Below are 107,447 nucleotides of genomic sequence, written 5' to 3' on the forward strand. Positions count from 1 at the left end.
TTGAGAAGTGGGGTGCTATAAGGCTATAACAAACCTAACAATATGGTTTTGGAATTAGTAAGAGGTAGGGGATGGAAGAATTTTAAGGTTCATGATAGAAGAAACCTAGATTGCCTTGAAGAGAATATTGCTTGAAATATGAACATTAAAGGTGTTTTTGGTGAGGTCCCAGACAGAAATAGCAAGCAAGTTGTTGGACACTGGAAAATAGCTAATCCTCATTATAAAGTGGCAGAAAACTTGGCCAAATTATTTTCTACTATTGGGAGGAAAGTGAAACTTGTAAGTGATGAACTTACGTAGTGGGCTAAGGAAATTTCCAAGCAAAGTATGGAAAGCATGGTCTGGTTCCTCCTTACTGCTTATAGTAAGGTGATAGAGAAAAGAGATAGAGAACAAATTGTTAAGCAAAAAGGAACCAGAATTTAAAGATTTGGAATATTCTTGGTCTAACCACATTACGAAAAAATGGGAAAGCATACTCTGGAGAGAACAAAAAGGTGTGGCTGAACAATCTTTGATAAAGAGATTATGAGGGTGACTCAAGGATCCAATCAACCATCTCAGCAGAAGCTAGGAATAGAAATGCAGTTATCCAGTAAAGATCTGTGGACAACTCTCTTTTCTGATGGCTTGTCTTGGATTCCTGTGAATTGTTTGGGAGGCTGGCAAAGTTTTTGAGAGTTTTATTCCTCAGAAACACTACCAGTATGGACTAGAAGGAACAGAGAGGAACAAAATGAAGAACGAATGACTGGAAGAGTCATCGTTGCAGGCACCTGGGTAAACTAGGATTCCTGGGTTCCAGAGGGCAGAGCCACCACTTCCTTCTAGAGGACAGAGCCATGCCTAGGAATGAGATGGTGGGGCCACCATCTAGGATGAATGGGTGGAACTACTACTTAGGACAAGGGTGAGGAGGTGGGTTCAGCAGGGGGAAGGGTGCAATAATGGGACTGGTCATGTCCTGGATTCCAGAGATCTGGACTCCTTTCTGGGTTCAGGGACTGGGGCCTCTGCCCAGGGCGAAGAAGGTCAGGTAACCTCCTTGTTTCCACAGGGAGGAGCCACCTCCTCAGCTATAGAGGGCAGGGTAGCTGCCCAGGACTAAGGGGGTGGGACCTCCACCCAGGGCCCAGGGGCAGTGCTATTGTCCAGGGGTGAGGGTCAGGGAGGCCACCTAGAGACAGCATCCAAGTAATCTCTTCTTTCCAGATGGTGGGTTACCACCCAGAGCTGAGGAGGTAGACTCAGTGAACAGAGCCACAGAGAATTATTTTAAAGCTATAAATCCTAATGGAAATGCCCTGTTGTGTTGCAAACTGCTTTAAACCAGTGATACCTTTTTTTCTTCCAATTTCTCCCTTTTGGATGGAAATGTTTGTCCTATGCCTGTCCTACCACTGTATCTTGGAAGCAGATAACTTGTTTCTACAGTTCACAGATCCACAGCTAGAGAGGAATTTTGCCCCAGGATGAACCATACCCTGAGTCTTACCTACTTTAAATGATATTTAGATAAGATTTTGCACTTAGACTTGATGCTGAAATAGGTGAAGTCTTTTGAGGCTGGAGGAATGGGGAAAATTATATGTGGGAAGGCCATGAATTTGGGGAGAGGGGGCAAAGGGCAGACTATTATTGGTTGAATGGTGTCTCCAGAAAAGGACACATTGAAGTACTCACCCCAGTGTCTCAGAATGTGACGTTATTTGGTAATAGGGTCATTGTAGATACAATTAGCTAAGTTAAAATGAGATCACACTGGATATTTAGGGAAGATGGAGGCGTAGGAGGACAATGGGCTCACCGCGTCCTGCTGATCACTTAGATTCCACTCATATTGGCCTAAATAACCCAGAAAAATGCCAGAAGCCTAGCAAAATGGACTCTCCAGAGCCAAGCGTAGACGAAAGGCCCACAGAAGAGGGTAGGAAGGGCGGAGAGGTGATGCGTGCTAAACGGACTGGCGGCAGGGAGCCGGGGTGGTGTAGGGGCAGCCCACCCGGCAAGGTGGAATCACCGAGTCTGGCTTGCAAAAGCAGAGGAGCCAGATGGAGTGTGTTCTGACAGCCAGCGGGCCTTAACATCTGGAATGTTAAAAGTCAACAGCTCTGCTCGGAGAGCAGAAGGGCACGAGGACACCGGGAGGGAGAGATGTTGAGCCCCAGAAGACAGAGCTCAGCTTGGTGGGGAACAAAGGCGCTGGGAAGCGCCATTTCCCTCGCCCATCCCCCAGCCAAAATCCCAAAGGGAACCAGTTCCCGTCAGGGAACTTGCTTGCACCCCGCAAATACCCAATGCCGTGCTTCTGTGGATCCATCCTTCTGACGGGTCTGCCTCCCTCCTGGTGCGGCAGGGCCCCTCCGGAAGTGGACCACCAAAGGCAAAGCGAGCTGAGCCTACCCCTCCTGCCCCTGCGCACCTTGCAGATCCACCCCGGCTAATATGCCAGATCCCATCCAAGCAGCACGACAAGCCTGGCAGTGTGCAAGTAACCCAGACAGAGGGCACACCACTCCACAGTGAGTCCTGCCTCTGGGAGAGGGGAAGATAAGGTACACACCAGTCTGACTGTGGCCCCAGCGGTGGGCTGGGGGCAGACATCAGGTGTGACTGCGGCCCCGCCCACCAACGCAAGTTACTGCAGACAGCACAGGGGAAGAGCCCTGCAATTCCGCACCACTCCAGGGACTATCCAAAAGGACGAACGGAAGAATTCTCCTCAAAAGAAACTCCAGGAAGTAGCGACAGCTAACAAACTGATCAAAAACGATTTAAGCAATGTAACAGAAAATGAATTTAAAATAATGGTCATAAAATTAATCGCTGGGCTTGAAAAAAGTATACAGGACAGCAGAGAATCTATTACTACAGAGAACAAGGGACTAAGAAACAGTCAGGAGGAGCTAAAAAATGCTATAAATGAGCTACAAAATAAAATGGAGGCAACCATAGCTTGGATTGAAGAGGCAGAGGAGAGAATAGGTGAATTAGAAGATAAAATTATGGAAAAAGAGGAAGCTGAGAAAAAAGAGAGATAAAAAAAATCCAGGAGTATGAGGGGAGAATTAGAGAACTAAGTGACACAATTAAATGTAATAACATACGCATAATTGGGATTCCAGAGGAGGAAGAGAGAGGGAAAGGTGCTGAAGGTGTACTTGAAGAAATCATAGCTGAGAACTTCCCTGATATGGGGAAGGAAAAGTCATTGAAATCCAAGAGACACAGAGAACTCCCTTCAGACGTAACCTGAATCGATCTTCTGCACGACATAGCATAGTCAAACTGGCAAAATACAAGGATAAAGAGAAAATTCTGAAAGCAGCTAGGGATAAACATGCTCTAACATATAAAGGGAGACCGATAAGACTAGTGACAGATCTCTCTACTGAAACTTGGCAGGCCAGAAAGGAATAGCAGGAAATCTTCAATGTGATGAACAGAAAAAAATATGCAGCCCAGAATCCTTTATCCAGCAAATCTATCATTTAGAATAGAAGGAGAGATAAAGGTCTTCCCAAACAAAAACTGAAGGAATTCATCACCACTAAAGCAGCCCTACAAGAGATCCTAAGGGGGATCCTGTGAGACAAAGTACCAGAGACATCATTACAAGCATGAAGCCTACAGACATCACAATGACTCTAAACCCATATCTTTCTATAATAACAATGAATTTAAATGGCTAAATGCTCCAACCAAAAGACATAGGGTATCATAATGAATAAAAAAAAAAAGACCCGTCTATTTTCTGTCTATAAGAGACTCATTGTAGACCTGAGGACACCTTCAGATTGAAAGTGAGGGGATGGAGAACTATCTATCATGCTACTGGAAGTCAAAAGAAAGCTGGAGTAGCCATACTTATATCAGACAAACTAGACTTTAAATTAAAGGCTGTAACAAGAGATGAAGAAGGGCATATATAATAATTACAGGGTCTATCCATCAGGAAGAGCTAACAATTATAAATGTCTATGCGCCGAATACGGGAGCCCCCAAATATATAAAACAATTACTCACAAACATAAGCAACCTTATTGATAAGAATGTGGTAATTGCAGGGGACTTTAATACTCCACTTACAACAATGGATAGATCATCTAGACACAGGATCAATAAAGAAACAGGGGCCCTGGATGATACATTGGATCAGATGGACTTGACAGATACATTTAGAACTCTGCATCTCAAAGCAACAGAATATACTTTCTTTTCGAGTGCACATGGAACATTCTCCAAGATAGATCACATACTGGGTCACAAAACAGCCTTTCATAAGTATATAAGAATTGAGATCATACCATGCACACTTTCAGACCACAATGCTATGAAGCTTGAAATCAACCACAGGAAAAAGTCTGGAACACATCCAAAAGCATGGAGGTTAAAGAACACCCTACTAAAGAATGAAAGGGTCAACCAGGCAATTAGAGAAGAAATTTAAAAATATATGCAAACAAATGAAAATGAAAAGACAACAATCCAAATGCTTTGGGATGCAGCGAAGGCAGTCCTGAGAGGAAAATACATTGCAATCCAGGCCTATCTCAAGAAACAAGAAAAATCCCAAATACAAAATCTAACAGCACACCTAAAGGAAAGAGAAGCAGAACAGCAAAGACACCCCAAACCCAGCAGAAGAAGAGAAAGAATAAAGATCAGAGCAGAAATAAACAATATAGAATCTACAAAAACTGTAGAGCAGATCAACAAAACCAAGAGTTGGTTTTTTGAAAAAATAAACAAAACTTATAAACCTCTAGCCAGGCTTCTCAAAAAGAAAAGAGAGGGGACCCAAATAGATAAAATCATGAATGAAAATGGAATTATTACAACCAATCCCTCAGAGATACAAGCAATTATCAGGGAATACTATGAAAAATTATATGCCAACAAACTGGACAACCTGGAAGAAATGGACAAATTCCTAAGCACCCACACACTTCCAAAACTCAAACAGGAAGAAATAGAAAGCTTGAACAGACTCATAACCAGTGAAGAAATTGAATCAATTATCAAAAATCTCCCAACAAATAAGAGTCCAGGACCAGATGGCTGCCCAGGGGAATTCTACCAGACATTTAAAGCAGAGATAATACCTATCCTTTCAAGCTATTCCAAAAAGTACAAAGGGAAGGAAAACTTCCAGATTCATTCTATGAGGCCAGCATTACTTTGATTCCTAAACCAGAGACCCAGTAAAAAAAGAGAACTACAGGCCAATATCCCTGATGAATATGGATGCAAAAATTCTCAATAAGATACTAGCAAATCGAATTCAACAGCACATAAAAAGAATTATTCACCATGACCAAGTGGGATTCATTCCTGGGATGCAGGGCTGGTTCAACATTCACAAATCAATCAATGTGATACATCACATTAATAAAAGAAAAGATAAGAACCATATGATCCTGTCAATCGATGCAGAAAAAGCATTTGACAAAATTCGGCATCGTTTCTTAATAAAAACCCTCGAGAAAGTCAGGATAGAAGGAACATACTTAAACATCATAAAAGCCATTTATGAAAAGCCCACAGCTAATATCATCCTCAACTGGGAAAAACTGAGAGCTTTCTCCCTGAGATCAGGAACACGACAGGGATGTCCACTCTCACCGCTGTTGTTTAACATAGTGTTGGAAGTTCTAGCATCAGCAATAAGACAACAAAAGGAAATCAAAGGCATCAAAATTGGCAAAGATGAAGTTAAGCTTTCACTTTTTGCAGATGACATGATATTATACATGGAAAATCCGATAGACTCCACCAAAAGTCTGCTAGAACTGATACATGAATTCAGCAAAGTCGCAGGATACAAAAATCAATGTACAGAAATCAGTTGCATTCTTATACACTAATAATGAAGCAACAGAAAGACAAATAAAGAAACTGATCCCATTCATGAGTGCACCAAGAAGCATAAAATACCTAGGAATAAACCTAACCAAAGATGTAAAAGATATGTATGCTGAAAACTATAGAAAGCTTATGAAGGAAATTGAAGAAGATATAAAGAAATGGAAAAACATTCCGTGCTCATGGATTGGAAGAATAAATATCGTTAAAATGTCAATACGACGCAAAGCTATCTACACATTCAATGCAATCCCAATCAAGATTGCACCAGCATTCTTCTCGAAGCTAGAACAAGCAATCCTAAAATTCATATGGAACCACAAAAGGCCCCGAATAGCCAAAGTAATTTTGAAGAAGAAGACCAAAGTAGGAGGCATCACAATCCCAGACTTTAGCCTCTACTACAAAGCTGTAATCATCAAGACAGCATGGTATTGGCACAAAAACAGACACATAGACCAATGGAATAGAATAGAAACCCCAGAACTAGACCTACAAAAGTATGGCCAACTAATCATTGACAAAGCAGGAAAGAATATCCAACGGAAAAAAGACAGTCTCTTTAACAAATGGTGTTGGGAGAACTGGACAGCAACATGCAGAAGGGTGAAACTAGACCACTTTCTGACACCATTCACAAAAACAAACTCAAAATGGATAAAGGACCTGAATGTGAGACAGGAAACCATCAAAACACTAGAGGAGAAAGCAGGGAAAAAACCTCTCTGACCTCAGCCGCAGCAATTTCTTACTTGACACATCCCCAAAGGCAAGGGAATTAAAAGCAAAAATGAACTACTGGGACCTCATGAAGATAAAAAGCTTCTGCACAGCAAAGGAAACAATCAACAAAACTAAAAGGCAACCAATGGAATGGGAAAAGATATTTGCAAATGACATATAGGACAAAGGGCTAGTATCCAAAATCTATAAAGAGCTCACCAAACTTCACACCTGAAAAACAAATAATCCAGTGAAGAAATGGGCAGAAAGCATGAATAGACACTTCTCCAAAGAAGACATCCAGATGGCCAACAGGCCCATGAAAAGATGCTCAACGTCGCTCTTCATCAGGGAAGTACAAATCAAAACCACACTGAGATATCACCTCATGCCAGTCAGAGTGGCTAAAATGAACAAATCAGGAGACTATAGATGCTGGCGAGGATGTGGAGAAACGGGAAACCTCTTGCACTGTTGGTGGGAATGCAAACTGGTGCAGCCGCTCTGGAAAACAGTGTGGAGGTTCCTCAAAAAATTAAAAATAGAATTATCATACAACCCAGTAATTCCACTTCTGGGTAGATAGCCAAATAATTTTGAAGTAGGGTTTCAAAGACACATTTTCACACCCATGTTCATAGTAGCACTATTCACAATAACCAACAGGTGGAAGCAACCTAAATGTTCATTGATGGTTGCACAGATAGAGAAAACGTGGTGTATACATACAATGTGATATTATTCAGCCTTAAAAAGAAAAAAAAATCCTACTACATGCTAGTAGCATGAAAAAACCTTGAGGACATTATGCTAGGTGAAATAAGCCAATCACAAAAAGACATGTGATTCCACTTATACCACTTATATAAAGTATCTAAAGTAGTTAAATTTATAGAAACAGAAAGTAAAATGGTGGTTACCAGCGGCTGAGGTGAAGGGAAGAAAGGGGACTTGTTTAATGGGTATAGAGTTTCAATTTTGGAAAATGAAAAACTTCTGGAGATCTGTCGTACAACAACGTGAATGTACTTAGCAGTACTGAACTGTACATTTCAAAATGATTAAGATCGTAAATGTTATGTTATGCCAGTTTTTTTATCACAGTAAAAAGATGCATAAAAACCATGGACACAAAGTACAAACTCCTGACACATCAAGAGCAGTCTCAGCCCTTAATGTATTTGCCGTCTAGTGAGCTCCTAGGCAGCATGGACTATGTTTTACTTACTGGTGTGTCCTCAGCACCCTGTAGTGTCTGGCATAGAGCAGGCACTCAAGAATTGTTGGCTAGGATGGGGCGCCTGTGTGATTCAGTCGGTTAAACAACTAACTTAGGCTCAGGTCATGATCTCACAGTTGGTGAGTCAAGCCCTGCTTTGGGTGAGGTCGAGCCCCACTTCGGGCTCCACGCTGACAGTTGGGACCCTGCGTGGGATTCTCTCTCTCCCTGACTCTCTGCCCTTTGCTCATTCATGCCCTCTCTCTCAAAAATAAGTAAATAAAACAACTATATATAAAGAAATGTTGGCTAAACGAATGAGAAGGTAGATAGAAAGAAATAGGAAAAAGGGAGAGAAAGAGAGAGAGGAGGCCAGAGAAATGAAGAGCCCTAAGGCAAAAAAAAAAAAATTATTGTGCTCTATGTGGGACCTGGAGAGGTGGTATGCCTAGGGCAAGGGGGGTGGCATGGTCATGGTGTCATATAAAGGTGGCAAATGTGGAAAGCCAAACCTCTGGCCCTAGTGTCTACTACCCAATTACTTGTGGCATGTGTTGAACAGAATCATAGCTTGTTGGAGGGCCAGGAAGAATTGTAAAAATTACAGCCAGCTACCCACTGACAAAGCTTGATACATTCTGATTTAGTTTAAATGAGGGGTGTTGCTTTCAGAGAGAAACGTAATCTCCACCCCGCCCTGTTACACCAGACTTCCGAACCACTCCCAAACGCTGAGGCTCTTAAACCTGCGCATGCGCCAAAAGTTGGGGCAGCAGAGCGAGTGGTGAGTGGTCCCGCTCCTCTCCCCCCCCCCCCACCACCCGCCGAGAGCTATGCCAGTTGGGGAGGACAATGCTGCAGCGTGGGACGCAACACAGTGAGGGGCGTGGCCTGGACGACGCATTACCCTAGCGACCACCACCGTGGCGGCGCAGACTTGATCTAATCGTAGAGCGGGAAAGGTGTGAGTGAAGAGGTGAAACGAAGAGGGCTTGCTGCCCCAGCCCCCCGGCATTCTGGGGGCTGACGGGCGGCCATGGATCTGTATAAGGCTGCCGAAGCCTCCACCACTAAGGCGGCCGCCAGCAGCCTAGCTGCCGCCAGAGAGCAGTGCGGCACCGTGAGTGGTGGCTAGTGCGGTGTAGTCGTCGTCCTCCTAGCTCCTGGGCAGAGTCTTGGGTCGGCGGGCGGACGGAAGGGGCGGAGACCTCAGCGGAGCGAGCGGGGGAAAGGGGCGGGTGCCTGAAGACTCAGCTTCAGGCTCCCAGGCGGGGCAGCCGGTAGTGGGGAGTGCTGCCTGTGGCCGCGACCAGCGTTGGGTGGGGTCCAGAGAGATGGCTGGCAACTCGTGGAAGCTGGGAGGTTTTCCCGGGCGTCAGCAGAGCGGGCTCTTTCAACCCTGAGTGGATGGTTCTTTGGTTTATGTGGAAGTATTAGCCCATTGAAATGTGTGTGAGTAGATTGATCTAAACTAAAAGAATAGGTCTTAAAAAAAAAAAAAAAAGACTTTCTCATTGTATCTGACAGGGCTCACAAAAAGAACCCATTCCAGAGGTCGGAGCAGCTAATCTATTGGATCTTCCTCTTGGGGTCAAGCTGCCTGTTATCCCAGGAAGCAACAATGTATTCTACACTACAAATATAAGTGAAAAGGTAAACTGAGTTTTAATAGTGCTTAAGTGATTTTCTTTACTCTTTTTAACTTGCTATTAAACTTGAAATACTTGCTATGATTTTGCTTTGAGTCAACTTCAATTTCACACACAAAGTGAAGGTAAAAGAGTTCAAATGTGTAGTGTCTGAACTTCACTTTAATGATGGAATGACCCATGATATACCTCAGCCACCAGTTCATCCTTAGTTCCAAACCAAAGCCTGCGCTCCCAAAGGTCGGGGTCTTTTCTGCCTACCTAAACATATCATGCTAATTCTTACTTCCGTGCCTTTGTCCATCTGGCTCCTGCAACCTGGCATGCACTTTTCTCCCCTCCTTCTTGACCTTCAATTTGAGCCGTCTTTTAAGAGCTACCGTAAGAAGCCTTTTCACAAGTGTCACAACACAGAGCTAAGCTTTCCTTAGAATTTACATACCATTGGTCTGCACTATCTTAGTTATCACTGAATCAGCACTTTTAGTGATTCAGTGTGCTGCACTTACATTGTTACACATTTTAAGTCCTCTGCCTCTGTCCTTAATTTAGGCCAAGCCTGAAGGAGGTTCAGAACTTTCTAGCTGAGGGTGTGCTTTCATCACAATAGCAAAAGGTTTTACAGGAATAATCCTGACATCCTTATTCTTGCACGGTCTAGTATGTCATCAAGGATGAGTAGGGGCTTCTTGGTATTTCGGATACTTTTCTAATATATAGGATTTTTTTAGGTTTTACTGGTAGAAAACAACAGAGTTTCTCTTTTGAAAACGCATAATGTTCTACTAAATATATGTCAATCTCACAGAAATTGACTGAGTCACACTCCCACAAATTAGCTTTCCTAAAACATATTCAAACCCTATTTCAATACTAGTAGTAACATTCCATTTTAGTTTATAACTGTAGCCCTATCTGTTGGTTTTTTTCCTCAGTTATCTTCTATTTGTTATATTTCTATACTGTTCCTGCTGTTCACTTGTTAGCTACTTCTTATTTCCAGGGTTTTTTCCTATACTCAATTACACTGATTATCTCTGTATTATATTGATTACCCCCAAAATATATGCATTTAATCATGATCAAGCACTGCATTCAACTCCCCCGAAGACTAACTTTGTGGGATCTTTGTCTTTTAACAGGATCTCCTCAAGAAAGTAAGACTTTATATTTACACCATTAGGTGTTTTTTTTTAACTCATTTTACCCTCATCACCACCTTATAAGGTGAAGCTATGATTTATCTAAGGTCCCAGGTAGATAGTAGCAGAGTTCAGACCAGAACCACCATCTCCTGACTCAGGGCACAGTTCTTCACCTGACCTTTCAGCTTCCTCAACTGCAGACCACTTAAGCACATCACTACAGAAACAGGGAATTTAAAGGTCTTTCATGTTTTTTTGAAAGCAAATGGAAGGCAAAATTATAGTATCCAACTGTCTTGTTTTCAATCAGATTAAAATGTAACAATGTAACCTACATATCTTTAGCTATGCACTAATCCAAACCTGACAAGTGATCCTATACTTCCAACATTTTGATACCAAACTTATTCTCAAGTAATTTGTTTATAAATTAATTTGCTTATTAGTATACTAAGATAGCAACTGTTCACAAACTCCTTAAGTTGCCTTTGTTGTAAAGTTAATAGTAAAAACTTTGCCAATTAACTTAGACATTCTGCTTTCAAGAAAAGATAACCTGTTAAAAGAACAATTTCCATACTTTTAAAATTTTTCCCTGTGACCTCCCACTGGCAGGTAGTGATGTTATAATAGATTCTTCAGTTCAGGGAAACCAATCATTTTAATTGACAATAGAAAACTTAACCCTGGCTTCAACAAATGGATTTGATTCTTTCTTGATAGGTCAGTAGCCCAGGGTTGGTCAACATATGTCTGTTACCAACAAAAGTCAACATCTAAAAGAAGAAGCTATAACCAATCTGCTAATTGCAGCATTGTTTCAACTGCCATCAACTGCTGATCATTTCTTTTCTAGGAAAGATGTGGGCTTCTTATCTAGTCCCACTGTAAATTAAATCATTGCCCAGAAGGATGTCTTTCTTTGCCTTTGTAAAGAAACATTGGTAGTCAGTGAATCCAGTTTCCTGATATAGGTCCCTTAAGAAAGACAAGAGGCTAGCACAATCAAGCAGTCAGAAACTTACAAAGGAAGCTTTTAAATCTAAAAAGAAAGCTAGAACTCTATCATTCCCCTCTTGTCTTACCCCCTGCCCACATATGAAGCATCCTACCTGCCTTGCAGGAACTCTTAGGGCGACACATCACTGTTCATTAATTGGACAGAGGTTGAGGCTATCACCTACCTCCAGCCTAAAGACAGCTTTGGTAGAGAAGAGAGAAAGAGAAAGGCAGTGAGATTAACCTAAATCAACCCCCTGTCCACATTCCCTCACTTCAGGTTCTGCTTGCATGCTTTATTTTCACTGAACAACCTAGTCAGTTCAACAAATTGAGGTTTAAAAGTGCAATTTCATCCATTTTACATATGTAATACTTTTGAATCTGTGTGTTTGCAGCTTTACCAGCCTTCTTACGACTTTAACCTGACTGATCCTTATTGCCGACTTTTGGAAACCAGCTATAAAAGTCTGCATGATCCACATTTAAAAGCATACTATAAGCGAAAAGATATCCTAAAGAGATTAAAGAAGGGCGGCTACATCACCAACAATAATAAAGTAGGTTGAAGCCTACTTCCTTTTAACTAGCAGAAGTCTAGGGACTTGATAGACACTTGGTTCTGTTCTTCACTAGGAGCTTGTATCAACTTTGGATAGACAGTAAAGAATATTTATTAGAGAATTCAATTACTCAGTATTTGGATTTCCAAATAAGACTACTTGTTCCTACTTGACCTTTTTTCTTTGATAACAGCAAAAGACAAGCACCAAATGATTCAAATATGTAAAGACATCCATACACACATATTTATTTGTGTATTTTCTCCCAGCTGTATTGTAGTGCCTTTCCTCTTGTTCTAAAAGTAATAATGGCACAGTATACCTATCAAGGAATATTTCATATACCTTTTGAGAAGACTAGAGACAAAAACCTAGCAGAAAACAGCATAATGAAATAAATTGGGGGGAGGATATTAAATGTCATTATTATACTGGTGTTTTAATAACAAATTCATTGGGAATAATAAATTTCTGATTATGATGTGAACCATATTATTGAAATAATATTATTTAGATAGATATTTCCTGGTGATACAGCAGTTTTATTTATTTTTTTTTTTTTAATTTTTTTTTTCAACGTTTTTTTATTTATTTGTGGGACAGAGAGAGACAGAGCATGAACGGGGGAGGGACAGAGAGAGAGGGAGACACAGAATCGGAAACAGGCTCCAGGCTCTGAGCCATCAGCCCAGAGCCTGACGCGGGGCTCGAACTCACGGACCGTGAGATCGTGACCTGGCTGAAGTCGGACGCTTAACCGACTGCGCCACCCAGGCGCCCCGGTGATACAGCAGTTTTAGATACCACTTTCCAAATTACTACCAAAATGTGCTGTTATTACCCTTGATCCCAAAATTGTTACTAAAATGAATGTTCTTATGACACTTTTCTCTGTAAAGCTTTATGACTGTCACAATTTTCTGTTTATACATTTGGTTTTCGGTTTTGTTTTTATAGGTCATATGTACTTTGAAAGAATTGAATAAGTACAGGCAGTATCTTACTACTTTAAAATTAGACTTTGAAAGAAACTATATAAAAGAACAAGTAAGTTAATACTTAAATTTGTTTTATTTGGGGCCTGTAAAGATAGTTTTTATGTAGGATTTAGGAGAAAGGTTTGGTCCTCTGCAGAATATCTACTTACAATAGCCTGACCTAAAATTATTAAGGTAACAAATCAAATAAGATCTCTAGAGATCTATAAGAAATAAAGATGAGACTTTTGCCTTTAATTTACAGAGAGAAATTTTCACTTATCTTGAATGGAGCCACATTAGACTGAAATGCAGGTTAACAGAATTAACCATTTGTAAAGTACAGGAGGTTTACTAAGCCCTAAACTCAAGAAGGCATACCAAAGGACAGGTTTATTTCCAGCCAGTATAAAGACCTTAATTTTTTTTCTCTCTCAGAAAATCATTGAAAAACAAGTAAATAAATTGAATGAAACCAAGAAAGCCTATGACAGTTATGGAAACGCACAATTCCAAGAATGGCTGTTACAGGAAGGTACACACACAACTCCAGACCAAGAGCTGGTAATAAAACACAGGTACGACTGAAGTTAATGCATATTTCATGGACATACTATAGACCCCAGGAAGTTGTAAAACTACCAGAAATCATTGAAAGCAGGATAAAAAAAAAAAGTATTAGACACTATTTAACCCCCTATAGTTTTCAACATGGAGAAAAAGGAAAAGGAGATTAAGAGGTAACAGGTTTTGGGAACCCTGGTGCCAAGGCTTGGGAGGAGAGTTTCTTCCTGAGAAACTGGAGCCACCAGAAACCCAAGAGGTGGGCAAAACTGATATTTGAAGAAATCTAAAGTACAAATCCCTAAGCCTGGGAAACCCACGTCCATAGTAGCAGAGAGAGAGATGTGTTCAGCATGTTTCTAAATTACATTTAAGGAAAGTACTTCAGGGTCAAAAAGGGAAAGTTCCTATAACTTCAGCTGATGCTAATACAAACAGGTGTTGTTCCCCCACCAACTGTGTGTGTTCATTCAGCTATTACCCACACATGTGCACTATTACCATTCAGCGGCCAAACCCATGCCCTAGGAGGCAGAGATGAGTTCTAGTTCTTTCTCTTTGTCCTTTGCCAGGGGTGAGGGCCAGTCACCCTTCCCTTGCCTCTTAAATTCCATGGATTCGTGTCATGATATGCTAGAATACATGCTGATCTACCAAAGTCCCAGACTGGTAATCTGCAGATCTCTCTATACATGGAAGGTCATTCAAGGACTTGGAAATTACAGAGAGACCAGTAACCACTTATTTTTTTTGTAATTTTTTAAAGTTTGTTTGTTTGTTTGTTTATTTACTTAGAGCATACAAGTGGAGGGGCAGAGAGAGAGAGGGAGAGAGAATCCCAAGCAGGCTCCATGCTCAGCATGGAGCCCAACACAGGGCTCGATCTCACAACCTCGAGATCATGACCTGAGCCGAAATCAAGATTTGGACACTTAACCAACTGAGCCACCCAGGCACCCTTTACCCACTTATTTTTAAAGGAAATTCAAATTGACTTATGTTTTGAAGTTAGTCTTTAAGCTGATTTCAGCTGCCTTTGGAAATTCATGTTCCTCAAACTGCTGAGCTATAAATAATCTCTGTGTAAAATGTTTTTAATCACTCTGTTCCATATTTTGCCATTGTCCCAGCCACAATAAGAGACTTGTATAACAGAGTCTGGTAAAATTAGTATAGCATGGTGAGTTAGTGGCTCAGGTGAGCTTAAAGGTCCCTGAAAAACTCTACATTTCCTGTATTTAAGAAACAAAAACAACCCAGAAGGTGGTTTGGGAATATCAAAATAGATAATATCATCATAAGGAAAACACCCAATTTACTTTAACTTATATTTGCACTTTTACTTAGATATTTAGATATGATTAGTAAGGAATTAGACAAGGTTGAGCACACGGCAGAAAAGCAGAGCACATTCCGGATGAAGGAAGAAGAACTACAACATCAGGACCACATTAGAAGAAAACTTAGTCTCCGTAGACAAATTGAAGAGGTGAGGAAAACCAAATTTTAAACATTGAAGGGGAAATTTCATATGTTTGTTTCATTGGTAAACATTTTTTAGCAATCCCACCATATTACCTGAAGCTATTTCAGGTCTAAAAAATAAACCACTATTAAAAATAACAATAATTTAAGGAATAAACCACTGTTTTTTATCAGTTATAATGGACAAGATTTCACTTAACATAGTGAGATTGACACCACAAATTATATATCCATTGCATTTCTAGTCACTTTCTGCTCTGAAAGTTTTAGATATTAACTCTAGTGAAAAATTATCATGCCTGTATTCTCTCGAAGTTCAGACAAGCCTATTTATTTCTCTGTCAAAATATATTTAAGAGCAACCGATTACATATGATATACCCCTTAGTCAATAAGAGAAAACCCTCTTGTCAACATCTTTTTAGACCCATCTTTGGAGCCAGGCTTATACTTGAATTAAGTTTCCAATAGCAAAATAATTATCTTCCTTTTGCCATTCAATTGCATTCGCCAACATATTCCCAATGAAAAGTGGTAAAAGAAGCCCATTCTAAAGCCAATGTAAGATTTTTATTATGGTTGACTCGATTTCTGTAAGGCCCTTGACTTGATCTAATTTGCTTATTGACAAAATACAAAAAAAGAAAAAGATAATGAAAGAAAACCCTCTGCTAACTACCATAATATTGTGTTCCTTAGGGATGGAAGACAAAAGAAATGCTTCTTCTAAACAAGATTGGAGAAGAAGTAAAAAGAGAAGCCCGAATTGAGGAACAACGTCATAAACTCTGGGAGGAAGCCCACCGGAAGGTAGAGTGAGCTTTTACCAGTAACTTGGGCTATTTGAGAAAAAGCTTTTGCCAATTTTGATAATTAAAGTGTGAATTATCAAAAGTGGCCTAAACTCATGAGGATAGCTATTGATGGAGAGACCCAGTCTGGTCTGAACCTGGACTTCAAGGGTTGGTCTGAAATGGGACCAGTGTCCAGAAAGTGGGCAATGAGTTAAATTGGATCTAGTTGTTACAATATATTCTTCATGTTGGACAACAAAAGGAAACTCACCCTTACTGCCTTCCTAGCTTTGTACTCATTGTGACTTCAGAAATCTCAAAATAGGAATGAGGGCACCCTTCAAGTAGACCATCATATTTGAAATATCTGTTTTGCATTTCCAGTGGCAAGTTGCTGTTCAATTTTTAAATGTTAAATGTATTTTTTAATATTTAGAAACAAGCACTTCTAGAGAAAAAAATCGCTTATCATTTACAAAAAATGCAAAAGGATGACCTTAAGAGAGAAGAACCAGGGGGAAGTATAAATGAAAACAAAGGACAAGACAAAAGAGAAGGTGAGAGAGAAACAATAAATGATAAAGTTGCTAAGTGGAAGATGAATATCTATATATTAAATATGGTGGCTTTATAAAAAAAAATCTCTATGTGCTTATACAGAGAGGTCACAGGCCCCTTGCAAAGGGAAATCCTAGAAGCCCACACTACCTGTGCCAAGCACTATGCAAGGCACCTCCTAGTTACAGCTCAAGTTGTAAAGAATCTACATACACGCACAATATTATTATATATATATAAAAAAATTCAACGCTTCTATAAAGTGATTCAGTAGACAACACCGCCTGCACTACAGGTTTAAAAAGGAGCCAGTAAAAGGAGACAGTATAAAAAAATACAACACAGAAGGAGAAAGATACATATATATATAGACAGAGAGAGAGAGACAGAGAAAAGGAGCAGTAAACGAAAACATTACCAAAAAAGAGAGAGAAACAGAGAGAGAGACAAAAATATTTTTATTTATTTTTTAAATGTTTATTATTTTTTAGAGAGAGATGCAGAGCATGAGCAGGGGGAGGGGCAGAGAGAGGGGGAGACCCAGAATCTCAAGCAGGCTCCAGACTCTGAGCCGTCAGCACAGAGCCTGACGTGGGGCTCAAACCTGCAAATTGCGAGATCATGACCTGAGCCAAAGTCAAGCATTTAACCGACTGAGCCATCCAGGCGCCCCAAGAAAAATATTTATAAAAATGGAAGAAAACATTTCAACTCAGGACCAGTAAGATTATACAAAACAGTAAGAGAGCAAACTAGTAAGAGAAAGAGAGGGGGAAAAAGGATTTTTCATTTCCAATTTTTATTTTTTTAGGTTTTTTTAAAGGAGACAAAAGAAGAGACATTTAAAATATACCAAGCACAAAACAGAAATAGATAAAAAGTAAGAACCAAAGGTTAAAAAGGAAGAGGCAGTAAGAAAAAAATGGTACAAAAAGAAAAAAATGAAATGAAGAAGAGAAGGAAAGAATGAATAGGAGAGAAAAAGAAAGAAAACTGAACAAAATAAACCAGTAAGAAAACACACACACACACACACACACACACACACACACACACACACACACTAGATGAGGTGGGTGGGAGGAAAACAAAAGCAAAGAAACAAAACAAAAAGACTAGAAGGAGAAAGACAAACAGGCAAAGAAAAAAGAGTGAAAGAAAGAAGAAACAGATATACAGGGGGAAAATACAGGAACAAAGAGGGAGAAAGAAAGGAAGATGGAGAGGAAAGAAGTTTAAAAAGGATAATTCAGTGGGACAAAGCAGAATAAAAATAGAGTGAGAGACACAGAGTCTCTCACAGAGACAAAGGAGTTTGACACAGAGAGTCTAGTGAGAGACAAAGGAGTTTGAGTCATCTAAAAAAGTCAGTTCAGAGGCGCCTGCCTGGCTCAGTCGGTAGAGCACATGATTTGATCTTGGGGTCATAAGTTCAAGCCCCACGTTGGGCATAGAGCTTACTTAAAAAAATTTTTTTAAAGAAGTTGGGGTGCCTGATTGGCTCAATTGGTTAAGCCTCCAACTCTTGATTTCAGGTCAGGTCATGATCTCATGGTTTCATGAGTTCGAGCCCCACGTCAGGCTTTGTGCTGGTGGTGTGGAACCACCATTTAAATATTTTAAAATAAATAATAAGTCAATTTAAAAATACATTAAAATTAGGGGCACCTGGGTGGCTCAGTCGGTTTAGTGTCTGACTCTTGATCACAGCTCAGGTGATGATCTCACGGTTCGTGAGATAAAATAAACTTTAAAAAAATTTTTTTAAATACTTTAAAATTAGATGGATGGATCAATCAATTCATATATACTTAAATACATACATTCATATACAATTAATTCATATATCCTTACATAAATTCATATACAGATACATAGAACTGATTTTTTAAAATATTTTTAATGCTTATTTTTGAGAGAGAAAGAACAAATGGGGAAGGGGCAAGAGAGAGAAGGAGACACAGAATATGAAGCAGGCTCCAGGCTCTGAGCTGTCAGCACAGGGCCTGATGTGGGGCTCAAACTCACAAACCTTGAGATCATGACCTGAGCCGAAGTCAGACACTTAACTGACTGAGCCACCCAGGTTTCCCAATAGAACTGATTTTTTAAAAAGAGAGGCCAGTAATAAAGACAGGACACAAAATAGAGGGAAAAGGGAAGAATAATTTACAGTAGTGAATATAATGAGAGTAAAACAAATAGGGGACTGAAGCGGGGTGGGATTAAGAGAAGGAAGGGACAGGAAGTAAATATATCTATTAAAAGGGAAGAGTCTGGGAAAAGGAGTAACAAAGAGTGTGAACATGAAAGACAGCATGAGGATGCTGAAAAGGAGAAGCTAGTGAGAAAATTAAGTACAATCATGGACAGGAGGAGGAAATCAAGGTCTAAAAAGAAGAAATTAGTTAACAAATACAGTCAAATAAAATAGATACAGAGATACATAGATATAGAAAAGACTGGACTTTAAAAGTACAGTCCACTAAAAAAAGGAGTGTAAGAAAAGATAAATAGGAAGACATTATAGGAAGCAGTTATGACAGCTTAAGATGGGAAGAAAAGATGGAAGGGAGGGAAGGAAAAGGAAAGCAAAGAATTTTGAAAGGGATGAGGCTAGGAAACTTGGTAAAAAAAATAACAAGATATAAGAGTAAGAGACACAGGAGTTTAAAAGCAGAAGCTACAGTGAAAATAAGTACAATTGAGGAAGGCAGGGAGAGGGAAAAATGTAAAAAGACGTCACTTAGAGTAAAATAAAGATAGGTAAACTGATGAGACAGTTCAGCAGTAGTGGGGGGGGGGATGGATGGATGGACAGACAGACAGGATTTCAAATAGAAAAAACCAGTAGTAAGACTGGACAAAAAGAAAACAAAAGGAGAGAGAAGGAAAGAAATTGTTATAAGGAGCCACTAAAAAGAGAAAGGAAGGGAGGGAGCAAGAAAAAGGAAAGAAGGAAGTAAAGTTTGTATAGGATGAGTCAGTAGGGAAAAGTTATTTGCAAGAGACAGATGTGAGAGTATCAAGGAAGACCAGTAAAATAATCAAGTACAGAGGTGCCTGGGTGGCTCAGTGGGTTAAGCATCTGACTCTTGATTTCGGCTAAGGTCATTATCTCAAGGTTTGTGAGTTCGAGCCCTGCATTGGGCTCTGCACTGACAGTGTAGAGCCTGCTTGGGATTCTCTCTCTCTCTCTCTCTCTCTCTCTCTCTCTCTCTCTGTCTCTCTCTGCCCTTCCCCCACTTGCACTGTCTCTGTCTCTCAGAGATTAATTAATTAATTATTAAATTAATAAATTAATTTAAAAAAATTAAGTACAATTGTGTAGTGTGCAAGAGATTTAAAAAGTAGAAGACAGTAAAAGAAAGAATGTAAAATAAAGATACAGGGAATTGATAGCCAGATCGATGGCCAGCCAGCTAGGCAGGTGTATAGGTAGAAAGATCTGATTTTAAATAGGAGGAAGCAGCAGTGAAGACAGGACAAAGATGTATAAAGAAAGAGGGGAAAGGGGAAAAAAGTTTAAAAAGAGGAGTAGTAAAAAGAGAGTAGAAGAATGGCAGGAAGAAAAGAAAAAGAGGAAAGAGGGGGAAGGAGAAAGAAAAGAGGAATGAACACAGGAAGGTGGGAAAACCAAATGAAGGAACACAGACGGGAAATAGAGAGTGAGTGCGTGAGTGGTTGGGTGGAGATAACAAAGGAAATAGGAGGAAGGAAGAAAGAAATGAGGGAAGGAAGGATGAAAAGGCAGGAGGGGAAAGGAAGGAAAGAAAAGAAAGAAAAAGGCAGTGAAAGAAATGGAGTGAGTAAAGATCTGAAGAAAGGAGGGAAGGCGGAGGAAGTGAAGAATGGAGGGTAGAGAGATCTAAAGAGAAGTCAGGTAAAAATAAATGTGGTTAGATAGATGGAAACCAGGTATATAGGCAGACAGGATTTTATGAGGAGGACCTCATACAAAAGACAATATTAAAAGATAACAGGAGAACGGGCACCTGGGTGGCTCAGTCGGTTAAGCGTCCGACTTCAACTCAGGTCATGATCTCCTAGTTCTTGAGTTCAAGCCCCATGCCAGGCCCTGTGCTGACAGCTCAGAGCCTGGAGCCTGCTTTGGATTTTGTCTCTCCCTCTCTCTCTGCCCCTCCCCCACTTGTGCTCTGTCTCTCTGTATTTAAAAAATAAATAAATATTTAAAAAATTTTTTAAGATAACAGGAGAGAGTATGAAGGGAAACAAAGTTTATTCATTTTTTAATGTTTTTATTTATTTTTGAAGGAGAGAGACACAGAGCATGAGTGGGGGAGGGGCAGATAGAGAGAGAGACACACAGAATCTGAAGCAGGCTCCAGGCTCTGAGCTGTCAGCACAAAGCCCGGAACCCATAAACCATGAGATCATGACCTGAGCCAAAGTCAGACGCTCAACCAACTGAGCTACCTAGGCTCCCTGAAGAGGAAAAAAAAAAAAAAAAAAGTTTACAAGGAGAACCAGTAAAAAAGGAGTATATGAAGAATGGAGGGAAGGAGGGAGTAAAGCAGCAGGAAAAAAGAGAAGAAAGGAAGTGAGGTGGGGATATGAGGAGAGAGGGAAGGCAGGGAAGTAGGGGTGGGGACGGAGGGAGGGAAGGAGGAGAGAAGGCAGGGGTGCAGGTTCACCAAAAGAAGGCAAAGCAATCCAGAGGAGGACAGCAAAAGGAGTAAGAAAGAGACCTAGAGACAGTTGATGAAGATCTAAAGGTAGAAGGGAGGGAGGGGGTGTGGAGAGGGAGAGAAGGAAGGCAAGAAAGAGAGGAATATTCTAAAATGGGGTGAGACTAGGAAAATAGTAAAACAAAAAGAAGAAAGAATATTAGAGAGACAGAGAAGTTGAAAAGGAGGAGCTAGTAAAACATGATGTACAGAGTAGAGGACAGAGAGAAAGAGATCTAACAAAAGTCAGATAAAAATAAAAATAAAGATGGAAGGAAGACAGCTAGATGATAGGTAGGTAAATGGTAGATAGATAATAAAAGGTAGAAGACACCAGAGGAGAATATGTGAAAAAGGTAGGATGAGAGAGAAAGAGAGGAGAGAAGAAAAGGAAAAAGGTCTGGAAGTGGAACCAGTGCAAAGTGAATAAAGGAAGAATGGGAAGAAGGAAGGAATGAAGGAAGGGGTAAAAAGGTAAGAGGGAGGTAGTGCAGGGAAAATGGGGGCAGTGGGAAGGAGGGAGGGAGAAATGAAGACAGGAAGGACAGGGTGGGGATGAGGATAGAGATACAAAAGGAATGTAGCGAAGAGAAGGGAGGGAGGGTGAAAGGAAGGAAGACAGAGCAGAAGTAGGAAATAAGGGAAAAAAGACAAGTTTATGAGCAATGAGTCAGTAGGGGAAAGTGTTAAAGGAGAGAGGGAGACAATGGGAGGGGGAGGAGCCAATAAGTAAAGCAAGTGCATTGTGAATGATGGGGGATTTACAAAGTAGTAGTCAAGTGTATGTCAACTATACTTCAATAAAACACATAAAAGTCAATAAAATACAATGTAATAAATATGGATAGATATCTAGGTAGGTAAAGGGATGGGTGGGTAGGTGGGTGGATGGATAGATGGGATATACATTGATAGAAAGATAGATACCTAGATAGATAAAACTGATTAGAAAAAGGAGAAACCAATAAAAAGAGTACATAAAAGAGTTAGAAAGGGAAAGAAAAGAAATGGAAAACTTTTTGGACATGGGCCAGTAAATAGAGAGTAAAAGAAAGAAGATGGATGGACAGGATAAGATAGAATAGGGCAGGGGAAGATAGGATAGAGCAGGATAGAATAGGATGAGGCAAAATAGGATATAGGATAAGTTAGGGCAGGATAGGATAGGATGGGATGGGATGGGATGGGATGGGATGGGATAGGATAGGATGGGACAGGATAGGATGGGATAGGGCAGGATGGGATAGGGCAGGATAGGATAGGGCAGGATAGGATAGGGCAGGATAGGATAGGATAGGATAGGATAGGATAGGATAGGATAGGGCAGGGCAGGATAAGATAGGGCAAGAGAGGATAGATAGAGCAGGATAGGAGGATGGGCAGGATAGGATAGGGCAGGGAAGAGGAGGGAAAGGAAGCAGAAGGGAGAAGGAAAAGGAATAGAGAGAAAAGAAGTTTTAAAAGGAGAACAAAATAAAGGGATTTTTTTTAAAAAATGATAGAGGAAATATGTGCAAGAGGAAGTTTTTAAAGGATGAGCCAGTAAGAATAGACAATGTGAGAGGAAAGAAAGAATGAAAGTTTATGAAAGGAGAGTCAGTAAGAAAAGCTCATAATTTAGCCCAGTGAAGCAATGAGGTGGTAACACCTGCCTCTGGGATAAAAAAAAAAAAAATCACTTCAGCAGCTATATTGCTTCCTCCATCTTTAACGGTTAGCTTCTAATTACAGTAGGAAGTTTCAGGTAGGCATCTTTTTTAAATGTTTATTTATTTTTGAGAGAAAGACCAAGCAGGGGAGGGTCTAAGAGAGAGAGGGAGTGAGAGAATCCCGAATAGGTGGTGCACTCTCAGCATGGAGCCTGACGTAGGGCTCGAACTCATGAACCTTATGATCATGACTTGAGGCGGAATCAAGAGTCGAATGCTAGGGATGCTTGGGTGGCTCAGTCAGTTGGGCGTCCAACTCTTAATTTCAGCTCAGGTCATGATCTTACAGTTCCGTGAATTCGAGCCCCACATGAGGCTCTGTGCTGACAGGGCAGAGCCTGCTTGGGATTCTGTCTCCCTCTCTGTTCCTCCCCTGCTTGCTCACTCTCTCAAAAATAAACTTTAAAAAAATCTCATAAAGAACGAGTCTAATGCTTAACCAACTGAGCCACTGAGGCACCCCTAAGGTAGGCATCTTAAACAGTGGCCACCTCAAATGGTTTTTAAAAAGGAAAATATTTTTAAAAATATGCTCACAATATCACATAGGTGACAGAAGAATGAAGAGATCTATTTCACATATGAAATAGACTTATACCACTATAATAAGGCCATCATCTTCTATCACATAGACACAAAGGGATGCATATCTTAAAGCTCTAGTGAAAATGCAATCAGCACACATAGTTTGGAATCCTTTTGTCTATCTGAATGATTAGAAACAGTAACTGTAGTCATCTCTTTCACAGCTGAGGTATATGTATACTGTCACTTGCCCCTGCCAAGCTCTGAGGCACAGCCAAGGAAGATCATGAGCATTCTCACAGCATCTCCAGCATAGTTGTTTGTGCTGTCGTGCATCCCCACACAGAGAAAAGGCCATGTTCTCACTGGGCAGGATGGAGGGATGGAGTTTTTTCCCTTCTCCCAGAAGACAACTCTGCCCAAGTATAGCTTTAACTACACAAGATAATACTGTAAAAGGGATTGCCTTGCCTCCGCATCACATCTGTCTTCTGGTTTCTCAACCTTGCCACTATTGACATTTTGGGCTGGATAATTCTTTGTTGTGGGGGCTGTCCTTTGCATTGTAGAATGTTTAGCAGCATCCCAGGCCTCCACCCCCTAGATGCCAGGAGTGACCCTCCTCTGCCACATTTGTAACAATCACAATGTCTCCAGACATTTCCAAATGTCCACTAAGGGAAAAAATTGCCTCCCACTGAGAACCACTACTTATCCTCTGCAGTTCCTCCTTACAGCCCCATATGTATATTAGCATATAGCTCTCCTTTTATTGGGCATGAAAGAATAAATAGAATCTATCTTGGATAACTGTCATGTGCACTATTAAAAACAAATATTTTCTTGTGTTTCTTTAAGCTCCTTCCCCAGAGATAAAGAAAACAAGTGATAGTACCAGTGGCCAGAAATTACACCAAGGACAAAAACGTAATTGAAATTATTTGATTAGAAGTACTAAACTAGTAATTTGTAGAAAGACGGGATTTGGTACTGACCGCATCTGCTTACAATGCAGATAAATCCTCTATCCTATGTTATAAATGATGGATTTTGAGTAATATTTGCCAACAGTGCTACAGCCTCTCTTGCTTTCTGGATTAGACTCCCTAATTACTCACTCAGTTCATGTCACTGCCACCACATGCCCGTGAGCAGGACCGCGCATATTTTGCAGCTGACAAGTCTGCAAGCCCAGTTGAGAGCCCTGCTTCTCCATGGACCCTGCTTCTGATCTCATTTCTGTATTTTTCCATTACCAACAAGATCCCAAGGCATTGTTTTTTAACCTGTTCCCCACTGGCTCCTACCGCTACTACTGCCAGTCTTCACTCAGCAAGCAGTTCTGCCTCCTAGGGAAGCTTTTCCCTGCATCTCATTTGTTTCATTCACCTGGAGAGTCATCCTTGCAGATTGCTGACTGGAGGTGCTACTGATGTTTCTGAAGCCAGCAGCCCTAGGGACCTAGTGAGGACCGAGACTCCAACCAACACTCTTTCTCAAAACCCTGCCCTTCCTTAGACTTTGGAATTTTCAGGCCTGAAGTAACTTCTGTCACTTCACTGGCAGTAGAAATATTTTATTCTGCCACTTATTTTTCCTCAGCAGTGGAGCATGCCCTCAGTGTTGCCCACTCTTATTCCCCTGTTCCTTTTAGAACAGCCTGACGGAGTAGCAGTTGTTGTCATTCTCAAATTTCAACCTATTTCTTGAATAGGCTTCTCTAATACATATATGGCTAGCACATTTTGCCAGTGCCTTCCTTCCTTTTGCTTTTGGGCTCAGTCATTGATTTTTCTAACATATTGCCTTTGTGGGGCCCCCATAATGGCCCTGAATTTCATGTAGCCTCCCCCATCTTTCTGCTTCTTTGCAAAAGATGATGTCCAAATGTCTGGGGTAAGAGGTGTGGCTAATGTTCTTATTTCTCTGTGTGGCAGCAATATGGGCATCACCTAAACAACTTATTAGAAATGCAGATTCTCAGGCTTTACCCTGGACCTACCGAATTGGAATCTACATTTTCACAAGATCCCCGTGCTTTATGTGCACATTGAAGCCTGGGGAACAGTGGCATCTGTGACTTCATGGAGGTGAAATAAAGCCATGGTGCTTAGATGAAATGTCTTCTGCCTCTGGTCTCCAGAGAGAGAGATGTTCTTATCTCTTCTGACATAGTGCTTGACCTGTTGACATTCACAGTGGAAGTCAGCCACCAGGGCAGTGACTCATGGTTCAGTCTCACTGAACGTAGAGCCCTCTGGCTTTCCCATTCCACCTCAATTCTGGCTGGCTGATCCATAACACTCAGGGTGGGGCCCTCTCACCTCCACCACAGTGACTGCCCTTGGAAAGCTTCCCAGCCAAGAGTGGCTTAAGAAAGCAAAATCTCAAGGGGAAATAGGAAGAGATTGGTAAACAGATACAAACTTTTAGCTATAAGATGAATAAAGTCTACAGGTCTAATGGAAAACATGATGACTATAGTTGATTGCACTGTATATAATTGAAATTTGCTAAGAGAGCAGAACTTAAGATGTTTTCAACAACAACAAAATATAAATATGTGAGGTGATGGATGTGTTAATTAAATGGGGGGATCCTTTCACAATATATACATATATCACATCACCATGATGTGTACTTTAGCTATCTTACAATTTTGTATGCCAATTATATATGTCACCAAAGCTGAAGTTAAAAACAAAGAAAGAGAGGGAAAGAAGGAAGGGAAGGGAAAGGATACCAACGTCAGAGAAAGGCTTGCTCTGCTTGACCACACTATATTATAGTTTGTGGCCCATGTCCCAGGTGAGGAGAAGGTGGCAGCAGTGGGGGATAGTCTAAGAGATTCCTTCCTAGAACCGTAAGTGGGGAGCAGAGCAATAGTTCTTTTCTCTCTATGCTAACTTCACTTGTCTGAAGCAACAAAGACCCAAAGTAAGAAAAACGTAAGAGCCTCTTCTGATTTCTTTGCTCTCCAGCTTCTCCCACCAACCTTTCACTTTCCCACCGTCTCTAAGCTGCTAAAGGAATAGACTTCCCCCACGCAACTTTCCTCAAGTCATATCTTCCTTCTTTCTGAGCCCAGATAGCTCTTCCTGGAGGGCTAGGGTATCTCCCTCCAGTACACTAAAGGAGAGTTATCTGAGCTAAGTATTCCAGTCTGTTGCTATACAAAAATGAAGGTTAAATTCAGGCAAATTCTCGAGACAGTTGCATGGCTTGCAAAGCATACTGTCTTGGCTATGTCATCCTATTTTTGAATGACAGGTGCTGAATATTACTTGGGTCTATATTGTGGCATTCCTCCTGTTAAAAATTCTAACCTCCTCTCCCCTAGTTCCACCCCCAAGCAGGTGGAGTACAAAACTAGGGCAGAGGTCTTGTACTTAGGGAGTCAAAAATGAGAAAATAATATAAAATTTTGAAACAGTAGCCCTGTTGTATAATGGCTGTTTCATACCTGTCAAGCCCCAAAAGGAAACACAACAAGAGATGGGTCTTCAGACCTACATCTGGAAAGTATGCTTACTGTAAAAAAAATGTAAAATATAGAAAAATATGTAATATATAGAATGTAACACCACAATAAATATGGGAAAAAGGCACATTTTACTGAAGACATACAGATGGCGAATAAGCACATGAAAGAGTTGCTTAATATTATTAGTCATTAGGGAAATACAAAGTAAAGCACAATGAGATACCACTATATACCCGGTAAAATAGTTAGAATTTAAATAATTGAATTTACGTAAGTGTTTGCAAGGACTTGAATCAGCCAGGACTCTGACACTACAGGTTGGAATGGAAAATGGTAGCTAATGTAAGTTAAACTACCATATGATCCCAGCCATCCCTGTCTTAGATATGTGCCCAAAAGAAGTGAAAATATATGTCCACATAGAGACTCATAGCAGCATTATTCATAATAGCCAAAAAAACTGGAAACAACCTAAACGCCCATCAGTGGGGAAATGGATGAAGTGTAGTATGGAATACTATGTAGTAATAAAAAGGAATAAACCATTGTTACAGGCAACAATATTGATGAATCTCAAAATAAATATGCTAAATGAAGGAAGCCAGTCTGAGAAAAAAAAAAGAAAAGGAGAGAATACATCCTATATGATTCCATTCGTAGCAAACTCTAGAAAATGCAAACAATTACAGTGTCAGCAGATCAGTAGGTTGTCTGGAAGACGGGTAGAGAGAGGGATGAACTATACGGGGAAACAAAGAAACTTTTGGGGGTGGTGGAAATGTTTGTGGTGATGGTTTCAATAGCTTGTATATGTGTCAAAACTGGACAAATGGTGTGTTTTAAATATATGTGGTTTATTATACTTCAATTGCATTTGGATAAAATTATTTAAAATTATATGATTTCTCTTTCATTTACTTTTAGGACCAGGTCACCATTCTCTGAGTTTTGTAAAGGTTCCTGCCAAAAACTCATCAGTCTTCATATCTTCTCAGCATGATGTACAGAAAAACAAAGCAGAACAAAAGGTAGAAAGTTGTATGTCTCCGACGCTTTGTATTGATCGTTAATTTATCCTGTTAACTATTATTTTTATGGGATATTGTCTTCACTGCCATGGTACTGACGGGTCAGAGATAATGGAGTCCTACACAGAACAGAAGGTTCTGAGTCAGCATCATGTTAAATGTACCATATGGTTTTGCAGAAACTGACTTAAAAATTTGCTGATACTGATAATAGCTAATGTTTACTGAGAATTTGCTGTGGGCCTGGGCCTGTGTTAAACTAGAAGGAGGGGAAAAGGGGGAAAACAATTGACATGATACACAGATATGGAAAAGACATCATCACTACTCATGAGGACTCACTATCCAAGGATTAGACACATATAAACAAAAGTCCTTACCATAAAATAAGACGAGAGTTTTGATTTGTACAAAATGTTTTGATTTGTACAAAATGTAGTGGGAATACAGAAGATTTAGAGACTGGTCCTGCCTAGAGAAGCCTTCAAAGGCTTTATTAAAGGAGGGCTTCATTGTATTAGGTCTTGCGATATGAGTGGGATGCTTCCAGATGAATGAGGATATAGTGAGGCAGTATTACGCACTGATGTTAAAGTGTTAAGTGAGAGCATGATAGTGCAAGCCTGCAAACCTGGGGCAGCGCCAGAGAGGAGACTGAAAGGTAGGTTGCGGCCATTGTTTTGTACACCTCGTGGAGAATGGATTTATTGTCTCAGTAGTAGAGAACAATTGCAGGTTTTTGAGAAGAGATGTGAAATAAGAATGAGATGGGGTTTAAAAAGATATTCTGGGGGCACCTGGCCGGCTCAGTTGGAAAGGCATGCAACTCTTGATCTCCCAGGTCATGAGTTCAAGCCCCACAATGAGTGTAGAGATTACTTAAGTACCTACATTTTTTTTTCCAATATATGAAATTTATTGTCAAATTGGTTTCCATACAGCACCCAGTGCTCATTCCAAAAGGTGCCCTCCTCAATACCCATCACCCACCCTTCCCTCCCTCCCACCCCCCATCAACCCTCAGTTTGTTCTCAGTTTTTAACAGTCTCTTATGCTTTGGCTCTTTCCCACTCTAACCTCTTTTTTTTTTCCTTCCCCTCCCCCATGGGTTCCTGTTAAGTTTCTCAGGATCCACATAAGAGTGAAACCATATGGTATCTGTCTTTCTCTGTATGGCTTATTTCACTTAGCATCACACTCTCCAGTTCCATCCACGTTGCTACAAAAGGCCATATTTCATTCTTTCTCATTGCCACGTAGTATTCCATTGTGTATATAAACCACAATTTCTTTATCCATTCATCAGTTGATGGACATTTAGGCTCTTTCCATAATTTGGCTATTGTTGAGAGTGCTGCTATAAACATTGGGGTACAAGTGCCCCTATGCATCAGTACTCCTGTATCCCCTTGGATGGCCAGTAAGTACATACATTTAAAAAGAGAGAGAGAAGTCTTTTTTTAAAACTAAAAAACAAATAAAAATATAATCTAGTTGAAGTGTGTGAGATAGATGCAGTGTTTGAGAGAGAGGAGATTAGAGGGAATATCGTTTTGAGTCTACTGTGATGGTCCAGATAAAAATGATAAGGCCCAAACTAAGGCAGTGGCAGTGAGGGTAAACCAGAGGCTACAGATTTAACACGTTTCAGAGTCAGACTGTGTCAGGATTTGGTGACTCAATAGATGTGTAGATCCAGAGAGAGGGAGAGGATGATGATGATGATGATGATGATGATAATGAGGATTTAATTTTTGTATATAGGTTCTCTTGAAGTAGGATGTCTTTTCTCTGTGCTCCCATAGTGCTCAGGCTTACCTCTATGTCAGAAATCACTATACTGTGTCATCTTTTTCTGTCTGTTCGACTGTAAGATGACAAACTTAAGGTTAGGAATTGCATACCTTATTTTAATTCCAAGCAATGTGTTCAATCCATTGGATTGGTCCTATCTGAAATAAATGGAGTAACTCTAAGCTTTCTAGTATGGGTCACTGGATGGATAGTTATACCTTTTTTAAAAAGTTTATTTATTTATTTTGAGAGAGAGAGCACATGGGTGGGGCAGAGAGACAGGGAGAGAGAGAAAATCCCAAGCAGGCCCCGCACTGTCAGTGTAGATCCTGACGCGGGGCTTGAACTCACAAACCATGAGATCATGACCTGAGCCCAAATCAAGAGTTGGATGCTTAACCAACTGAGCCAACCATGTGCCCCTGGGTTGTTACATGTTTAACCAAAATATGGAAGACAAAGGAGGAAAAAGTTTGGAAAGATGGGAGTACATGGGCACATGATAAGGTTCATTTGAAGTAGTTAGTTTGGGTACCTATGAGAGATATTCATTAAAGAGGTTGATACTGTGCAGTAGCATTGAGACCAGAGCTTAGGAGACACGTAGGGGATGGGAAAAAAAGGGGACATACTATGTTAATGTGATTGCTCTAGAGCAAGCAAGTCTCTTTTAGAAGCTTAATTACTAATGAATGCTTTTTTCTTGAATATTAAACCATACAGAAACATAAAGAAATGACTAAAACATCACATATTTTAAATGAAGGTAAGAAAATGAACAATATTTATAATTGCTCTGTTGTCTTTCAGTTAAATAGTTTTGTTGTATAGTTTTCTAAATTATGCGTTTTTACCCCTTATTATAAAATCTGTGATTATTTTGATTAAGGAAGATATAAAAATTATTCATGGTTGTAAATGTTAGTATTGAACATTTTTGAGTGATTGCTGGGTGAATAGGCACTTTGGAATCTGCAAACCATGGGGAAGTTAGAATCTCTGCTGTGGCTGCCTATACTGATAGGTAGAGTAAGTTTCTGAAGTACTGTGATTTGTGCAGATAATTCTCCCTAAGAGAAGGTCTCTATCCTCTAATGCCATCCTTTCTCCCCAGACATAAAAATACATCCAATTTCCCATCTTCTGGCTGAACTAGAGGTTCACTAAGTCTCTGATAGTCTCAGCAAAAGATTCCCATGAATATTCTACACACACACACACACACACACACACACACACACACACACACACACACACCAAGAACACTACAACATCATCATCTGGGTGGCCAATTAGCACCTTGAATCCAGCATGCACAAAACCAAATTCATGATCTTCTAGTCACCCCCAAATCTGTTTCTGTTCCTCCTTTTTTTCAGACACAAAGCTGGAGTCACCTTTGACCCTTTCCTATTGCTCATATTCTACATCCAAAAGTTGTCATTTTGTCCAATTTACAGCCTTTAACTATCTCATAATCTTTCCCTCCTTTCCATTCACAATACCCCTGCCCTTAACAACTGTAATAATTTGCCTCAGTCTCTTTTTCCTCTTGTTAATCTCTCCTACAGTTTGTTGTGAGTGTAATATTCTCAAAATACAGTTTCGAACATATAATTACTCAAAAGTCCTCGGTGGTTCCCCCTTGCCTACTGAATAAAGTGCAAAGCAGTTCATTCTGAGGCAGGGGGAGTAATGGGAGATTAAGCTTGGCAAAGTAATTTAGGAACAGAAGTTAGGGAATTCAGGCTTGTCCCTGATGGTGGTGGTGAGACACTGGAAGGCATCTTGTATGTGGAGATACTGTCTTTATTTGCATAAGTAAATACATCCCTGACTGTGGTAATTCTAGACATTATGGCAGTTCAGCAAGAACTGTATCATTTTTTTTTTCATATTTAAAGGTACCTTTTCTTTCCCCCAGGAATCAAAAGTAGCTCACTTCAAGTTCCAGGTGTTTCTGCTAAAACAAATGGCCCCAGACATTCTGTGCAGGCTATTTTGAAACAAGAGGCAAGTAACATTCCATTTGTCCCAGATACAGACAGAAAAAATGAAGTGGAATTATTATCAAGATTGGTCTAATATAATTTCATTCATTAAAAGACAATTAACCACCCTATAGTAAGATTTTATAAAAATTGAAATGCAAACCCACAGTAATAATGCTCTGCTACTTCAGACTTCCAAAGCTCATAGCTGTCAATTACACTAGTGTTGTCATACTGTAAGTATAGGGAATATCAGTAACAAGTTGTAAGCTACCAAAAGTGATAAGACCAAGACTTTAAATGTGTTAAAAAGATCCAAAATTTGAATGTTATATTTATCTCAATTTTTATAGAGATTTACCAGGAGCAACTTGAATGTTCCCACTTAGCCCTTAGCTTATAGGCTTCCTAAATGATGAGCTTCAAGAACTTCAAAGTACATACCTGTGCCCTACAGAGAAAGCAACGAATTGGGCTTTGAGAGTCATTTTCTCCCAGTGCTGATGGGTTGTGCAGAGATAGCCATGCTGCCTCACCCTGTCCCCTTTGTGACCAGGGGTCACGTATCTGATGGTGGGAAGTTGGAGGCAGACATTCAGGTTGCAGCCTCTGGTCGCAGCATAGATTGCCTTTGCAGACTTCCATTTTGTCATTTTAAAAATAAAATCCACATTGGCTCTGTTAGCCCTGTATTAACTGGCTCAGCTGTTCTAAACAGTTAACATGGTTTAAAAGAGATGTCATCAAGCAGGAAATTCACTAAAGTCTTCCCAAAAGTCTGCCTTCACAACTAAAATAGCAAGTGCCATCATTTGCAGTGTCCTATGTTAAATGCATAGTAAGCAACAGACTCAAATATATAGCTGCTCAAATGTAGCATGTTAGCCACAATATGCTTCTCTCTATAAACAAATATTTATTAAACACCTGCTGTGTACAGGGCACTGTATCACTGTATCAACATCCATAATTAGTATGCTTACTTTCTGAAAAAAAGAAACTTAACTACTCTAAGATAGTTTAGTAGTTGTACATTAGGAATTACTTTTCATTAGTCTCACTATGGAGCCATAAAAAAAGTATCCCCTGAGTGTAACATGGACAGTAAACTTAATACTACATACTTTGCCAAAAAAAGTCGATAAACACATTTAGACTATCAGTTTTTAAAGTAGGCTTTAAAAATATATATATATATATATGAACATTATGAATACATCAAATGGTCACAAAAACCTAATTTACTTTGAGAAATAGCATGACCACTTTTATTACAATAGAATATAATACTATTTTCCAACTTTTTTGCCCATTCCATCAGTGTCAGGAAATATACTTCTGGTGGCCTGTGTTTAGCTCTCAGACCTGGGAAAAAATAAAGTCTACTCGGTTGGATTTATCTTTCTGTATAAATATCTAAACAGGTGGAGCTCTTGGCCAAATTAAAGAGTCATATCCTATACATGCAGAAAACCTTTCTGCCTCCCAGCTTTCTAAAATCATGTCCCCTATAGTTTGTTTAAAAACCACACATAATATTTTTATCTGTTCAATTGATTACCTTCCATGCTGATCAGTGCACTCCTCAGTTAATTTCAGAATACCAATGAATTCTACAAACCTGTAAATTCTGTAATATATAAACCAAATAAAACTTGCATTTTTATTATAAATGGACTTTTAACATTGTTTTCCTAAATTTCTGTATTTTAAATGTGAGAAATAGCTGACGTTCAAATTCTTTTAAAACCCCCTTGATGAATTTCATTGTTTTTTTTTCTTGTGGCATATATAGGTGAAATATGCTGATTTTAATGAAGAAAGGGCCAAGAAATCAAGCATTAGCTCTAAGTCAGGTAAACATTAGCAACAGTTATTAAGTAAGTCCTAAAATCTATTAACCTATTCATTCAACTAACATTTATTGAGCTTCTGCTATATGATAAGCATTGTGCTAATTATTACATACATACAAAGTAGAAACTATACAAAGTAGAAAAGCCATGGTCCCTCTCCTGGATTTTACAGTTTAGTGGGGAACACTTATGCCAATAATCACAACCCATTACGATAAGTGTAATAATGGAGGTATGTACATAGTTCAGTGGAAGCATAGGGAAGCCAGGGAAACTTTTATAGAAGCCACAGTTGGGCTGAGACATGAAGGATAAGAAAAATTTTCTAAGCAGACAAATAGAAGGAGAACCTTCCAGGAAAAGGGAATACATTTACTAACATATAGACATTAGAGCCTAGTACATTTTTGGAAATAGAAATTTTCTCAGAATTGCTTTATCTAAAAGTTCAAGTTAGAGAATTTCAGGAAATGAAGCTTGACTGGTAGATAAGGGTTAGATCATTGTCTCTGGTAGGCCAGGCAAAGAAATCTACCTTTTATCCTGTTATTCAAGTGCAACTATTGAAGAATATTGGCAGGGTCATAATATAATCAGAATTTGCCTTTTCTAAAAAGGGGGAAAAGAGGGGCACCTGGGTGGTGGCTCAGTTGGTTGAGCGTCCGACTCTTGATTTCAGCTCAGGTCATGATCCCAGAGTTGTGGGATTGAGCCCTGCATGTGGAGCCTGCTGAAGATTCTCTCTCTCTCTCCCTTTCCCTCCCTCTTTCTGACCCTCTCCTCCACTCACATACTCTCTTAGATAGATAGATAGATAGATAGATAGATAGATAGATAAAGGGATAAAAGAATTAGAGGTGAAGAGACTAGAGGAAATGAGACAATAAAAATAATAGCATTTACTATATGCCAGTTACTATGCTAAATTTGTTATATCCTCTCATTTAGTCCTCCCACCAATTTAATGAGGACAGAAACATTTTTATCTACCATTTTACATATAAGTAAACTAAGTCTCAGAATGGTAAACTATATTGCCCAAGGTTTCACAGTGTATGTGAAAGGTCTGTCTTACTCAACCAATTCTAGCCACAATGCCATACTGTCTCTTACTACAATTCAAGAGACTATTACAATAGTCCAGGCTAGAAATGAGTCCTGAACAAGGTCAGTGGCAGTGAGGATGAAGAGCTGGGTACATATTTGACTCAAACTAAGGAGGTTGAATGGATGAGATTTGGTTACTGATTGAATACGGGAGATGAAGGAGTTGAAGACAACTCCCAGATTTCTAGACTGGGCAACTAAATGAGTAGTGAATAGTGGTGCCATTCAGTAGACAGGCAGTACAGAAGGATGAACAAGTTTGGAGGAGAAAAAAATTAGTTCAACTTTTTTAGGTAGATTATACTTTCTCCTTTTAATTCCCTCTTTGATTTGAGAGTTATCCATGTTTCTTAATTATCAAGAAATTAATATTTTGGGCCACAGTTCTTTTAATTAAATTCAGAGAATATAGCCTGTAAATCTTGTAACAGGTTGAAGTTGTTACGGTTTTCTTTGTGGCCAAATATGTGATTGCTATTTGAAAGTGCTCCATGGACATACCAAAAAAATGTGTATTCTGTATTTGCAGGATGTAAGGCTCTAAATGAATATTAAATTACATTTATTGATTGTATGTCTTTACTAATTTTTTTGTCTACTAGACTTTTTTTTTCTTATTGTCTACTAGATGTGTCCAGCCATTAAAGAGGTGTTTTGAAGCTCTACACTATAATTGTATTTTTATCAAATTCCCGTTGCATTTCTAATATGTTTCACATAGGCTCTTCAGGACATTTAATCCACCATATTCATAGAAACCATAGAAGACTTGCTTATTTTTTGTAACAGTCACATTAGTTATCTATTGCTAAGTTTAAAAATCACCCCAAAGCTCAGTGGCTTAAAAAAACAATCAATATTATCCTACAGTTTCTGTGGTTAAGAATACAGGAACAACTTAGCTGTGTGGTTCTGACTCAGGGTCTCTCATAAGGTTATGATCAAGATGTCATCCAGGGCTGTTGCAGTCATTTAAAGGCTTGACTGGAACTGGAGGATTCACTTCCAAGATGGCTCACTCACATAGCTGTTGTCAGGAGGTCTCAGTGCCTCACCTTGTGGGCCTCTCCATAGGGCTTCTAGAATATCATGATATGGCATCTGGCTTCCCCCAGAGTGGGTGATCCAAGATAGAGGGGCTGAAACCACAGTATATTTTATAACCTAGTTTCAGTAAGTTATACACCATCATTTCTACCCTGTAGTGTTCATTAGAACCAAGTCACTAAGTCCAATGTACACTCAAGGGGAAGAGAGTTAACCTCCACTTTTTGGAGGGAGTATTAACAAGGAACTTATAGACATACTTTAAAACTACCACAACAGGGGCGCCTGGGTAGCTTATTTGGTTAAGCATCTGACTCTTGGTTTTGGCTCAGGTCATGATCTCACAGTGAGATGGAGCCCCATATTGGGCTCTGCACTAACAGCATGGAGCCTTCTTGGGATTCTTTCTCACTCTCCCTCTCTCTCTCTCTCTGCCGCTCCCCTGCTCACACTCTCTTACTCTCTAAATAAATAAATAAATAAATAAATATTTTAAAAAATAAAAGGACTACAACAGTATTATCTTCACACTTAATTTTTCAGGTTTATGCACTATTAATTCTAGCTCCTTCCTTTCCAAAACTGTACACATGCAAAAACATACTCATATACAAAGAAACTCAAGAAGGCACATAGAATTTTAAGTAAACCTTTTAAAACAGATCATTGGAATTTACTGGTTATTCACAATACACTTTATATTTATTAGGAGAAAGATAAATAGTAATTCACCTTGACTTTGAACTGGCTCTAATTGGTAATACTACTTTCTATTAATCAGAGCCTTGCTTGTCTAAGACTATTTAGTCATGTATGCATATAAGTGACATACACCATTCCAGTATTCCTATGAATATATTCTACATGAAGACTTGCGTTAGGTATAATTATTCAGAAATATTTTCTAAATTCCACTTCTGCAATTTTGCTAGATGTCATGCAAAGACAGTATTTGAGTGGAAAGAGATTATGACTGTTAGACTAATAAACAAACATTGATCCAACATCTATGTTAAAGAATTGATTCAATAAATAAGTATTATTGAGTGTTTACTATATGCCAGGCACTGTAAACCATAGCATAGTAAGTCCTATAAGAGAAGGAAGTATAGGGTGCTTCAGGAGCATTGAAGGAGGATGCCTGTCTATCTAGGCAGATTTCAAGGAAGGCTCTCTGAAAGAGGTGACACAAGCTGAGTGAATCCTAAAAGATGAAGAATTTAAGAGAGGGATACTAGAGTTATAAAGGAAATAGGGCACAGGCAAAGGGAATTGCATGTTGTTCAGTGTCTCTGGAGCAAAGAGTACATGTGCAATGGTGACCAGAGATGAGGCTGGTGAGGTAGGCAATCGCCCCAGATCTTAAAGTATATTTTATGCCTTCCTGGGAGTCGATGGAGGGTTTAAACACAGCAGTGACAGCAGGGAATAAAGACATATTAGTACATGTTTATTACCATTTTACAATCTACACCATTACTTGTGAAAGATACCAACAAGTAATAATTTTCTTTCTCTCTCTCTCTGAAAATTCACCTGTAGCTCAAGGAGTCTTTGCTTCTCATGATTCACCAATTAAGTAAGTATCTAATAAAACTTAATAAAGTAATGTGTTATTTTAAATTAACACTTTAATAATTACACAGGAGTGCTGCTTGAGGGCGGATGTTCCCATGGACACCTCAGTTATTGCAGTTCTGCCTGCATTCATTTTTTGCGACCTCTTGGAACTAAGCTAAAATTGTAAAGTTGGCAAAGTTATGTATGTTCTTTTACCTTCTCTCTAGTCACACTTTTGTTCTATGTTCCCCTAACACACAGGGTCTTCATTCCCCTTTCAGGTAATACTACCTCTTCTTTCCAGGTAGCTTTCCAGGATCTAGATCTATTCTTTTCCCCTCTCCACATTCAAACATACATTACTCGTGTCTTTTGAGGTTATTGGTTTTCTAATGACGATGAATTAGTTTGTCATATAGTATTAATGACTTAATCTGTCACCCCATCTTTAGGATATTTGTACTGTAACCTAAAGTAATGAATCTCTAATGAGGCAAAATCAAGGACAGTGGAGAAAGGTGTTTCTTTGGGGGCCTAGGTGCCTTTCAGCCCTCCAACCTTGTGGCCACCTATTCTGCTAAAGTGCTGTTCCCCTCAAACTTGAATATTTTGTGCATATAAAATAACTCCTGATGGAACACAAATATCCAACACCATCATGTTTTAAACACTCAAACCAAATGAGGTCCAGGATAGGTTTTATAAATTCCAAATTCTGATGAAAATGGTTGGGTAAGGTGAAGCAGCGTGTGGTGGTAAATGGTGTTGACATTCAGAGCAAGCTTCCTAGAAAAAGGATTTTGAGCTTAGGAGTGATGAAGTCAGTTTGTCTGACTTACTGAGTACCCATAAGATGTAAAGATGCTGAAGGAAGGAAACTGACTAGCCCACTGTTAGGACAGTTTAAAGAAATAAAGGTGAGGAATAGTGATTATGTAGTTTTAGAAAGTATTCATCCCTGTTCTCATCTTCCTCCTGCCATCCACTATACTAGACTACAGAACTACAGAATCACATGAGTCTTTTCAAAAGCAAATGCTCTGGGTACCCTTTTGCTAAAAATCTTAGCTCGGCTAAAGGGAAGAAGTTTGCTCATGACCTGGAGCTTCTTCCCCATTCTTCTCAAATAGACGGTGTTAAAATACTTTTAGCTATCCCTAGGACAATTCCAGGCCAGAGCACACCAAAACATAGCTAATGACACCATCTGGTCTGGCTCTGCCCATTGCACCCATGTCACATTCCCTTACCTTACAGAGAGGAACACAGGTTCAGGGGCTTGAGCTTAGTCCTCTTTGATGCATCTCATTGCTTCACAAAGCTCAATGCATCAACAGATGCATCACATCTGTTCCACCACTTACCTCTCTCCCTTCTCTTCCTCTCAAATCCTCATTTCTCTGTTTTTCCTAATGCTTAACCAAGGGCCATACACAGGAGCCTTAGAATAGAATTAGAAACCAAAGAAATCAGGACAAGAGAAGGGCAATGTGATAAGATCGTGGTGAGGTAGACAGTTGTAATAATTAAGCTTTGCATTTAGATATTGAGCATGTTCTTATGATTGGGATGGAAGGTGACAGGGAAACACAGTAAAGAAGGCAGTGAGTCTTTCACCCTGAAGATTATGCTCAGAAGTCTGTATTTCATTCACTGAATGACAGTCTAATGGCTTTCAGGAGGACTGTGATATTATCAAGTCAGTAACTCTGCTGAACAACTGTGACAGCAGCATGTAGGACAAATAGAAGACACTTAAATCGGTGCCCATTACTGAAGTCCATTAATGATTTGTGGCCTGCACAATGGCCTTCCTTTTGGAGTAGAGACAAGTATGCATCCAAAACATGTTAAATGGGAATTTATGTGCCAAACTTTCTTGGGAGCCTACTATGTTCAGAGTATAGTTCTGGGTATTGGGATACAACGATAAATAAAGCACTACCTCTGACCTCAGTTGTTCTTTACAAAACATCAGGACAAAAGACAGGGAGACTTGAGGAATGCCAGAGAGTGAACTGAGGGAAGGGCAGTGGATAAAATGTCAGGAAAAGGGAAGGCCACCCATGGAACCACCCAGTTTTGGCTTTCAGATTAAACCACTGATGTTAGGATACAGAAGTGATGCTTTTAATTCCCACTTAGCCACTGGAATGAGTAAATGGATTTGGCAATAGAATGGACTGTGCATGTGGATGATCAAGAGGTGTAAGCCATCACCTCAAAGCTATGAGTCTGAGATATAAACAGAAGACCACCAATTAGATTAAAAATTAGGTATTCAGAGGACTAGGCAGACTAAATTTTAGGTTTGTCACATTAATCCTCAAGGGGTGGCTGGCCAACCACGTGAAGATATCTTTAAGTTATCTTCTGGACTAAAGCGAGGTTGTACAGAGGAGAAGATCAGAAGCAGAGAGGTATATTTATAGCTTTGTGAAATGGCAAGTTAAACGGTGAAAAAGTGTGCCTTCTCTTTGGGGCTTCTGAAATAATGGTCATTAAATATCGCTGCCCTCTTTATTTAAGAAGTAGAAAGTGAGCAGTACAAATGACCTAAACTTTAGACACTTTAATGGCATCAATCTATCAGGGAAAACCACCGAAGACTAGGGAAAAGTAGATGAAATATCATGTCACTCCTGAAATTGTGATGGAACTTTCCAATATGACAGCAGGTTCATTTGCATGCTTCTGTTCATTTGACGCCAGTGAGAATCTGATAATTCATTGCAGATTGTAGATTGCATCTGATATTACAACTATTTTTTAGTGACCTTCTACGAGGCTTCCTCATTTATCTGGTTAGTTTTGTTCTCAGATATTTGCCATTTCCTCTTATCTAAATGCATGCCTTTGGGACAGAAAGCCTGTGGGGACAGAGAGCAACAAATACGCAGGACTCACCGGGTTCCACTTGCTGTATATGGTGTGAGGCAGAGAAAGCAGAAAAGAGTCTGGATGCATTAGGTTGCAGAGGACCTACAAGAAGGAAATTGTGCTGGAGTTGGCCTAAGAAACTGAGTATCAGAAAAATAAATGAAGCCAAAGGATAGGAACTGTGTCACTGACATCCACATTCATGTTCTAGTTCCATATTGCAAAACGCTCCAAGTCTGAGGATGGGCTATTGCTACCTAACCCTAGCTGAGACCTATAAGTTTTTCTTTTCCCACTAGGAGTCAGGTTGTAATTTCAGAGACTGGCTGTATTTCTCAAAATTGAATTGTAGGCCTTGGAGAAAAAAGTAATTTTGATAACATAAGGGCAAGCCAAGTAAAAATGTAGAGTGCCATTTTTCCTTTAAGGAGGTCAGGAAGAAGAGAGGCAAATGATCCATGTAGGCAGGAAAATATAATATAAATCAAAATTACAGTCTTAGGCCTTGTTTTTTTAAACTTTTTTAGTATTCTATAGTTTATATGATTGTGTGGTTCTCTTGCTACAATTTAGTAAAATATATTTTTGGTTCCATGTAGTAGGTGATAATAACGAATTCTGCTGAAAACATAGAATAGATTGCAACAACATGGATGGACCTAGAAAGTATAATTCCAAGTGAAAGAAGGCAGTAAGAGATAGATAAATACCATATGATTTAACTCATGTAGAATTTAAGAATCAAAACAAATGAGCAAAGGGAAAAAAGGCAAACCAAGAAACAGACTCTTAACTAGAGAGAACTGATGTTACCAGAAGAGAGATGAAACAGGTGATGGGGATTAAGGAGTGTGCTTGTTGTGGTGAGCACAGGGTGATTAAAATAAAAACTTTAAAAAAAGAGAAAAAAGCACAGGATAGAATATTATGATACTTAGAAAAGGGCTACATCTAATTTGGTATTGCATGTGATCAGAAACCCATTATTTTAATCCATCATTATCAATAATCATCCATGGGTCTTTTTCTACTGTAGTGTGAAGGGGAGGAGACTAGGAGTTTTGAGGAGGTGGGCAGAAAGTGAATTATCTGGAAGCTCTGATCAAGCAGAGCAGGCAGAAAGGACTAGCCCACCCCCTCTCTCTCCAACCCCATACTCTTCCCAACTCACTACGAAACAAACTTGGCTAAGGTGGTTCATGAGTAGTAACTTCAGACAGATGTTAGTTTATGCAGCAGCTGTTTATGATTCTACTGTTTATGCAGCAATTATTCTGCTCCAGAGTAATGGAGCATGTCCTATACCCACAGGCCAATATCTAAGTAGGAGGCTAAATAGGGGGATTAGACAAAAAATAAAACTTACTCTTTTTTGTGTGTTGCTATGGAGAAAAAAAAATCTCCAAGTACAAAGGAGAAAATCTGATTCACTGATTAGGAATTGGGGGGAAAGTTACATAAATTATAAATCAGAAGTAATAAAATCAATCTCTCTTTACTTTTCAGACAACAAAACTATCATAACTGCCGTCAAGGAAAAGTATGTACAATGAAATTCACTGATAAAGCAACATGTTAAGGATATTTTGTAATATGAGATTAGAGAAAAATCTGTGAATCAGACAATGAGCAAAATCATCTGTTGACGTTAGTCAGTTTCCCTCTTTGTCTTCTTCTCTTCCTTGACTTTCACTCTCAGTTAATCTTGAGTTTTGCAGGGGTCCAAAGTTACTGTTATTGGCCCTTTGGGCAGAGGGGCTCAGGAGGATATATTGAAGGAGCATTAGGAGCTTTAGTCACCAGGTGAAAAGCATCAAATACCACAAACCCACTCCATAATGGGAAGCCATTAAGGGAAATGTCTTTGCATACTATTAAGATCTGGCTTAGGGCTGAGCATCCTGTCCCTTGGGCATGTGAACCAGGATGCCTAGATCTGTCTCTTAATTTTCCTAGGAGTAAGGAAAATCTTAGGGTCGTACTCCATCAAAAGAAATACCTGGTCACTTGAGAACTGCAACTTGGACCAGGCCAAGATCAGAGGGTGAATTTGATGAGCCCCAACTCTAGGGCTAGACAGAGGAATCGTGAACATGAGAGAGGTTCAGGGGAGTAGCACACACACACTTTTCACACATACACCTGCTCAATTCAGAAAACAAGCAACAAACACAAAGACATAGACATACTGGCACCAAAAGGATATTTCTTGGTTTAATAGTATAGTGAGAATAAGGTGAAAATCAGATTCTATTTATCACAGTTCACTTCATTATAAGAATGCCCCTATTTTATATACCAAGATTGGAAATGCCTCTTCTCTGCTACCTTATGAGTAATAATGTAGGACGTCTGTACATTTTCTCTGGTATTAAGAAAATAATATATATTGAAATTCTTGGCTCATATGTATTGGAACAGATTTGGACCAATTTAGATCAAGAAGGTAAGTAACTTACCTGTTAATGGTTAGATGTTAGAAGTGTTTGATTTCAGCCATGTTTATGTAAAACAAGTGTTTTTCAACCATATGTTATCATCCCAGACTATGTTTTTCAAACTCAATAGCCATTTTCTAGTGCAAGCAGTAGGTGACAAAGAACGCATTAAGAGAACTAGATAGCGGTGATGTTTGCACAGCATTATGAGTGTGCTTAATGCCACTGAACTGTACACTTTAAAATGGTAAAATGGTACATTTTATGTTATGTGTACTTTATCACAATAAAAAAGCATTAAAATATTTGGGAATTGGGGTGGAAAAACTGGCTTTTCCCTGTAGTGGCTTTCAAACCTCTAACGGATCATGAGAGATATGCTACCTACAACAAGGTGCTAACTTTTCATTGAATGTTGGCCTAAACCTGAACAATCTGGAAGGTAACTTTGGAGGTAATTGGGAGGCAACAACCACATTATAGGGAATCTGGTGCCCAAATGCCAGGATATCAAACAATGCATAGCCAGAATGCCAGGCATCCAGCCTTTGCTGCCTCTGACTTTTATGCACAGCTTTGAAAAATAAGAGTTTCTGTGGAATGTATGCATTCTTGGTCTAGATGTCTTGAGGGTAACAATAACTTCAAAACAAATACTATTTTATTATAGGCAGGAGGATTTTTATGTTCCCAAAATATATCTTCAATAAGTAGAAGTACCTAAACAAATAGAGTTTTTCAGGTGCAATTTGCATCTGGCCCCAGTCCAGTCTTAGGTGTGACAGTGAGTACAATTAACCATTGAGGAAAATGTCATTCAGTTCTGGTCCTTGGGTTCTACTTCAGCTCATACTGAAGGACCCCCAACTTCCTCCTACTGCTCAGCCTTCTGGCCCTTTGAGTCTCAGGTGTATCTCAGCCTTTTGGACCTAAATGAATGTGTTTCCTTACTTCTGAGCCATCCTCTGTCTCCCTATCCAAGACAGTTTGCACTGAGAATTCTTTTGTTGCACCCAAACCCTGTTCACTTCCCCTAAATCATCAGTACTAATACTTGACCATTAATTAAGCCTTAACAAGTAGCTGTAGTCATCAGCATATATAAAAGCACAGTGAACTTTCAGAGGAAGGCAACAACAGGCAGGCCACAGAGTCCACAGGCTGACCACTCCACTGTGGTGCTTTTTCACTATTGCCTCATAGCTGAATAGATGCCTACATAAAAAGAGGCTACCTCTGCAAAGGCATATAAATGTTTTGGAGGCAAATTTGTTTTCTGAAATAGTTTGTTAGAGGTAATCTGGTTTGTATTTTTAAGAATTATTTCATGGATCTGGGGCGCCTGGGTGGCGCAGTCGGTTAAGCGTCCGACTTCAGCCAGGTCACGATCTCGCGGTCCGTGAGTTCGAGCCCCGCGTCGGGCTCTGGGCTGATGGCTCGGAGCCTGGAGCCTGTTTCAGATTCTGTGTCTCCCTCTCTCTCTGCCCCTCCCCCGTTCATGCTCTGTCTCTCTCTGTCGCAAAAATAAAAAAAAAAAAAAAAACGTTGAAAAAAAAAAAAAAAGAATTATTTCATGGATCATAAACACAGTCTGTCTTTTTGCCAGAGCATTGGTTTTCTATGAGTTTAGACACCCACCTGGCTATTTTTAAATTTATGTATTTAAATTCAAGTTACTTAACATACAGTGTTGTACTATTTTCAGAAGTAGGAACCAGTGACTCATCACTTCCGTATAACACCCAGTGCTCATACCAGCAAGTGCCCTCCTTAATGCCCATTACCCACTTAGCCCATACCCCCACCCGCCTCCCCTCTAGCCACCCTTTTTTTTCTCTGAATTTAAGACTCTCTTATGGTTTGCCTCCCTCTCTATTTTATTTTTCCTTCCCTTCCCTTATGTTTAGCTGTTTTGATTCTTAAATTCCACATGAGTGAAATCATAATGATATTTGTCTTTTTCTGACTGACTTATTTCACTTAGCATAATACACTCTAGTTCCAACTCATAAATATGGAGAACAAACTGAGGGTTACGGGAGGGATTGTGGGAGGGGGATTGGGCTAAATGGGTAAGGGGCACTAAGGAATCTATTCCTGAAATCATTGTTGCACTATATGCTAACTAATTTGGATGTAAATTTTTAAAAATAAAAAATAAAATTAAAAAAATAGTAGTAAAAATAAAATAAAATAAAATAAAATAAAATAAAATAAAATAAAATAAAATAATACACTCTAGTTCCATCCATGTTGTTGCAAATCGCAAGATTTCATTCTTTTTGATCACCAAGTAGAATTCCATTGTATATATATACCACATCTCCTTTATCCATTCATCAGTCGATAGACATTTGGGTTCTTTCCATAATTTGGTTATTGTTAATAGCACTGCTATAAACATTGGGGTGCTTGTGCCCCTTCGAATCAGCATTTTTATATACTTTAGATAAATACCTAGTAGTGCAACTGCTGTGTTGTACCTGTATTTTTAATTCTTTGAGGAATATCCCTACTGTTTTCCAGAGTGGCTGCACCAGTTTGCATTCCCACCAGCAGTGCAAAAGGGTTCCCCTTTCTCCACATCCTTGCCAACAGCTGTTGTTGCCTGAGTTGTTAATGTTAGCCATTCTGACAGGTGTGAGGTGGTATCTCATTGTCATTTTGATTTGTATTTCTCTGATGATGAGTTATGTTGAGCATATTTTCATGTATCTGTTAGCCATCTGGATGTCTTCTTTGGAAGAGTGTCTATTCATAGCTTCTGCCCATTTCTTCACTGGATTATTTGTGTTTTTGGGTGTTGAGTTTGATAAGTTCTTTATAGATTTTGGATACTAACCCTTTCTCTGATATGTCATTTGCAAATGTCTTTTCCCATTCTATAAGTTGCCTTTTAGTTTTGTTGATTGTTTCCTTCACTGTGCAGAAGCTTGTAATCTTGATGAGGCCAATAGTTCATTTTTTCTTTTATTTCCCTTGCCTCCAGAGACATGTCTAGTAAGATGTTGCTGTGGCCAAAATCAAAGAGGTTGCTGTCTGTTTTCTCCTCTAGGATTTTGATGGCTTCCTGTCTTACATTTAGGCCTTTTATCCATTTTGAGTTTATTTTTGTGTATGGTGTAAGAAAGTGGTCCAGGTTCATTTTTCTGCGTGTCGCTGTCCAGCTTTCCCAGCACCATTTTCTGAAGAGACTTTTTTCCCATTGGATACTCTTTTCTGTTTTGTTGAAGATTAGTTGGCCATACAATTGTGGGTCTGTTTCTGGGTTCTTTATTCTGTTCCATTGATCTGTGTGTCTGTTTTTGTGCCAGTACCATACTGTCTTGATGACTACATACAGCTTGAAGTCTGGAATTGTGATGCCTCTAGCTTTGGTTTTCTTTGTCAACATTACTTTGGCTATTCCGGGTCTTTTCTGGTTCCATACAAATTTTAGGATTGTTTGTTCTAGCTTTGTGAAGAATGCTGGTGTTATTTTGATAGGGATTGCATTAAATCTGTAGATTGCTTTGGGTAGTATAGACATTTTAACAACATTTGTTCTAATCCATGAGCATGGTATATTTTTCCATTTCTTTGTGTCTTCTTCAATTTCTTTCATAAGCTTTCTGTAGTTTTCAACATACAAATCTTTTACATCTTTGCTTAGATTTATTCCTAGGTATCTTATGGGTTTTCATGCAATTGTAAATGGAATATATTCCTTGATTTCTCTTTCAGCTGCTTCATTATTGGTGTATAGAAATGCAACCAATTTCTGTACATTGATTTTATATCCTGCGACTGAATTCACATATCACTTCTAGAAGTATTTTGGTGGAGTCTTTCAGGTTTTCCATGTAGAGCATCATGTCATCTGTGAAAAGTGAAAGTTTGAAAGTTTGAAAGTTTGACTTCTTCTTTGCCAATTTGTATGCCTTTTATTTCTTTTTATTGTCTGATTGCTGAGGCTAGGACGTCCAGTACTATGTGGAACAACAGTGGTGATAGTGAACATTCATGTCGTGTTCCTGACCTTAGGGGAAAAGCTCTCAGTTTTTCCCCATTGAGGATGATATTAGCTATGGGTCTTTCATATATGGCTTTTATAATGTTAAGGTATGTTACTTCTATCCCTACGTTCTTGAGGGTATTTATCAAGAAAGGATGCTGTATTTTTTTCAAATGCTTTTTCTTCATTTATGAAAAGTATCATATGGTTCTTATCCTTTCTTCTATTAATGTGGTTTATCACATTGATTGATTTGCAAATATTGGACCAGCCCTGCAGCCCAGGAATAAAGCCCACTTGATCATGATGAATAATCCTTTTAATGTACTATTGAATTTGCTAGTATCTTGTTAAGAATTTTTGCATCCAGGTTCATTAGGGATATTGGCCTGTAATTCTCCTTTTAGGTGGGGTCTTTGTCTGGTTTTAGAATCAAGGTAATGTGGCCTCATAGGATGAGTTTGGAAGCTTTCCTTACATTTCTGTTTTTTGGAACAGTTTTGAGAAGAATAGGTATTAACTCTTCTTTGTCTGGTAGAATTCCCCTTGTTTGTTGGGAGGAAATACAAGGCCTCTTATTTGTTGGGAGATTTTTGATAACTGATTCGATTTCTATGCCAGTTATGGGCCTGTTCAAATTTTCTATTTCTTCCTGTTTCAGTTTTGGTAGTGTGTGAGTTTCTAGGAATTTGTCCATTTCTTCAAGATAGCCCAATATGTTGGCATATAATTTGTCATAGTATTCTCTTATTATTGTTTTTATTTCTGTGTATTTGCTTGTGATCTCTCCTCTTTAATTCATGATTTATCTATTTGGGTTCTCTCTCTTTCCTTTTTGATAAGTCTGGCTAGGGGTTTATCAATTTTGTTTATTCTTTCAAAAAACCAGCTTTTAGTTTCATTGATCTGTTCTACTGGGGGTTTTTTCCTATGTCTTTTTTTTTTTCAAAAATTTTTTCAATGTTTTTTTATTTTTGAGAGAGAGTGAGAGACAGAGCATGAGTGGGGGAGGGGCAGAGAGAGAGGGAGACACAGAATATAAAGTAGGCTCCAGGCTCTGAGCTGTCAGCACAAAGCCCAATGCAGGGCTTGGGCTCATGAACCAAGATCATGACCTGAGCCAAAGTCAGACACTCAACTGACTGAGCCATGCATGTACCCCGCCTATGTCGTTTATTTCTACTCTAATCTTTATTATCTCCCTTCTTCTGCTGGCTTTAGGCTTTATGTTCTGCTCCATTTGTAGCTCCTTTAGATGTAAGGTTAGGTTGTGTATTTGGGACCTTTTTTGCTTCTTGAGATAGGCCTGAATTGCAATGTACTTTTCTCTTAGGACGACTGCCTTTGCTCTATCCCAAAGGGTTCGGACTGTTGTGTTTTCATTTTCATTTCATTACATGTATTTTTTATTTCTTCTTTAATTTACTGGTTAACCCATTCATTCTTAATTTTTTTATGTTTATTTATTTTTGAGAGAGATAGAAACAGAGTGTGAATGGGTTAGGTGCAGAGAGAGGGGGACACAGAATCTGAAGCAGGATTCAGGTTCTGACTGTCAGCACAGAGCCCAATGCAGGGCTAGAACTCACGAACTGCAAGATTATAACCTGAGCTGAAGTCAGACGCCCACCTGACTGAGCCACCCAGATGCCCCACCCATTCATTCTTTAGTAGGATGTTTTTTAGCCTCCATGTATTTTGAGGGCTTTCCAAATTTTTTCTTGTGGTTGATTTGAAGTTTCATAGCATTATGATCTCAAAATATGCATGGTATGAACTTCCTCTTTTTGTATCTGTTGAGGGCTGATTTGTGACCCAGTATGTGATCTATTCTGGAGAATGTCCCATGTGCACTTGAGAAGAATGTGTATTCTGCTGCTTTAGGATGAAATGTTCTGAATATATCTGTTAAGGCCATCTGTCCCAGCCACTTGGCTATTTTTTTAACCAGGAAGCCATTTATGCTCAGCAATAAATGCTGAAAATCAAAGTTCCAAGTGATTTTGAATCAAAGGGAATCTTATTCAAAGAATAGATCGCAGCCACAGAGAATAAACCAACTTGAAATTAGATATTCTAAATAGATGTTTTGCTGTGTTCATTCTATACACCATTGCTGGATTCTAGCTATGCATTCTTTGATACAAGGAATTAAAGGTAGCACCTGTCCCTAAAAGAAATTCATATATGATTTCCCTTGTGTCCTGCTTACCTCCTTTCCAGGTAACTTCAGAAGAACTGAACAATATAATTCATAATATAATGACCTGGGTTGTGGCTGCAGTGACCAGTATATTATACCCAGCCATCACAAAATATGAAGAAAGGTTGCAAAATACTACATACCCATCGTCTGATGACTCTACCCTCTCTTCAAATAGTGCGAGTTGCTGTAGCACATGCAGTGAAATGCTTCTATATGAACTAAGTAAGGCATTTCAGGCAGAGGTCTGTACAGACACAGCTGACAGGTCACTACAGCAACCAGCAGCACCTGTAAGACCATCTTCTGCCCACAAAGAAAGAACAGTTATGGGAAAAACTCATCACAGGAAAAGACAACATAAAACCTCTGGACCACTGAGACCACTGAGACCTCTGGATAATGAGACCACTGAATCCCCCAAGATTAAGACCTGCAAATATGATAGTCACCTTTCTGCACTGATTGAAACAGGCACAAAGGAATCTAAAGATGGCTCAGAACACCCACTGTCTACTGATGAAAAAGCAAAAGTTGTAAAGGAGATGCAGGAGTTAAAGAATGTTTTTGATAACTTTAAATATCATCTAAAAGAGGAAACTGAGCTGATTTTAGAAAATACATTTCATGAAATGGTGTCTGAATTAACCCAAACCATCCCCATTCTTTCTTCTGTTACAGCCAAAGCTCTGGTTGACCAAACTGACACTGACAAAGGAGACTTACTCTCCAATGCCAATATCTCCTCAGCAGCTGCTGAAATTATGGAAAGCGTGCTTGAGAAGTTACAGTCTGCAGTTGAGAAAAAATGTATTGAAGTATTTGCACAAGAAAATTTGTCAGTTCACTTTAAATCAGACTTACCATCCAGTGGAGAACATTGCATTTCTCCAGAAGAAAAAACTCCAAAAGCTTCACTGCCTTATACTGTGGAGAACATGAGTGATATTGCAGAGGATATGGTTCATGTGATTTTAGAAAAGCTGAGGGCTCTTGCATCTTCTAAGCAAAATGAACTTGCTCATCTTGAAATCACAACTGAATTGGCTTATCAACAACACAGGGAAGATCCAATATATGTGTCCCTTCAAAGAGCCAGTAAAAGGAAATCCAGTGCTGAACCTGATGCAGCCAATTTGATTGGCCAAGAAGAAATACAAAATATAGTGTCAAATATTTTTTCCCAGTCCTCTCTGGTTGGTTATATACAGGAAGCAATCAGTACTATATTAAATTATATACGAATTGGACTTAATAATGAAAGGCTCATTGCAACTAAAGAAACAATGATCATCCTTCAGCTACTTGATGATATCTTGGCTCAGCTACATCAGAAACCACCAAAAACAGTTTTCCAAAAGAGAAGACACCCCAACCTAAGTAGTCCTTCTGGTACTGAAGAAGAGCACAGACTCACCAGCACTAGAGTAACTAATGATCCTAGATATGGATGCCTGTTTCCACCTATTAATGTTCTTGGCATGGTTCTTTATTCTGAAGATGAAGATAAAGAAATAGATAAGATTGTGGAAAATGTGCTGATTTCATCTATCAAAGGTGAAAAAGCAAAATTACAAGAACAGCTTCCTGATCACTGGTTAACAAGGGAAAATCCTGATTTAAAGTACAAAAGAAATATGAACTTACCTACAAAGTCTGCTTCTCAAGGCAAAGTAGCATTTCCCGACTGGGGATTAAAGACCGACCTTCCAGTTTTTGATAATAGGGACGTTTTTAATGATAATCCATGTTTGAATAATGACCTTTTGCTTCTCGGCCAACATGTAAAGCATCAAACACAAAAAGCCTCAGAAAATATAATTGCAAGTATTTTAGCAGAGATGCTCAAAGACATATCTTCTGGGCCCTCTGGTCACCTAGATTATAAAAATGATAAGGAAGCTTCAGTTCTTACCTCAGGAAGCCCACAAGATCGGTCCTTTCAAGACTGGATGAACCAGATGTTCTCTGTGTCAGAAATCCAAAGAGTATCTCAAGAAATTGTAGATGCTGTATTAAAAATACTTTACATAGCTTGTAGTCACATTATCAGTCATTACTCATCAGTACATGAAAATTCTCTAGATAATGCTGACATACCAAATAAAGAGCCATTAGAAATATGGTTTGAGAGTAAAAGGAAGATGAAATTTTTATCTTTACTTGGCATAGACCCTACAAGAGATCCCTGGTTAGAACCTGAAGAAAGTGAATCAACACCTGAACCTATAGTTCACATTAGTGATAAGATCATCTATACAATTTTTAAGAAGCTAAAATCATTTATGTGTCCAAAATTGCAAAACTGCTTTAAACTAGAAAGCCATGCTGATCTTTCAAAGCCTGCACCTGACAGGAAACCATTTCAATCTCACCTTGGTACTTACACAACTAAAGTGGTAAAAATTGTTTTGGATGTAATACAGAAAGAACTGAAATATAATAAGAAAAATCTAAATCTTGGGAAGAGTGGCTCTCCCAAGGACTTTATAGATACAGGAGTTTTTGCTGACTATGAAAAGAAATTAGACTCTGTTGTCACAAGGCTAAATACTGACATTATGATAAATTCATTAGCAACTTGTATTTGTGAGTTGTTAAGTGGAAATACAGGTAAAAGCAATGTTATGCTCCCTTCAGATAAGCTAAGGTCTAAAATCTCACATGAAACTGCTGACATTGATCAACAATGTCATTGTCCTTGTATGCAAGAAGAAGTTGACAAATGTACCAGATTGCAAGTGTTAGATAGAATCGGGGATACCTTATATGACATGTTACATGAGCTCATAGGAGACCATCCATGTTCTCCCCCATCTGATGAACAAAATAGAGACTGGATCAATGAGAATTTGAGGACAACCACTGCACTGCAGTCTAATATTCAGCTCATTTCTCATACAATTCTAGAAGATATCATTAGAAAATTATGTAGTGTTGAAATGGATCACAGTTTCACAAATTCAGAATTTAAAGCTATCTCAGAGCATATTGATACTGACAGCCTATCATTTTCTTTGCTTATTGAGGAAATGAGCAGATGCTTTGACATAATCTCCAGCATGGTGTCCAGTATGATCCAGCCAGGTAGCAAAGAGGTGACTAACAACAAGGAAAATACAACTGCCCACAAAACACAGACCACAAAAGTAAAGCATCAAGATAAACTGGAAGTCATGGCTTCAGAGATCTTTGAAATGGTTTTTGCTAAATTGAAAGGGTTTGCCAATAGAAATTTAGAAATTCTGGGCACTACAATCAGTGGAAATAAAAAGAGCAACAAGAGGTACCGGGAAAGTGAAAGTATCAACATTTGTACAAACACACATGAAAGACAATTGCAGTCTGCTTTATATGTGCATGCAAAGAAAGTATCAAGTACTATTTTGAAGGCTATGCAAACGGAATTAAATGTGAGCTTGCCAAATTTTGAAACAGGGCATCCACATAAGTTTAATGAAACTGAACCAGAAGAGCAAGGCATTGAAAATTACAGATACAGGCCAACCTATGGAAATTTTCTTCCTGGAGGAGCTGACCCAGAATCTTATCTAGAAGATCTTGCAGATATAGAGAAAGAAAGTGCTGGAGAGGAAAGACCATCAGAAGAAACTAAATCAGAATCTCTTAAGCAATGGTACCTAGAAAGAACATTTAAAAAAATTGAAGTAGAACTCAAAGAGCCAGGAAAGTCCCCAGTTGTGCCCATTATAAGAAATATTTTGAATGAAATTTTTCAGAATCACTTAATTGATCAATTAAATGTGCTTACTCTCTCCCAGTCTCATTTATGGGACATTCCTCATGCTGGCAGTAAGCCATTTGCTCAAAAATCAATTCAGTCTGTGGATAAAAGAATGGATCTTTTAGTGTCTGAAGCAGATGTAACTGTTGTTGTAGCTAATATTGTTAGAACCATACTTAAAAAACTTTATTCTGCAGCCATGACAGATAGAAATGCAAATGAAAATAGATATAACACTATCACCTGCTTGGCAAATATCTCTTTTCCTGAACATTACAGTGGGGAAAAGGCCTCTGCTCATTCTACCACACTGGACAGAAATCCAGGTACATTTCAGTCCACACTCAGTAGTGGTAAAATAACCAAAATGAATGTAGTTGAAGATATTATACAGTCAGTATTAACAAATCTAGAAATGTTTGCTACTTCCAAAGTAAAAGCTCTCTTTTGTCCTCATATCAATCTCACAGTTCCAATAGCTTTGCCTCTACAGCACGATGAGACTGCTTTAAGCCAACCATGGCTATCCACCAAAGATTCATATTCTGATGATCAATGTTCCTGTTGCTCAGTGGATCATAACAAGTCTGGAGAGACCACCTCAATATGTCACCCGACTGCCTGTAAATTAAATAGATATGCAACAGAAGTGGCTAGACTAATTTTACAAGGAATCAAACAGAAGTTAGATAAAGAAATGGAAAATCCATTCTTAGCTCATAATATTGCGGTTTCTGACAGGAACCCAAGTCAGACTGTCAACACAGTGTTAAGTATTATGTCTACTAAAGGTAAATATGAAAAAAACACATTTGACAGAGCGATTGATCTAAGTTGGCCAGAAGATATTGTTGAAAGGCTGTTCAATAAAAGCGATTATCGAAAAAAACTTCAACTTCAAATACTAGATACCATTGAGGGTATCTTAAGTGACATTTGCGAGAAAACACTAGATGAGAATAATGTCCTACTTGCTGAATCCACTCTTAATAAATGTAATACAAGTGGGAAACATTTAGAAGCAAACTCTGAAGCAAACGCCAAGTGTGCAAATAAGGCTGTTCCAATGCTTTTAGTTCCTAAGTCTTGTGTCGCTATGATTTCCAGTGATATGGTGAATATTGTTCTTCAAAGTCTCACTTCTGCTATCATGCTTGGTGTAAATGCAAAGGATTCTATTTCTCCAAAATTGCCCCTGATGTTTTCTGGTGTATGTCCCAAATCAGAGCATCAACAATCTCCTGTTATGGACCCAGTGAATGAAGGGAAAAGGCAGATACATCCATTTGCAAGAAAGGGAAGATATGTACAGCTGAAATCAGTCTACTCTGATGATAATCAGACAACTGTACTTAAGAAACAAAATGCCAAGAAATATGCTTCTGACCCATGTGAAGAAAATGCTCACTTCATTACTAAAACCATTTTGAATAGATTAAAATCTTTTGCCACAGAAAGATTTTCTACTTACTCTTGATAGTCAGACTAGAGAAAAACCATATGTTTTCCCAGAACTTACAAATTATAAACAAAACGACAGTCTATTTCTTGAAGCAAACCAAATGCCATCAGATGTGAGTATCCCAAAAATCTAGGGGCGCCTGGGTGGCGCAGTCGGTTGAGCGGCCGACTTCAGCCAGGTCACGATCTCACGGTCCGTGAGTTCGAGCCCCGCGTCAGGCTCTGAGCCCCGCGTCAGGCGCTGGGCTGATGGCTCGGAGCCTGGAGCCTGTTTCCGATTCTGTGTCTCCCTCTCTCTCTCTGCCCCTCCCCCGTTCATGCTCTGTCTCTCTCTGTCCCAAAAATAAATAAAAAAAAAAAAAAAAAAAAAAAAAAAACAAAAATCTCAACAGCCAGAACCATTCTTGGTCAAGATGTCACAGATTACACATTTGCTAAATATAGGGAAAAACATAGACCTTCAATTCATATATCACAAGGTAGTCTTAGGGAATATGCTGACATAATTGCAAGTACCATTTTGATGCTTATAAAAAATGACATAGATTTAGAAATCCAAAAGATGTATTCATATCCAAACAATACCTCATTCCAAGAAAACATAATTGTGAGTGAAACTGTCAACAACATCTTCAATAGTTTACATGATAAAATATCTTTAAAGGCAAATAGGCTTTACTCACAGCAGAACCCTAATCTATTTACACAACTAGCTGTACAAAATGAAATATTGCCTGGTCAAAGAAAGATGGAAGACAACACTGAACTATCTCTTTTTTCAAAATACCCACATCAAAACCAAACTCTATCAGAAGCAGAAAACCTGAGAAGGGTTTTGGAAGAGATATTTAAAAATGGAGAATCTAGACAGGAAAAAACTGCTTTGTTAAATGCAATTAATGAAATTTTAAAGAAGGTATATCAGAGGGTAATGGAAGACATAGGCCATTGCCCTCCATGTAATGAACTCCCCCACTTTACATCTGATTCTAAAATTAAAACATCAATAGCAGCACACAAAAAACCCTTGCAGTCATATATAAGCAGTGTTGCAAATGACATAGTAGAAAGTGTTTTTAGAAAAATGTTCTCAATAGTTATGACATCCTTATATGAAAACAATAAGGTCAGGGGAGAACTGGAAGCATCTGGCAGTGATGAATTACTGGTGAATCCATCATACTTTCAAGACTTGAAACAAGCAGAAAGAAGTGTTCCCCCCGAACATGTGATACTGCAAGTTTGCCCTTCTACAGGCATTAGAAGCATGACTTCTTTGGAAAACACCTTACTGCAAACTTCTCCATTGCAAGTGGGTGAAGAATTGGCCCAAAAGGTTCTCAAAAAGATCACAAATTTTGTTTTACAAAACCTAGAAGAGAATTTGTCCCCTAAAGATCAATCTGATGAAATGCAATCTCTGAGGCCATGCAGTTCTAAAGCTAGTTCCAAAGGCAGCCCTAATGCGAGTTTTAAAACACACTTTAAAGCAAAATCAAAAGTTCTCTCTTTGCCTAAATTTGGAACAAAACCACACCTAGAACCTAGTGGTGCTAAAGCCAAAAACAAGACCAAGTTAAGTCCTAGAGAGAAGACTTTAAGAGGCAGTCAGTCCAATACTGGCATTGGTCTGCCATACCTGCTATCAACAGGGGATGCTAAAAACTCCTTAGTGAGAAAAAAACTCCCCACTGCGGAACTAAAAATGTATGCCAAGGATATAGTAAGCAATATTCTGGAAACAATTGTAAGTGAATTTCAAAAGATGAGGCAAAATAGGCTAATGGTAAATATAAACACTTTAACTTCTGATCAAATCTTGACAGCAAGCAAAATAGTTAATGCAGTTTTGCAAGGATTATATGCTACAAAGAACAACAAGTTGGCCAGCCAAACAAAAGGCTCATACTCGCATGATCTCAAACTTTCACAGACAAATTTTAGGGCAATCTCTCTTGCAAATCCAGAAGCCCATTTGTCTTTGGAAAATGTTTCTTCGCAGCTAGAGAAAGTCTTTTCTAAAGAAGATATTTTTAAACAAATGCTTGATAAATGGCAAACAGAATCAAATGACATAGAAAATGAAAAATATAAGCTATTGATGATAGCTGAGACTGTTTTGAATGAAATTTCAATGAAAACAAAAGAATTAGAACAATCTGTTTCACTTTTAAATTTGTCACTTCTTGATGCTTGTGAAAGCAGGTACAACTTTAAAAAAGCTGCCTTTAGAACTGCGGGTTCCCAAGTACAAATTAACATATTTGGTCAGGAAATTGTTAAAAAGCTATTTGAAAAATTAGAGGTGTACTTCATGACTCAGATGTTCATAACAGATGGTGAAGAGATGCTAGAAAGCAAGAAAGAAACTACTACTAGAAATCAAGGTGGCTCCTTAACAACAAACATCCTCAACAGTGTACCAACATATAACACAAAGTTGAAAGACAAAATATTTGGGGGTTCTAGCCACCAAATTGCTCAAGAGATCATGGAAGGGGTTCTGAACACCTTAGAATCATTTGCAGACCTACAGTTTAAACATATCTCTACATATGCTTTTTCTGAAATTGTGAAAATACCTATTGAAAACTTTGTTGCTGTCCAACAGAAGCCATTAATGAAAACGATATTGCCCAAGTTACAACAACTGAATATGTTTCCTGATGAATCTAAATCAAGTAGTATGATCTCCCAGGAGAACATGAAGACGACCCTTCGACAGCTTCACTCATTCCATTCAGAACTGCTTACTTATACTGCTAATACTGTCAATAACATGCTTGGTGTAATTAAGAACAAGCTAGACAAAGAAAAATGCCAAATGGAACCATCTTCAAGTAAGATCATCAGCACACTGATGGACCAGTGTACTCATTTCTATGAATCTATGATAAAAAGCCATCCAAAGGAAAATCTGCTCCAATTAGCTGAAAATGCCAACACTGCCAATTGGCACAAGTTTGTAACTGGGATGGGAATGTTCACTTCAAAGTCAAAGGGAGTTAGCTGTGGGGATGATCTTCCACAAATCCCTGGCTTATATTTTTATTCAGAGGAAGATAGAAAAGTAAAGGATAAGATTTCCTCAAATCTATCTTCATATGTCAGATACTCTGCAGGTGATACACCTAAATCCAGAAAGCCATTGGAAGGGCTTGAATCAGAACTTAAACCATTATATTCTAGAAGTGAAGGCCAAGGCCTCAGCCATTTTGATCAAGCCACGAAAGGAAACAGCTCTCTCCCAGAAGGCAGCATCTTACAAAAACCATCTCAGAAATCTGGTGACTCTGTGCAAGCAGCACCAGAGCACTCCACATCCTTCATAGAAATGGAAGAAGGTGAAAATCAAAGAGTTCATCACTGTGAGTTCCCAAAACCAGTTGTTAAGCTAAACCAAAAACAGACAACCATTTCTCCACCCAAAATATGTGTAGCTGAAGAAAATATTGTCAATATGATGCTGTTGAGTTATGGCCTCTCAAGTCAAACCCCACAAACTAATGAAAGTATAGAAACAATGAAGCCATTTTTTGTATCAAAGGAAAATCCTTTGTCTCTAATGTCTGAAGAACGAAAGGATAATAAAAGCTTGCTTAAAATATGGGAAAAAAGAATCAGCTCTAAAACCAAAGAAGAAAACAGAAGCCTTATAGCAAGTGTAGACAATTTTACTTTACTGGAAAAATGGAAAGATAAGTACCAAATATTAGAAAAAATAGCACCTCTTGAAGAGGCTGAAGTCATTGCTTTTGCAGATCAAGAACTGGGACCACAGGAAATCCATTTAGTAGCAAGATATGTTACTACAGCTGTGGTCACACATTTCAAGAACTTTGAAGCCAGAGGTGAGTGAGGAATGACTTATAAAGAATTGGCATCATTTTAGAAAAAAAAAATCCATGAGTTTTGTTTCACCTCTCACATCCAAGAAGCTGCATCCATTGCTTCTCTGAAAGTAATCTTGGATTTGGGGTGGCTGATTGTGTGTTTTTCAACTGGTCAGTATGCTAAAAGGAAAAAAAATGTTGATACATTTACATAAGTTTTATTTGGAGGAGTGTTGTGCAGTTTTCACTATCAACAGATGAAACTAAATGGGCATAATTTAAAGTGATATATTTTGTTCGGCATGAGGTATCACTAGGACACGATGAAACCAGTTGTCTTTCTTGGGATATACAGTTGCTCTAAAGGCAAATTCCCAAACATAAGTTCAAAGAGGATTTTTCTTTTTATGTGTTTTTTTAAAAGAATGATTTCTTAAATTATAGTCAGACTTTCCATACATAGACTGTAATGATCCAACTTATTTTTGATATATACAGTTAGTCTTTGCAATTATTGATGATAGAGTTTACAAGAACAGTGGCATCAAGCTTGTTCTGTTCATGTGCCACTATTCTGACTTAAGCTCTTTTTTAAGTACAATACTCTAAACCCATGCTTACAAATAGGATATATGCACTCCCTTTTTATGAATGCTTACATGCATATTTTTGGGTTGAACCGTATAAAATAGCCATTTTTGTGTGTCAAAAACTGTCAAATATCAGCAGTTTCATTCAGTTCAATTTACTGTATACTATAGAGTCACAAACTGGATAATTAGCTAAACAGCTGAAAATGTTTTCAAGAATAATATGAGGTCTCTAGTTATCACTGGAATCACTCTAGGGCATTGCACCTAAAGTTGAAAATCATTTCTCTGCCCCAAGATTTCCAAAAGCTAGAAATATGTTTATACAAGAAAGAAACAAACACTTACAGATCTGAATTCTGTTTGGCCATTTTCTTAACGTCCTGGTGGAAGTAAAGTCCCACATGTGGGAAATAGAGATTTGAATAAAACTCAGTTCCTTCCTTGACTAGGTTTTTCTATTTCTTGATTGAGGTACCCCCAAGGTAAAATTCGTGTATAAAATATTGTTAGTATTTTGAATGCTCAACATTTTCCCTTAATGCATGTTAAAAATAGTAACGTTTTCTATTTTAAGGTCCTCTTGATGAAAAAGTATCTATTGTTTCCACACCGTTAAGGAAAAAATATGAATCAAAGCAGCCTCTAAAAGACATTAACTATGATTCTTCACTTTATCAATTTTGTGAACATCTCACTGAACTGGTTATTTCCTATATAATTTCAAGCATTTATGACTGTACTGAAGATGGTGAAACAAAGCAGAAATTACTGGAAAACCAAGATGCAGCATTTAGCAAGGTTATTCTAGTTCATTCACAAGTGTTTGCAAGTTGGTCAATTTCTGTCAGAGGACTTGCTTTAAACATTTCTGAAATCATTATTCAAATCCTTATTAATAGTGACATTTTAAAGGAAGACATTACACAACAAGTGGTTTCTGTGAAAACAAAATATATTTACTGCCCAAGAGTAGCTGCAGCTGACTTCGGTGATCTCTTTCAGGATCTCTTAATAGGAGTGATCCATGTTCTGTCCAAAGAAATAGGAATAAAGCATCAGCATGGCAGCAGAGGAAGAAACAAGCCACTCTCCATGCTTAAAAGCCATAGTTTGCCCATTTGCAACAAAACCAAAACTATGAAAAGACAGACAGGCCCCAGAGGTTGGGAGTCAACTCCTACTCAACAAATTAATCAGCTAGTACAGAAAAATAAACTAAACTCACTGGCATGTAAGTTAGGCACTCTGGCTGGTAGCCTAAAAACTCATGGATCCAAGGAGGTAGTCAGTAAAATTTTCAATATTGTTTTCAATTTGTTTTTGCCAGATGAATGCCCAAATTGGGACATGAATTCCAATAAAATACCAAGAAAAATGTTCCTATCTTCAAATAATCAGCAAACCCTTAGAATACCTAGAAATAACCCAGGACTCTCCCCCAAATCAGCTTTTCTTCTGAATGTTGTATGTGAGAAACTTATTAGAATACTTTTGGAAGAATGTACAGCCAACAACTTCCTTACAGATAGCCCCCCTTCTGATGTAATTTCAGTAGAAGGTCAACTGTTCAACATACTACAAAATGTAGAGGATTATTGCAGGGAAACTATGGACTCTGGTTCACCATTTGAAGAATATGACATGTCAGACCTTTTGGAAGATCTGGCAGAAATAAATCAAGAATCTATGCTTAGTATTACTTCCCATACCTTGGTAAAATCCTTAATAGAAAAACTGTCACGTGGTATACATCAACCTCCCAGAAGTCCAATTTTTACAAGCAAGAATTTAACGTATAGTACTAGAGAAAGACTCCCTAGCTTCCCCAAAGGAAAAAGGCCAGAATTAAAAGAATCAAGACTGGGTAAACACTCTGTAAGATTCATGAGTTATGACAGCAAGCCTTTGACAGAACCACTGAATAATCCCAGGGTGGTACATTCCAAAACACAAGTCCAATTTTGTAAGCAATTTTCAGGAAAATTCCCTCCTCTACCTCCTCTTCAAAGACCAGGTAAAAAAGAATTGAATGCAACAGCCATTCTTAACATGAAACATCCAGAATGCATGTACAAAGGGGTTTACTCTGCCACATTTCTGGAGGAAATAATTGCAGACATTTTCCTTAATCTCTCTACCTCATTGCAGGGCAAAAATGTAAACATCACTGAAGCTCAGCTCAATGAGATAAATATATTAGATGTCAACTCTGTAGTGAATGAATTTAACAATGCTCGAATCACTGTTTTACGGGATGTTGAAGAAAGGATATGTTTTCCATCAATCAATAAAGAAACTGTTAGAAAGATTGTTGACTCAGTTAATAATGATGTTTCATGGGAATATGCATTACAAGTTACCAGTGGCCATCATCTGACACATGCTACCACCTCAATAGCAGAACGGATAACTAATGGCATATTGAAAAAGAGTGTAGACTACCAGCTCCCATTGTGCTTTGTAGGAAAGATCATGCTTAATTCATATTACCCTCTTAAAGCTGAAAATATATTGCAGAAACTTCAAAACAACCTGAGAGAACTTAATTACCAAGGTCAACATTCAGCGGGCTATACTACCATATTATCACACTCATTTTTAGAAGATGTCATCAGAAAGTTATTATTTCAGCTCATTTCTCCACCCTGCAAGGCTTCTTGCTTTGGAAAGAAGTATTTAATGACTTCAGATTTTAATGAGATGCCCACCTGTATAATAAATAAGGTTTTGTTAGCCATTTCAAAGCATAAGATTTGGCTCACTAAATATAATTGTCAACATCTATATACAGAAAAAAACCTTCAAAATATGGTGGAGTCTGTTTATAATAATGTTTTACAAATATCTGACTCTCTTGTGTCAATACAGAAAAGTATAGTAAGCCAAAGCCCAGTTATGCTTGACCGAATGGCCAGTCTCATTATTCAAGAGATTATTGACAATCATCTTCAACCCTTCTTGTGTGGAGAGAGCTTACCTTGTTCAATGACTCCATTGGATGAAATATCAAATATGGTTAAAGGGGTTCTCAGTGAGGTCACAGAGTCACATAGACCTCTGAAGCCATCATCACTAGGTATGGACTTTTATCCTAATGCATTTGTAGAAGATATTGTTGCCGGACTATTATCAAAGGTCTTTAATCCAAAATATAACACTGAATATGAACTGGATAAAATGACCCAAAAAGTAGTAAACTCAATAAATAACCATTTTAACCAAGCTAAAATCTGCATTCTTCGTGATGACCAAAAACAGTCTTTCCCCACTGTAGATACAGACACTGTGGATAAACTCATCAATTCAGTTTATGAGGACGTTCTGAAACATCATGGGCTAGCCCCTGAGGTTGACAATGAAGAACTCAAAAGCAGTGATATTTTTGCAGAAAATGTTGCCAATTTAATTGTGGATGCTATTTCTGATTATCTTTTTCACCCACTGTTTTCTGGGGATTTGTCAGCTTCCTCCTATGCTACTTTAACAGCAGAGAACATTATTCAGAACATCTTTAGTGACAGCAGTGAAACTACCAAGTCAAGCCAGCATCTATCTCCATCTAACACCTTGCTGCCATACACATTTTTAGAAGCCATAATTAGAGTACTGTTATCTAGAATCTTTCCTTCTACATCTAACATGGTTCCATGCAGTGAAACCCCAAAAGGTAGATTAGGAATTAATTGCAGTGAAATCTCTTCAAAGCTAATCAGTGATATTAGGATGAAAATTTCCCAACATGAAATTCGATTTTCAAAAGATGAAGAAACCAAATCTACTTATTCAGAGGATGATGCTCAGCATCTTGCTGATTCTGTATTAAGAAATATCTTGCAAAATTCTGGGTCTAAAGAAGCAGTTGAGCATGATATCACAAACAGTAACAATGTTCTTATTGACAGATTAGCAGGTTTTATCATTAAAAATATCTGTCAGCAGCATCTCCATCCATTTGTGTATGAAAAGTCATTACTTCCTCCATCATATACACATTTTGATGATATGAGAAAGCAGCATGTTTTTGTTGGTGTTTACTCCTCAGCCTTTTTGGAAGATGTAATCACTGGGGTTTTAAGCAAAATATTCCACAGGGTGTTAGGTATTGTGCAAACAAACTCAATAAGAGATTCAGGAAAAGAACTGTTGGCAACAGCTGAAAAACTCATATATTTGATAACGGAAGAATTCTCAAAAGCTCAAGTTAGCATCCTAGAAAATGCAAAGGAACAATTGTGTTTGCCACCAGTACAAAGAGACATAGTGATCAAAGTCATTGACACAGCATATAGCAAAGTTTTACAAGAATATGAACTGGGACCTGATAAAGGCTTTCTTGAGGATACAAAAACATTGGCTGAAAGGGTAACTAAAATTATACTGGCTGAAGTTTTTGATTTCCAAATTCATCCAGATTTTATAGCAAAGCTGCCTTTTAAATCATATTCAAGACTCAATGCTGATGTTTTGATAAAGAGAGTTCATTATGCTATTAGTAAATCAAGACCCCGAAGACAGACCTATACAACATATACCACTGTATTATCACATACACATTTGGAAAAAATAGTCACTCAGGTTTTATCTCAGATAAGTCCATTGAACTGCAGTGCAGAAGACCCGGATTTTTTGCAGTCAGACTTCAGCAATGCATTTGTGAGGCTGATTGGTGAAACTATGTCAATAATTTCTAAACATGCAATATGCATTATTAAACATGGAAATGAAAAACAAAATGTGGCTTCAAAGAAAGACATCCAGGCTATGGTTGAGGCCATTTACACTGATATTTCTCATTCAAGTCTATACCAATCTCTTACAAAAGATAAAGAAGGCATGAATAATATACCTATTACAAAAATAGCAAGTTATATAATAAAAGAAATATTTAACCATCATTTTGAGTCATTTTTATCTGGAGATGAAACTTTTCCTTCAGGTACAGTGGGTCAAACTTATCAACAGAGAGCAACAGATCCTGAACAAAGAGAATTATTGTTTATTGTGAATTCAGCTGTCTTTTTAGAGGATGTAATTTCTGAGCTTTTATGCAGAATCCTCTATGTATTCTCACATAATGTCTTGGCTGCTGAGAACCCATGTAAAGCAAAAGCCAACATAACTAACGTTGTTACAACATTAGTAAAATCAATTGTGCTGGAATTCACCATGTCAGAAATTTTAGTTGCAGATCACTTGGATGAAAAACTGTATTTTTCAGAAGGATATAAAGAAATGGTTAAAAAAACTGTCAGCCTAATTTACAAAAAAATATTAGATGATTATAAATCTCTGATTCATATTTATAGAGCTATACAAAGTGATGCTGTTAGTTTTGGGGAAAAAATAGGTTATTTGCTATTAGAAGAAATTTATGATTATCAAGTTGAGTCATTAGTTTTGGGAGAATTATCAGCTTATTCCTATTCCTCCCTCCAAGATGAGAACATCATCAGAAATGTGCTTGACACCATCAACAATGATAGCCATGTTGTGCCATCATGTATGACTGTATTTCCATGTTCCCTTTTAGAAGATATTATTTACAAGCTTCTAGCACATATATTCCCTTCATTTGAGACTGAAACTGAACTAAATGAGAAAGAGGTGCCACCAGATTATGAGTTTGTGAATGCAGCTTCAAAACTGACTGATGAAATTATAACAGAAATTTCTGAACATGAAATTAGACTTGCCACAGCAGAGGAGCATGTGGAAAGTATGAAGTTAGGGGCAACTGAGAACTTTATTGACTCCATATGTAATAATATTATGAAAAAAATTAAATTAGAAGATGAAACACAGAGCAATACATGCAAAAAGGGAGACTCATTCCTCAAGAGAATAGCTGGTTTTATTATGAAAGAAATTGTGGACCACCATCTGCAGCCATTTTTACATGATGAAGAATCACCTCCCTATGACTTACCCAAAAATGACCACATCATTGAACTCTTAGAACTTGATAAAGAAAACAAACAGCCCTTCCCACAGGCTTCTGTGTATTCTGCTACATTTTTGGAAGATGTCATAATTGACCTTGTTCACAAATTTTATACTCTCCCAAGTATTGCTGAAAACCCTAAGGACAAAGAGATATCAGAAGAAGACCTCATGGGCATGGCTATAAAATTTGCAAATGCCCTGATTGGGGAATTTCGGAAAAGTAAGATTAAAGTCCTAGCAAATGCTGGAGAAATGTTTTCTTTTCCACCAATAGATAAAGAGACAGTCAATAAAGTATCTGATTCTGTATACAGTGAGGTCATGGAAATGTATGGATCTAACGATGTTCAGAAAGATGATGGAAGTAACATTGTTATAGAGATGATAGCTGCTTTAGCCAAAAAGGCAATCTCTGCTTTCAAGATTCAACCCCTTTTTTCAGGAGACTGGTCTTCCACCTTCTTTTCATTTCTAAATGTGGATAACATCATCCAAAGAGTTCAACACCTACCATATAATAACTTTACAAAAATAAACAGAAGCTTGAAGAACCACCCAGTTTCTTCACTAGAACAGTTATCTACACTTACTTCTCTGACTTCAGGCCTGAAAGATGTAATGGACACTTTGGAAATAGGTAGAGGAGCACTTCATGGAAAGGGGAATTTCAAAAAGGAGGACACATCTATGAAAATAGGCAGCATCCATGAGCCAACCTGTATCACTATACCTAGCATTATGAAGGGTGAATTAACTACCCTAGCATCAGGGTTAGTTGGAGGTGTGGCAAATAAAAAGAAAGGGGTTCTAAGAAAATCCCCAAACCCCCTACATGATAAAGCAGCATATGTAACTCAAGAGGATGGCAAAAATTTTGCCCAGCCTGCCTTAACAAATTCAGCTAAAGAGAATGTTCCTGCAAAAGAGGAAGAGAATGAGAAAACTAAAGATAAAGAGATTGAAAGTAAACCAGACAGTCCATCAGAAAATAACCCCAGGTTTTTTCCTGCTAACTTTTTAGAAAATGTTATCTCTGAAATAGTTAACAGATTGATTTTTAATTCCTCACTGGGTACAGATACTGCATGTCAAAACGTAACCAATAATGTAAATCAAGCTGAGGTCTATGACACAGCTATGAAACTCATTGATTCTCTGTTAAAAGAGTTTTCAGATGCTCAAATTAAAGTGTTAAGCCCAGGTCAGGTTGGTCAGTTCCTCCCACCTGCAGATAAAGTTTCATCTGTTCACAATGTACCTCTCAGGCAAAAAGAGCCATCTGTGGATAAAGCACCTCCCCAGAAAAAAATGGCACCTGCAACTAAAACACCTTTTTCAGATGAGGCACCTTCAATGGCTAACATACCATCAAGTGATAAAATGTTGGTCAATAAGATTGTTCACTCCTCTATATGCAATATTTTGCAGGAATATAGATCTCAAGACTCCATTTATAAGGACATAAATAGTAATGGTGAAAATTTAGTAAGAAAGCTAGCTAATGCAGTAATAGAAGAAATTTTGCAGCATCAGCTCAACTTGCTACTTTATGATGAGGTTCCAGCTGCAGCATGTTTGCCTCTAGAATCTAAGCAGGTTATGATAAAGGTCCATAACGTAGTCCAAACAGCCTGCAAAGAATGTCAAACATCATCACCATATACCATAATGCTACCTTGCGAATTTTCAGAAAGTATAATTTCTTCTCTCCTATCAAAAATTTTCTCAACAGTATCCAATGCTAAAACAGGAATATCTGAAGATAATTTGTACGCAGAACTGGATTTCCTTCAAATGAAGTTAGTAGGTACAATTATGGCAGAGATCTCCAAAGATGAAGATATGATTGTACATTATGTAGAATCCTTACATCCTAATGATGATGAAATTATTCAATTGGTTGTTCAGACAATTTATAATAATCTATTGCCACAGTTTGGATCTCAAGAGAGCATACAAAATTGTGTCAGCAGTGGTTGTAAAATCCTTTCAGAAACCATAGTTAATTTAGTTATACAGGAAGTGGCTGGCAACCAGTTGCAGAACTATTTTTCTGGAGAGCTAACACCACATCAATATATAGAAGTTGACAATGTTGTTGAAAATATCCTTAAAGATGTTATCCAAACCACTGAAGTTCCCCAGCCTCAGCCATCCTGGGCTTACAAACTGCTTTTTAACATAATAGAAGAGGTTGCTGTAATTTTTTTGTCAAAGCTTTTATCTATGTTTCCAAAAGTGGATAAGAAACAAAACAATTCTCTAAATGCTGAAATGCAAACAATAATCTCAAAAATCTTAAACTCATTCCAAGAACATCTCTCTAAAAGTCAAATTATTATAGTGCCACAGGCCAAAGAATCACCCACTGTATCTTTAGCAGATAGTACAACTATTGAAAAAGTGGTTACTTCTGTCTATAACAGTGTTTTAAGGCGCTCTGGCTCTCATATTTCAGTGTATAAAGATTTAATAGGTAAGAGCAATGTTCTCTCTGATATAATAGGATTTTTAATGGTGAAGGAAATTTCCAATTCAGAATTTCATCCTCAAGTAGAAGGAGAAACATCAAGTCCAGAGTTGGTTCTGGAAGCTGTCAAAATTATGGAAAAGGTGGTTAAGATTATTGATGGCCTCAAGTCAAGGAAAAAGCCTTCAACCAAAAAAGAGACTGTGTTAGATGCCAGGTTTTTAGAGGAAACCCTGGCCTTGTTCTTGGCTAAACTAATAAAGTTGCCAAGTGCCTCAAGCAAAAATGCTAAAGAATTATCAAAGTCTGAGGTAAATAAAATTGCATCTCAATTGACAAAATCTGTGACAGCTGAAATTTCCATAAATAATATTAGTGTTGTAGCTACTAATCCTGAAGAAAACTTTTTAAATCCAGAAAGTATAGAAATTATTTCTCAGATGGTCGATTCTATTTATAATCATGTACTACAACAATCTGGAACACATGAAGAACTTTATTATGACATGAAAGGTACAAACAATGTCTTCTCTAAACAGGTAGCTTCTTTAATCATCAGTAAAGTTTCCAGTTGTCCATTAGAAACAATTAGCCCACAAGATTCACAGGCTGATCTCTTTGGCGATTTGGATGTTGGTCGAATTGTTGAAAAGGTGCATGACCATGGTGTTAAAAGAGGGCCTGAGCTAGAGCAAAAAGAATTAGGCAAGATTTAAGCAAAGAGGAACTTCCAATTAAAATAATTCCTCACCGTGGGAAACAACCAATCAATATTGATCCAGACATTGTTGCAGAACACTTAGGAGTCATTTCTATAAAAACACAACCTCTTGAGAGACTGCAGATGGAGTGTTTAACTAGAACTGGACATAGCATTGAAGCACTGAGAAGAATGGCAATAAGTGGGAGGAGTCACTCAGTGGACACACCTGATGCAGGAAAGGGAAAGAAAGAAAGACGCGTCTCATTGGATGAAGGGGGACGACTGAATATAAAGCCATTAGAGGTAAGTGCTAAACACAATGGTGAAAAGAAATGAGTAGTTACTGAGACCTACTTGTCTTGTGATTTCCTTCCTCAGGTAGGTCTATGGGAATGCATTTGTAAAATACGGTCAATTTTCTCTTGTCCAGCCCAGTAGAATTGGACATTGATTCATCCAATTCCCTGCTTCCCTGGGACTCACCCCATCAGCAGTGTGGCTCAGTGTAAAGGTGGCAGGCTATTTTCCATTAGCCAGTCAGACTAAACTGCCATTTCTTGAAGAATGGGAATACGGGGAAATACCCTTAACAGTAAACAGGACTGACTGGAATTGTAGTCCTCATTTGGCAACTCGGAAGAAACGTGATTTTTATAATCCCCACAATTCTTTTTTTATGGATGTGCATTATCATAGTACTGTATGGGTCCAAAAGGGCCAGTTAGAATAACAGGTAAACCTGTTAAAGATTGAAATCTTCAAACTTAAGGCTTCACAGTAGTATTGATTTTACTTAGAAACTTTCATCAACAAACATCAGGCTGCAAGCTCTTTAAAGTTTATTTGTTTCTTCTCATTTTGTGTTCATTACATAACATTTTCCCAGTTTCCTATATTCATACACACTTAGGAGGTGCCCAGTTTCTTTCCTATTGTACCCTTGTTCTAGACACAGTTGTCTTCATGCTTCTGGTTTTATGAACTAGTTTTTCTGAAGTCCTATATTTGGGCTCTGAATATACTTAAAAGGGGCTTGAAATGTGAAAACACTGTCCTTGGTACAATATGACTATTGAAAAACAGAGAGGGAGGGAGGCAAACCATAAGAGACTCTTAAATACAGAGAAAAAACTGAGGGTTTATGGGAGTGGGGGAGAGGGGAAAGTGGGTGATGGGCATTGAGGAGGGCACTCGTTGGGATGAGCACTGGGTGTTGTATGGAAGCCAATCTGACAATAAATTATATTTAAAAAACAATATAACTATTGAAAAAATAGTTCTGTTTACAGATCTTAGGGCACTAGGGCATAGGAATTGTCTTTCCAGATGGAGTTACACTGATCCAGCTCCCACGTTCCCATGTAGTGAATACCAAAGCCCCTCTGTATAAATGAGCCTCTTGCAAGGATGATGGTGTGCACTCACACTCAGGATGTGGCCTGTGATTTACAAACCGCACAAAGTTCTATAGAACCAGCCTGCCTGGAGCATAAGCCTAGGAGCAGATTTTCCTTAGCATTATTTTACAACCCACTGAACTAAGTCTCAGAGCTGGTGAATACATTATGGGTACATTTTTTGTTTCAAGTACTGAGATTGTCATAGACACCGATGGAGTCTCCTTGGTCCTTAGTTTCTTGGACCAGATGAAGGTCCTTTCCAGTATTAAAATGTCCTTTTCTCTCTGGGTTCTCAAAATTACATTTACTTAGTAGCCTTAATGTATATATAAGTAATTCCTTGGGTACAAGATCTATGTGTCTAAACAAAGAACATTACTCCCAGGTCATTATCTCTTAATCATCTGCAGAAATATCTGTCAGTCTTGGTTACCTGCTTTCTTCTTTTACATCTTTTATCAGTACTTTAACTGTCTCTTTAATCCCACAGAAAGTTGGAAGAGATTAGCTAATCAAATCAACTACTGCTGCTACTCTTTTTTTTTTTAATTTTTAATGTTTATTTCTTTTTGAGACAGAGAGAGACAGAGCATGAGCAGGGGAGGGGCAGAGAGAGCGAGACACAGAATCTGAAGTAGGCTCCAGGCTCTGAGCTGTCAGCACAGAGCCTGATGGGGGCTCGAATTCACAAACCGCGAGATCGTGACGTGAGCCGAAGTCAGACGCTTGACCGACTAAGCCAGCCAGGCGGCCCTCAACTACTGCTGCTACTCTTAAGGGAAGCAAAAGCTGTCTCAAGAAAAGCAAACAGATATAGATAGCTCAGTTAAGACAGATACTTTGCAGCTATCTGGATAGCAGTGCTGTCCATCCCCAACGTGGAGATGGAGGTTTCAGAAAGAACAGTACATCAGTTTGAGGAACCCAGACAACTCCCAGGCTAGTCTTCAGTCAGGAATCTTCAAGCAGTGTGCTTCATGTGCTATTCTGAGGTACCAAAAGTTTCCAACACACCAGCCACATGTCTATCAAAGACTCACACAGTGATATATTCCAGAGCCACATAGATGACTTGCGTTTTTGAACCATTATTTCCTTCCACCAGCACAGATCATCAAAATTTATGGTGTTTCGGTTTCTTAGCAGCAGTTCTTCTTTCATTTTGTTTTGCACAAAAGGTATTACTGTAAGGGACCATTTCTCTGGAAATCTGGTTTGCAGTGTTACAGAGATGTAAGATTGATAATTCAAATTGATTTAAATGTTCTGTGGCATCATCAAAGGCTACAGAAATAGGAAAAGTCATTTATTTAATTATAACTGTCTTTTCCTTGATCTGTCTTTACCATTGCACAATGGAAAATGACAATTGAGGGGCGCCTGGGTGGCGCAGTCGGTTAAGCGTTCGACTTCAGCCAGGTCACGATCTCGCGGTCCGTGAGTTCGAGCCCCGCGTCAGGCTCTGAGCTGATGGCTCAGAGCCTGGAGCCTGTTTCTGATTCTGTGTCTCCCTCTCTCTCTGCCCCTCCCCCGTTCATGCTCTGTCTCTCTCTGTCCCCAAAATAAATAAAACACGTTGAAAAAAAAAAAAAGAAAATGACAATTGACTAGGGAGGTGAGGAGAGATGAAGATTTACTCTTTGAAGCTCCTTTAGGAAAACATCTTCAAGGATTAGAATGTAGAGGGGTGACAAGTGAACATTCAAAGCCCTTCACAATCATTTTTTAGAATCCAGGTCAGCCAATATCTTGCCTCTTTTTTTCATGAAAATGTCTATATTTAGATTGCTCTATGATTAGTTCCCTCACTAAGTTTAGAAAAACATGTTGTCATGTCTAAATCTCTTAACAGAACTTTCCAGGTAAATAATGAAAACAGAATGTAATTAAAGTATTTGTGCATTTTGCATTTCTTGGCAAGAAAAAAGTAAAGTGTGAAGCAAAAGAAAAAACTTATGTAGGTTCCCTTCTTTGGACCAAATGACACTATTCTTGAATGCAAAACAAAAAGATTGTTGAATGAACAAATATTGCTTATGATTTTTTTATTTATTTCTTCTTTAAATATGCCACTACTATACCAGTAAATGGCATTTGAGGATAATTTTACTAAATTGAAACTGACGACCATATGAAAATTGCTTTATTACTATATAACCACAAGAAAAAATGAGGCTGTTGTTTTTAATATTAATTGTCTCTTCAATTCCAGACTGCGAGTAGGAATTCATTTCAAAATTTAATAAAGCCTGACATCACCAAAGTGGAGCTTTTAAAAGACGTCCACAGCAAAAAAGATCTTATCATTCGTTTGGTAACTCATGATACTGATCCAAGAGTTTCAGAAAATAAAATAGAAGAGAGCTTAACTTCTGATGAAGATGAAGTTGTTTTACAAGAGGTTATGAAAGAACTTCCAGAAGTCCCATTTGAAGATCAAGTAAAAGAAGACATGAAGCCCATTACAAGCACAATGGCTTTTGCCAAGCCACTGATGAGCAAGAGAAATCTGAAAAAATTTTTGTCACTAAGAAAATATTGTCATCCCAAATCCACTGCAACTACAACAAATACTGAAGCATCACCAACTCAACGGACAGAATCTGAGGAGACACAACAAAGAACTGTTTCTAAGCCTGATGTGACCAAGTCCAAATCCTCAACTGTCACAGATTCTTCCTTTTCGGAAAGAAAGACACAACTAAGTGTAAGTGACAAATGTGACTATCAATGACCAGGTTTCTATAGAAAAGGCACAGAGTTTCACAAACTTAGTCCAAGTAATTTACATTGGATAGGAAGAAAAGGTCATAAACTGGATCCAGGCAGTGTCTCCCAAATTTGATGATATTTACAACGAAAGGGAAGTGATTAACAGATGAAGCCAGAAGCGTCAGTTGAAGAAAAATAGATCCTAGAAAGAGTCCTAAGTTAGTTAGAAGGACAAGAAAAAAAGAAAATGGAAACCAGTTAGGAGAAATGCATTCTAACTATTTAAAATCATTGATTTAATTCTTTTTTGTACTCAAACCTATAAATACTCGCTGGAAGTTCTGTGTGCAGAAACTTCATGCCAATGGGCAAGACCAGAAGACGGGCTGGAGGGGAGTAAAAAGATTCATGCAAATTCAGCCTATCTGGGTTTGAATTCTGGCTATGCCACTTAGTAGCCATGTGGCCTTGGGGCAAGTTACTTAACTTTTTTTTCTCAAAAATTACTTATCCAACTTGTTGCAACATAGCAAGTTAGTCAAAGTATGTTGAATATTCCTCAGCCCATAAGTCCCACTATCACTTTGATGCACATCTCCTGTCCCTGGTTCTGTATCCTAGTGATGGTCTGGGCCTCATTGTCCTCTTGGGTTAGCTGTACCAAAAAATTGTACCATAAATGTGTTTGAAGAATACACATCATTTAGGATTTCCTGGTGAGACAATATCCTGGATTATCCATTTGTAATAATTTCCAGGTTAACCCCAAAACTGCAGTGAACCAGAGAAAAGAAAACACAGAAGGACAACTCTGGCCAATTCAGAGAGCGCACCATGGACAATAGCCTCAACATAAACTCAGATCTATTTATTAGGATCTATTTATTAAATGGAAGCCATGTGAGATTTCAGGAGCAAACATAGTGTGCCTGGTTAGAAATGCTGGCTACATAGATAACTAAGGAAACATTATAGTATATTTTACTTGATTTATTACAAAATTTCCTTTTTGTAATTACCTGACTTGTACTTTTCCAGACAGAAGAAATGAAATCTAGTACTGAACCGGTACATTACTTCTTACATAGAATTATGAGTTCATCCTCGTACAATGAAGAGGATCTGCCTTCATTTTCTAGGTACAGTTAATTAAAGCAATACGAGTTGGCTAAGAAAATAGAAATGAAATGAAATTATGTTGGTGGGAAGCATGGGCCCCTCAAGTAAACCTGTGAGGAAGCCAGTGTCTTGCCCCTCAAACTCCCCTCAACTCCTTCCCCTCGTTCCCCTCTGTGGTTACTTCCTAGGCCTCCCCTTTCCATCTTCTCTCTCATTCCTATTTATCTGGTCTCTACTTGCTTCTTTCTATTACAGTGGTCTACTTAGTATAGTTAGATTAAGTCTTAAATGTGTCAGACTGGAACCTAAGAGACAGGCCCTGGATCAACAATAGTTCCTGCACTAATGGCCCACAGAAAGGGCTTCCTACTTAGTTTCCTTATGTACCTAAACACTCAACAGTGAGGCACTATTACAGGGATCCCCAAAATGGAGGGGTTATGTAGGTTGGAGCATTCAGGGAAGAATTCTCAAAACCAGTAGAGTTTGAGTCGGGCCTTAAAGGATGGATGAGATTTAGATAAGTCCATCCAAGTTGGGGGAGACTGTGAGAGAAAGGCTGGACTATGCAATATTTATAGGAGACACTGTAGACTTGAAGTCTGGTTAACACTTTTTCTAGAGTAGTCCAAACATGCCTAAAATTGTTTTTATGTTTATAAAAATATTCACAAACTGGGAAGAGGAGCACTTTGCATCATGGGAGAAATAGGGTATAAGGAGAAAAATCTACCTGATGGCAACTATATTCTTTTCCACCTCGCACTATGAAATTAAGTTTCTTTTTGACCTGATGCCATTTTAGGACAACTACCCCTGGCCCACCATTGATCCTCTCTCCCTTTATGATGGTTGTAACATACAGGTAATACAGTATGTTACATGCAGTATTGCCGGCAACTCTCAATTATTTGTGTCACTGAAGAAGAAAAGAGGGCACATACAAAACCAAACAAAAGTCGATGTAGCAATCATTTTCACTTGATTTGAAAACTCAGAGACATACCATTCCAGATTTACTATTATATGAATAATGATTTTGACAGATTTTTCTTTAATTTAGTCAGTATTCCTTCATATATTAAATACATAGAAAATGAAATTTCTTTATCTTTTTTTTTAGTGGTGGTGATCGTCCCTCAGATCCAAGTGCCATAGTATCAGAAGGTTGGATTCATTTTTTTTCTCAATTTAGATACTATTTAAAAAGACTTTGTTCAGCATTGATAAATTTCCTATTGTGAAACATGAAGTTAATGCTGGAATTTCTAGTAGGTTGACCTACTTTGGGGGTGTAGTTAACATAAGCTGACTAGTTTGCTTTTCTTCTCTTCTCTTCTCTTCTTCTTTTCTCTTCTCTTCTCTTCTCTTCTCTTCTCTTCTCTTCTCTTCTCTTTAGAGAGTAAGAGCAGGGGAGAGGGACAGAGGGAGAGACAGAATCTTAAGTAGGCTCCACACTCAGCACAGAGCCTGATGCAGGGCTCGATCCCACGACCCTGGAATCATGACCTGAGCCAAAACCAAGAGTCACACGCTCAACCCACTTAGCCACCCAGGCACCCCTAGTTTGCTTTTACTGAATCACTAAGATTTCATTAATAATTCTGGTATAAAGTACATGGTGTGATATTAAGAGTTTAAAATTGCCATGCTCCTGTAGGAAATATGAGTTTATCACATCTGTACGTGGACTAGAGCTCATGCTACTAGGATTTAATCATCTCCTTAAGAATGTATGCTTGCATTGCATAACTAGCTTAGCCCCAGTAAAATGTATAAAAAAGCTTTTAAAGCTACAAATTAAACCTAAATTTATCTGTTCATGTTAAAATCTTGCTAGGGTAGATTCCATTTTATCTTTTGTCTCTGTTAGAACTGACTCACTAAAATATTTACAATTCGAGTTTTTGGTCACCTATTCTTTTTTTTTAACATTTATTTTGAGAGAGACAGCGTGTGTGGGAGTCAGGGAGGGGCACAGAGAAAGGGAGAGAGAGAATCCCGAGCATGCTCTCTGTGGGTTTCGATCCCACAAACCATGAGATCATGATATGAGCGGAAATCAAGAGTTGGATGCTTAACCAAATGACCAGGCATCCCTGGTCCCCTGTTCTTTCAAACTGTAAAGGATCAATGTGGTTCTCACAGTGACAGCACTGGCCTAGAGGGGGGCGTGTAATGTTTACTATAAAAGTGGCCTTGAAAGTCAAACTACAGGGCTGGAGTTGACCTTAATTATTTCAAGCCTGCAGCCCACTCAAAAAGTTACTCAAGAAAGCTATCCTTTCCACTTTTAAGTGGAAATAAAACTTATTAAATGATGAACCATAGAGTATTGTTAAGTTGACCAGAATTCCATGAGCAGGTCATAGTCAGAAGATGATGTAATGTACCACTGGTGTGTACCCTGCAGTATGGAATCATCATAGGATATTAGAGCCAGAAAGAAGCCATCTAATGTAACTTTACTTTAAAGATGAAGAATCTGGGGCACCCAGGTGGTTCAGTTGGTCAAGTGACTGACTCTTGATTTCAGCTTAGGTCATGATTTCACACTCGTGAGTTCGAGCTCCGTGTTGGGCTCTGCACTGGGCATGGAGCCTGCTTGGGATTCTCTCTCTCCCTCCCTCTCTGCACCTCCCCTACTCATTCTCTGTCTCTCTCAAAATAAATAAATAAACTTTAAAAAATTATTTAAAAAAATAAAGATGAAGAGCCTGAGGTTCATGGTGGGGAAGTGACTTGTCCAAGGTCATACACTGAGTCAGAGTATAGATCCCAAGTCTCCTAAACCTGAATCCCATTGTATTGTTTTCCTCAATTTCATTGCACTGTATTATGCTTAGTTCCTACATCCTTCGGTAATACTGCACCGCTCGAGTTTATTCGTTCAATCACATTCAACAGAGATTCTCTGAGCACTTTCCCGTGCTAGACACTGTTCTAAGTTCTAGAGATAAAGCCCTGAGTAAGAGAAACAAAGTCCTTACCCTCATTCTAACTTCGGATTCAGGGGGCAACATAAACACAATCAATCTAGATAAGAATAAGTACCCCCCATCTCACGTAGGGTAAAAGCCAGAGTCTTTACAGCGGCTTACAAGGCCCCACATGGTCTGGACAGCTCTCCCTGCTCCCCACGACCTCTCTGACCACCTCTTCTTAGGATCCCTCTTAAGCACTCTACTCCAGCCACACACGCCCTTATACATGCCAGGCATTCTCCTTTCTCAGAACATTTGCACTTGCTGAGCTGCCTGAAACATTCTTCTCTCAGAGATCTGCATAGCTCACTCCTCACTTTCTTTAGATCTTTGCTTAGGTATCATCTTCTAAGTAAAGCCTCCTCTGAGCACCTTCTTTGAAATTGCAACCCCAGGGGTGCCTGGGTAGCTCAGTCGGTTGAGCGTCTGACTTTGGCTCAGGTCATGATCTTGCGGTCCATGGGTTCGAGCCCCGCATCGGGCTCTGTGCTGACAGCTTGGAGCCTGGAGCCTGCTTCAGATTCTGTGTCTCCCTCTCTCTGCCCCTCCCCCACTCATGCTCTGTCTCTCTCTCTCTCTCTCTCTCTCTCTCTCTCTCTCTGTCAAAATAAATAAACATCAAAAAAGATTTTTAAATTGCAACCCCAGCACTTACTACCATCCCACACTCGCTATCCTCCTTCCCTGCTTTAACTTTTTTCCTAGCATTTATACCACCTGATAGATTGTATGTTTTTACTTGTTTGTTGGCTATCTCCCTCCCCTAGAATTTAGCTCCATGAGGACAGGGATTTTTGTCTCTTTGCTATATCCCCACATGCCTAGAAAGAAGGCACATAGTAGGCACTAGGTAAATATTTGTGGAATTCATGAATGAATATGACAAAAAGAAAGAAGAGCCAACATGATAGAGAGTGGCTGGCTAGATTAGTTTGGTCCAAGAAGTCCAGAAACATCAGACCTCAATGACAAAAGGAAGCAGCTACAGGAAGATCTGGAAGCAGAGGATCCCAGGTACAGGGTCCAGTAAGTGCAAAGACCTTAGGATGGTATGAGCTTGGCATGTTAGAGGAAAAGAATAAAGGCCAGTAACAGGAGCCCAATGAGAAGAAAAGTGGTATGAGATGGGGTTAAAGAGATAGCTAGGGGTCAGATCACATTAGGGCTTGTTATAGACAATGGAAAGGAGTGTGGATTACTTTTTGGGTTGCAGCAAGAATCCTGCAGATTACTTTTTGGTTGCAGGGAAGTGATACAATCTAATTTATGAATTAAAAAAAAAATCCCTATGGCTACTATTTGGAGAGTGAGCTGAGTAAGGATAGGGTTAAAGCAGGAAGACTGGTTAGGCGGCTTTAACAATAATCCAGCCAAGAAATGACGGTGACTTGGACTAGGGGTATAGCAGTGGAGATGGTAAAAAGTGAACAGATTCAGAGTGTATTTTGAAAGTAGAATCAGCAGGACCTGCTAATGGAGTGGATGTTGGAAGTGAGGAAAATAGAAAAAATCAAGGATGGGTCCTACAATTTTGGCTTGAACAACTAAGTGCCTTGTGGTACCAGATGGTGAGATGGTTGGGCAGTGGGTAGCAAGAGTGGAGAGGGGACAGGGAACAAGAATTCTGTTTGAAGTGTGTGAGAATGGGACCATTAGATACTCAAGTGGAGAGATCACATGAGCAGTTGGATAGTTTAGAATTCAGTGGGGAGGTGAGGGCTGCAATACAGATTCTTAGTTTCACAGACAATAAAATCTAAACTTGACTCTATCTGGAACTCTCAAGTACCTGCAATTTGTCCGTCCCCTTTTTATCAAAACAACTTCTTAGATATATCCAGAAGGGTTGCTATGCACTTAGACTAGACGTTTAAAAAATTATATTGGAATGATGGCCCGGACAAACCCAAATGGCCCCAATCATTAAAAAAAAAAAAAATCAGTTCAAATATGTATAGTACACAAGACTTCCTAAGGCAGGAAAGTACATTTAGATACCTTAGAATAACTAGCAATTGATAATAAAATTTATTGGATATTCTGGTTAACCAGTTTCATTAGATAATTCAACTATGGGATCTCCTCATATTCAAAGTATCTGAAGTTTTAGTATATTTTTTCTAGAGCCCTTGGCCCAAAGGGTAATCCAGAGAGAATCTTTTCATCTTGGTCCTTTATGATTACATGTGTATAAAATATATATTCAAATACATACACATTATTTCATCTGGTCCTCTTGTGAGAAAGTAGTCACATCCCCATTGTACATATGAGGAAACAGAGTCAGAGAAGTTACAGAACTCACCACTGTTCGCTGAGCTCCATAATGAAGCTAAGATTCAAACACAGTTTTTCTGACTCCAAACACGTCCATTGTTCTACTGTTCTCTCCCTCCCTAACTGTGGGTCCTTTTGAAACTTCCCTCTTGGTATCATCTCTACCTCCTAAGGCCAAATGTCAGTGGTGTCTGTCAATCACTGATGTCTCCTGGAATTCAAGATAATGCCCCAGTGCTCCCCTGATCTTCATGGGAAGCAACCATTTCCTAAGAGCAGCACCGTCCTTTCCAGCCTTCCTCTAGCTGGCAGCCCCATCCAGTTCTTTTCAACTCCCTGCAACCAGAGAGCTATAGGGGTCCTTAGAAATCATCCACAGCCTAATTTCCCATTTTACAGATGAACGAAGAAGCCCACAGAGTTTGAGTGGCTGTGCAAGATGCACAGCTAGCTGCAAAGCCTGCCTTTCCTGATGTGCTGCCTGGTGTTCCACTGTCTTCCCCAGTTGGGGAGTGAAGGACCAAGACTTGTGCCCATAATTCTAGGGGTCTTACCTCTTTTCAGCTTTTTCTGTTTGCCTAATTTCTGTGATCCTTTGTTAAATTGTTGAGATTATTTTTGTGCCAAAATTTGTACATGTCTCTGAAATAATTGTTTTTCCAGTATTGTATTTTGATCACAGAAAGTCTTGAACGTCCAGATCTGGAAAGGGCAAGCACAATTAAGGTAAATATTTTTCACTGGCCCCTCATTGTGAGCTAGTGAAGCCCTGATAGAAATAAGGGACTGCCTTCAAGTGAGGGACTGTATTGTGTGTTCTGAAGTCCATCAGGAAGCACTCCCTTGTCCACACCCCCCATAGTGCCTTAAAATAATCCCGCACAGTTTGGTTCCTGTAGCCTCTAGAGAAAAGCTGAACAGGAGTGAGTCCCAGTGCACTCCCAGGTAGACAAGACAAGGGACCTGGTGGGGGCAGAGAGGGAACGGGTGCTTCAAAGAGGAAGGGGCACTGCTTGAGGGAAATGAGTGCTCATTCCAGCTACTTCCCATTATTCCTGAGCACTGACCCTTCATAGACAGCTTTCCAAATGTCTGAGCAACTCCTCAGTGTGATCCCAAGAAATTTCCCTTCCCTAAGGCCCTCTTGGGAAGTTTCCAATAATGGCTGACGCCACAGATCCTCCTGGACCCTCTTCTCTGTTTTGTATCACTTTTGCTTCTCTCCATGATTGCTTTAACCTCTCTCCCCAGCATGTACACACGTGCACACGCATGAGTGTGCATACACACACACACACACACACCCCACATCAGTTTTCCAGGCACTTCTCATTTAGCAATGCTAACATCTATTTGACAACATCAAGCATCACTTAGAAGCCATGGTTTCCAAGAAAACATTAAGAGGAGAGGTAGAATCTCCAGTGTGGAGGTCTACTGATAGACTTTTCCATTGCCAAGCTGATTCCCTGACTCATCCTGACTCTTTTTGCTGATTGTCCATCTCACTTGCTGAGTTTTTTGCCATTGTAAAATTAAAGACATGATCCATTAAGATATTCAGCATTCCTTATTGAGTAGCAAAGAAATTCCTGCTTGCATTCAGCTCCAGAAAAACATCAGTCACTATATACATGAATGCATACACTCTCCATTGTCAGACACAAAAAAGAAGCCATTATATTTCCCTTAATGCCTAAGTCCTTACTATAGTCTAAACACCCCTGTATGAGCTGCCCACCATCTCTCTGCGCAACCCCCATTACCTCTGTGTGACACTCTGTTACCCTTCTGTCCACTCATTGTCACTCCTCTGGATACACTGGCCTCCTTACTGCTCCCCTAAAATGCCAAGCATGCTCTTACCTCAGGGCCTTTGCACTTGCTCTTCCTTTGCCAGGAACACTCTATCCCCAGATAGCTGTGTCTTGCTCCCCCATCTCCTTTCAGTCTTTGCTCAAAAGTCACCTTCTCTGTGAGGCCTTCCCTGACTACCACCATGTAAAATGGAAACACACACACACACACACACACACACACACACACACACAGTATCCTCCCCTATCCTGCTTTATTTTTTGTCATAACACTTAAGTCATTATTCAATCATTCATTTATTTAACAATTTTTTATCAAGCGCCTACTATGTGCCACGCACTGGAGATTCAACAATAAACAAAGCAGACAAACATTCCTGCCTTAATCCTCTGGTAGACTCTCTATTCACTTGAATATAAGCTTCATGATGGCAAGGGCTTTGTTTTGTTCATAACTGTATGCCCAGCACCTAACACAGGGCTGAAATATAGTAGATGCCCAATTAACATTTGTTGAAAGAACAGCCTCAGCCATCAGAGCCAAATTTAATCTCTGTGTTAGGAGTTCCCCAGCTTTCTCCCCGTTAGTCTGATGTAAAGCCATAATTGGAAACTACTACACAGAGCAGAAGTTCTCAACCGTGGCTACACCTGGAATCATCTGGCAAACTTTAAAAACTGATTCCCAGGCCTCACCTCCAGAGATTCTGATTAGTCTGGGTTGCAGCTGGGGCCTTGAGAGTTCTAAAGCCTACCCTTGAGAGTTCTAAAGGCTGGCTACTTTAATGTGTAGCCAGCACTACAAACCATTGACTTCACCTACTCATGTCAGGCCATTTGGGGGCATCTGCCCCACCCGACCCCACCTTCCTTTAGATCAGAAGTGCTCAGCCTGGCTGCACGTAGAGTCAACTGGGCAACTTAGAAAACAAAGAAATGCTTGCCCCACCCTCAGGGGTTCCTGTTCAATTTGGGGTGGGGCTCAAGCATGCCTATTTTTAATATTTCTCCAGATGGTTCTACTGTGCTGCTACTGCTGAGAACCATTTCTTTAGATTGTCCCTGTCCCAGATTATCCCTTTAAATATCCTCTTTTGCAATGTCTTATGTCCATAAGCTGCCTCAAATCCTCTTGGAAGAATTAGAATCAAGCTTCTATGATAATACTCTGCCCTCCTCACCATCAACACCAAACACACTTCTCTCATCTTGCATGTGTTTATGCCTTAGTTTATTGATTTGCCACTTCCTTTTTAACTGCCACCATCACAGAATGGCTACCCTGCAGCCTGGCCATCTCCCCCAGCCTATTTTGTGCCCTTATAGGATCATGCTGCTTCTGCATTCCAGGAGGGGATAAAAGTCCACAGAGCAAAGCCAGCATCTGAGCCACTATCCCTGCCCTACCACCTCCATGCTCCCACAACCCCACACTGCCACTTACTTGCTCCAGACCTCACAACTGTTACGAATTATTTAAAGGGAGATTGGAGTAGTAAAATGGACATCCCTTTTCCCCCTTCTCCCCTTGAGACCCCCCCATGATTATCTTCTCTCAGAGAAGGATCTAAAAATGTTATTTATTCTAAGCTCCAGGAGGGAGGGGGCAGGCATGGCTGACATTTTTTTGCAACACTTGAGCCCTTGAAATTATCCTATAGGGGCAGCCCATGTCCAAGCCTGAGGCCAATCCTGGGTGTCACAACAGGCAAGAATTACGAGAAGTCATGCCTAGGAATGGCCAAAATCCCGGAGAATAATTGAGACTGCAGAGCACCAAGATTACAGTGTATAATGCCACACAGTTGTGCTTTGTCCCTTGAGGGTTTCTACGTACTTCTGGTATTCACTGTCCAACAAAGGACAGGGGGCTTAAGCTAGTATTTCACCTCTGTCTTGGCAGTTTATCACCCTCTATCAACGTGAAAGTGGTCTGGGAAGCCTTTATTCTTCAAGTGATGGCATTTCAGGTACAACATATTTATCATTTTATAATGAAGCTCTCAAATATGTCATTCTATAGAAGTTTTGATTATTCATTCCCCCCTTGCAGTGAGTGGTTCCTGTCTTGCAGCAGCCTTACCCACCACCAATATGGGGCTGAAATAATATTACGAACAGTGTATCTAGATTGTTATTTGCAAGTTATAATGCAGTTCTCTGAGTTGAACCTCACAGCAAAGGGGTGACATTTACTGGAAGTAACATTTATTAGGTATCAGCTATGCACCAGGCATTCTGCTAAGTATTTTTCTCACATCCACCCTGGGAAGCATCATACCCATTGTACTGATGTGGAAACAGAGTCACTGAAGTGAAATAACTTACCATGCCATGTTGCCTCTGCAAGTCTTAAAGTCCTGTTATACAGAAGAGAAAATGGAAGCAAATGACCTGCCTGATGTGGCAAAGCCAGAAAGTGGTAGAGCCAGGGCTCTAACCTCACAGTTCCTGTGACTTTTATCCCACATTCTTTCTTCCTACCAGCCAGGGGCTACATCCAGTTGCCACTGCATCTCAGAATGGGTAGTGACCAAGGAAAGCCTGCAGCATTGAGTGGCAAGTAGGAAAGGAAAGATCCCACCTAGGTTTTTGACTGCATGTCCAATCAAATAGGAAAATCATATTCTTCTGGACCTTTAGTTTGACCAGGACACCTCCCCCCCAACCCCTGCATTCTGCACATTAGAGGAACTCACTGGCAGCACCTCTGAATTCAAATAACACATTTTTTCTCTGATAACGGCTTTTGAAGGGAGAAATGCATAAATGGCCAACGTTGTGCTCAAAATAGTAAAAAGGCCCACCAAGGAGAATTTATTAGAAATTACAGTGATGTCTGTTTATGAAAACCCATAAGAAAAAGGGGACTTCTCTAGGCCAACACATGCCCATTATGGCTTATAATGTTTTTTTGTTTTTGTTTTTGTTTTTTTACAAAATACGGTTTTATCGGGAGTCTAAATCAGTTCATAGTGTGAAGTGACATACTATAGTACTTGGCGTGCATTGTGGCAAATTCAATTTGGCCATAAACACATCTCTTTTCTCATAGCAACCAGTGTCAACCAAGTGAACCCCACTACACTGCTCACAAGCTGATCAAAGCAGCATCAGGGTATCTTGAAAGAGAGTTGGTCTCACCATGCTGGCTTCATTTTGACATAATACCTAACTCCTACTTCCAGCATGCTGTGAATGTCACACCCAGTGATTGATTTCTCTTTCCAGAAGTTTGGCTTTGAAAGGAGTAGGAATTGTTAGCCAGAGGTTTCACTGTGCCCCTAGGGATGAGCTTTGTGTATGCTCTTATTCTAGCCAGTGCCAGTCTTTAAATAATATGCAGCATCCACTAGAGCAGTGGCCCAAAGTGTTGTCCAGTGACAGCTTGCATCAGGATCACCCAGGATGCTTATTAACAATTCAGAATCCTGGCCCCTCCCCAGAGCGTCCCAGTTAGTGTCTCTGGGAAATGGGGTCCAGGCATCTGCTTTCTTAACAAGATCCTCAAATTGCAAAAATAAAGTTTCATTTTTCCCCTCCAGTGAGATTTTCAGAATATGGCCTTGCAGCATATGCCTCCATCCTGTAACTGAAAGTCTTTTGTCTTGCTTTTTTAGACTGTAGGTCTCTCCATTCAAGCCTTTGTCTTTGCCTCTGCAAATTTTGACTTTTTCCTTATTTCTAGGTTGTTCTTATTTTATCAACTACTAGCACATTCCAGGACTGCATTATTAATTGGAAAAGCTAAACTTCTCCCCCTTATTTGGGAGTAAATTTTCTATCTGCTACTTTACTTTTAAGCATAGATTCTTGAGATTCCCAAGGTTATATTGCTGGCGAAGATCAAAAGCTAGGTAACTGCAAAAGTTATAGAAGAACATTGTCGTTTACTGGAAACAAGAAAGTATGTGGTTTATTGCCCTGTTGTCTTTTCATGACATCCTGTCATGATGCATCAGCAGCACAGATAAATGCTCATTTCTGTCCTTACAGATACAATAATCATTCTGTTAACATAAATTATGATAGACTTTAAGAGCCCTTTGCACAAAACAACTGGTGCAGAAAAAATGGATCCAAATGGAGACTTATTGGCCACACAAGTCCTTTATAGCTCACACAACAAACAGATCACTTGGGGTCAGTCAACTGAAAATTTACCCAAAGCAAGTGAGAAACGATAACCTTTTTTAATGCACTGCTGCTTTTACCTGGACATTCTGAAATGGACGGAAGTAACATTTTCATGTGGAATTAGCTTCTCAGGCTGTTTTGGATAGTTACCTGATGGCATGAGGGAGACACGTACTGCTGAGCTGGCTCAAGAAGCATCAGGGTGCAGGCAGTACAGAGCTGGCCTGCACGTCAAAGCCTGGGCTCTAATGCCAACTTGGCCACCTTCCTACCTCATCCAAAGTCATTAAGGTCATCTCAGATGAGGCATCCGATCTTACTGAATGTTTCTGGTTTCCTTCCCAAGAGTGTCAGAAGGAGCAACTAAAGATTCCTTGTGTTATCATAATGAGCACTGAGAAATGTATAGAATTTTTGAATCACTATATTGTACACCTAAACTAATATACCACTGTCTGTTACCCATACTGGAATGAAAATTTAAAACTTTAAAATAAGACTCTTTGTGAAAGCACTTTAAAACTCAAAAGTTTGAGGCGCCCTGGGTGGCTCAGTCAGTTAAGCGTCCGACTTCAGCTCAGGTCATGATCTTGCGATTTGTGAGTACAAGTCCCCAGTTGGGCTCTGTGCTGACAGCTCAGAGCCTGGAGCCTGCTTCAGATTCTGTGTCTCCCTCTGTCTCTGCCCCTCCCAAACTCTCACTCTGTCTCTCTCTCTCAAAAAATAAACATTAAAAAAATTTTTTAAAAACCTCAGAAGTTATTATATAAATGATTCTTTCTGAATCCTAAATTATCAGTCCCCTAGCCTGACAGGCTCAGTTAGAAAGCCCAATAAATGACCAGATTTATCTTTTGGTTTGTTTACAGATGCTGATAAGCCCAGTACTTCCAAACAGCGGTCTGAAATGTTGAAGAAGGCATCATCAGTTCTGTCCAAAGTGTTTTCAAGATCCAAGGCCAATGTTTCCAGATCTTCCTCAACCTCACCCCCTCACCAGGACAGAAGCTGAGGCTGCTGCTACACCTAACATCAATAATGGTGCTAGCCTTCCTCAAAAAATAAATGGTTTTGAAACATGACATTGTGTACCACACGCTGATTCTTATAAATACTTTTAAATTCTTATAAACAGTAAGAGCAAAGAATGTACAAAAAGGCAGCTAGAGAAAAGAAGGGGTTAACAAATGCTTCTGATTTTGGCATGAAAAGAGGGACTGTCCCTCCCAGAGGGATGTATCTGCCAGGCAGCGTGGGATTCAATCTCTGCTCTTGAGGGCCCTGAAGCCTTTGCTGGCAAAATAAGACTAACTTAAAAGTGAAAGTGTGACACCAACAAGAGTGAGTCATCATGTATTTTGTGTGCTCTAGGAGTTCAAAGAAGGGAGTCATGGTTGTGAGCTGCAGTGGTCAGGATAAGTTTCCTGGAGGAACTGGAATTGAGGTAATCCTCAAAGGACAGGTAGGACCAGGTAGGCCTGGAAAGTACCAGGAAGGCTTTCACCTCTGGTCACAGAGCTGCATACAATGCCGCCATGTCTGAATGATCTAATTCAGTGCTGTCCAATTATATATATATTTTTTTTTTCATTCCAGTACAGTAGCCACTAGCCCCACAAAGCTATTTAGTCACTAGTATTATTGAACAACTGAATTTTTCACTTTATTTCCATTTAAATAGCTATGTAGAGCTAGTGGCTCCCTTACTGGATAGGACCAGTCTAGTTAGTACATGGCCTCATGTACAGTAGCCCAATTCAGATTAGGTTGAAGAATTCCCTGAAAGCTCATTTCCAAAGTCTATCCCCAAACACCAGTGCAACTATCTGACTCCTCAGAGGAGCTCTGGAAGCCTCCAGGCATCCTCTTGGCCCCTTCAAGACACATGAACCACCAATGTGGCCAGAGGGAGCTTTCCAGTCATATCTGTGCTCCTGCACTTGCCAAAACTCAATTGATGGACAAAAGATAGGCCCCTTCTAGAACACCAAATTCAAGGCATCACAAAGAGCAAATCAGAACCTGTTCCTGCCAGCTGGCCTCAAACATAGTGTTTGGCTAGAAACTGCTTCCACAGGACAGAAACACCACTCTGGTACTGAAACCACCACTCTGGCCTCCCTCTATCCACTCAGTATACAGGAAGATGATCAATCAACTAGTCATTCTCATACTTTATCCAAAAAGTTAGGTCAGAGGAAGGTTCCAACCTTATCCAAAACTCCCCAGGGAAATATTTCTAGGCAAGTAAATTTCCTTTATGCTGTACTGATAGTCCATAAATGTTAACTGAACTTTTGCAAATAAAACGGCAGGCAGTTCTGCCCAAAAATCACCTATCCCCCAAATTTGGCTGCCTTCATCTATTCACTCATTCCTGCCCTTACATACTGAAATTCACCACATGCAGCAGCCTAAGTTTTAAAGTCATTTTTTAAAGGTTCACAATGACAAATACTAATCTTACATATGGATTTAATTTGTTTTTATTAATAAGTAATATAAATCCAGTTTGGAATTCAAAAGTACAAATGGTGTGGTGAAAAGCCTCTTCACCTCTCCTCTCCCAGATGCTACCTGGTTCATTCCAGAAGCAATCTCTTTTACCACTGAATCGAGTGTCCTTCCCGATATACTCTATGAGTAACAAGTGTGTTAATGTATGGCTTTAGAAGGAAGTCTAATTGAATATCTTCCCTCAAAAAGGCAGAAAACAGAGAGGAAAAGATGGAGGGAGAGGAGAATGGAAGGAGAGACAGAGAATGCAAGCATGCTATTTGACAGACACTATTTCCTGGAACCAGTGATTTGGTCAGTTTCTATGGTTGCATTTGTAGCTTCAAATAAACTCAGTCCTCATTTTAAACATGCTTTTTGTTGGGGCGCCTGGGTGGCTCAGTCGGTTAAGCGTCCGACTTCGGCTCAGGTCATGATCTCACGGTTTGTGGGTTTAAGCCCCACGTCAGGCTCTGTGCTGACAGCCCAGAGCCTGGAGCCCGCTTTGGATTCTGTCTCCCTTTCTCTCTGCTCCTCCCCTGCTCACACTGTTTCTCTCTCCCTCTTCTTCAAAAATAAACATTCAAAAAAAAAATTTAAACAATGCTTTTTGTCAAATTAATGTCAATGCTAAATGTCAAAAGGTGAGCACCACCATGGGAGGAAAGGTCCTTACCATAGTGGTTCAAAGCCTGCTGGCCAAAATACATAAGAATGCTTGAGCTAGTAGCTATAGTCCTTGGAGATGGAACCATCTAAATAGATTTAAGTACTAAAAGTAAAAATGCACTGCCTCACTTGCAATGAAAGAAAATGCAAATTAGAATAACCTGAAGGTATCACAATATACCTTCCAGAAAAGAAACAAGGAATAAAATGAAAAAAGCCAGTGTTGTCCAGAATGTAGAGGGAAAATTACATTTGCACTCTACAGTGCTGATCGTTCCACAAATTTGATCTTTCTGAAAAGCAATCTACCTACCAATAAGTAAGACAACCGATTGTTCTGTCTGTACTTTTGGATCTGATAACTCCACTTTGGGGAATGTGGTCCAAGGGAATAATACAAAAAGAAAAATTTAAAAGGGACTCTGTATAAAAATGTTCATAACGGTACTATTGATCATGATGAAAAATTATAACAATCCAAGTGGGGGAAATGGTGCGGTGTGTTAACAAGAAACAATGCCATACAGACACTGAAAATGACAAGTTCCATACAGACACTGAAAATGACAAGGATAGTGATAACATAAATACAAGTGTACATTTGAAAAAAACAAAATCAGCTTGCAAAATAAGATGTGTACTCTGATAACAATCACAGAGTATATTTTATGATTTGGCAATCATATGACATACTAATAAAAAATCCAAATAAGTTAGAGATTTAATTTAATAATCATGAGGGGTTTTTGCTGTTATTAGCTACTTGCTAATAAATGCCTTTCTCTTGAAGAAACATCATCATAATCACCATCACTTCTCAAGTCATTTCTAACCCTATCCCAAGCCAAATGGAATATCTAATACCTCAGTTTCTCGTGAGGCATGAGAAAAAAGAAAACATCAGTTCAGACTTTTTAAAATGGCTTCTTTAAAGAGGTTAGGTCATCTCTAATCATCCCCAAAGTACTCTTCTAAACCCTAAGCTGGCAAAACGTATTCAAATTTTTGACTGAAGTTCATTGTGGAGAGTATACTGGCCTTAAATATAAAATTACAACAGCCATGTATTTGTGTGATACACATACACTTCAGAGTAACTTAATTAACATAGGTCATACGGCTTTGCCCCTTTATAGGACCCAACATATTAAGTTCAGTATTTTTAATGATTTGTCTAGGGACCAATATATCTTTGATGACATACTATTGGTCATACTTAATTTATAGAATACCAAATGCTTATCGCAAATGTAATTATAGATTATTTCCTACTGAAAAATATGACCTGCTCTTATCTATTTTATGACACAGTTTCCAGTAACACTTGTAGAAATCAGGAGCCACTTATTTAGTAAAGGAAGAACTCTAAGTTAAATCCTAGTGCAAATAATTACACCCAAAATATGTCTTCTAAGTTGACAATTTCAGATAAAATAAAAGACATCATGAAACACTTAACTTTATTCTTTGGTCCTGACAGCACAGCACTGAGCACTTTATACTTCACTAGAATACCACTTAGACAATGACCAAGTTATTCCTTTCAAAGAGCTTCAAAACATGTTTACAGAAGGTATGTCCTGTACCAGATAAGGATTATTTCCATTTTAGGATTCAATGAGTTTATAAATTGCTGAGACAGATACTTATCCGGCCCAAAAGGTTAGAGGAAGCAAAAAGGGACTGACAGACTAGGATGTTAATTAGGCTACATGAAAGAAATATTGATATGGCAAAAAACATTCTTAATTGAGCACTTCATTCAATGTGGCTGTTTAGCCTTGAGATCACTGGGAATTTGTCCACCAATGAATTCCAACTGTCTTCTGTGAAGTGAATCCATGAAAGGAACATTCACTGTACCCAAAGATCAACTAACACCAATTGCTAGCTGGTTGCTTCAGGCTTGGCCTAGTGCAGGGTGCATATGCGCCTCTCAGATTTCTGACTACAGGGAGCATAAGTGACAAATGGCCACAGCTGCTGAGCTCTGAAATCCAGTGCTGTGTAGCTGAAATCCATTATCCCTGCATGTTCACCAAGGCCAAACTTCCCACAAGCTGTTCTCCGCCAATGACTGAATGTGGCAGAGATATTAAGACAAGCCATTCCTGTGAGACACAGGACTCCCTTAACAGGTGACTTGGAGTCAGGGATGCTGCCAGGGAAGAACTCCAGCCTGACAAAGGATAGCAAGGACTGGCTCTGACACTACTTCACAGATGTAGAAAGTAGACAGGGAGACTTAATGAGTTAGAACAAGACAGTTTATTACAGCACAGCAAATGGCATCAGCATGAGTATCAGTGAAGCTTTGCAAGCTCCCCTGTCCCAAATCCTACAGAACAATGTAATGGGCTCAGATGGGGCACTACCCATGCAGTGGGTTGCATCGCAGCTGAGGAACCCAAGGTCAAGGGCCCAGGACTTCTTGAGCAATGAGCAAACAAACCAGTGCCCCTCCCCTGGGAAGCAAGCAGTTCAATGATAGTCACATTGTGGTCACCTTGCCCTGCACAAGTGGCTCAGTATTAGGGAGACCAATGAGCCTTGCTTTAAAAAGCCTCACCAAGAATGTGCAAGGATGCTCACGACCCACAGTGGACTGCCTCTCCCAACAGACGCACTTGTTTTGCCAAAATGTTCTTAGAACTGCACCACATAGTCCAAGATCTTTCCTACCCAACACCCTTCCTTCCTTCCCTCTCTCTTCCACAGAATTTAGACCTGCATCTAGTCTGTCCATCAGCTCTCCTGGACTTCTCTAGCTCCCACTCATTTTCCCTCACAGGTGTTTTCCCTAGTAAATCTCTTACATGCCAATCTCACCTTGGCATCTGCTTCTCAGAGAATTCAAACTAGCACAAATGGTGCCAGTGGTGGTCCAAGAAAACAGGCTGTGATAAGATGGGGTTCCAGGACTGCCTCAGTCATTGGCTGGTGGACAAAATGGACACTGTCCTGATGGGGGTGTAGGGCACAGACAGTCCCAGGCACAAGATGGCAGCCCAAGTGCTAAACAGTTCTCTGGAGATGACCTGGGAAAACTGGGAGAATGGCCTTGCAGATGTGGTGATTCAGACTTTTGAAATATATGAGAGGAATATGGCCTACAGAGACAGTGGAGATGGCTGAATACTGTCAAGTTGTACTGACGCCCTGCAGCAGAGTAATGAGAAATGGATGACAGTTAATAAGTAGCTAAAGATTAAGTGTGAGAGCCAGAGACTCTCTGTGGAGCTTACAAAGAAGTCCTTTTCTCCCGCAGTGGAGGAGCAGACCAAAGAAGAACATACGGGAGTGGCAGAACTCAAGAGAGACTAAATACTCAATATTTACTACGTGGTGGGTCTGCTCTGCTGAAGTCAGGGCCACATGACTCCATGTAGTTGGAAAATCCTGAGACCCTGAGACATGGAGTGGGAACATCTAGCCAGACACTCCTCAGGGTGTTGGCTCTGCAGACATCCCCTCCCAGACTTTACCTTGCAGAGGGGACCACTCTTCCCTAATGAGAGCTAGCATTTTCCCTTCACCGGAAGATGCTGCAGAGCCTGCTCCCTCAAGGCAACTCGTATCCCCCTCCAAGGAGCTGTGTCCAGCCCCTCTCCTGGTTCCTAAACTGAAAACTAGGATTAAATCCCACATTTGATCCAGCATAACCTGGCTAGGTCAGTCCTGAGCCTAGTAAAGAGAAGAAAGAATAACACCAAAGAGCTGCAAGAATTAGCTGACAGGCACTGACAGGAGCCAAGGAAGCATTGGGTTTGGATTTTGAGGGTGCTATATCAAGAGGAACAGAAAAGCAAAAATTCACTGATTTGAGAGGACATTCTCAAAATACAGATTTAATCCCCTGGCAAGGACCTGCAGGAGATACAAAGTCTCTACTAAGGTGGCTCTTAGAGGCTTGGAGAAAGTGATGGCTACCACTGAACAAAATTGAAATGCCTGAGCTGTCCTGACAAATGGCAAAAGAAGGAATGAAAAGGCAGAGGGAAGTGGACGTGCTACAGTGGAAAAACCCCATGAGACGGTAGTGTTCCATGGGGCGGGGGCAGGGAGGTGCAGGAACACCTCATTTACCAAGGCCATCAGGAAGGCACTGATAAAAGGGGCACCAGCATCACTAAGTTCAGAGGTGACCTCCTCTACTGGCCAGGGATGGCAGTAAGAGACCATCACAGAGCTGAGGCCCTAGAGTAATAGTGACCAGGTAGAGGTGCTACCTTCCAAAAGCCAGAAGGTTGCAAACACCAAAATGAACCACAAGGCCTGAAGGACAGCCAAGAGAGCCTTACCCACAGGGAGTCGCAGAGATGGCGGATGGACTGTGGTGTCCCTAGGAATAATACAGATGGACAGCGAGCAAGGGTATCGGGATCTACAAGCTGAAAAAGACAACAGTAGAGGAGCAGGGGTTTCAGGGAGGTTTCCCCAATAAAAATTCTGAATTCCTTGCTCAGTTTCCAAACTTCAGCTGTTTGCAGACCTGGAAGAGGTAGCTTGGTCCGTAGAAGGAAGGACAAGGATGAATATCCCCTCAGTACTTCCCTTAAAGGGACTTATAGCCACTTGCTTCAATGTATGAACACTGAGGAAAGAATAGCCAGAGATTTGAGGAATACTGGATTCAAGATCAAAGTTGACATTTGTACCTAGAGACCTGAAGCATGATCACAGCCCTATTAGACTGGAGGTTTCAGGGCTGAATAATAACTGAAGGCCTGGCCTATAACAAGGCTCATAGGGGGCTTGCAGACCTGCCTAGTGGTCATTTCCCACTCCCCAAATGTGTGACTGGAACCGAGTTGCTGCTTGAGAGTAATCCCCACGTGGGTCCTTAGCCTAATGGGTAAGAGCTGTCACATGAGGAAAGTCAAGTGGAAACCTCTGAAACTGTTCCCCTCCTCCATGGACCAGAATAAACTGGGATGGTTACTTTTCTGTGTCAACTTGCCTCAGGCTGTAGGGGGGTTGTCAATCAATTAATCAAACATCAATCTAAATGCTGCTGTGAAAGCATTTTATAGATGTGATTAACATCTACAATCAGTTGATTTTAAGTAAAGGAGATTATCCTCATTCAGGGTGGGACTTATCTAATCAGTTGGAAGAACTTAATAGCAAAACTGAGATTTCCCTGAAGAAATTCTGCCTGTGGACTGCAGTGTCAGCTCCTGCCCAAGCATTTCCAGCCTCATAAATTTCAGACTTAAATATTCTGCCCTATAAATTTCAGACTTGCCTAGCCAGCTCCAACAACTGCATAATTCAATTCCTTACCACACACACACACACACACACACACACACACACACACCCCTCAGAGCTATCAGGGGTTCAGTTCCAGACTACAATAAAGCGAGTATCACAATAACACGTTAATGTATCTTTTCATTTCCCACTGCATATAAAACTTATGTTTACACTATACTGTAGTCTAAAGTGTGCAATAAATAGCATTATGCATAAAAAAACCAACGTACATACCTTAATTGAAAAATACTTTATTGCTAAAAATGCTAACCATCATCTGAGCTTTCAGTGAGTCATAACCACTGGTCACAGATCACCATAACAAATGTAATAATAATGAAAAAGTTTGAAATATGGCAATTACCAAAATCTGACAGGGACACGAAGCAAATGGTGTGAGGAAAAATGACACCAAGACTTCGACACAGGGTTGCCACAGTCCCTTAATTTATAAAAAAAAGTTATCTGTAAAGCACAATTAAGCAAAGTAGAAGACAAGGTATGCCTGTATGTTTTCTCATTAGGAACTGGCTTACAGCAGGATACATATATTCTACTGGTTGTTTCCCTGGCAGAACCCTAAACAATACATAAAATAATAATACAGCTCAGGGGAGACAGAGTAGATCAGTGTTACTATTAAAAACCTAAAAGACGCAGAGAATGGTAGCCCTTGTATCTTTGCACCTATAGCAAAATGGGGGTTCCAGGATGACCAGCTGGGGCAGAAAACAATTTGAGCTTGGTGGGTCATCACAAAATGAAGATGAATGTTATCTGCATTACAGCCACATTCAGGGGAGGAGAAAGAAAATTTTTCCAATGGACAGAACCTCAAGCAGTGCACTTGACTTGGTGTAAAAGAAGTGGCCAAAATTGAGAATATTTATTGCATATATACCAACTCCTAGGCTGTGGTCAATGGCCTATCTAGTTGGGATACTGGAAGGAAAAGAGCTGAAGATTAGAGACAAGGTCTGGTGTAAATGCTGTGGACTGACATGTGGGAGTAGGCAAACTGTGAATATTTCTGTATCACATGTTAACATCCATCAGAGCATCCATCACAGAAGAGGCACTGAACTGCCAAGCACACAAAAGGACTCAGCCAGGTACACTGGCCTTTATCAATGGATACCACACAACTGGCACAATGGACACATAAGCAGAGTGGCCACAAGGGCCAACGGAGGTCCAACACCAAGGACTCCTGCTTACCAAAGCTGATCTAATAGGAACTCCTCTGACAGATGACTTTGGCTCAAGAACTCACCACTGGTCTTGCTGAAACATTCTCAGAACACCACAGTAGTATAAGACTTTTCCTACTCAAACTTCCTTCTTCCCCCCACCTCCCCCCCCCCGCTTCTCCAGAGATTAGACCTCTATCAGAGTCTGACTGCTTTTCCAGATTCCTCTTGCCTCCTTCCCCATTTTCTTTCATGGGCATTTTCCCCTAAAAAAACTCTCTTGTGCATCTAATCTTGGACCCAAAATAACATACCAGGTAAACTAAATGTGCCCACTATTAAAAATGTATTCCTCTACTACTTGGCAATGAGAAAGAATGAAATCTGGCCATTTGTAGCAACGTGGGTGGAACTGGAGGGTATTATGCTAAGTGAAATCAGTCAGAGAAAGACAGATATCATATATTTTCACTCATATGGGGAACTTGAGAAACTTACCAGAAGACCATGGGGGGAGGGGAAGGGGAAAAAAAAAGTTACAGAGAGGGAGGGAGGAAAACCATAAGAGACTCTTTAAATACCAAGGACAAGCTGAGGGTTGATGCGGTGGGGAGAGAGGGGAAAGTGGGTGATGCACATTGAGGAGGGCATTTGTTGGGATGAGTACTAGGTGTCGTATGGAAACCAATTTGACAATAAATTATATTTAAAAATGTATTCCTCTGTTTTACAAGATCAGAAGTTCAATTTTAATAATTCAGCAGGGATATTAAGGTCCTGGGAACTAATTCCTACCAAAGTCATAAGGGACTGATTGATAAAATAAAAGGGCAAGATTCTCAAGATGAGAAAAAACTGCCAAGGAGACCAGATGGATATGCGATGGAGCTGACAGTATTCCCATCTCAGCAAGAACAGCTAATTAAAAAGGAAACTAGGCCCACAAGTGGCCTGGTATGTCTGAAACGTGGAAAAGGAGTGGCTAGCCAAGAGGTAGAAACCCAAATGTCCATCCACTGATGAATAGATAAACAAAATGTGGTATATCCATACAATGGGATATTATTCAGCCATTAAAAGGAACAAAGTACTGATTCATGCTACAACACAGATGAACCTCAAAAACATACTAAGTGAAAGACACTAGACACAAAAGGCCACATGTTGTACAATTCCACTTACATGAAATGTCCAGAATAGGTATTCCACAGAAATGGAAAGCAGACTGGTAGCTGACAGGGACAAGGAGGAGGGAATGGAGAGTAACTGTTTAATGGGGACAGGGTTTCATTTGGGAGTGATGAAAATGTTTTAGGACTAGACAGTGGTGGTGGTTTTATAACACCGTGATTGTACCAAATGCCAGTGAATTATCCCTTTAAAATTGTTAATTTCATGTTATGTGAATTTCACCTCAATATAAATAAATACATACATACGTAAATAAATAGATAGCAAGGAAAAAAAGTGGAGACATATCAACCAAAAAAACAAAATGCGAAAAAAAAGATGTTTATAAAAAAATTTTTTAAAGGAGGGTGGGGTGCAGAGGGAGCGGGCTGGTGTTAGGAATCAATATCACATTCACATCAAGCTGTCCGAACCTAGTTAAACCACACTTCTCTATTCTATGGCTATACCTGCCAACTGGAAAGGGCACCTAAACATCCAGCACAAAGACCAGAATTCTAGAATTGCCTGATATTTCCCCTTTCCTGGCAATTTTGTCATAAACTGGGGTCATAAATTCAAGGGCCATGTTTATGAAACCAAATTTAGGATACCTCCTCCAGTAGGTACCGAGCATATTCCCAGGAACAATGGATTTCACTTAAAAATCCAGGATATTTGGCTGTTAAAACTACAGCTGTCTATGACTCTAATACTCAAGGGATTAAAAGAATTCAGCCTCAGAGATTTTACTTATAGTAATAGTAAAAGCATAACTGAATATGATTGCATTTTAAAGGCCTAGTTCATTTGCAACTCTACCAGGCAGTCACAGGCTGCAGTTTCAGTGATGCCTGCGGTCACTGGGGTTAGAGGACTCCCTGTCCCGGGAGTGTCGGGCCCTTTTATGCCTGTGGGATTTATCTCGGCTCCTACTTCTACTTCTCTGACTATGTCCCTCAGAACGTCCATTGTGCCGGCCGGAATGTGTGTCTGAGCTTCGACATCTATCTCTATCCCTGTTCTTTTCTTCTCTTTCTTCCCTCCTGGTTGAGGACCTATGTTCATGCTTAGCCTTCTCCTTCTTCGGCTCCCTCTCTCTGTCTTCTGCTCCACTGCGGCAGATGGTCCTGACCTCAGGAGAGCTGGGATAGTGCCTCCGCACCTCTCTGGACTCTGACTTCTGACCCCTCTCTGAGTTCTTGCTGCTGTGCTTTTTAGAGCCAGGGTCATCCTTTTCCTTTACCGCCTTGCTTCTGGGTGATGAAGAGGAGGCTGGCTGCTCTGCCTGTACCTCCCGGTCAGTCTTCTCTTTGTCTTTCTTTCTTCTCTTTTTTTCCTTTTTGTCTGGAGGAAAAAAGGGGCGCAACCAATAAGGAAAGGAAGATGGAGGAGAGGGAGGGTATAAGCAAAAGGAAAGCACCATGGGCAGCACTGTGTGTGAAGCAGTCATAATCTATACTTCCAGAAAGTGTCTCTGAGAAGCCAAGTTGGATGTCTGTCAGCCTTGATATGTCAAGATGCTGTATAAGGCAGTTCTCACCCTTAATTACCTTTCTAAAAACCCTAACTACAAATACACTCACATTCTGAGGTACTAGAGGATTAGGACTTTAATGTATGAATTTTAGGAGACAGAACTCAGCCCATAATATTTGTCTTCCACTGATACCTCTCTTTTCCCAATTAAAGCAAGGTTTCCCAAACACCTTTCCCCTTCACACTTAAGAACTGATTATCAACTCTCAGTGAACACTAAGAAGAATAAACACTTAGACTACCCAGAATCTTCTCTCGGGACTTAACGCTTTACCTTTTTTGTGTTTTTTTGTGGGTTTGTCATCTTCAGAACCCTCAGATGAACTCTCTGAGGGGGTAAAAGCCCCACAGCCCTTCTCCTGGAGTTCTTTGGTCATATCATCCATTTCTTCTGAGTCCTTAGGAGCCCGATAGTTAGACACATGATCCACTCGGATAGTTCTTCCTTTGATCTAAGACAGACAGGCAATGCTTCAGCAAAGACGGCCCTCCTATCAAACTATTTGAACCCAGCTGCAGAAAGCCATGGTTTGAACCACACCCCTTACCTTCCTGCTAATTCTATTTCTGGGGAAATCACTAAAGCAGACCTGCCCAACTGGTGTGTAACAGCACATACACCCAGATTATAACTTGCTCAGCACTTGGGGCATCCAGGTAGGGCCAGGGGCAGCTGGAGTTCCTGAGGCAGTCATACTAGACAGCCTTGTCACTTTACTCCAGTGTACCACACAATAACCTTCATGTTCTACACTTGCATTAAGTGAAAAAAGCCTGGCTGGTACTGTCCAAAGCACAAGCAGCAGAGGAAACTGTGAGAATTCACATGGACAATTACCCTCAATCTGTAACATTAATTTACAGTAAAACATACCATGGTCTGGCAGCTAGAAAGAATTCCTGAAATCAAGTGCAATGCTACAGCTGTTTTCTTGATACAGCAAGTAGGATGAGGCCAAGGCAGAACAACAGTTGGGAAGGGGGAAGGAATCTTTTTTCTTCAGCCCTCATACCTTGCTCTACCCTCACCATAGTGGAACAACTGGCTCACACTGATACTTTTGTTGTCAATCACAACTCTCTGGGTGAACAACAAAAAATTAACCCCTCACTTAAAAACATTCGGGCAGATACAGACTTATTCTATAGGCAAAACAATCCAAAATTTGAAAAGTCTGGCTTTTATTGTTCCCACATAAGAGCAGATTTTTATTCTTACCTTTAAGTCTGAGTAGCTTCTGTCATCTATCCTATTCCCCTTTTCAAAAACATTTTTGAAAACCTCCCTTTCATGGTGACTCCATTTGACTGCTGACCCTTAAAAATCAAGCCTAGAACCGTATTCCATCATGTCCTATAGTCTCCAGCTGCTCCATACTGGTGCAATCAGTGACAAACTCTCCAAGTCAAAAGTCACCCCCCCAACCTATGACAATGTTCATACAACTGCTAAATAAGCATAGGAATTGGGTGGAGCATAGATAAACCTGACTTGTCCCATCACTTTCTCTCAGCCCCAGGGTGAACTGAGAGGAAACAGAGGAGAAAAAACTTCAGAAGGAGTGATTTTTGTAGAATTTGTCATCAGACTTTAACTAGAGAATCTCCAGGGCCCAGTAATGCTAAGTGACTGGAGACATATGACAGACATACAAAGCCATGTCTCAGAGCATGAAGCCATGACACAGCCCCAAATCCCCTGACAGAGGATAGCATGAAAGAGCAATATTTGAGAGTCTCTTTGCTGCCCAATACGTCAGAGGTGAGAGTGGGGTGTGAGGATGGAAAGGTGAGAAACAAGAGGCTTGGTTTGGGGCGTGGTGCATGGTACCCATGCTCCTGGGAAGATGAACATGAGGAAAAGGAATAATTGTTAGTAGGGTCATAAGCCAAAGAAATCATTTCCTGGGATCATTTCCTGGTCAGTATGTCCCCACACCTCTGCAACCCTCTCACACACCCAGCTGACCAATACTGTCCTTGAACCTGTGGCGAAATTAAACCAAACCCCTACATACAGGAAAAGTCCAGCCAAATCCTGCTTAGTGAACACACTCACCTTGATCCCATTAAAATTGTCAACAGCAAGAACTGTGCTCCTCTGGTCTTCATAGCAGAGGAAACAGAATCCTTTGGATTTCCCAGTCTTCTTGTCCCGCACCAGATTAATGTTAACAATCTCCCCATATCTATTTATTTTATAAAAGAGTAAGACACTATTGATTTAAAATGCAAAAACTTTCAACTGAATGACAAAACAAAATTCAAATAATATAGTCTGTACAGGAGACATATCTAGAACAAGATGACACAAAAGTTAAAAATAAAAATTAGATGATATAGCATGAACACTCAGTTAAAAAATGGGTGGTAATATTAAGACTGAAGATGAATTCAAGGCCAAAAAAATATTTAAATGGGACTAAAAGAGCTCTTTTACACTGAAAAAGATCCTAATATATTACAAAGATATATCATGAAACTTTATGTATAAATTAACAAATCAAAAATTTTAATTAAGAAAACTATGAGAAATACAAAGAAAAACTAATAACAAAAGTTATGAGAGATTTTAACATACCACTTTAAGTTTATAACATATAATGTTGACAAAATTAAGGTCAGAGAAATATCAATATATAATTATGTAATACAAATGAACATAATTAATAATATAACAATTATGTTAAATATTAATGTCAAACTAGTGGATATATAGATATATTTAAATCTCACAAAAAGAGGACAATTTCTTCTAAAGAGTCTAAAATCGACTATAACCTCCAAAAACCTCAATAACCTCCAAAAACAGAACAGACCATGTCCTCCAATCACAATGTTATACAGCCGAAAATAATATTTTAAATAAAAAAATACCCTAGGGGCGCCTGGGTGGCTCAGTCAGTTAAGCATCCGACTTTGGCTCGGGTCATGATCTCGCAGTACATGAGTTCAAGCCCCGTGTTGGGCTCTGTGCTGACAGCTCAGAGCCTGGAGCCTGCTTCCAATTCTGTGTCTCCCTCTCTCTCGGCCCCTCCCCCACTCTGCTCTGTCTCTCTCTGTCTCTCAAAAATGAATAAATGTTAACTAATGTTAACTAAATGTTAACCCTATTAACTAAAACTTGAAACCTACTCTCCTAGCTAACAACTGGATCAAAGAAAAAGTGAAATAAAATGAAGAAAAACATCAATGGCAGAGTACTTAAAAAAAAAAAAAAAATGAGAAGCATATATACCAAAACTTACAGGATAGGGCAAAAACCATACTCAGGAAAATCTGTAACCTTAAAGAGTTTTACGTCAAAAAGACTGAATATAAAAGAAAACAAACTTAAGGAAAGCAGATGGGAATTAATACAGATAAAAGCAGAAATTAATTAAATAGAAACTAGAAAATTCTACATTATTCCTTGTACAAAGTTAAATTCCAGCTAAGTTAAAGATTCCTAAGTTAAAAAGTAAAGTCGTAAAAATAAAATAGGAATTGGGCGCCTGGGTGGCTCAGTCAGTTAAGGGTCCGACTTCAGCTCAGGTCATGATTTCACAGTTCATGAGTTTGAGCCCTGCATCAGGCTCTCTGCTGTCAGCACAGAGCCCACTTCGGATCCTCTGCCCCACCTCTCTGCCCCTCCCCAGCTTGTGTTCTCTCTCTCTCTCTCTCTCTCAAAATAAATAAATAAACTTATTTTTAAAATAGCTATTGATTGATACTTAGTAACATGATCATATACATACATCCCAGCCAGGTATGTAGCATCTTACCAAATAGAAAATACAGGCTACTCGTCCAATGTTTACTTTATGTCACTTTGCTTTTACAAAAGACCTATATTAGTACCTGTTTTCACTAAGAAATCTGAAGAGGATTTTTGCTTTTATGAAATGGTAATTGCTTTTCCACCTTATGCCATTTCAGCTTAGAAAAAGCTTTTACAGAACACTACCTTCGGCTAGCAGGGGAAACCTGTACCTGGGCCAATTCAACTGAGGCCAGGAACTATTTAACACTATTTAATATTGTAGGTATTGGACAATGCAATTACACAGGAGAAAACATGTAAAAAATGAAAAAGAAGTAGTAACACTATCTCTGAAGATTATATAGGATAGTCTGTATAGAAAACCCAAGAGAAACAATGAAAAAAACAGTGTAACAATTCAGTAATAGGATACAAAGTTAAAAAAATAAATCAGTCTCTTACATACAAACAATAATCAGTTAGAAGACATAATTAAAGATAAACCCCATTTTTAACAGTAACAAAAAGATAAAATACTTAAAAATAAACTTAACAAGCAATGCACAAAGTCTATATAAAGAAAACTTTTAAAAACTGAAACACACACACAGATTTGAACAAATATGAAGACATCCCTTGTTTTTGGATAGGATGACTCAACATCATAAAGACAGCAACATCTTCCCCTAACAAGTTAATACTTAAATTTAATGTAGTATAAGTTGTGTTTTATTTAGCTGAAGAAGTTGATTCTAATGTTCTCACGGGAAAATGAACATGTAAGAATAGATGGAAAAACTTCAAAAAAGAACAAGGAGAGGGAGCAACTCTCCTAGATTTTAAACACACTGAAAACTTCTATGATTAATTAGTGTGGTACTGGAACGTGAAGAGACAGACCAACAAAAGAGAACAGAAAGCCAATAAAGAGGGATGCCTCGGTCCCTCAGTCAGTTAAGCATCTGACTCTTGATTTCAGCTCAGGTCAGTCAGGAGATCAAGCCCTGCTCAGTGGGGAGCCTGCTTGGGGTTCTTGCTCTCCTTCTCTGCCCCTCCCCTACTTATGCATGCATTCTCTCTCTCTCTCCCTCTCCCTCTCTCCTTCCCTCTCTCTCTCTCAAAATAAATAAACTTTATAAAAACATTTAGAAAAAAGAAAGCCAATAAAGAGACTCAAGTATATATGGTAAAGTAACATGGTAAAGGTAACATCTTAATTTGCTTGGGAAAATATGGACTTTTTTATAAATGTGGGAACTGAACAACCATTGAAAAAAACATGAAAGTGAATCTGTATCTCACACTATCAAAATAACCCTAAATGGATCAGACTTCAATGCATAAAACTGAAACTATACAAGTACTAGAAGAGAATACAGATGGGTGGAGTGGAGAGAAATACTGTCTAATTATGACTCAAAATCCAGGATCAATAAAAAAAAGACTGATAAATTTGATCATATAAAACACTAGAGCATGAGACTATAAAGGGACAGCACAAAGGAGTTTTTGGGGTGATGGAATTGTTCTTTATCCTAATTGTGGGGTAACTACACAAATCTATACACGCATTAAAGCTCACAGGACTGTACACCCCCTAAAAAGTCAATTTTACCACATGATAATTTAAATACACGGATGAATAAAAAATTTTTTTTAATTCTGCATAGCAAAAAAAAAAATCACAAAGTCAAAAGACAAATGACAAATTAGGAGAAAATATTTACAATTTATACCACAGATAAAGGACCAGAAAGTAATTGTTTTTCCTATTTCTGTAAAGAATCTTAGCAGGACAACTGGTAAAGCTGAATAAAGCCTATGATTAGGCTTAATACAATACTATTGTATCAGTGTTAACTTCTTGAATTGATCACCATACCGAGGTTAAACAAGAGAATGCCCTTGTTTGGGGGAAAATACACATTGAAGAATTTAGGGATAAATGGGCACCATGTCTGTAACTGACGCTCAAATTATTCAGAAAAAAAATAATAGGTATACATAGGGAGAAATAATGACAAGGCAAATGTGGTAAAATGTTAACATTTAAGAAAAAGGGAAATAGGTATTCCTTATACTACTTTATAACTTTCATAATTTAAGTCTGAGATTATTTCAACATAAAAAGTAAAAGAAAAAATATAGGAACTCATTTAAACGGACTCCTATAGGCCAAACTGGTACAATTTGTGCATCAAGATATAATGATGATGGCAATGTAGTAGAACACATCAAATTAAGTACAATAAGCCCACAGTAACACAGTACATGACAAAATGTTATAACAAAGAGTTAACATCAATTAAGAGCTTTTGTAAAATCACTAAGAAAATGAGGAACACACCAACAGCAAAAAACAAGCAAGGGATATGAACAGACACTTAAAAAATAATAATGGCATGTAAATCTATGAAAAGAAGTTCAACCTCACTGATGATTAAATAAAGGCAAAATAAAATAATAATGAGAAGCCATACAACAAATATTTTTTAAAATTACCACGGTTGATTAGGATTCACAAAAATGGGCATTCTAGTGAGAGTAGAAATTGGTACAACCTTTCAAAGAGCAATTTGATCATATTTATAAAACATCTTAAAAACGCTAACATATTGATCCAGTAATTTCACTACGGAAGGTATGAATCCATACAGAGATGTATATACTACCATGTATGCTGCAATACAATTTATAATGGCAAAATATTAGAAATAATGCCCAACGTTAAATAAAAAATAAATACACCAAAATGTTGTTTTTCCTTAAAGTACATTCTATTTCCTTCTTTATGCTTTTCATTTTTGCCAAATGATTATGCATTACAATGATTATACATTACCTTGATAATCAGAAAACAAAACATTTTTTGAAAACCACTGTTATCAATGGCAACAGCAATCTTCATGGAGAGCAATGTGTGTAGCCAGAATTGAGAATTAGAATAAACAAACACTAGCTGATCATCACTCAATGCAAATAAGACAAGAACAGCCCCTAAATGGAGGGCTGGACCAGGCAGAGGTATCCTAAGGGGTGGAAGCTGCACCTGCTGCGAACTTCCAGCTGCCCAGAATTTGGAGGAAGCAGCCTCTGTTCCTCTCAGGGCACTCTGCCAGTGTGGGATGCCAAGGCCCTCTACCACGGCCTTCTTCTCATGTGTACTGCCCAATTTCCTTCCCATGGCCCTCTGTCCCAAATGCTGCCCAACCACTCATCCAGGGTCTCCTTCCTATGGGATGGTCCAATCATCTACTGCCATGGCAATGTCTCTGCCATGGTGTGCTGGCTGTGTTTGCTTGCCCAAACCCTTTTGCCACTGTCTTCTGCCTATTCATGCAGCTTCCCTCCAACAGTCCTCTGCCCTCAGGGCCCCTCTGGCCCTACAGACTGTCTAACCACTCTGTGTCACTCTGGGTTGTGCCCAGTCCCTCTCCTACCAGCTGTCACTACCAGTGCGAGCTGCCAAATCGCTCTCCCACCCCAGTACTGCTGCTTTCATCTCATAGCAGAATGAAAAGTATAAGGTTCACCTACTCATTCTTGTTCCTCACCAGCCTGTAATTCTCAGCTTCTGGATAAAGAGACTGGCTCTGCTCACTAACCTCATGCTCATCTAGAAACAAAGAAAACAAACTGCTACCTAAACCTTTTGCTTTTTTCCCCCACTCCTCTGTGCTTTGCCCTAATCCTACAACACCACACAGGTGTGTGCCAGAAGGGCCCTGGGACCATGGGTTACCCTTAGTTTGTAGGAGTCCAAGGAGCTCCACATAGTAGCTTCTTGTGAGTTCCACTCTGTTTGCGTGTAGGCCGAGGCTGGACAAGCCTCAGTGAAAGAGCAGTAAAAATAGACCATAATCCCTAAGATGGCTTCCTAAATTATCCAACTTCTTGGATTTTCCATATTGGGAGACTTCTATAACCATGTCCTGGGGCTGATCTAGACTAGAGCAGATGCTCTAGCCTTCCCCATGCAGGGAGACCAATCAGCCTAGAATTAAAATAAATGGATTTTATGATGCCACAAAATGCTTTATGGTAGCACACTCTGATGACCCAGAAGGCAGGAAATGAAAAAAGACTTACTGTGAGAACACACAAATGATGTCCCCTTCAGTCAGTTCATAAGGAAGTCCTCCTAGAAGAAAAAAAACACATTTCAATTCCACAAACATTTACCAAGTGTATATTACATACCATGCACTAGGCCTGGCACTGGGGGTGCAAAGAAAAGTAAGCCACAGTACCTGCCCTCAAAGAATTCAGTCTGGGGCCCCTGGGTGGCTCAGTCGGTTAGGCATCCGACTGTGGCTCAGGTCATTATCTCATGGTTAGTGAGTTCAAGCCCTGCATCAGGCTCTGCTGTCAGCACAGAGCCTGCTTCGGATCCTCTGTCTCCCTCTCTCTCTCTCTCTCTCAAAAATAAATAAACCTTCAAAAAAAGAAAAAAGAACTCACAGTCTGATGATATGATAGAAGCATATATAAGGTGCAGCAGTAGGGCAGGAAAAGGAGTGATTAACTTTGACTGAAAGGTTGTGTGTCAGCACTAACCAAATACTCCTCACACCCAGAAGCTTATGGACAAAGCAGATAGTTTCCAACATAAAACTCTACTTCCACAAACATATCTTGAACTCACCTGTTCTTTTACCCACAAATTCACAACTAAGTTCCAAAATCAGTTTAAGTTAGAAAATTTTAACCCCACCTCACATAGACTAAGGATTATAAAGACAACTGTTGAGCATTCCATAGGAAAGAAATTCCTCTGCAAATCATTCTTTCCTCATCTGTAAAATGGGAATATTAGTACTTACCCCACAGAACTGTTGTGAGAATTAAATAAAACAATGGATATAAAATGCTTAGCACAGTATCTGGTGCAATAACCCCTTTGAACAAACTGTCACATTACTGGATGTGACACAAAGTGAACGCAGAGATGATCATATGGCCATGGAGAGAAGGCAGGAGCTAATTAGATGAGGAAAGTTAATTCTGAGGGAAGGGGAAAGAGGGGCTAGCAGTAATACAGGATTGTGGCTAAGACCATGAGTTCTAGAATCCCACAGTTCTGGTTGCTCCACATACTAGCTATGTGACCTTAAGTCCATTAACTTCTCTGCACCTCAGTTTCCTCAGCTGTGTAATGGGAGAGGGGACACGGTATGGTAACAACTGTCTCTGACAAACCCAGTGGCAAGACTCTTACCACAGTGAATGGCAAAGGGTAACTATCGTGGGCACTGATTTGGCAGGGGGAGCAACTAGAAATGGGGGAGAGAGAGATATGAAAAAAGGATTTAAGGGGCAGACAGCAGAAGGAAATAAGTGTGATGAATGCTGGGAAGAATGAAAGGCGGGAATGCTGAAATATTAAAAAGCAGGCCAGGACAGAATGACGAGTAGTGCGGGAGAAAGATGTGGACCTCACCCAGGAAGATCCAGGCGCTGTCCTTGTACTCGGAGTGCCAGGACACCTTATCTGCCACCCCAAGCTGGACCTCACGCTCATTCAGCTCGTTGATCAGCTTCACTTTAGTTAAAGGGCTGCAGAGACAGGCGGACGTTAAGTGCGGCCTGGCCAGATGTAAGGGAGAGCACAACTAGGGGGGTAATTTTTCAGTCTCCGCGCCTCTCCCGCCCCTCGGCCCGGCAGACGCTCTACCACCCCAGCCCTGGTGGGCCACCTCCCGCGGCCGGTCCCTACTTCCCCAAAGAGAAGCTGAGGCCTTACTTCATCTCCGCGGGTCCACGCTCAGCAGCTAGACATTGACTTCCGGGCGAGCCTGCAACGCGCATGCGCAGCCCTGACGCCTCGCGCCCATTGGCTTCTGCGGTGCTCGCCCCGCGCCGGAAGAGCTGGACAGCGCCAGGGCGTGGCGCTTGCGCACTAGCGCGGAAAAGGACTTACCTTGCTCCGTAGGTTTCGCAGTACCGGAGAATTTTTGTCTAGTCCGTCGCGTCCTCCCTATGTGAAATGGGGCGTGAATGTGAGCCGGGTTTATTGCCGGACTCTCAGCTCCTGGACGACGCTTCACACTGATTGGGCTACCTATAAATGCTGAATAAAGACTGGAAAAGGTGCCTGTTATGGCAACTTTAGTCTCAGCCTTTGCTCTCAGTGCAAATCCCTACTCGGGCTTCCACTCCCAGCTAATCTTAGCTCACATACACCCATCAAAGCATCTCTGTCCAGGAATTACAGCAGAAAAGTGAAGAAGATATGTGAAAGCATAAACCTTTTTTCTTCCTCAAATCCAAATGCATAGGCAACTGACCAGCGTGCCTCTATAAGCTGAATTGAATACCCAGATTTGTGTGAAAGCTGCTATCCTCACCCTTTTCCATAGTCTCGCTACTACTTGAGCAGGAGGCAGAAATAGTTAAAAAGCTAATAAGTTAGCAGATGCTAGTTTGTGTGCTAAGCAATTTACATGTATTGGCCTTCCATTCTCACAACTACTCCATAAACCCTATAGATAAAATTACCCTCTTCATTTTATAGAGGGAGAAACTGAGATTCAAAGGAGTTAACTAGTTGTTTCAAAGGAGGTACTCTGCCTCTACTTATCAGGTCCGGTTGATTTAATCCATCCTTACTGAGCATCTATGTTTGTCCTGTACAGCAAATCTGTAGACAGGAATATTAAGTTTAGGTTCTCTTCCCTCAGGAGCTAATAATATCATTGAGGAGACAAGATATATTTGCCTGGTAGATTTCACTACAGAATAACTAGGAACCCATAGAAGAGATGGTGGCAGACAATGTGTGATTTAAGCCATATTGAAGTTCTGAATCCATCTTGCATGTGTCTACGTCAATGACTGTGAGAACATGCATGGTTTAGAAGTGAAGTTCCAGAGCTGTGTAGTTCTCTGCATAGGCCTAACTCAGAGCCCCAGAAGTTAGTCACTTCAGAAAAGTACTTTGATGATAATGATGATGATGACGATGATGATGACAACTATAACTTCAATGACTCACCATGTACCCAATGTCCTGACAAAAAGCAGAAGGGAGACTACCCACCAATGACAGTTTCTCTTCATTCATTCTGTTTGTGTCCCTCCCCCACTCCAACCCAGCTATTCATTAACTTTGTAGAATTATCTTGGCAGTGAAAACTAAACAGTGACAGATTGCATACAGGTTTTATCTGCTCCTGGGAATCTTAAGTTGCTTAGTTGTAGGGTTGAAGTAGCCACTGCAAAGTGATAAACCAGCATGTAGCATTATCTGGCTGGATTCTTCAAGCAACTGTGAAATGAAAGAAATGGGGCTACACCTGGGTCTTGGATATCAGGGTGCAAAAGGAAGCTGAAGCAAAAGA

General features: G+C 39.5%; 2 protein-coding genes across 2 annotated transcripts; one reads left to right on the top strand and one right to left on the bottom strand.

Annotated features, from left to right (window-relative positions):
• The first annotated feature begins 8,846 nt into the window (after positions 1-8,846).
• On the top strand, positions 8,847-85,109 carry LOC145713701 (fibrous sheath-interacting protein 2-like). The gene is given in 25 exon segments (XM_081792597.1): positions 8,847-8,930; positions 9,338-9,463; positions 12,002-12,163; positions 13,124-13,213; positions 13,582-13,721; positions 15,055-15,196; positions 15,892-16,002; positions 16,423-16,543; positions 27,875-27,978; positions 30,496-30,538; positions 31,697-31,785; positions 33,559-33,619; positions 37,316-37,352; positions 41,720-41,753; positions 48,869-54,054; positions 54,056-54,192; positions 54,447-57,905; positions 59,055-67,595; positions 67,598-67,899; positions 71,209-71,703; positions 72,747-72,847; positions 73,951-73,994; positions 78,771-78,814; positions 81,809-81,875; positions 84,912-85,109. Coding segments are annotated over 25 exon segments (19,863 nt in total). The 3' UTR covers positions 85,055-85,109.
• Positions 85,110-95,152: 10,043 nt separating this feature from the next.
• Positions 95,153-105,988, bottom strand: RBMX2 (RNA binding motif protein X-linked 2). The gene is made up of 6 exons (XM_081792321.1): positions 105,851-105,988; positions 105,548-105,663; positions 104,197-104,248; positions 98,425-98,554; positions 96,640-96,817; positions 95,153-96,173 (listed from the first exon to the last, which is right to left on the bottom strand). Exons 1-6 carry the CDS (start codon positions 105,913-105,915, stop codon positions 95,671-95,673), a joined length of 1,044 nt encoding a protein of 347 aa, XP_081648447.1. The 5' UTR covers positions 105,916-105,988; the 3' UTR covers positions 95,153-95,670.
• Positions 105,989-107,447: the final 1,459 nt, after the last annotated feature.

Source organism: Panthera onca, chromosome X, assembly GCF_046562875.1.
Source record: "Panthera onca isolate mPanOnc1 chromosome X, mPanOnc1 haplotype 2, whole genome shotgun sequence".
In the NCBI taxonomy this organism is placed as follows: Eukaryota; Metazoa; Chordata; class Mammalia; order Carnivora; family Felidae; genus Panthera; species Panthera onca.

Excerpts from the sequence above, each read along its gene's own strand:
- RBMX2 (XM_081792321.1), bottom strand. The coding sequence starts at position 105,915 with ATGCGCGTTGCAGGCTCGCCCGGAAGTCAATGTCTAGCTGCTGAGCGT. Across the intron at positions 98,555-104,196 it reads ATCATTTGTGTGTTCTCACA|ATATGGGGAGATTGTTAACA; the intron begins GTAAGTCTTTTT and ends TAAAATAAATAG. Across the intron at positions 96,818-98,424 it reads ACAATTTTAATGGGATCAAG|ATCAAAGGAAGAACTATCCG; the intron begins GTGAGTGTGTTC and ends TGTCTGTCTTAG.